Consider the following 144,179-nt stretch of genomic DNA (forward strand, 5'->3'; position numbering starts at 1 on the left):
GCCCTCAAAGAACATGAACAGCCATGAAATTACATTTCAGAAATAAAAAAAATCAGTTTACCCGCAATATCTCTGGAACCAAATAATATGGACCAGCCTGGTATCAGATTGAAGGCCCATTGGCGATTTGGGTTCGAATGAGATAAACTTTGAGCTTCTGTGATGCCAGGGGGGGAACTGGCAGTCGTCGGAATTGGGTGGGGGTCAGAATTAGAGGGTCTGATGTTATCCTATGGGGAAAACATTCCAGCTTTACCCAGCGGTATCTCCGGTTCCCAGGGGGCTAACGACGAGGGTCTGGGCTCGAAAGTGGGCCTGGAGATGTAGCTCCATCAGACCCATCGTTAATTTGGCCCTGTCTATATTGCAGTGTAAAAATAAAGCAGCCAGTATTTACCCTGCAAAGACACCCAATAACTCACACAAATCTAACTCTCTCTGCACAAGTTACATCTGCCCCACCTGCAGTACACATGGTTTTGTCCATTTGAGAAGGAATTTGTACTTTGCGAGAATAAGGGCCAATGTTTCACTGGTCACATTATGTGGAATATTTTAGTTTATATACCGGGTATTCCATGTAAGTGTTTGCTATTTTCAATCGGTTTTTCGGTCCAATGGCTTGAGTGGAAGGCTGCAGCCAATGCCGTAACTACCATAGGTGCAAGGGATGCAGCTGCTATGGGGCCCAGAGCTGAAGGGGGCCCATGTATTATGTTTTAATATGGTTCAAATCATCGACTAGTTTACGGAGAATGATTATTCTTTGATCTTTCCCTAGTAATGGCCGTCCCTACGTTACATGCTAAACTAGAATCAACTAGCAACATATGACTTTCTGGGTGATTGGTTGCAATTTAAGGAGCACCAGCTAAAATCCTGTTTAGGGCCTCTCGATTGGTCCGGGCCATCTCTGGCTGCCCCGTGTACATGGAATCAGCAGCTGGCATAGCATGCTGGCATATCTCTGCCCTGCACCCACAGCCACATGCTGTCCATGTCACCACTTCTGTATAATCACACATATTTATGTCATACTCTAGACTCGAGTCTGGCAGTGATGTAGAACCTTGGCACACCAGCTGTTGTTGAACTATACATCCCAGCATGCCCTGCAACAGTTTTGCTATCTGGCCATGCTAAAACTGTTGCAAGGAATGCTGGGTTGTATAGTTCAATAACAGCTGGAGTGCCAAGGTTCTCCATCACTGCTCTAGGGGATATATTTACTAAATCTTCTAAAAATGAAAAGAGATGATGTTCCCTATAGCAACCAATAAGATTATATCTATAATTTTCTAGGATGCAATAGAGAAAACACAGAGAGCCTGTATTCCCCCCCCCCCCCCCAAAAAAAAAATCTGTTTGGTTGCTATGGGTAACATCTGGGCACCAGCTATGGGTGGGCAGTCGCTGACTGCGTATAATAAATAGACATGGGGCTTTATTCAGATCTGAGCTCAGCACACATTTGTTCGGAAAATGGGCAAAACTATGTGCACTGCAGGTGGGGCAGATGTAACATGTGCAGAGAGAGTTACATTTGGGTGTGGTGTGCTGAAACTGAAATCTAAATTGCAGTGTAAAAATAATGCAGCCAGTATTTACCCTGCACAGAAACAAAATAACTCACCCAAAACTAACTCACGCTACAACTCATGTTACAATTGCCCCACCTGCAGTGCACATGGTTTTGTCCATTTTCCGAACAAATTTGTACTGAGCTCAGATCTGAATAAGGCCCGAACAAATTTGTACTGAGCTCAGATCTGAATAAGGCCCATGGTCCCAGTGATGTCTGGGATCTCTGCAGCGGCTGGGGCTGAATTTTCTGACGTTGTGATGAATTCCCCCACAGACTCTTATTACATTTATACATTTACCAATTAGTAATCAGCGCCCTATGCAGATTACTGGCTGCTGTGCCATCCCCACCTATACCACCACTCATACGGGTGGCACAGCACTAACCCCAGTTACAGGAATAATCAGTTCCTAGGATGCAATAATAAAATGAGACAGAATCTGATCGGTTCCTATGGGCAACATCACCTCCTCATTTTTAATGGAAGCGGTGGCTTCTTACAGGTAATATGTCAGAGCAGCTCAAATGACTGCAGTCTCAGCTCCCCCACCCCCATTAGAATGCGAAGTATTTGAGAGTATAGCATACAGTGGGGTAGATGTATGAAGCAGTGATAATGGAGAAGTGAGCCAGTGGAGAAGTTGCCCATGGCAACCAATCAGCTGCTCTGTATAATTTTATAGTATGCAAATTACAGATGTTACTTCAGTGCTGATTGGTTGCCATAGGTGATTTCTCCTCTGGCTCACTTCTCCTACCTTATCACTGCTTCATACATCTGCCTCAGCGTGTTTTACTTAATGTTACATTTTGCATTTCGAGGTCCAGACAGGAGACCGGGCCACAGACCTACCTCTAACGTTAGTGACCATAGATGGAACGAGTAACTGGTCATAGAAGAGGAAAAACTGAATATTCTGAAACGCACTCTCGTGACTGTAGTAAGACAGCGCCCTCTAGCAGCCAGTCAGAGAAATGACCTCCTAAATACCATCCCTCCGATCTTGTTTTATTACTGTTGTTTATCCCTTTTAAACCCTATGGAGTGTATAACAGAATATGCAGGCGCCGTACAATTAAACGTTAACAAGTTATTTTGAGTCAAATCTCCTAGACTAGATTTAACAAGCAAAAATCTACATGTACACAGAATACCGCATGATCTAAGTTCTTACACAGAGAGATGAAAGTTCCCCGTTTCCACGCAGGAGGCGGGTGCTTATAGCGGGTATGGGTCATTGGGCGGACACTATAAAGGTCGACAAATAAAATAGGTTGACATGGCTAAGGTCGACAGGGTCAGAAAATTGTCACAAGTATTAGGTCGACAAGGGGAAGGCTGACATCACTTTTTTATGTCAATGGCGTCCTTTATTTGTATGTATGGACAATGGACCTTGCACATCAGTTTCTCCAAACAAAAAGAGCTTCTCGTTCGATGTGGACATAGCCGCCTTAAGCACACAGAGGAAGAACAAATTAGCGCGGCTTCGGCCATCTTGTCACCACACAAGAACAGAGGATGGGTTAGTTCCTGTAAGAAAGTCCTGCAAAGGGAGCGGACGGACAACACAACAGCAGAAAAATTAGATTTTTAATTAGCACGTAAAAAATAACAAAAGGCGTATTTACAAATATACAGCTAAAAGGTTCACTATACCGCAGGGTGTAATTGTGAAACATACAGAACCTGGCATCACAGGAGACTGAACATGGAACTACCATCTATCATTATTAAAAGGGTGAACGAACATTTGTTTAAAACATCGGCTGGATTTGGCGCAGGGCAAAGGTTTATAAAGGCGCAAACATGTCCTTAGAAACTGTAACAGCGTTTAATCACAGACAACAAACGTTACAGAAAGCAACAAAATCATAATTAAAATATCAGTTCTCGCGCAACCCCTATAATCTCTGCGTCAGAATTTATATTTTGGTTATGATTTTGTTCAGAGAGAGAAAAAAAATGGACGGAGATAAACTGCCTACCAATCAGTCCCTAACAGGCATTTTATCTCTCTCCACAGCTTAGAACATAGAAGCCCTAAACTCTTTAAAATAAAGGCAGCTTTAATATCATTGACGAAGTATAAAAGCACGAGGGTGTTGGGAGTTGTAGGAGAACCCTCACTCCCTGCGTCAGTAAATAAATACACTCAGAAAATTCATACATCCAGCACAAAACGCGCTGTTCCGCCAATGCCTAATTATCTGCGCTAAAGGAATTAAATGTATACTGTCTAATCTTATTGTATTCACTTTTATTACACTGCTCAATACAACTTGGAGTAATTTCTAAAATTTTAAATAGAACTTTTGCCTGAATATCCCCCCTAAAGACACAGAAACACACTGCAAATGTTATACAGCACAGCAGCTAAGATCGAATACTCCTCAGCAATATCTGCAAGTACCAAGTACAGTACACAGTCTGTCTCCATGTTCTTAGGAGTATCATGCATTACAGCAATGGTAGGTTTGAGTTTTAAGGAGGGAATTTCAGGCAGATGTTCCTTTTCGATTGGAGTTACCTTTTAGTTAATGGGAAAAATAACTTTAGTCAGTTCTTTCCAGGTCAGGGTGTGTATATCGCTGGAAGACACTTCAGATTAGGGAGAATTGTTCCTCTACTCTCCTAGGCTGGCCCATTGTGCAAGATAGTATGTACAGTCCAGATCCTCTCCATAGGTGGCAATGTTCTTTAGACTTCAGTCGCATTTTGGTCCCACCAGAGGCGCATAAGATAAATTGACATTTTTCTGTGAACGCACCTGTGTGTAAGAACTATTTCCACAGTACGTGGATGAGATATTTACAAATACAAAGTTTGTGCAAAGCGAGTGGAGTTATGTGCAAAGAAGGATATGGTCACTAGGTCTACAAAAATTAGGGCGATAAGCATGAAGGTCGACAGGGTCGTTAGGTCTACAGTCAAAAGGTCGACATGGGGGTTTTCACTTTTTATTTGAGCCGACATGCGGTATTTCATGCCCTGCAAAGGGAACGTGGCACACTTTTTTGATGTGGACATTAGGGACAAAAAAAGTGAAAAATCTCATGTTGTCATTTTGACTGCTGACCTTCCCCATGTCGACCAACTGACCGTGTCCAACTTTAGTCATGCCAACCTTCATGTATGTCGACCTAGTAGTGTCCATCCAATGATCCATACCCGTGCAAAGGTAGCCCTATTCACTGATAGAACAGAAGACATACAAAGTGCTACAACTGGACCAAGTGCTAGTTACTATTCTGTGAGACAGTCACACATTTAGGTGAATATGGGCAAACAAGCTGGTAACTACAAGTCCCAGCATTCCCTGGGAACCTCTGCTTGCCGTATCAGGACATGTAGTTATATTTGTATAATTTATCGGTTGCACATTAGCAATGAGAACTGTAATTTAGCGGAATAATAATTGTCCTAAAGCTGCAGCTACTATGGACCGCGTCCGGCATCGCGGGCTATGACGCAGTTTGCTGGGTAGACGCTGTAACCCAGTGGTGTCAAACTCATGGCCCTCCAGCTGTTGGGGAACTACAAATCCCAGCATGCCCTGCCAAAGATTTTATATAATGGATTGCTATAACTGTGGCAGGGCATGCTGGGACATGTAGTTCCATGACAGCTGGAGGGCCATGAGTTTGACACCACTGCTGTAACCGGACAGCGCTACGGACTAGGCTAGTGATACCTACGTTCCCAGTCTTACAAATTCCCAAGGTGAAACGTCTATTCCTTTCTGCGGAACATAAACCAAACGTAATTGAGGAACATCGCTTTAGCGGACCACGTGGCACGGTACTCACCAATAATCAGCTGCTAAGTGACGGGTTAATACCTTGGTGGCTAACCTGGTGGCTAAGCTGTTGTTGAACTACACATCCTAGCATGCTCTGCATCAGATTTAGCATGGACAAATTAGCAAAACTGAAGCAGAGCATGCTGGGATGTGTAGTTTAAAAACAGCTGGAGTGTCAAGGTTAGCCATCAAGGGGTTAATATACATTTGATGGCCAGTTTTGGCATTTTAGCAAGAAATAAATTAAAACAACATTTATGAGACACAAATATTACACGGTAGAAAACAAGGAGACCACTCGTGGCTACAGACTGATCTTTCTCTTTGAACGCAATGGATATATAGTATTTGGGGCAGCAGGAGTTTGCAGTCTTTTGCGTTTCAGCTCAGGAACAGCTTGTAACGGAGGCTCATTTTCTCGGGGGGTGGTTTCCAGACCTTTTGGCTGAGTCTTAGCCACATCCTCCAATACAACTCGACTTGAGAAGATGTTCTGTCTCACGCGAGAAGCCTCCAGTACAGGCTGGAGACTGAGGACTTGGGAAAATCCCTCCGCCTTCTCCAGCTGAATTGGAAGTGCCTGGGAAAGGAAAATATTGGTAGAAATCAGTGTGTGATGTTTAAACAAGGCTCTAAAACAAGGATGACCAAACCTGTCCTCAAGACCTACCAACAGTTCACGTGTCTCAGGCAACCTGTGGATCTATAGTAGGAATGAATGCAGCAAGTTTAAAAATGTGACAGTTAGTAATGACTACAGCTGTGCACCGGGGAGGTGATTTGGAAATCTTTGGACTGTTGGTAGATCTCGAGGACCGGTTTGGCCACACCTGGTAAGGGCAGGTAGATACTAGACTCCAGAGATAAGGGCAGAAGGAAACAAGGTTCTGTCTTAGGCAGTCGGACCCGCTTTCCATTAAAGTTCCCTGAAGTTTCATGGGATGAGCTCACATCGGACTTGGCACTTTATTAGCCAATTTTTACAGGTGATAAATTGCACTCTATTTATCATATGTAAAAGTACTCCCGAGGAAGGTGCCAGGGGAGTTCAAGGTAAATTGGATGCGATAAAACAGGGCTCCAGCAGAAAGGGCAGGGCGAGCCAGGGCTCCATGGCTAACGGCAGGGCGAGCCAGGGCTCCATGGCTAACGGCAGGGCGAGCCAGGGCTCCATGGCTAACGGCAGGGCGAGCCAGGGCTCCATGGCTAACGGCAGGGCGAGCCAGGGCTCCATGGCTAACGGCAGGGCGAGCCAGGGCTCCATGGCTAAGGGCAGGGCGAGCCAGGGCTCCATGGCTAAGGGCAGGACGAGCCAGGGCTCCATGGCTAAGGGCAGGGCGAGCCAGGGCTCCATGGCTAAGGGCAGGGCGAGCCAGGGCTCCATGGCTAAGGGCAGGGCGAGCCAGGGCTCCATGGCTAAGGGCAGGGCGAGCCAGGGCTCCATGGCTAAGGGCAGGGCGAGCCAGGGCTCCATGGCTAAGGGCAGGGTGAGCCAGGGCTCCATGGCTAACGGCAGGGCAAACCAGAGGTAGAGGAAAACAAGGCTCTAACTGTAAATGCGATAGAAATAAGAAACAATGTAAGGCAGAGGAAATACTTGAACAGTAATTTTGTTACCCCACTGTAGTTTTACAGAAAGCCTTTCTGCCAAAATTGTGCCCAATTTCTACACTATTAGGTTGATTGACAGTCAGTCTGCAAAGAACATTCAATTCCAAGTCATTTATATCTTTGGGTCACAGCCCCACCTGGTGGCAGGAATCTTAATTTCACTTGCACCTGTACATTATGACTCTACCCAGCAAGTCAGGTGCTAAATGATGCTGCGCACACTAGTCCTGTGGATCGGACAGACTATTTTTATCATTTATTTATGTGTCACCACAAGGGTTCCGCAGTGCCTAATGTTACATAAATGAGCAAGACAAAAAAATAGCGAATTATAGTATAATGCAATTCAGGACAAGTGCATGATAAATAAAGGGAGTTGCATCAGGTGACAGGACACTGACGTTATAATTAGGGAGGTAGAGATATAAATACAGGTCTTCAGTGCAGGGAGAGAGTTAAGGGAGTTGGGTGCTGCCCAGTTGCTAGGGGAGCGCTGGGTATGACCCCGAAAACGTGGGTTGTGGTGCTAGGCCAAGGACACGCCCAACAGCACTAGCCCCGCCTCTTTTTGCGCCGGTTGTGCCCTCAGCGCAGCAGGTCCTGATTTGTAGATTACAAAAGTCGGGAGGTACGAGACAGCTACATCCGCCATTGGCCCTGCGTGCAGGACAGGAAGAATACATCCGTACTCCTATGGGCAGTACGGATGGTGTAGTGGTTAGCATTACTACCTCATAGCACTGAGGTCATGGGTTTGATTCCCGCCATGGCTCTAACCGTACTTGCGTGGGTTTCCTCCGGGTACTCCGGTTTCCTCCCACACTCCAAAAATATACTGGTAGGCAAATTGGCTTCCAACAAAATTAACCCTAGAATGTATGTGTGCGTGTATATGTGGTAGGGAATATAAATTGTAAGCTCCTCTGGGGCAGGGATTGATGTGAATGTTCAAATATTCGCTGTAAAGCGCTGCGTAATATGTATGCGCTATATAAGAAAATGCTAATAAATAAATAAGACATCTATAGCAAGGGCTATGTTGTGCAATATAGCATTTGTCCATGCCAGTTGCCCCGCAGGCGATGTTGTTGGGTACATACATTGTATAGTGTGTACACAGCCATTGTGTTGCTTATGAAGGCCGAGGTCACTCAATGCACACAGGGTACAGACATTTGTAGCGCAGGAATCACCCTAACCCGGACACCAGACCTCCATAGATCTGCTAGATGTGGGGAGCGGAACATTACAGTATAATCCGAGTTCTACACACACCAGACCTCCCCATGGCTCTGCTAGATGTGGGGAGCGGAGCGTTACACTATAATTTGCTTTATATACATCAGACCTCCCCATGGCTCTGCTAGATGTGGGGAGCGGAGCGTTACAGTATAATCTGAGTTATACACACCAGACCTCCCCATAGATCTGCTACATGTGGGGAGCGGAGCGTTACAGTAGAACCAGAGTTATACACACACCAGACCTGCTAGATGTGGGGAGCGGAGCGTTACAGTATAACCTGAGTTATACACTCACCAGACCTCCCCATAGGTCTGATAGATGTGGGGAGCGGAGCGTTATAGTATAACCTGAGTTATACACACACACACACACACACACACACCAGACCTCCCCATGGCTCTGCTAGATGTGGGGAGCGGAGCGTTACAGTATAATCTGAGTTATACACACCAGACCTCCCCATGGCTCTGCTAGATGTGGGGAGCGGAGCGTTACAGTATAATCTGAGATACACACACTAGACTTCCATAGCTCTGCTAGATGTGGGGAGCGGAGCGTTACATCATAATCTGAGTTACACACACCAGACCTCCCCATGGCTCTACTAGATGTGGGGAGCGGAGCGTTACAGTATAATCTGAGTTATACACACCAGACCTCCCCATGGCTCTACTAGATGTGGGGAGCGGGGCGTTACAGTATAATCTGAGATACACATACCAGACCTCCATAGATCTGCTAGATGTGGGGAGCAGAGCTTTACAGTATAATCTGAGTCATACACACACCAGACCTCCCCATAGATCTGCTAGATGTGGGTAGTGTAGCGTTACAGTATAATCCGAGTTACACACACCAGACCTCCCCATAGATCTGCTAGATGTGGGTAGTGGAGCGTTACAGTATAATCCGAGTTACACACACCAGACCTCCCCATGGCTCTGCTAGATGTGGGGAGCGGAGCGTTACATCATAATCTGAGTTACACACACCAGATCTCCCCATGGCTCTGCTAGATGTGGGGAGCGGAGCGTTACAGTATAATCTGAGTTATACACACACACACACACACACACCAGACCTCCCCATAGATCTGCTAGATGTGGGGAGCGGAGCGTTACAGTATAATCTGAGTTCTACACACACACACACCAGACCTCCCCATAGGTCTGATAGATGTGGGGAGCGGAGCATTACCGTATAATCTGAGTTATACACACCAGACCTCCCCATAGCTCTGCTAGATGTGGGGAGCGGAGCATTACCGTATAATCTGAGTTATACACACACCAGACCTCCCCATGGCTCTGCTAGATGTGGGGAGCGGAGCATTACCGTATAATCTGAGTTATACACACACCAGACCTCCCCATAGCTCTGCTAGATGTGGGGAGCGGAGCATTACCGTATAATTTGAGTTATACACACACCAGACCTCCCCATAGATCTGCTAGATGTGGGGATAGGAGCGTTACAGTATAATCTGAGTTATACACACACACCAGACCTCCCCATGGATCTGCTAGATGTGGGGAGCGGAGCGTTACAGTATAATCTGAGTTACACACACCAGACCTCCCCATAGATCTGCTAGATGTGGGGAGCGGAGCGTTACAGTATAATCTGAGTTATACACACACCAGACCTCCTCATGGCTCTGCTAGATGGAGGGAGCGGAGCATTACCGTATAATCTGAGTTATACACACACCAGACCTCCCCATAGCTCTGCTAGATGTGGGGAGCGGAGTATTACCGTATAATCTGAGTTATACACACACCAGACCTCCCCATGGCTCTGCTAGATGTGGGGAGCGGAGCATTACCGTATAATCTGAGTTATACACACACCAGACCTCCCCATAGCTCTGCTAGATGTGGGGAGCGGAGCATTACCGTATAATCTGAGTTATACACACACCAGACCTCCCCATAGATCTGCTAGATGTGGGGATAGGAGCGTTACAGTATAATCTGAGTTATACACACACCAGACCTCCCCATAGATCTGCTAGATGTGGGGAGCGGAGCGTTACAGTATAATCTGAGTTACACACACCAGACCTCCCCATGGCTCTGCTAGATGTGGGGAGCGGAGCGTTACAGTATAATCTGAGTTACACACACACCAGACCTCCCCATAGCTCTGCTAGATGTGGGTAGCGGAGCGTTACAGTATAATCTGAGTTACACACACACCAGACCTCCCCATAGCTCTGCTAGATGTGGGGAGCGGAGTATTACCGTATAATCTGAGTTATACACACCAGACCTCCCCATGGCTCTGCCAGATGGGAGCAGAGCGTTACAGTATAATGTAATTTATTGCAGAGTAGTTAGTTAATAAGAGTTTTACCTTCATTGTTTCGCTGATCTGCTGAAATACGATGTCGGCCTTTTCCGTCAGACACATCCTGGAGAACTCTAGGAAGCCATAGGAAAGGGATAATTACAGACGCCATCTATTTAGTCCTTACATGTACATAACACTACATAATAACGGAGCACTGATAATGGAAAGTCTGGGAGAGAATCTGCGAGAAGGCATCTGGGCATCCTCACAGCTCCACCTATTTATGTCACCCGAGGAAGTCACATACACTGCCACGTGATGGGCAATCAGTACCCGGCATTGTACCTGGAGGTCTTTGGTCACCGACTGTCATTGTTAGCACTACGAACATTGGTTCAGTCCTGAAGTGAGGAAACCACAGAGGTGAATCTTCCGGTGGTCACCCATCTGCACCTTATACTAATGCAGCTCCAAGCCCCTCCCCTGGCGTGCCTCTGCGCATATGTCTGTGCACAGCCCTATGATCGATGCATTCTCTCCAGAGAGAAGGACAGGGCGCCTGAGAACGCACACACTTCAGCGAGACACACACACATCCGTAACATTGCATAATCTCTGTGAATCCTTTATCCTTCTCCTAGCCTCTGCTCAGCACTTTTACAAGACATTTATTACACCAGAAGTCACAACAGCGCTTGCGTGTGTTCAACCTGTGTAATGTATGTGCCGTAAATGTTTAACAAATTGCGCATCGGCGGTGCTAGATTTCAGCAGCTTCGTCATGCAATTTTGACTCTTCTAGCGTCAGCCGCCTCTCAAGTGATTGTGACTTCTCACAGTAGTGTAGCGTCGCCTCTCACATGATTGTAACTCACTCCTTACACTAGTGCCAACCACGTCTCACGTGATTGTGACTCTCTCCTCACACTAGTGTCAGCCGGGGTATGTGGGATTCCAAAGTAAAAGCTATCTGCTTCTGGGTCACGCACGCCACGTGTATTATAACCACAGCTACAGGTAATTGGCTGAGACCACTCACCTTGTATATCTAGCTTCATCTCCTGTGGTTTGACAACTGGTTTATAATGATCCTGTAAGTAAAACAATTACCAATTAAAATACATTAAAGGATCAACACTAAAGCGTGCACACTGGTAACGTTACAGGCGCTCTTCACACCGTCATAAGGGGCTGCGCCCCCTTAAATTTGTGAATGTTTGTTTAGGAGAAAGATGGTTAGAATTGTATGAAAGATGGCCTGTATATAACTTGAGTTATAGGTGAAATGTGTTAAATAGAGAGCATATGATGTGGAAGGGGGTGTGTATTGTTTTGTTTAATTAAAAAGCGGTTACAGAGTAAGATGTACATTGATAGTGTGGATGGTACAGTGACATTTGTGGGTGTGGGGGGGGCTGTGTGTGCATGTTGTTTAGGTGTGTGTGTGTGCAATAGTAAAGTAGGGTGTTTTTGAGTCAGCGGCTCCCCACTGGCGGAGGTCACGACACAGGAAAACAGGAGGCTGGGTAGTGATAGGGGTGTGTGGGCATAAGGGGGACTAAAGAGGAGGGTGGGAGATACTGTGCAGCTTCTGCCAGTGGGTGAGGGTCCAGCGTGGCAGCACAGGAGTACAGGACTGTGGCCCTGAGTCAGTGTCTCCTCCTTCTGGGTGGGAGTTAGGGTGCATGAGAGCAGGAGGCTGGGCTATGAGGCATGATAGGGGTATGTGGGCAACACAGCGTCAGCGACTCCCCAGTGGTGGAAGTTACGGTTCAGGAGAGCAGGAAGCTGGGTAGTGATAGGGGTGTGTGGGCATACGGGGGACTAAAGAGGGTGGTGGACACTGTGCAGCTTCTGCCAGTGGGTGAGGGTCCAGCGTGGCTGCACAGAAATACAGGAGTCAGTGTCTTCTCCGACTGGGTGGGAGTTAGGGTGCATGAGAGCAGGAGGCTGGGCGGTAAAGCATGATAGGGGAATGTGGGCAACACAGGGTGAGCGGGTCTCCACTGGCGGAAGTTACGGGGCAGGAGAACAGGAGGCAGGGCAGTGTCCTCCCACATTGATGGCAAAAGTATTCAACATCGGCCATAAACCATCGATTATTTGAAAATCATTGATGGTCGATGGGCATCCCTAGAACTGGAGGAGGGTGGGGGACAGTATGCAGCTCCCGGCAGTGGGTGAGCGTCTCCTCCCACTGGGAGGGAGTGAGCGTGCATGAGAGCAGGAGGCTGTATAATAGTGGTATGTGGGCAAGACATTGATAAAAGTTGTGGCGCTGGTGCAGAGGGCAGTGGGGAAACCTGCAGTGCGGCAGCCAGGGCCGGATTTCCCACCTAGGGGCGGTACCTGCTTGTGGTGGTACAGGATCCCCCATTGTCACGGGGGTACGTGAAATGCGGGAGCTGGGTAGTGATAGGGGTGTGTGGGCATAAGGGGGACTAAAGAGGAGGGTGGGAGATACTGTGCAGCTTCTGCCAGTGGGTGAGGGTCCAGCGTGGCAGCACAGGAGTACAGGACTGTGGCCCTGAGTCAGTGTCTCCTCCTTCTGGGTGGGAGTTAGGGTGCATGAGAGCAGGAGGCTGGGCTATGAGGCATGATAGGGGTATGTGGGCAACACAGCGTCAGCGACTCCCCAGTGGTGGAAGTTACGGTTCAGGAGAGCAGGAAGCTGGGTAGTGATAGGGGTGTGTGGGCATATAGAGAGGTGCCGCGAATCGCGGGAGGGGGGTCGACACATGAGAATGAATATGAAAACATTCAAAAAATGAAAAATAAATCTTCAAAAACTCATGTCAACCTTTTTCATTGTCGACCATAGCCATGACAGTGTTTTGCATTTGCCATTTAATCCTGGGGTTGCCGTGAATCGGGGGAGGGGGGGTCGCGAATTGCGAACCGTGGGGGGGGGGGGGGGGGTGGCCCCGCGAATCGCGGGGCGCTCACCTGGTGGCTGTGGGGTAGGTTCCCGGGCAACATGGGGAGGCAGAGCATGTCTGGCACTGTGGGCTCACTGGGCTGGTTCTCTGTCATGTGGGTGAATGTAAGATATAGATCAAATGTGAGGGTTTATCAGTCCCCCTTGTACATTAGCTGTCAGCACTGGTCAGTAAGCATCTACAGCCATCATATCTGGGGTCACAGCAGTAACTGTGCAGGGTCATTAGGTCCTCAAGTGTCTAGCTCAATAGTCAACCTCTATTGGTCGACAGCCAAATGGCCGACACAAGGAACAGGTCAACATGGGGTTGGAAAAGGGTATGGTCGACATGGGGGGCGGAAAGGGTATGGTCGACATGGGGGGCGGAAAGGGCATGGTTGACATGGGGGGGCGGAAAGGGCATGGCCGACATGGGGGGGGGGCGGAAAGGGCATGGCCGACATGGGGGGGCGGAAAGGGCCTGGTCGACATGGGGGGGGGGGGGGGCGGAAAGGGCATGGTCGACATGGGGGGCGGAAAGGGCATGGTCGACATGGGGGGGGGGGGGGCGGAAAGGGCATGGTCGACATGGTTGGAGGAAAGGGCATGGTCGACATGGTTGGAGGAAAGGGCATGGTTGACATGGGGGGGTCAAAAGGCTATGGTCGACATGGTTGGAGGAAAGGGCGTGGTTGACATGGGGGGGGGGGTCGACATGGGGGTGGAAAGGAGAAGGTGGGAGAATAAAACAGCATGTTGAGCGCAAAAGGGCCACACTTATATAGTGTCCATGTCGACCTATGTGACTCGAAAAGTCACTCACGTTGACCTTTTGCTCGTGACATCCATTTGACTGTCGACCTAACAACCTCCTCCGGGTGCCCCGGTTTCTTCCCACAATCCCCAAAGTATAACGGTAGGTTAACTGACTCCCAATGAAATAATCTGTAAGCAGGAACAAAGCCTGCAGATGATGCAATGTGTGGGTAGAACACAAGCTTACACGTTACAGCCTACGAAGACCTGTATATAGGGTGGCCAATCCCGGGATCGGCGGGATCCCGGGATTTGGCCCCCAAAACGCCGGGATTTCAATCCCGGGATTGGAATTTCCAATCCCGGGATTTCGGGATTAAACTGCGCATGCGCAGTTTAATGCCGGGCAGCGTCCGAGCACTCAGACGCTGCCCGGCTAAATTCTCCCATACCCCGCAGTGCGCAGCGTGACGAGGTCACGCTGCGAGGTCAGGCTGCGCAGGGCACAGCCGCACATCCACCTCGGCCGCCCGCCCAGCGCTCACGGCCGGCCACCCGCCCACCCACCCAGCGCTCACAATGAATAAATATATAGTCCCGGAGAACGGCTGATCGTGACTCTGTGCGTATGTAGAAACAGATGGTGGATTACTGTAATCTGCAGGTCAGATGTAACATTGACTGGTATACTATGACCATTCGCTATACAGAGAGGTAGAAGTAGGGAAGCCAATCCCGGTATTGAGCATTTTTCAATCCCAAATCCCGGGATTGAAAAAATGCCCCGGGATTGGCATCCCTACCTGTATATAAGTGATGTAACCGCTACAATGTATCGTTACGTACACAGTAAAAGCTCGGGGAATATACGGCTAAGGTCACTACAAGGCATGGCACGTCCTGGCACGACATTAGGTCTGTGGCACCTACCAGCAGCTCTCGCTCCACATTTAGTGATCTCACATAATGTCTCAGGACTTTACTGGGGTATCGGCGTCTTTTCAATGCAGTGCTTATTATGGCTTCATCCAGCTGGTCTTCTAGTATTTTAACAATGGATTCTGCAAAGAGGGCAAACAAAGCGTTATATGCAGTACATTATACAGACCGACGCCGAGCTACTGGCAGCAGCAGCTGACACAGATATATATTATATATATCCGCTGCATCAACAATGTTTATTCTCTCCACTGGTAGCCGTGTATGATCACCCCAGGCTGGAGTAAGGACAGCACAGGCTTGGCAACGCGATTTTCTGGGACACAGAGTGCCGGTGTAACCCAGGCACATATACTACCGCTCTCTCCTGATGTAACCCAGGCACATATACTACTGCTCTCTCCCGCTGTAACCCAGGCACATATACTACTGCTCTCTCCCGCTGTAACCCAGGCACATGTACTACCGCTCTCTCCTGGTGTAACCCAGGCACATATACTACTGCTCTCTCCCGCTGTAACCCAGGCACATATACTACTGCTCTCTCCTGCTGTAACCCAGGCACATGTACTACCGCTCTCTCCCGGTGTAACCCAGGCACATATACTACTGCTCTCTCCCGCTGTAACCCAGGCACATATACTACCGCTCTCTCCCGATGTAACCCAGGCACATATACTACTGCTCTCTCCCGCTGTAACCCAGGCACATATACTACTGCTCTCTCCCGCTGTAACCCAGGCACATATACTACCGCTCTCTCCCGGTGTGACCCAGGCACATGTACTACCGCTCTCTCCCAGTGTAACCCAGGCACATATACTACTGCTCTCCCCCGGTGTAACCCAGGCACATATACTAATGCTCTCTCCCGGTGTAACCCAGGCACATATACTACCGCTCTCTCCCGCTGTAACCCAGGCACATATACTACCGCTCTCTCCCGGTGTGACCCAGGCACATGTACTACCGCTCTCTCCCAGTGTAACCCAGGCACATATACTACTGCTCTCCCCCGGTGTAACCCAGGCACATATACTAATGCTCTCTCCCGGTGTAACCCAGGCACATATACTACTGCTCTCTCCCGATGTAACCCAGGCACATATACTACTGCTCTCTCCTGGTGTAACCCAGGCACATGTACTACCGCTCTCTCCCGGTGTAACCAAGGCACATATACTACTGCTCTCTCCCGGTGTAACCCAGGCACATATACTACTGCTCTCTCCTGGTGTAACCCAGGCACATATACTACTGCTCTCTCCCGATGTAACCCAGGCACATATACTACTGCTCTCTCCTGGTGTAACCCAGGCACATATACTACCGCTCTCTCCTGCTGTAACCCAGGCACATATACTACTGCTCTCTCCCGGTGTAACCCAGGCACATATACTACCGCTCTCTCCCGGTGTAACCAAGGCACATATACTACTGCTCTCTCCCGGTGTAACCCAGGCACATATACTACTGCTCTCTCCTGGTGTAACCCAGGCACATGTACTACCGCTCTCTCCCGGTGTAACCCAGGAACATATAGTAAAGTAGATGCATGTATCACGCCGGGAGCATCATGGGTATAGAAGTGAAGCACATTTAGATTTTCTTTGGGGGCACATTTTGCTCTTGTAATTTACATCTGTATGTCATCCATCCCACCATGATCCCATTATTGTGAACAAATGACAGCAAAAATAATTTCTCCTGTGAAAACATTCATTTTGTTTGTGTGCCAGGCGAATCTGCTGCGTAGGGCACCGACTTAAACTATAACAGTGCTGGATAAATCTCAGCTACCCAACCCCCCCCCCCCCCCCCCCCGGGGGGTGCTATAGTTTGCCAAACCGGGTATTACTGTATTGTTCTATGCTGCTCAGTGAAGCCATTAATACATGCACTGTCATTGGAACGCTGCTGGGTATTAACTTCCTTATTCACCCAGAGAGCACTACAAATTATAAAATGGATTTCTTACCAGCGTCACTGTCTGGGGCTTCATGCCAGGATTGCCCATTAATGCTGATATTGTCCTGAAAGGCTGTCTCAAAATCCTGAAATTAAACAGAGTTTAGATCTAACTCCAAGTCAGAAAACAGTCATTAGCACACTTCTCCCTGTTTGCTACACATTAACGTCGTGTTAAGGTGCCCATACACGTTACAATTATTGTATACAATATCGCATCTCAATTTTGCGCTGAGATGCGATATTGTATACAATAATTGTAACGTGTATGGGCACCTTAATTTCATATAACATTCCAAATAATTAAAATAACAGTAACTAGGAAGTAGTGACATTATGTCATCATAAGTATTATAGACAACAAAAATATAGAGTGTGTGGCGCACCGTACCTAAATGATGTTCCTAAAAACAACAATCTGAGAATCATAAGTATTATAGACAGTTATATGGTGTCAAACGGTTGATATTTCTATTTGTTTCAATAATGGTGGATAAATGATAGGCAGTGCGTACATGTCAAAAAAATAGGTGTACAATCATTTGGGTTGCGTTCAAATGTCTCCAACTGTATTTTTTGTGTATAAAACGATAACACTTGCAACTCCCATCTGTCACTTTAAAAAAAACCTTTTCCCATCCATATAGCTCATAAATAGCCAAATAGGACATCGTAATGCATACAGCATGCCTGTACTCAAATCCCTGCTGCCACAATCCTAGGACTCTAAAACCCTGTACACATGCATCTATTTTTCCTGATTCGATTTTGCTTATAGAAGCAAAATCAAGTCGAATCCTAAACGAAATCAAATGGATTTGGGTGACACTTTCGATTCGACGCGTGCTCCCGTTTTCACAAAACCGAACAGAAAAATCTACTATGCAGCCAAGGAAATATCGAATTTCATCTAGTAAAATAGAATGTGTACAATGTACCATGAATGTATAGCGAATGCAAAAGTACATATCTAATGACAAATCGAATGGGAAGAGCTCATGCCAGATCTAATAGAAAATCTAACATCGAATCAAAAGCAAATGCGATGTGTGTGTACGGGCCTTTAGGGTTAAATTTACTAAAGATTTAGAAAATGAAAAGCAACCAATCAGATACCATTATTTATCTATTAATCCTTGTCCTAGTTTTCTTGATATTTCCATTTTAGCAGCGCTCCTCGCAGTAAGGCCAGGAGAAAGTAGATCTGCCATCAACAATCAATGATTTTAAATTATCGGTGGTTTATAGCTGATGTAGAATAGTTTTGCCATTATTATTATTATCCTTTATATTTTTTTACTGAGGTGCAGGGACACGGAACTCCTTCCCCTGACACTCTTGAAGCCCTTACCCCTATGTTCTGATCGGACTACGGGCCAGTCAGTCAAAGAAAATTAATTGCCGTCGGCAGGTTGCAGTATCGCAATCGATGACAACCTACCCCACCGATGGCCATACCTAGGAGAAAGTGCTTAATATCATGTAAGTTAAATGTAGTCTATTTTGTGAACATTAACACATGTCCTGTTAAACCTATGCCCAATGCAATCATTTGCCAGCTTGACCTACAAAATCACTGGCAAAGTCAACGGCCATCTCTCACCCCGGCAAAGTCCCGTTGCACCTGCTCCCTCCGCTCCTGGCTCAGCTGCTGTTGGCTTTCCAGAACTTCTTTGCCGAGTTGGGTGCACATTGCCAAAACATTCTGCAATAACTTCTTAGAGCAACAGTGCACTTTGTGGTCTCTTGGTAAAGCAGTGCACGATGCAGCTCCAGATGGTGGAGGCTTTTGATACTTTACAGGGCTGCCGCGGACGGATTCATCAGCCTTCTCAGAGCTTAATCTACAGGAGCCCGTGTTATTGTGGTCTCTGGCAGCATTCACCTTGGGGGGAGTCACTTTCTTAATCTTGTGGACACATGAGGGTCCTGCCTTTTCAAGGTCTCTTACGGTGGTCCCCATGGAACTCCTGCTCTTTGTGACTGGAATTTTGAGGTCTATTTCATTGGCCATGGATGAAGGTCCGGGTCCCTCATGATCTGTACCTTTGGTCGTGGAGGAGGGTTCAGTTTCTGCTTCTACTGTTCCCACACGACCTGCTCTTTTACTCAAGGTGGAGGGTCCAGATCCATGGTCATCTGTTCCTATGGCTGCGTTGGAGGGTCCATTATCCATGTGAGCTGTTCCTTTGGCCCCGGAAGAGTGGGTTGGCACAAGGACCATTCTACTATAGGGTGAGCTGGGGTCTTTGCATCCTGTGCCACCATTGGCTTGCAAGTCCCGCCAGCTTCTTGTTGGCGTTGTGGGAACACTATGATGTGGATTTGGGTTCTCACCAGTGACCGGAGGGCTCTGGGTCCTGCTTGCAGTGGAACGTGTAGCTCTGGCTTGACCCTGGGCTCCGCTGGAGGGTCCCGGCCCATGGGCTCCGCTGGAGGGTCCTGGCCCATGGGCTCCGCTGGAGGGTTCTGTCAGGGGTGTATTTTGTAGGGGACCCCGAGTCCTGCTCCTGGTGGCGGGGGTCCGTTTCTGCCCCCCAGTCTCATCTGACACTCTCCTAAGGGACCTGATGCCGTTGCTATGTAAGTCCCCTGTACTCCCCTCAGAGAGCCGTGAGCGGGGCCCCAGGTCGCTGGCATCGGGTATCACCGGGGAGACGCCAGCGGCCCCTCCCTCTCCACTCAGCCGGAGACTCCTCCGTTTCGGGACGTCGACATTTGCCGCCATATTCAAAAAACTTGGGGAAGCCGCAGCAGCCGCTGCCCACCGGAAGTGTCACACTGAAACCTGTCCCCCAGGGGCAGCGGATCCCACACATAGTTCCGCAGACGGAGGAGGACGTGTGTCTGTGACTACAGATGTCATTCCCATGTCCGGTCCTGGTGACTACGGTCTACCAGAGCTTCACAATGCTGTATCGCGCAGTGACACCGAGTACATACCGGTCCGGGCAACAGAAATACACACCGGAAGTCGCGGCGCCTCCATCTTGGTGCTCCCAAGGCTCCCTCTTTCTCTCAGTCTCACGACACTCACTAGATAATTTGTTTTATATTTCAGACGTGTTCTGCTGAATTTGTTGTAGAGCCTTCATTAGCTTTCTCTGAACTCGTCTCGTTTCCAGCTCGCGGCTAGCACGGGTGAGTGTGGTAACATGGCGGACATGTTCTTGAGCTACTGCTGCGCATGCGCTCTTGGGATGTAGTGACTCGAGACGATCATCATCATCCCAGACCGCCTGGCCAGCTGTGAGCGCATGAGCCAGCACTACTGCAGAAGGGTGAACATGGAGTGGCCCCCGGGGGCCCTGGTGGACTGTCACTGCCACCTCTCTGCTGCTGACTTCAGCCATGTAAGAGTCCTCAGGCCCTGTGTCTGTCTACATTCCTCCTGCACAGACGCCCCCATGTCATTCTGCCATTGTGCACACTGTGGGGGTTATTCTAGTTCACTCTTTCTGACAAAATCCTTCTTAGATGGACAAAACCATGTGCACTGCAGGTGGGGCAGATGTAACATGTGCAGAGAGAGTTAGATTTGGGTGGAGTTTTACTTCAAAGTGAGAGCTATATTCATACTTGCTGACTTTGGCATACTCCTTTCCGGGAGAAGCCCGGAGAGGAGTGAAAGGGGGCGGGTAGAGGCTTCGTTTTGGGGGCGGGGCACGGGTGATGTCATCAAGCCTCGCCCCCATGACGGGCTGAAGCCTCAATTTGCGGGTCCGTGGATGGGGGGAGGGGCTAAAAATGCAGTGAAATGCCGCAAATCGCGTCATTTAGCCCCGCCCCCTCCCCGCGGACCCGCGAAAGTCATAGTTTTTAGACCGCGGGGAGAGGGGGAGCCGGGGCTGTAGGGAAATTCGGGAGACTTGCCCCCCTTCCCGGGGGACCCAATTTGCGGGACCCTCCCGGGAGGGTAGGCAAGTATGGCTATATTGCAGTGTAAAAATAAAGCAGTTAGTATTTTCCCTGCACATAAACAAAATAACTCGCCCAAATCTACACTCTCTGCACATGTTACATCTTACCCCCTGCAGTGCACATGGTTTTGTCCATCTAAAGGTGCCCATAGATGCTCCGATGCGGGTGTCCGTTTTGTGCTTAAATAGCACGCATCGCATGCCTTGTGCATGCAATGCGATGCGATGAAAAGGAAGTACAAAAAGTATGTGCAGCATATACTTTTGGTACTTGTTTCCTAGCACGGCCACCACGATTTATATCGTGGTGGTCGTGTGGGAAAAAATCGCGTCGGGTGCATACCAAAACGCACACGACGCGACCGACGCAATGTGCCCGATTTCTCCATAGGCTTCAATGTTAAAATAATTTAACATTGAAGCCTATGGAGAAATCGGGTCTCCATAGGCTTCAATGTTAAATTATTTTAACATTGAAACTGAGTACATTTAACATAGAAAAAAAAGGTCAATGGCCCAATATGGGCCATTTCTCATTGGCTATGGCCCCGGCATGTGTGTAAAAAATAATGGCCCCCCATTGTGGCCGCCACCCCCACGATTGACGCAAACCTGAAGCGTGGCGAGCGGCGGCGGTGCGCGTCCTCCGACCTTTTCATTCCCCTACTATCCACGTCGGCGTGGAGTTGAGAATATATAGCGTAGCGAGCCACCGAGCCCGAAGCGTGGCGAGCGGACGCGGATACCTGTCAAGCCCGCGAGGGACGCCCCTCGTGGACTTGACAGGTACCCGCGTCCCCTCGCGGGGCTCGCTGCGCTCGCCACGCTTGGGGCTCGGTGGCTCGCTACGCTCGCCACACTTTATATTCTCAACTCCACGCCGACATGGATAGTAGGGGAATGAAAAGGTCGGAGGACGCGCACCGCCGCCCCTCGTGGGCTCGCTGCGCTCGCCACGCTTCGGGTTCGCGTCAATCGTGGGGGTGGCGGTCACAATGGGGGGCCATTATTTTTTACACACATATGCCGGGGCCATACCCAATGAGAAATGGCCCATATTGGGCCAATTCACATTTTTTCCTATGTTAAATGCACTAATTTTCAATGTTAAAATATTTTAACATTGAAGCCTATGGACAAATCGGGTCCATCGCATAGGCTTCAATGTTAAAATATTTTAACATTGAAGCCTATGGAGAAATCGGGGGCATCGCTTCGGACGCGCATAGGCTTCAATGTTAAAATATTTTAACATTGAAGCCTATGGGGAAATCGCGGGCATCGTGTGCCTTAAAGTTAAGGCACACGATGCCCGCGATTGTGGCCGTGCTAGGAAACAAGTACCATACTTTTTGTACTGTACGATGAGATGCCGCGGGAGCACGCATCTCAAAGTACAAAACGGACACCGCCACATCGAACATTAACATTGTTCAACATCCATGTATATCATTTTTGAATAATAATAATAATAAAAAAATTAATCCAATTAATTTAAACATTTAAATCGGACTGCTTGAATTGCAAAAAAAAAAATGGACTGCAAAGGGTTAAGGTGTCTAGACACGGTGCAATTATCAGGTGCAATTTGAACTTTTTTAGTTCAAATCGCATCTCATCTAGTTCAAATCGCGCAGTGTTTATTTTGCCTTGCGATGCGTGCTCCGCACAGTCCATATCGCAATTCAAAAGAGTATGGTATTTTTTAACTAGAGCGCATGTAATTGACTATTGTAATATAGTAAAAAATCAGGTGTAGTTCAAATTGCACCCAGTGTACGTCCAAATTGTATAGGCTCAAATCGCACCTAGCACACATCACACCGTGATCATCACACAGCTTTACAGTCTAGATTTTAAGGATATCCATGGTTGAGCAGAATGGGTCCTGGCCCATGGGCTCCGCTGGAGGGTCCAGGCCCATGGGCTCCGCTGGAGGGTTCTGTCGGGGGTCTATTTTGTAGGGGACCCCGAGTGCTGCTCCTTGTGGCGGGGGTCCGTTTCTGCCCCCAGTCTCATCTGACACTCTCCTAAGGGACCTGATGCCGTTGCTATGTAAGTCCCCTGTACTCCCCTCAGAGAGCCGTTAGCGGGGCCCCAGGTCACTGGCATCAGGTATCACCGGGGAGATGCCAGCGGCCCCTCCCTCTCCACTCAGCCGGAGACTCCTCCGTTTCGGAATTATCTCTTATATATTTGGCTACATCTGTCATTTATAGTGTGTCTGGAGCTATAACGCTGGGTGGAGCCTCTGACTCACATGACTGACTCACATGACAGAGAACCAGCCCAGTGAGCCCACAGACAGTGCCAGACACCCTCTGCCTCTCCATGTTACACAGCAAAGACACAGCTACTCACCAGACACACCAGGTGAGCGCCCCACACCTCCATACCTCCCAACATGACCCTCATATTCATTCTCTGTGTCGACATGGACACCAATGAAGTGCCACACTTATGTCAACATTTACATGTGTTGACCTTTCTGTGTTGATTTTTTCTTGTGGCGATTCGCGGCACCCCCCCCGCGACCCCCCTCCCGTGATTTGCAGCACCCCCCCCCCGCAATTCGCGGCACCCCCGGTGACTCCCGCGATTCGCGGCCCCACCCCGTGACACCCCCCCCCCCCTCCTGCAATTTTCGCGGCACCCCGCGACCCCCCCTCCCACGATTCGCGCCAACCCCCCGGGCCCCCCCTCCCGCGGTTCACGGTGCCCCCCCACGACCCCCCCTACCGCGATTCCCCACCCTGACCCCCCTCCTGTCATTGCGGCAACCCCCCGCCCCCGCGACCCACCCTCCCGCGATTCACTGCAACCCCCCGTGCCCCCCCCATCCCACGATTCGCGGCACCCACACCCCTCTCCCCGCGACCCCCCTCCCGCAATTCACGGCATCCACCCATGACCCCTCCTCCCGTGATTCGTGGACACCCCTCACCTCCTCCCCCCCCCCCACCCCCGCACGTGATTCACGGCAACCCCAGGACTAAATGGCACATGCAAAACACTTGCACGGCTATGGTCGACAATGAAAAAGGTTGACATGAGTTTTTGAAGATTTATTTTTCTTTTTTTGAATTTTTTCATATTCATTCTCATGTGTCGACATGGACACCGATGAAGTGCCACACTTATGTTAACATTTACATGTGTTGAACTTTCTGTGTTGATTTTTTCTTGTAGCAATTTTTTTCTAGTGACAACTATGAACTATGTGCACGTCAACCTACACATCATCAACCAATTCTTTGTATAATATATAACACCTGTTCTGTTTTACTGTAGGTGTTTTAAGTCAGACCTTTTACTGCTACTATTACTGTTTATGTAAATGCATTCTGAATGACAGCAACATCCTACCATCCTTCTACAAGAATATATAACCAACTAGGTGATTCATCGCGCCCGTGCCCCCCCCGCCCCCCGCAATTCACGGACCCCCGCGCACCCCCCTCCCGCGATTTGCAACCCCCCCTCGCGCAAGTCACGCCCCCTCCCACGCTTTGCGGACCCCCGCCCTCTCCCGCGATTCGCCGACACCTGCGCCCCCTCCCTCCCTTGATTCACGGCACCCCCCACGCCCCTCCCGCAATTCACAGCACCCCTAAGCCCCTCTTTAGTCCCCCATATACTCACACACCCCTATCACTACCCAGCTTCCTGCTCTCCTGAACCGTAACTTCCACCACTGGGGAGTCGCTGACGCTGTTTTGCCCACATGCCCCTATCATGCCTCATAGCCCAGCCTCCTACTCTCATGCACCCGAACTCCCACCCAGTAGGAGGAGACACTGACTAAGGGCCACCATCCTGTACTCCTGTACTGCCACGCTGGACCCTCACCCACTGGCAGAAGCTGCACAGTATCTCCCACCCTCCTCTTTAGTCCCCCTTATGCCCACACACCCCTATCACTACCCAGCCTCCTGTTTTCCTGTGTCGTGACCTCCGCCAGTGGGGAGCCGCTGACTCAGAAACACCCTACTATACTATTGCACACACACACACCTAAACAACATGCACACACAGCCCCCCCCCACACCCACAAATGTCACTGTACCATCCACACTATCAATGTACATCTTACTCTGTAACCGCTTTTTAATTAAACAAAACAATACACACCCCCTTCCACATCATATGCTCTCTATTTAACACATTTCACCTATAACTCAAGTTGCAATACAGGCCATCTTTCATACAATTCTAACCATATTTCTCATATACAAATGTTCACAAATTAAGGGGGCGCAGCCCCTTACGACGGTGTGAAGTGCGCCCGTAGGGCGCGATGAATCACCTAGTTTAATCTAAATGTGCAAGGAAGGTTAAAAAGAATTTAATCACACACAGGGGCCTATCGGACCCTATGTGTAACTTTTTTTTAGAGAGTGCTGTCTGGTCAAATCAATAATCAAACAATTCCAATAAAAAATATATATTGAATTTTATTATTCAGCTTTACATTAAGACACATTTTTATTTAAAAAAATAAAGGGTTCAATCTACCCCAATAATGCATAAACAATAATACATACATACATTCAACACACAATTAAAAAATTGATATCTATTTAGGATTTTAAGGAATAAAAAATGGGATACCTATATATCCACAACAATAAGCCGCTTTCAAAAAATGAATAGCATAGCATAGTCCCATAGTTGTAGGTGTATTACTGTATCCACATATGAGGCTTTTGAGGCAGAATTTCTTATGTATATGAGGCATATAGTAAGCTTTTATCTGAAGCAAAGAAAGGCTTAATTTAAGGTTGATTACCACAGTCTCCTGAAATGTCACTCCAACACTTTAAGATGATGGCGGTGGGCAACGGACCATATACTGTATCTCCTGCTGGTATTTCTCACACTCCTTTTAGTTTGAGTAACCTCCCATGGGGGTATTTTGGTTCACTCTTTCTGACAAAATCCATGTGCACTGCAGGTGGGGCAGATGTTACTTGTGCAGAGAGAATTAGATTTGGGTGGGGTTTTACTTCAAAGTGAGATCTATATTGCAGTGTAAAAATATAGCAGTCAGTATTTTCCCTGCACAGAAACAAAAGAACTCACCCAAATCTAATTCTATCTGCACCTGTTACATCTCCCCCCTGCAGTGCACATGGTTTTGTCCATCTGAGAAGGAATTTGCCTCTAAGAGTGAACTAGAATAAGGCCCATGGTGAGGTCTCGGTGGTTAAGCAGGGGGTCCGGAGAAGCACTCTCTTAGCCTTCCATAGATGCAGTATTTTCTCCTACCGCAGCAGGGGACACTGCAGTAATGACGTATGAGATAGAGTGGGTGCATAGGAGGAGTCGGCACTTAAGTGAAAATTTCGTCTGTGGCTGACTCCTCCCCCCTCTATCTCCCTCCAGACCCCAGTCTTAAAAAAGTGCCGGAGGAGTCGGTCTCCTCGGCAAGGTCTCCTCAGGGAGACTAGGTTTTTATTCTCCTCTCTCCCTATTGACACCCATGCCCTAGGCTTTCTCTTTCATTCAGGAGAATTGTTCTCTAGGGGGTGTTTTGTGTTTTTTTTGTGTGTGTGTGTGTGTGAGTGTGAGCCTGTGTGTCTTTGTGTTTACTGGGACACCTGTGCAGTTATGGCTGGAAAGGGTACTTCTTCCAAGGCAGCTGTTAAGCTGTATGCTTGCAAGAGCTGCAAGGGGCAATATACACAGCACTGAAGGGTGTTTCACTCTGTGCTCCCTGTTATGATTTATCAAAGGCTTCTGCATCTGTGGTTTCCCCTCAGACTCCTCAGCCTACTGTGGATCCTATTCACAGTGTGTTAGCAAGTTTAACTGCTGAATTGGTGGCCTCTAGGAAGGACAGGGAGCTGATGCAGTCTCAGCTTTCCAGTATGGCTGCAGCAGAGCCTGTTTGGGCCAGGACACTTATTTCTTCTGTGGATTCTCTGTCACAGTCACTAGCTGGCACTTCACAGAGGAAGCCTCCTTCACCGGTATCTACCAAAAGGAAGGCAGGGGTGTCTTTGGCTATCCCTCATCATTCAGATGATGATGATGGGTTAGAGGCCTTAGAAGATGGTGAGTATGTAACTCCACAAATTCTAGAGTCCCCTCAGGAGTTTTTAGATGAGGAGGACGCTCAGGGTGTGGACGGCCTAATCAGAGCTGTTAGGTCTACTTTAAATCTAGAAGAAACGAGGGCCCCGCCTCAGATTTCTATTTTTGGGCGTGTGCAGAAGACGCCGGTGTATTTTCCAGACTCGGCTGAGCTGGATAACCCGCTGTTAGATATCTGGAAGGTTCCTGATAAGAAATTTCAGATTTCTTCTCGCATTAAGTCTCTTTATCCCTTTTCCCCTGAATCCAGGGAAAAATGGGAGGCTCCGCCTACTCCGGATGTGTCTCTTTCTAGGCTTTCAAAGAAGACGACTCTTCCAGTCCCGGGGGCGGTCGGCTTGAAGGAGGCGCCAGACCGGCGTTTGGATACTACCTTAAAGACTATCTTCTCCACAGCGGGGGTTTTGTTAAGGCCAGCGTTGGCTTCCGCCTGGGTGGCTCGGGCCATGGAGGTATGGGCATCTCAGCTTGTGTCTGGCCTAGAGCAGGACAGTCCTAAGGAGGATTTATTGTCCTTGGCTGAATTCATCAGAGACGCGTCCACTTATATAGGGGAAGCGTCTGCAGATGTGGCGTCCCTTGGAGCAAAAGTTTCGGCTTCAGCTGTTGTGGCCAGAAGGGCCGTTTGGCTGCGGCCGTGGCAGGCTGAGGCTGAGATTAAGAAGACGGTGGAAGCTCTGCCTTTTTCAGGTGATATGTTGTTTGGTGCGGAACTGGACAAACTTATCGCCCAGGCTATGGGGGGCAAATCAGCGTTTTTACCCTCCTCAGCTCCGCCTCCAAAGCGCCAATTTGTGGCGCCTTCCTTTCGGGCCTTTCGTGGCCCATCAGGTTTCAGAGGAAAGGCAAGAGGGGGTTTTTCGTCTTTCAGAGGCCGTAGAGGAAGAGGAGCCAGAGTGGCCCCAACTGCTCCTGCCACTGCCCGCAGGCCAGATCCCAAGACCACTGACAAACCAGTGGCATGACGGTCTCGCAGCCCACGTGGGGGATCCCATTGTGGGCGCGCGTCTGTTGCAGTTTGCAGAAATCTGGAGGGCCCACTGCAGGGATGCATGGGTTCTGGACATCATTTCCCAGGGATACAAGCTGCAATTTGCGTCGCCTCCCCCCCCCTCAAGATTTTTTCGGATAGGTCTGCCAAGGAAAGAGGAGGAAAGTCAGGCTCTGCGTGGATCCATCCAGGGTCTTTTAGACGCAAGAGTAGTGGTTTCGGTCCCTGCATCACAGCAGGGCAGAGGTTTCTATTCCAGCGTCTTTGTGGTGCCCAAGCCGGACGGCTCGGTGCGTCCTATCCTAAACTTAAAAGACTTAAACCTCCATGTTTGTTATCAGCGGTTCAAAATGGAGTCCATTCGGTCCGTGGTGGCGTCTCTAGAAAAGGGAGAATTTTTGATGTCGTTAGACGTCAAGGATGCATACCTGCACGTACCAATTTGGGAACCCCATCAGTGTTTTCTGAGGTTTGCGATAGACGATTGCCATTACCAGTTTCGGGCTCTTCCGTTTGGCCTGTCTTCGGCCCCCAGAGTTTTTACAAAAATCATGGCGTGTATGGTTGCAGCACTCAGACTCCAAGGAGTAACAATTGTTCCGTATTTGGACGATTTGCTGATCAAAGCGCCAACTCGGGAGAAGCTGGTAGAGCACGCCATGTTGACTTGCAAATTTTTGGTAGACCATGGTTGGATTCTAAATTTCAAAAAATCTCATCTAACACCGTCAAGGAAACTAAAGTTCCTGGGGCTCATTTTGGACACAGAAAAGGAGACTGTTTCGCTTCCCTTGGACAAGGTGCGAGCAATCCAAAAGATGGTGCGACACGTTTTGTCTTTACGAAGGGTGTCAGCACACACATGCACGCGTTTACTGGGAATGATGGTAGCCTCTTTCGAGGCTCTACCGTATGGGCGTTTTCACACAAGAACTTTCCAAGAAAATCTTCTGTCCCAGTGGTCGGGATCCCACTTGGAGATCCACAAGAGAATTCTTCTGTCAAGGGAAGCGCGTCTGTCTCTGAACTGGTGGCTGTCAACTTCTCATCTTTTGAAGGGCCGAAGCTTCAGACCCTGCACTTGGACTATTCTCACGACGGATGCCAGCCTGAGAGGTTGGGGAGCCGTAACCCAGAATTATACCTTTCAGGGCCGTTGGTCTGTCCAGGAGGCCAAGTTATCGATAAATATTCTGGAGCTCAGGGCCATCAGGTTGGCACTCCTTCAGGCCCAAGACCTGCTCAAGGGTTTGCCAATAATGATCCAGTCGGACAATGCAACCGCGGTTGCTTATATAAACCGTCAAGGCGGGACGAAGAGCAGGGCAGCGATGAAGGAGGTTCGTCCAATTTTGCAATGGGCAGAAGCTTATGCGTCCAATCTCACAGCAGTGTTCCTTCCGGGAGTGGAGAACTGGCAGGCGGATTACCTAAGCCGCCAGGATTTCCATCCAGGAGAATGGACTCTAAATCCGGAAGTTTTCCAACTCATCACGCGTCGGTGGGGGACTCCTCAGATCGACATGATGGCGTCCAGACTGAATCACCTACTTCCTCTTTACTGTGCCAGGTCGAGAGATCCGGGAGCCTGGGCGGTGGATGCATTCTCGGTTCCTTGGAATTTCGACCTCATCTACATCTTTCCTCCGTTTCCCTTGTTAGCACAGGTACTCAAACGGATAAAAGGAGGGTCAGCTTCAGCGATATTAATAGCCCCGGATTGGCCGAGAAGGGCTTGGTATTCGGACTTGAAGCTTCTTCAAGCCGATGTGCCGTGGCGTCTTCCTCTCAGGGAAGATCTGCTGCAGCAAGGACCGTTCGCCTACCCAGGCTTGACGCAGCTACGTTTGACGGCGTGGCTGTTGAAGCCGATTTGTTAAAAAGGCGGGGTGTTCCAGTGACAGTAATCCCCACCATGCTCAGGGCTAGGAAGGAGGTAACTTCCAAGCATTATCATCATATTTGGAAGTCTTATGTGGCATGGTGTCAGAGAAAGAAGGTGGAAAGAGCGGTTTTGCAGTTGCCTCGCCTTTTGGAATTTCTTCAGGCAGGTCTGGACAAGGGCCTTCGGTTAGGTTCTATTAAGGTCCAAATTTCCGCCTTGTCTGTATTTTTCAACAGAAAATTGGCACTCATTTCGGAAGTGCAAACTTTTCTTAAAGGAGCCTTACGGTTGCAGTCTCCGTTTGTTCCACCGACTGAACCTTGGGATTTGGGACTCCTGTTGGAGTTTCTCAAATCTGAGTCTTTTGAGCCACTGGATTCAGTGGACTTGAAATGGTTAACATGGAAGACTCTGATGCTCCTGGCGTTGGCTTCGGCCAGGAGAGTTTCGGAGCTGGGGGCTCTGCTTTGTCGTCCTCCTTTCTTGGTTTTTCACAGAGACCGTGCAGAACTAAGGACTAATCCTAAATTCCTTCCCAAGGTGGTCTCTTCCTTCCACGTGAACCAACTGATCGTGGTTCCGGCCCTGTCGGGGTCTTCAGAAAGTTTGGATGTCGTAAGAGCATTACGCATCTACGTGGATAGGACTGCTTTTTTTCGGAAGACGGAATCTTTATTTGTTTTGTTTGGAGCAGAAAGGAAGGGTTGGCCAGCGTCGAAGCAGACTCTGGCCAGGTGGTTGTGCCTTACTATTAAGGAAGCGTATGCAAAAGCCCGCGTTCAGGTTCCTCCAAATATCTCTGCCCAGTCTACCAGATCGGTCAGTACTTCTTGGGCCAGGGGAGTGTCATTGACTCAGGTTTGTAGAGCTGCCACGTGGGTAGGCTCCAACACCTTTGCTAAATTTTACAAGTTTGATAGGTTTGCCAGAGAAGATTCTTCATTTGGCAGAGCTGTCTTACAGGATCCTCAGCGCTCGCCCACCCGGGTGTAGTGGCTTTGGTATCATCTCATACGTCATTACTGCAGTGTCCCCTGCTGCGGTAGGAGAAATAAGGAATTTGGTACTTACCGATAATTCCCTTTCTCCGAGGCAGCAGGGGACACTGCACGCCCGCCCAGCGCTTTGGTCCCGTTTAGCAGTCCCGCTCCTGCCATGATTGTTTGGGGGTCCTGCTAGTTCTGTATTTTTACAGATTATATTATTTATCCGATTGTTTGGTTTCAAGATTGCATGACTGTTGGTTGAGGTGTTTACCTAGTATTCTTGTTTTCCAGTCTGTGGTTCCGCTTTGCCTGTCCCCTTCCTCTCTCGGTCACGTTTTTTAAGACTGGGGTCTGGAGGGAGATAGGGGGGGGAGGAGCCAGCCACAGACAAAATTTTCACTTAAGTGCCGACTCCTCCTATGCACCCACTCTATCTCATACGTCATTACTGCAGTGTCCCCTGCTGCCTCGGAGAAAGGGAATTATCGGTAAGTACCAAATTCCTTATTTTGGTAAATTCAGGAGTCCGACAGCCAGGAGATGACTATGAGGCTCCCCACATTCGAGTGAGAATACCGGCTCAATGGCGCGTTTCTCCGCCTAATAGTGTTCGGCGGCTTCCTCGCCGAATGCTGCCTGGCTTCCCTGGCTGTGAGGCTATGCGCAGTGTGACGTGGTCAGAGGTCACGCTGCACAGACCGCACTGCCTGCCCTGCTCCTGGCTGCACCCATCAATGTAAGTAGATTTGCAGGGAGCTGGGGCATTTTTTTTTATTAGAGAAGCCAATCCCGGGATTGAAAAAATGCCCCGGGATAGACTTTCCTAATGTAACGTAAGTGAAACTATGCTGCGATTTCTAGTTCCACACTGCTAGACGGCTTCATATTTCTAATGTCATATATCCTATTTATATTATCTTTTTACCTGTGTTAAAAAAAAAAGGACAAATGATTTCACAAATGCAAAATTCACAAGAACCCTCCCTCCGCTACAACAGACTGATATTGGTAAATTTACTAAAGATTCTGCAAATGATCTACAGTATAATTTCTCTAAGGCATCCTAAATCAGTGGTTCTCAACCTCGGTCCTCAGGGACCCCCAACAATGCACGTTTTCCAGGTCTCCTCACAAAATCACAAGTGAAATAATGAGCTCCACCTGTGATCTGTTAAAATGAGCCAGTGAGTAATTAGTGCACCTGTGTATCTGTGAGGTGACCTGGAAAACATGCACCGTTGGGGGTTCCTGAGGACTGAGGTTGAGAACCACTGTCCTAAATGATAGAATCTGATTGGTTTCTATGGGCACATAGTTAATAGCAAAAAACGGTACTTATTTCCTAGCACGGCACCCACGATCTAGATTGTATGTGTCGGGCTGATATCTCAAGCATTGCATGCATCTTATGTGTTTGTGCGGCATAAGATGCATGCAATGCAATCGACGAGATTTTTACATTGGAATCAATGTGAAATGGTCCCTGAGACCCAATTTAACATTTATTCCAATGTAAAAAGCCTCCAAAACCCCAATTTTAATTGCTAACCCCCCCCCGCTCATGGGTGAAATGGCCCCCCCATTGTTAACGCCACCCCACTATTGACGCCAACCCGAAGCGTGGCGAGCGCAGCGATACGCGTCCTCCGACCTTTTCATACCCCCACTATCCACGTCGGCGAGGAGTTGATTTTATATAGTGTGGCGAGCGCAGCGCGCCCCGCAAGGGGACACGGAATACATGTGAAGTAGTCCGCGGGGCTCGCTGCGCTCGCCACGCTTCGGGCTCGGTGGCTTGCTGTGCTCGCCACACTATATAAAATCAACTCCATGCCGACGTGGATAGTGGGGGTATGAAAAGGTCCGAGGACGCGTACCGCTGCCCCTCGCGGGCTCGCTGCGCTCGCCACGCTTCGGGTTGGCGTTGATAGTGCTGGTGCCGTTAACAATGGTTATTGGGGGATCACGATTTTTATCTTATAGCATCTTATGGATCTCATGGATCTTATGCATCTTATGGATGCATAAGATCCATGAGATGCATAAGATGAGATCCATACAATTAAAAAATCGTTTCAATTGTATTGATTGTATGCCTTAAGTAAGGCATACAATCTATGCGATGGGCGCCGTGCTAGGAAATAAGTACCCAAAAAAACTCTTATAAATATATTTGTTACCACCAATATAATTAATAAAAGTGTACGGCCCTTTTGGGGATGTTTGTATGTGGACTAGTTTCTGGGTTTCCAGACTTTTTATAGCAATTTGTAATCAGGACAACTCAGTGTGTCCCTAAAGCTTCAGAACAAGTGCGGTGTTCTCCCGTGTGCTGTCCCATCTGCATAGGCCTTGCTGCCGCTGACACCCACGTCCCAATGACGCTGTTCCACTTCCATCTCACGGCGTTAAGCGCTCGGTGTGCAGACAGGCGATCTTCTTACAATCTCTGCAGCGGTTCAAGACATACACGTCCACTTAGCCACCAATGCGTTTTGTGTAGAAAGTACACTTTTTCAAGGATAGCTAGATGGTTTTCGTTTATTTTAAGAAGATGCATTCATTTCAATATCAATATTTAATCCAAAGGGTTGTAATGTATGCAAATTCAAAATCCATTTTGTTTCTTGCTGTTTTAACGTTTTCTAAATATTTCCTCCTCTCCAATTCCTTTAAAGTTTTTCAATTGCTAAAAACTTTAATCCCACTGGATTTTTGTTATGCACTTCTAAAAAGTGTTTAGAAACACTATAGGTGCGTACACACGGGGCAATATGATCGCTGGCAATATATTGCTAGCAATATATTGCTCAGCAATCATATTGCCCCGTGTCCCGTTTTCATCTGCGACCAGAGATGGTCGCAGATGAAAATTTAAACACTGCTGGGTGAAGAGGCAGGGGATGTCGCTGGTGGGAGGAGCATGTTCCTCCGACCAGCGACCATTCAGGGGCTGAAAACGGGAGCACGCACACTCCAATCACTGGCAATATGGTCGCTCAGCGACCATATTCCCAGCGATTTCAGCCCCTATCGCCCCCGTGTGTACACAGCATTAGGGTTAAAAGTCCTTTTTTATGTTATACATACAGTGGGTCAATAAAGTATTTGAACGGCCACCGGTTGTGCAAGTTGACCCACTTAAAAAGATGAGAGAGGTCTGTAATTTCAGTAAAAAAAAACAGGAAATCACATTGTATGATTTTTAAACAATTTATTTATATATTCTTGCGGAAAATAAATATTTGGACACCTACCAACCAGCAAGATTTCTGGCTCTCACAGACCTGTTACTTCTTCATTAGGAAACTATTTTATCCTCCACTCATTATTAATTAATGCCTTTATTAATGGCACCTGTTTGAACTGGTTATCTTTATAAAAGACCCCTGTCCACACCATCAGTCAGACTGCAACCTCTCCGCCATGGCCAAGACCAGAGAGCTGTCTAAGGACACCAGGGACAAAATTGTAGAGCTGCACAAGGCTGGGATGAGCTACTCGACAATTTGCAAGCAGTTTGGTGAGAAGAGATCAACTGTTGGCGCAATTATTGAAAAATGGAAGAAATACAAGATCACTGACAATCTCCCTTGACCTGGGGCTCTATGCAAGATCTCACCTCGTGGGGTATCAATGATCTTGAGAATGGTGAGGAATCAGACTAGAACAACACGGGGGGGGACCTGGTCAATGACTTCAAGAGAGCTGGAACCACAGTCACCAAGGTTACCATTAGTAACAAACTACGTCATCATGGATTCAAATCCTGCAGGCCAGAAGGTCCACCTGCTTAAGCCAGCGCATGTCCAGGCCCGTCTAAAGTATTGCCAGTGACCATCTGGATGATCCAGACAGAGCTGTGGAGTCGGTAGATAAATGGTCCGACTCCGACCCGACTCCAACTCCTCGTACGGCTGCCCCCGACTCCAACTCCGACTCCTCTGTATTAATATGCGAATGTATTTGATACATTCCTTGAAGGAAAGAAAGGCAACATACATATTATTACTACAGAAACTAGAGGCTGGGAAGCCAACAGTCTACTGTATTGAACAGTTTAAGCAAAGGACAAACACAATGTTTGTCTGCTGGTTTGCTTGCTCGTCACCGTTCAATTCACGGACACAAGGAACGATTTCTTTACCGAATCGTTACTGGTGACAAATAATGGTGCCTGTACATCAATATGTACTAGCGTAAGGAATGGCTTAGCCAAGGTAAATAAACGACCCCGCGCATGAAACAAGATCTTCATCTGCGTAAAAAGATGTTGTGCGTATGGTGGGAGAGCTTGGTTGAATGAATTTTTCGAGGTATTGAATACCTTATTGATAGTTTGAAATAAGTTGTAAACTACAAGGGAGAATACATTTATAAGTATTGGTGCTCCGAATTGTGCGTTGCGTGCCATATAGTGAAGCACATGAAAAGCATGCTTTTTCACGGTCACTTAACGTGTTCGTTTTGCGGTTACGTGAGGCACTGCATGCATTGGTCTTTATTCTTACAGTAGAGAAGTCATTAATTATAATTTTCGGAGTTGGAGTCGGTGCATTGTTGGCCGACTCCGACCCCAGGTACACGAAATTTGCTCCGACTCCTCCTCCGACTACACAGCCCTTGATCCAGAGGAGGATTGGGAGAATGTTATGTGGTCAAATAAGAGCAACATAGAACTTTTTGGCAGAAGAAAAATGATGAATGGCATCCCCAAAACACCATACCCACTGTGAAGCATGGGGTGGAAACATCATGCTTTGGGGCTGCTTTTATGCAAAGGGGACAGGATAACTGATCCATATTAAGGAGAGGATGAATGGGGCCATGTATTGTGAGATTTTGGTCAAAAACCTCCTTCCCTTGGTTCTTTACGTCTGTCCCACGTATAGTAAATATAGATACATTTCCATGATTTTTGCAGGCAACACAGATCAGGCAGTACCTAAAACCTTTCTTGGAATTAGTACATGGCCCTTCTTCTATTGGTATGAAACTCTTTACCAGTTCCTAGTTGATATTCCTTGCCTTTCCGTATACAGTTTGGGGTTTATTGAGTAGATATGGTTGTAAATCTGAATCAAGTTGTAAAACATGCCAATATTTATTTATGGTGGTTTCTAGGGTCTTGTAATTACTATTGAGTTAAGTAATAAAAAGAAGATTATTATTTATTGTTTTTTCTTTGGGTTTAAAATGAATCATGTTTTTTTCCCCATTTTTTTGTATTTTCTTGATTAGTGACTCCAAAGTGTCCTCATTATATCATTCCTGTATAAATTTTTATATTTGCATATTGAAGGTTTCATATTAGTTGCAATTTCTCCGTATCCTTTGACATTGTCCTATCAGTATGTTGGAGATCAAGTTCTCGTGATGGTTGCTAGAAGTGGGAAGAATGTTCATTCCTGCTACTTTTTACATGTGTTCTTGTCTGTATGGTGTTCTATGATCCAAAAATCTCCAAATCCAGAAATGTCACTTGTTCCTTACTAGTATGGACAGTGAATTCTAGATTGAGATTGTTTTGATTAATATACTGTATTCAACACATTTTTTTCAATTTATATTCAGTGGTTTCCCAGGCAAAGATCACATCATGAAAGAAAATGGTGAAACCGCGCTTAACTAAAAAATGCAACAGGTGTTGGTAAAAGAATTACAAATATTTAATAATAAAGTATAAAATTGCAAGGATTACATATCCCATAAAAACGTTGATACCACAATGCGTAATGTGTGAGATGGTATAGTCACCCACAATATGCTGCACAGTCTTGAGTCCGTTCCTAGAATGCCTCTGTAGTGATGTCCCAATAGTAACTTTTGTTAGGAGAAAAGTGATCTCCAGTCCAGGGAGCTCCTTGTTGTTTATAGGTGCTCTACCTGGGATTGTGTAGTATGGGACCAGGGAGCGCCAGATGTTGGTTGGTGCTCTACCTGGTATTGGATGGTAATGTCCCAAATTGCAAGTGGGTGGGATAAATTTCCTGAGGCTGGTCCGGTCACAGGGTAGAATTGTATCTGCAGGTTGGCTGTGGGTGTCCTGGGTCTCTTTCACCGATGCGTTTCGCTGTATAAGCTTTATCAAGGTGATGCTTCTGGTATCATGGTGTAGTGTTTATATACCCCCTCTATTAGAGATAATAATTACCACCTGTTGCATGTTAATTTGGTATGAGCTAATCTCGTGAACATTTTCGACATATATGGTTAACATCAGGAATAGGAGCCAAAACTAAAGCTGATAGTAACCTCTTGGTTTGAAAACGAGTGTTTTAAAGTGTAGAAAACAAGGTTTATTCATTAACAGACAGCAGACCCGTTTTCGGATATCCGGACATCTCACTTCCGGTTCGGGTAAACCGCACATGTGTTCCACCGGTATTCAGCGTTCTGGCTGCTGTTATAGACTGTTATGCCCTTTACAAATATGTCAGAAAGAGTACTTCCGGGTTCCATATAACAGGTTGGATTCCCTCCCGGACTCTTTCTGTGGATTCATCAGGAGCCTGTGTCGTAAGAGATACTTTGCCAAACAAATTCTCAATAAGAACAGAGACGAGGCAGCTGCCATTATCTTAGATCAGGGTGACCTTCCAGCTTTAAATGCTCTGACCGAGCTCTTGGAAGAGTTTGAGACAGAAACCCCTGAACCTAGAAAGATTATCAACATCTCACGTGACAAATTCCGTGCTAGATCAGACTTCTTTCCTATCAAGTCGAAGGGGTCCAGTGTAGAAACGTTCTACAAGACCACTCTTGACGATTTCAAGAATCTCTGCAGAAAAATAGAACAGAACCCTGATCCTCAGAAAAAGAAGTCTAATCTGAACAAAAAAGAAATACAGGCCCTGAGAAGACTCACCAAGGATACTTCCTTGGTTATCAAGGAGGCGGATAAGGGAGGGGGGATTGTCGTCCAGGACAGGTCAGAATACGTGAAGGAGGCATTTCGTTATTATTAAAGGAGGCAGAACTGGACGGAGTCATATCCAGGGAGGAACTCCGTTTCCTGTACAATGAGCACCCCACCACACCAATTTATTATCATTTGCCCAAAATACACAAAACCCTCACTTCACCTCCTGGGTGCCCTATAATTTCTGGAATCCAATCACTTTCTTCCAATTTATCATTTTACGTAGACTCACACCTTCAACCACGGGTCTCTACCCTCAGGTCCCACATAAAAGACACTATACATTTTCTACAGTTAATAAAATACATCCAATGGAAGGACACATACTCCTTCCTTACCTTGGATGTCACTAGATTTTAGTTCTACCAGCTATACCCCTATTTATACTGTATCTTTCTACACACCCTGTACGTTACCTTGTAATTTTTTTTTTTTTTTTTGCTATGTACGGCGCTGCGGACACTTTGTGGCGCCTTATAAATAAACGTACTACTACTACTACTACTACTAGTCTTTATTCAAATATTCCACACGAAACTGGGTTACAAGTAATTACCCGGAGATTATCTGAAGATGGGGACCTGGGGGAGAGACACCAAAAATTTATAGTCGACTCTATCTCCTATATATTACGGCACAATTATTTTTTGTTTCAGGACACTTTTTACCTACAGGTGATGGGGACGACCATGGGGACCAGATTTGCCCCGAGCTACGCAAACCTATACATGGGGGAGGTGGAGCAACGGTACATCTGGGGTGGCGAGTCCGGGGCGAACCTGGTCCTCTATGGCCGTTACATTGATGATTTATTTATTATTTGGGATGGGGATCACACTTTGGCACTCTCTTTTGTTGATCACTTAAATTCCAACCCCTATAATTTACAGTTCACACATCACTTGGACAGGGAACAGACTACCTTCCTGGATTTGACCATTGAGGCACAAGGCCCCAATATAATTACATCCAACTTTATCAAAGAAGTGGGCTCAAATGCCTATGTTCATTTTGACAGCGCACATTATCCCCCTTGGAAAAAGGGAATTCCAAAGGGCCAACTAATGCGGCTATACCGCAACTGCACCAGCAAGGAGACATTCGAGAAACAGGCAAAAGAAATGTTAATCTCCTTCACACAGAGGGGATATCCTGAAAAATTAACAAAAAAGCATATGAGGAGGTGCTATCTCTGGATAGAGCAACACTTCTTCAAACTAAACCAAAACAACCTGCAGAAAAGAACCAACAAATAACTTACATCTCCAAGTATAACAGTCACTCGGACGAGATCAGAAAAATAATAGGAAGAAACTACAGAATATTAAAACAGGATCATCTCTTGGTAGACGTTATCGCCCCCAAAACTCTATTTGTTTAAAAAAAAAAAAAAATCCATTAAAAGTTCTTTTGCTCCGACCTCCGAGATTACATCGATACCAGATATAGAAGGCCTCTATTCTTGGCTTGGAAACCAACCCAAAGGTTTCTTTAGGTGCGGTACATCGAGATGCACCACCTGCGAATATATCGAACACAGGAATTGCCACGATGTAAAATACAGAGAGGGCACCAGTGTTAAAATTGACAGCTTCATAAACTGCAATACCAGCTACACCATCTATATGCTGAGTTGTGAGTGCAAACTCCGCTATGTAGGACGCACCACGAGGAAAATTAAAGTTCGGTTCTTAGAACATAGGCGTAATATCATGAAACATGTATTAACACACAGTGTGTCCCGACACTTCCACGAACACCATGGAGGGGACCCAAAGAGCCTAAGATTAGTGGGCCTAGAACATGTTAGGAGGACCGCACGAGGGGGAGATCGATACAAAACATTATGCAGACAAGAGGTATATTGGATGTACAGGATTTTTATGGGATATGTAATCCTTGCAATTTTATACTTTATTATTAAATATCTGTAATTCTTTTACCAACACCTGCATGTTTTAGTTAAGCGCGGTTTCACCCTTTTCTTTCCTGTTATATTTTGCTTGGGACTGACATCCCTATTCCGAAACCGCTGCTTTAGCCTAACAACTCCTTCCAGGCACACTCTTAGGCCACACTAGTGACCTAACCTTTTTTCCAAAGATCACATCATCAATATAATGATACCAGCATTTTAAGTGTTTCGCATATCCGTGATTAGTCCAGATCGACATATCCGCCCAGAGCGATACGAATAAATTTGCATAGCTGGGTGCGAAAGGTGTACCCATTGCTGTCCCACATTTTTTGACGGTAAAAAGTGCCTCCATACAAAAAGTTATTTCTATATAAAATAAATTTAATACTGGTCATGATCTGGGCAACATCACCTTTATTCATTTATAGAAGCTCTAGTAAATTTAGCCCACAGTGCACAGGACATGTATGTGGTGAATACGCGTCTTGTGCATCTGTGCCGCCCATTAATCTGCTGCATTCACTACAGGCCCCAGTCCGCTAGCACTCGCCCCAGGCTTGATTGAGATGTAATTGTTAAACAAGGGGATGAGTCACCCTGTTATGGATATGTTTAATTGTGTTTTACATTTTCATGGGTACAGTTCAGTTACAATAATTACGAGGTTATGATACTTTGTTTCAGAGACCTATATTGTTACATATTTAAATACACATCAAGGCCAAAGCCGCTCATCTCTCGGTAATAGGTGAACTGTCTCCTTGTACACGCACATCAGCGCTGGCTGTTGGCCTCCAGCGTATTCTCCACACGTAACATGAATATATACTTATTATTTATTGTGGTTATTTTATATTTCACAGGACATCGATATCGTTCTAGAAGAAGCAAAGGCAGTAAGTGCTGCAATAACTGTATGTCGTATATATATACAGTATATAAAATGCCTTTCTGACGACTTCCTGTGTCACTTGCTTCCCAACTTCAGGCGGGGGTCCGGGCACTGGTGGCGGTTGCGGAGCACTCGGCAGAGTTTGATAAATTAATGCATCTTTCTCAGAGGTAAGCAGACTACATGGAGTCATGCAAGGCTCTCATACATGTGCGTGTACAGTACACGGAAGCCCCCGTGTGATTTCCTGTCCTGTAAGCAGAGATGCTTTTCCACTTGGACGGAAACCAACTGGGTATAAACCCTCAGCCTTCTAGGTGGATCGCTCCCCTGTATGTTCGCACAGGGGAGTGATGTTTAGTGACTGTGCATGTGCATAAACATTTATGCACATGCGCAGCCGCACTGTGCGAGGGGGCGTGGCTAATTGCTTATTCACCGGCCCATTCGCACCCAACAGTGTGGGTGTGGGGCAGCGGCGAGGAGTAGCACCCAAGGGAACGTCCAGCTGACATCTGCTGCGGGGAGCGGGCAGCGGATGTCAGCTTCCCGTACAGGGACCCGCAGATCTAAGACACCAGAGAGTTGTCTTAGATCTGCGGGCGCTTGCAAAACCATTCGATGGTCGGCGACTATTGAATGATTTTACCCCCGCATGCAAGGCTGTGAAGGAATGTTTAATCTAAGTATCCATTTGCATGTGTATGGGGAAGTCAGTGTGCGAGGGGCAGGCGTTCGTGTGGACGGCGTTTATAGAAGCCGCAAAGCTGCAAATCAACCAGTATAAGGGCCTTTATCTCTGGCCAATCAGCTCCTAACAGTCCGTTACAAGCTTTGTTTAGAAAAAATAACCGTTATGAGCTGATTGGCTGGTGATAAAGTACCAGCCAATTTGTCACTTCACGGAGCTTAATAAATCTGCGAAGACCACTGTCACGGACCCACCGGTCGCCTGCTCCGATACGTCAATCTGAGCAGCTCCGGCTGTTACTGGGGTTCACTTTGGACACTCGGGTCCTTTTATTGAGGTACACTGCCACCAGCCCAAACCTGATTTTAGCACTTGAAACTGCGCAAGGGGCGGCTTGGCTCGCACCTGACCACACAATACAATATAAACTAAGGTAACGCTGACCACTCTTCTGAGGCTAATAAGTCTTAAGAACACAGAACCAGGACTGAGAATATGTATTATTTATTCCTAGAAATACTACAGAGCTTTAAAAAATGGTTACAAGATATTACAATGATTTTAAAAGTACACACAAGATTAAATGCAATTTCAGAAATAAAATAAAAGGGAAAAATGACAGAACCGTATCTTATACGTAAATACAGATCCTGACGTGGGGGGGGGGGGTCTCCACAAGCAATCTCTGGTCGCTTACAGCCTGTTTGCTGCACCCCCAAGTAGTGACACTGACCATAGAGAGAAGTAGCTTAGTTATACCTTGCAAACTCCCTCATCCATGCTGAAGGAATGTGGAAGGTCCCTGGCAATGTATCTTCTACAGTCTGCTGTTTTCAAAGTGATTGATCCTCCTTCCTTATCCAGTGAGATGCATAGCAGACAGGCTACACTGATAAGAGATTTGAAGGAAGGGGACAATTTCTAACCTCTTCTTCTGGACCATGGTTTATGAGGGGTCTCAGATCTTATCTTACATCCTAACTCCAGAGGAGTCCACAGATGTCAAACAGAGGGAATACAGGCCTCAAACCAGGGTCACCTACAGTTTACCCACATAATAAAAGACATGTCCTGATTCCAATACTCACAGGAGACATAACTTTACAACAATATCAGACATACATTGATCGAACAGATAATCATAACAGGAGGCATACGTTAATTTGATCGATCACCTGATCTGATCGTTACAACCACAACATGGTCCCAGCACTGAAACTGCAGAGTAGTTGGAACTGTCCATGAATCAGTGGCCGAAGCCATCTATTACGGTGACAAGTTCTGTGACTGGTGATTAACCACTTCTGTTTGCTGATCACTATTACCAGAACGGTCTAATGACTGCTTCTCCTAATTTCTCAGGATTTTAAATTGAGTTAGTTTTCTGGTCTTATTTCCCCACTAATTATCTTCTGTGTAAGGACAATGTAATACTGTATTGTTAAAAGGTTATGCAGTGTCTTCTTGTGGCTGCAATTAGTGGATCAGTTTGTGGCTCATCGTAGCTATGTCTATGTTCCCAGCACAGTTGAAAAGATCCTGATCTAATTTTCCTCTGTGCAGGTATTCGGGGCTGGTGTTCCCGTGTTTAGGAGTGCACCCTGTCCAAGGTGCAGAACAACAGCGCAGCGCCACTCTTCAGGTAAGACCAAGGCTGAGCAGCCAAGATGCCCCCCTCCCCCCCCTTCCAAATGCAGGGTAATAGCAAGTGGTACTGGCTACGTTGCAGTACTGGCAGTTGGTGCTGCTCCCCCTATTTGAATTTTGGACTGTGCTGGAGCCGCCACTCCGTCTGGCTCACTGCCGCCACCCCAAATGAAAGCTCTGTTGTAGGGGTTTTAACATCGTAAGCCGGCCCCCAGGCAGCACCTGATTATAGTGGCAGGAACATAGACTGTGTGACCCACAAGCAGAAGGCCAGTTGGGCGAGGGCGGGAAGTATCCCTCATTGAGGCGCTCTGATGGTGTTGGCAGAGGGAAGCACATATGCTGATATCAGTCATCGCCCCATGGACTCCAATAATCATCGTCTCAATTCTAGTAGGGTTATCGGTCATCCAGGTCATTATTGCAGCTTCCGTCACTTATATATAAATGCAATCCCTGTATATTATCATCTGGTAACGGAGCTCTGTTGTATTCCACAGGACTTAGAAGATGCTTTGCCTCTGATTGAACGCTACAAGGAAGATCTGGTGGCTATTGGGGAGGTACTAAGTGCCTCAACTGCAGTGTTTCTCCTCCAATCACATGTTGCGGAGTTGTGATGAAAGTAATAGTTCCACCTCATTAGCACAGCATTCATTTATATGTTATGCACCGCATGGAAGTGTGCTCTGAGACATACAGATATGATGATCATGTGACATACACGGGGCTCAGGGAGGGTCAGTAATCTGCTGCCACGTCTGGTGGGTTTATTAAGTAAGGTGCAAATCTAACGCACCCATTTCTTCCCTTTATAATCACATAATTCATACATGTACCTGTAGGATCTGCAGATTTAGCTGTAGTGAAGCCCGGGAGGGTGGCCGCGGTTGGTGTGAAGGTCTTTGGGCCTAATTCAAACATGTTAGCAGGGGTGCAGTTTTTGCAGGTGGACAAAACCATGCTGCACTGCAGGTGGGGCAGATGTAACATGTGCAGAGAGTTAGATTTGGGTGGGAGGGTGTTTAACCTGAAATCTAAATTGCAGTGGAAGAAAAAAGCAGCCTTTAGTTAACCTGCACAGAAACTATAACCCACCCAAATCATACCCTCTCTGCACATGTTACATCTGCCCCACATGCAGTGCAGCATGGTTTTGTCCACCTGCAAAAATTGCAGCCTTGCTTACTGGCCTGAATCAGGCCCTTTGTGGTTCGTCTGTCTGTAGCGACAGTAATGAGCAGGGTAATATTGGGTTTTTCTCCCATAGGTCGGGCTGGATTTCACGCCGCGGATAGCGAGCACAGAGGAGCAGAAGGAAGAGCAGCGACAGGTGTTTATCAGACAGATACAACTGGCCAAGCAGCTGGACCTGCCTCTGTAAGACCTGCACTCAAAGTCTGTCTTAGCTCATTAGGCATCAAGTGCAAACCTCTGTGATGCCTCCATATTATACAATCGCGCTCCGCTAGGTCTTATCCCGTCCATTGTGAATACAGCAGTATAGTCCTTTACAGAGCGCTGGTCACCAAATCCTATTACTGTATGTTATTATTTACAGTAGTCTCTTGTGCTCTATATAGCAATGAAAATAATTCACTGGGATATGCTTAGCTGTAAGACCTAAAGGGAGCCATCCATTGATATCAGTCTGGCTGTCGGAGTAGAGTGCTAGCTCCTAGACCAACTCCCTCTGCACATCATAATTCTCCTGCTTTGTCGCTGCATAGTGTACAAAGGATACGGTGACCGGTCCTGTTTCATCTACAATGCTTCTTATACTGAAAACCACTAAACCAAAAAGTAGGTTATTTATGATGGCGGCCGTATTGTGCCACACTAGGTCTGGGAATCTGGAATAAGCCTGGTTTTGGTGGTGACTTTATAATTTATTACCATTTACTTATATAAATATAAATATATATATATATATATATATATATATATATTCCATTGCACTTTACAAGTGGGAGCAGTCATGTTCAAGGTTGATTTCAGTTATACTGTATAAGTGTTCATTCTAGCACCTGACAACTTTGAAAACCCTTGCAGTTCCTGTTCTCTGCCTGGGGTGTCTCTGTCTGCTGTGGTGTTACTAGCAAAGGTCTGGTTTGCACATCAGTGCTGATATACAGACCACACTGTGCTAGAAGCAGCAGACAGCGACACCCCAGGCAGGGAACAGGAACTGCATGGGTTTTCAAAGATGGCGAGTGCTAGAATGAACCCTATATAAGGCTTGTGGGGCTATGAAAAGTGTACATTGCACTAAACTGACCGAGTCTGATCTCTGGTTGCTACAGGTTACAGCAAATTTATGTTTTTTACAGCTTGATGTTTCACTGGTAATGACCTATTCTACAGTATTTCTACATTATTAATATAATTATTATTTATTATTTCCCGACCAGAAACGTTCACTCTCGCTCAGCCGGACGACCTGCTATCAACCTGCTGAAAGAACAGGGTATCATTTCTTTATTCATCTTTGTTTTTTGGTATTAGCTGAGGATTATTATTCAGTCATGTCCGTTTATAGACTACGTTGTCTTAAATCAAAATATCACGTTAAAACAGCCATTTTGTTCATTGACTCCACTGTTCAGCAGCAAACAACCAATCGGTACAGGAGACACCAGTGACATCACCCCGGCACCTTGTAACCAATACAAAGCCGATCTCTATTTACTAAGGCATCATGATGTCACTAGGAGGGGGGGGGGGAGTCGGCCGCATCTCCGATGCTGGGGGTGTGCGCATGCGCATAGTTGCTTATGTGCAAACCCCTGGAGAGAACGCCTTTTGGTGAGTTTTACACTTGCTGGGGTGTTCGCAAAATGAGTGACAGACAAGGGACGGGAGCTGGGGTCCGGCCAGAGTTTCATGGGCATGTCCACAAAAACGGTGGGCGTGCCCACGGAAACGCTGGCAGGACACCTGTGAGTGCAAACGTGGCCCTTCGTGCGGAGGATGTAAGCGCAGGCCCTCAATTCCCACAAGAACTGCCAGGATAAAAGTAACTTCTGGCTTTTATCTGCAAAGAGAGGAGAAATCATTCAAGGGCGAGTAACCATCGGATGATCTCTCCACGTAGTGTAGGGGATTTGGTTAGCGGGGGGAGGGCGTACACATTCGCTTGCATCGTAGTGTAGGGGATTTGGTTGGCGGGGGGGAGGGCGTACACATTCGCTTGCATCGTAGTGTAGGGGATTTGGTTAGCGGGGGGAGGGCGTACACATCCGCTTGCATCGTAGTGTAGGGGATTTGGTTGGCGGGGGGGGGGGGAGGGCGTACACATTCGCTTGCATCGTAGTGTAGGGGATTTGGTCAGCGGGGGGAGGGTGTATACATCCGCTTGCATTGTAGTGTAGGGGATTCATTCAGCGGGGGGAGGTCGTACGCATCCGCTTGCATCGCAGTGTAGGGGAGTTGGTCGGGGGGGGGGGGGAGAGCGTACACATCCGCTTGCATCGTAGTGTAGGGGATTTGGTTGGCGGGGGGGAGAGTGTACACATCCGCATGCATCGTAGTGTAGGGGATTTGGTTGGCGGGGGAGAGAGTGTACACATCCGCATGCATCGTAGTGTAGGGGATTTGGTTAGCGGGGGGAGGGCGTACACATCCGCTTGCATCATAGTGTAGGTGATTTGGTTGGCGGGGGGAGGGCGTACACATCCGCTTGCATCATAGTGTAGGTGATTTGGTTGGCGGGGGAGGGCGTACACATCCGCTTGCATCATAGTGTAGGTGATTTGGTTGGCGGGGGGGAGAGTGTACACATCCGCTTCCATCGTAGTGTAGGGGATTTGGTCGGCGGGGGGGAGAGTGTACACATCCGCTTGCATTGTAGTGTAGGGGATTTGGTTGGCGGGGGGGAGAGTGTACACATCCGCTTGCATTGTAGTGTAGGGAATTCATTCAGCGGGGGGAGGTCGTACGCATCCGCTTGCATCGTAGTGTAGGGGATTTGGTCGGCGGGGGGAGGGCGTACACATCCACTTGCATCGAAGTGTTAGGGATTTGGTCGGTGGGGGGTAGAGGGTGTACACATCCACTTGCATCGTAGTGTTAGGGATTTGGTCGGCGGGGGGTGGAGGGCGTACACATCCACTTGCATCGTAGTGTTAGGGATTTGGTCGACGGGGGGGGGGTGTACACATCCACTTGCATCGTAGTGTAGGGGATTTGGTCGGCGGGGTGGAGGGTGTACACATCCGCTTGCATCGTAATGTAGGGGATTTGGTCGGCGGGGGGGGAGAGTGTACACATCCGCTTGTATCGTAGTGTAGGGGATTCGGCCGGTAGGTGGGAGAGCGTACACATCCACTTGCATCGTAGTGTTAGGGATTTGGTCGGCGGGGGGTGGAGGGTGTACACATCCGCTTGCATCGTAGTGTTATGGATTTGGTCGGCGGGGGGAGGGTGTACACATCCGCTTGCATCGTAATGTAGGGGATTTGGTCGGCGGGGGGAGGGTGTACACATCCGCTTGCATTGTAGTGTAGTAGTAGTGTAGGGGATTCAGTCGGGGTGGGTGGGGGGGGGGGGCGTACACATCTGCTTGCATCGTAGTGTTGCATTGTCATACATATGTATGTATGTGTGTGTAAACTTACAAAATGGCTGCCTCCAGTACTTTATTGTTGCATTTTATAGGAGCTGTAAATGTGCTCCTCCACGCGTTTGATGGGAAGCCATCGGTGGCCATGGAAGGTGTCAAAGCCGGCTTCTTCTTCTCCATCCCTCCCTCCATTATCCGGAGTGAGCAGGTAATGTGTGGTGTGGTGTGTGAGATTCCCCCTATTATCAAGTGTGCAAGGTCATTTTGTGACACTAAAAACAGGCTTCTGTGTATTCCGGAAGTGTTGTCCATCCCGCTCATTTACATCATTGCTGTGTGTGGCCATATTGGAATGTGAGTTTGTTGCCTGGCGGGAGCCCCTCAGTGCCTCGCTATAAGTAATGGTGCTGGGTTAAGGTGCCCACACACGCACCGATCCCGGCGTGCGTTGTGGGCTTAACTGGCACACATAGCATCGCATCGTATGCCTTGTGCATGCGATGCGATGCTATGCTATAAAAAGCTAGTACAAAAGTATGTGCAGCACATACTTTTTGTACTGTGCGATGAGGTGCCGCGGGAGCGCGCACCCCATCGCATAGCATCGCACCGCCGGGATCGGTGCGTGTGTGGGCACCTTAACTGCTTAGATTGGCCACCGCCAGTGCCTCTGAGCAAGTTGTGAATTCCTTTTTGACATTCCTTGAGCTGCAGGTAACCTAGTAAAGGGTCTTGCCCTGCCCCCTCTCTCTCCTGCTCTATCCCACCCCATGTCCATTTTACGCCATCACGTATCACTGCTCCTCCCCTCCCCACAAATCTGTCCTGTCTCAATGGGGCAGATGTATTAAGCCTTAAAAAGAGATAACTGCAAGGGTGATAAAGAGAGATAAATGTCCAGCCAATCAGCTCCTTACTGACTTTTTTCAAACTCAGCCTGTAACATGGCAGTTGGAAGCTGATTGGCTAGACGTTTATCTCTCCTTATCACCCTTGTATTTATCTCTTGTTAATGTTTAATACATCTGCCCCATTGGAAGCTGCTGGAAGTATGGTGCATGCCTCAGAATTCACTGTGCTGGCATCTAGGAGACAGGGCAGACCTTAGAGAATTACTATAGTGTTCATTCTAGCACCCGCTATCTTTGAAAACCCATGTAGTTCCGCTTCCCTGCCTGGGGTTTCACTGTCTGCTGTAGTGCTTCTAGCACAGTGTAGTCTGTATATCAGCACTGGAAGAAAAGGGTTTGTGGAGCGCTCTGAATAATATTGGTTATGAATTAATAAATGGAAAAAGTAATTAAAAAATGATGATCAGATATTACATGAAAATACAAATTAATTTAATTATACACATAATATGATGACACAATTGTTAAATTAGTAATAGATAAAAATGATAATGCAATATTATATGGCCCTCATTGGCATGCAAAATAACCACTTAGAAAGGACAATGAATACTTAAGTGAGTCCCGCTTGTTCCAAAGATATGCTCTCCTCCCAAAGAGTATTGGTGATCCCCACAAATGAGATGGGACAATTGGGGTGATCCAGATTAAACTGGTACTGGGGTGTCCATTTGTCCTGCTGGAGACCTTAGTTCTTTGATCCACTGGTGGGCAAAGGCATGGGCAAGTATTCAATGCTGGTGCGAGCGGCCGGCGAGGGGGTTAAACTGCGAGGATCACAGAAAACCAGTGATCCTCGCAGTTTAACCCCCGCGCCGGCCGCTCGCACTATGCAACGTTCCGGGGGAATCCTCGCAGTCACAGAACGGCGAGGATTCCCCTATACTGCGAGAGCCGAGGCTAGTGATGCAAACTCACTGTAATTAGCCTCGATTCTCGCAGTTTTTGGAGGCACATTCGCAAATTCCCCCTCGCTCAAAAAACGGAGCGAGGGGGAATTTGCGAATGAGGGGGGTCAGTTGAATACTGACAGGGTCCTGCTCCCAGTCACCGCTCGCCCACGGCATTGAATATATGCCATGGAATACCTCACTTCTCGGATAGGCTCCAATGAATAAGCAGGTGGTGACCCGATTTGTATATCCAGTTTGGGGGTTCCGGAATGGGTAAAGGGGTGGTCCGTGGGTACCTTAGATAAAGTTTTCTCAGCACAACGAAACGCGCCAGGCATTTCTAGCACCACTTGGACACTGGACTATTCTACAATATCCCCTTGAACCAGCTACTCCTCCTGCTCCCCCACGGACCACCCCTTTACCCATTCCGGAACCCCCAAACTGGATATACAAATCGGGTCACCACCTGCTTATTCATTGTAGCCTATCCGAGAAGTGAGGTATTCCATCCCTTTGCCCACCAGTGGATCAAAGAACCAAGGTCTCCAGCAGGACAAATGGACACCCCAGTACCAGTTTAATCCGGATCACCCCAATTGTCCCATCTCATTTGTGGGGATCACCAATACTCTTTGGGAGGAGAGCATATCTTTGGAACAAGCGGGACTCACTTAAGTATTCATTGTTCTTTCTACGTGGTTATTTTGCATGCCAATGAGGGCCATATAATATTGCAATATCATTTTTATCTATTACTATTTTCTCTTTCAATGGTCCTGGTGACACAGCTCAACACTGGGATGTAGGAGGGTCCGAAGGAGCCAGGCACCTATCCTAAAGTTTTAGAGGGTAGGCTCCTCCCCTACTGCATCCCTGGACTCTTCAGTTCGTGTTAGGTGCCCACTGGAGTGGGTGCTATTCTAAAGGGCTGCAGGAGCAGCCGAAGAATTAGAGTAGTTAGGGGATTTTTATTGTTTTATTAACTTTTACCCTAGCTAGGTAGGCACAGTGTGAGGATTCTCATAGTGAATCCTCACACTGCTAGCGCAGCAGGAGCTGACAGAAGCGCGTCCTGTCAGCTCACTGTGCACAGGGGAGACACTGTCTGGTCTCCCTGTGCAGCGCTTATAGCCTCTTCTAAGAGGCTGCCTGGGCTCCGGAGTACCCTGAAACCGGCTCCACATTTAGGTGGGGATCATGGGGGACAGGCGCTCCGTGATGGCGGCGGCCATTTTATGCGGAGCTTACACGCTGAGCTCCTAGATGAGAGGACAGCAGCGTTGTGACAGGCATGTTCCAAGTGATCCCCAGTTGAGGGGGAGACACTGGAACTAGGAAATCCTACCTAAGGAGCGGCTGGCTGGGGGTGGTTGGCGCCAAAAGGTCACGGACCCCGCAGCAGCAGGGACCTGTGGTCTCTTCCTTCACTCTGACTTTGGCGCCTTTCAGAACGCTTGCAGCGGAGCTGAGCTGGCTTACTGATCCTGGCAGAGTGACTTGGATTTCCTGGGCATCACTTCCCCGCAGTCGAAACCAACAGACAGATAAGTGACTGGGTGCATTGCCTCTGTATAAACGCTTGTACATTGTTTGCACTGTGTATACTGATAGATATACATTTATCACTTGCATCATGTCTGAGCATCAGGCTGTGGTTTTGGGGGAGGGAGCCCTTAGTGCACTGAGCGCGTGCAATGTTTGCACACAAAAGTTTGTCCCTGAGCAGATGGCCAAGGGGGGCTTATGTATTACTTGCGCTGATGTGAGACCCATGGGCAGTGAACCCCATAGGGCAGAGCAGATGGAACCTGCGTGGGCCAGGGCCCTAGGCAGGTCAGTAAACGCTTTGGTGCAGCTTTTGGACAGGCAGAGTGATGGGCTGGTAGAATCACAGAGACCTATGCCATCATCTCAGCAGTCGTCTGGCTCCTTGCCTCTTACCCAGGCAGATCCTGCGCTGATTCAGGTGATGCAGGATACTGCTAAAGGGATCAACAGGTTCAGTGAAATGCTGGATAAAATGGATGATGTGGCAGGGACCCCTAGAAGGTCTTATGCTTTGACTACTGTGGTAGATGAGGAGGAAGGAGAGTATACTGACATCCCCTGGGATCAGGGTGATGATTTGGAAGAGAACTCTGCTGCTGGTATAGAGGATCTCATTGTAGCTGTGAAGCAGGCTTTAAAGCTGTCTGTGGAGGATAAGACTCCTGTTAAAGGTGTTTTTAAGCGACAGCGGAAGGAGGCTGTTACTTTTCCTTCAGATGAGGGGTTACAGGAATTGTTAGAAGGGGCTTGGAAATCTCCTGATAAGAGGCTTCAGATGCCTAAGCGATTCCTTAGTCTGTACCCCATGCCAGAGTCTCATGCGGAGCTCTGGGAAAAGGTCCCAGTTGTGGACGCTTCAGTGGCACGGTTGTCCAAGGCTACTGTATTACCAGTACAAGGTGGTGCAGCTTTTAAAGATTCTGTGGATAAAAAGCTGGAGGGAAACCTCAAGGCTATCTTTGAAGGGGTGGGGTTTACCTTACGGCCCCTTATTGCTTCAGCCTGGGTCTCTAAGGCCATGATAGAGTGGGCTGGTGAATTATGCACCATGCTGCAGGCTGACCCTGGTGCGTTACTGCTTGCAGAAAAGATTAAGGCAGCTGCAGAATATGCAGTGGAAGCAGAGGAGGAAGCTATTAAAATGGCAACCAGAGTGTCCACAGTCTCCATTAATGCTAGGAGAGTGCTTTGGCTTAAAGCCTGGGAAGCAGACAATGAGTCCAAGAAGGCTCTGGAAACATTAGCCTTCAAAGGAAAGGTACTCTTTGGTACCGAATTAGAGGAGATTATAAAACAGGCCACGGGCGGCAAAAGTACATTCCTGCCGGCCTCCTCAGCAAAGCAGACGTCCAGATTTTCTGCTTTAAAGCCGTCCTTTCGGCCCTCCCCTAGAGGTGGTGCGTCCTTTCGAGGACAGTCTTTCAGGGGAAGGTTTCAGTCCTCTAGAGGCAAGACACAAAAGTCAAAATTTGGCTCTTTTCACAAGAAGCCTGCCACAAAAGGAGAGGACAAACCCTCTGCATGACTGTCAGGGGCTTCGCCCGACAGTGACAAAAGTGGGGGGGCGTCTCACACTCTTCAGGGACGCTTGGGCTTCTCTAGGCCAGGATGCCTGGGTGTTAGATATTATAACACAGGGTTACAAAATCCCTTTCAGAGGGCCGCCTCCGAAGAGGTTCATTCCCACATCCTTACCAAAGGAGGCACGGCTTCGTACAGCTCTTGTGAGAGCAGCTCACTCCCTTTTGGAAAAAGGGGTGGTTACACTAGTCCCCAGGGCAGAGTGGAAGAAAGGCTTTTACTCCACGCTGTTCCTGGTGCCCAAACCAGACGGGTCTTTCAGACCAATACTAAATTTGAAGTCTCTAAATGTTCATTTATGGGTAGACCATTTCAAAATGGAGTCCCTACGGTCAGTACTCCTGAGTCTGGACCAGGGAGAATTTTTGGCGTCCATGGATGTCCAGGACGCATATCTGCACGTCCCTATACACCCGGAGCATCAGACCTTGTTGAGGTTTGCCATAGGAGACCTGCATTTACAATTCCGGGCGTTACCCTTTGGGCTAGCAACCGCGCCAAGGGTATTCACAAAGATAATGTCAGTGATGGCGGCGGTGCTGAGGCTCAGGGGAATCACAGTAATACCCTATTTGGACGATCTCCTGTTCAAAGCAGAGTCAGCAGCCAGGCTGCAGAGTCACTTGGCAGAGGCCATCAGTTTTTTGCAGGCTCACGGCTGGATTTTAAATTTGCAAAAATCTCAGTTGGTACCGTCACAAAGGCTCCAATTCTTGGGAGTCCTACTGGACACCCATCTTCATCGGGTTTTCCTCCCGGAGGTAAAGGCCAGGGATCTGGTCACCCTAGTCCAGGAGATTCTCAGGGCTCAGAGCATTTCAGTATGGAGGTGCCTCAAGCTCCTGGGGAAAATGGTGGCGTCATTCGAGACGCTTCAATTTGCCAGGTTCCACTCTCGGAGGTTCCAATGGAACATTTTGTCAGCCTGATCAGGAAACACTTTGACCATGAAATCCGAGATGATAGTGCTGTCTTCGGACACTCGGGAATCCTTGAAATGGTGGACAGAAGTAGATTCCCTTCAGTGGGGTCGGTCATTACAGACCTGGGACTGGTTGGTAGTAACTACCGACGCCAGTCTCAGGGGCTGGGGGGCAGTAGTCCTGGATCTCAGGCTTCAGGGCCTGTGGACGGCAGAGGAATCAGCGTTACCAATCAACATCTTGGAGCTGAGAGCTGTCTGGAAAGTGATTTCCTTGGCGGGAGACAGGTTACAGAACCTCCCTTTGAGGATTCAGACCGACAATGCCACAGCTGTGGCGTATCTGAATCACCAGGGAGGTACACGCAGCAAAATGGCCATGTGGGAGGTGTCCAGAATCTTCCTATGGGCGGAACAGAATGTTCCAGCTGTATCGGCTATATTCATTCCAGGAATAGAGAATATAGAAGCCGACTTCCTGAGCAGGGAGGAGCTCAAGGAAGGGGAATGGAGCTTACACCCTCAGGTGTTTCACCAGATCACTTCGATGTGGGGAACTCCGGATGTGGACCTGATGGCATCCAGGGTCAACCGTCAAGTGCCCAGGTTCTATGCCAGAACGAGGGATCCACTAGCGGAGGCAGTGGATGCCATGACTATTCACTGGCAGGGAGATCTCCTTTATGCATTCCCACCAGTACCAATGTTACCGAGACTTCTGAAGAAAATACAGGGGCAGAAGGTTCCAGTGATCTTAGTGGCCCCAGATTGGCCAAGGAGGTCCTGGTACTCGAGGCTTCAAAGGTTGTCTGTGGACTCATGGCGTCTACCTCTGAGACCAGACCTTCTAAGACAAGGCCCATTCAATCACCTGGATTCCGATCGATTGATTTTGACGGCCTGGCTATTGAAACCACCATTTTGAAAAGGAAAGGGTTTTCTGAGGCAGTAGTACAGACGATGATAAAAGCCAGAAAAGCTGTATCTTCGGCAAATTATTATAGAGTCTGGAAGACTTACATTCGATGGTGTGAGAGAAGAAAGGCTCATACATCTCATTTTAAGCTATCAAGAATGATGGAATTCTTACAAGATGGTTTTTCATCGGGTCTAAGCCTTCAGTCACTGAAGGTGCAGATTTCGGCCTTGTCCATCTATTTCCAGAAAAAGATAGCCATTTTGCCGGAAATTCAAACCTTTTTACAAGGAGTATCCAGGTTGAAACCTCCATACAAGCAACCAGTAGCACCTTGGGATCTATCACTGGTTTTGGAATGCCTTCAGAAGGCACCATTTGAACCTTTAAGGTCGGCTGACTTTAAGTTTCTCACGTGGAAACTAGTGTTTTTGTTAGCAGTAGCATCGGCTAAAAGAGTTTCAGAGTTGGGAGCTTTGTCATGTAAATCTCCCTTCTTAATTTTTCATGATGACAGGGCTGTTTTGAGAACAGTGCCTCAGTTTTTACCGAAGGTGGTTTCTCCTTCGGGAGACATCAGGGGCCACAGCGTTACAGTGGGTAGTAAGGAGATGGGAGAGCACCAGCACCCTAGAGGTTAAACTTGAACTGCCTCCCAGGCAGCCGGGCTCCTCCCCTCCTCTACCCCGCCTCCAGGCCAGGAAGCTCAGTTTTTTCGGGTGCTGGCAGGAGCCAGATGCACCTAATAGAGGGGCTGCTATTTAGCAGCCTAACTTGATTTTTATATTTTATTTCTCATTTTTCTTTTACACTGACTTCTGTCAGTGACAGAGCAGCAGCACTGGGGGTCTGCACAGACACCTGCGCTGCTGCTCCATCACCCGGGTCCGGAGCTGCATCGCCACTCGAGGGTGGGGACCTGCAGCGGCCCCCGGGCACTGGGGAGCCACAGCCGCCACCGGACGCCGGGGACCTGACAAAAGGTAATGCGCTCCCCGCTGGGAGCGCGCGCGATTGCGCTTGCTGGGCATTGCGGCTGCAGCAGTTCGGCGGGGGGGACCGCCGACTGCGCTGACAAGCGGACGGCTGGTTCGCCACCCGCTCCCGCTGGACCACCAGGGAAACGGTTTGTGGGCAGCGGCGCCAGGTATGCGGGGCCGCCCGGTAGCGCCGGACCCCTGCCATTTTTACCGGCGCCGCATGTGGACACCTCCCTGGGGGCCATTTGTCAGCAGGGGGAGAAGGCTCCCCCCACATCAGCCTCTCCACCCGGGGACAGTAGGCAGGGAACTGTGTTTAACACACAGAGAGTTCCCGCCACTGAGATCCCTTACTGCCTGCCCGCGACATGTGAGGAGGGACACGGAGGAGCTCATAGCCACCCGGAGTTCCACTCCTTCACTGCCGGGTCATTTGGGCATGTCCCCCCTGTACCCCTCCTTCGGGATACTGTACAGTACTGTGCTCTGAAAGGAGCCTTGTGCCATTAATTGCATTGCCCTTGTATGCTGCATTGTTTGTTAACAGTTTAGCTGCCATGTGTGGAGGGACACAGAGAGCTTATCAAGCCAGTCTGGGGTTCCACTCCTTCACTGCCTGTCAGTTTAATCTGTGTTACACTGTACTATATGGCCATGTATTGCTGGTTATGTCATTCTGACTTAACATGTGTGGAGGGACACAGAGAGCTTATCAAGCCAGTCTGGGGTTCCACTCCTTCACTGCCTGGGCTCCCCTGTAATAATCTCCTCCAGGAGTCAGGTTACAGAGCAGACAGAGTTCAATCTCTGGGCACAGCAGAGCCAAGTGCAACATTGTATCCTGTGAATTAACACCATCACTGCCTGTCGGAAGCATAAAGGACAGAGCGGATGGTGTAATGGTTAGCATTGCTGCATCACAGTGCAGAGGTCATGGGTTCGATTCCCAACATGACCCAGACTGTGCAGAGTTTATCTGCCTGTCAGATACAAGCTGGCTGTCAGATGCAGACTGCGTTGTCTGTACCATATAGACTGCCAGTATATCCACTGCACCTGTATATATAACTGCACTGTATGTCTATATCACTGCTTTGTATGTCTATTACAAGCTGGCTCAGATGCATACGGCATTGTCTGTACCGTATAGACTGCCGGTCTATATCACTGCAGCTGTCTATTGTATGTATATCACTGCACTGTCTATATCACTGCATTGTATGTATATCACAGGCTGGCTGTGCACTGTGTAACACTATCACTGCCTGTCAGAAAGGCTGCCTGCCAATGATTGCTATATGTGCCTAGTACTAGCTTACTGCATACTGTGGGGGCAGCACAGCTCGGGCGTGGGTTCAATTCCCACTATGACCCTAACTGTGCAGAGTTTGTACGTTCTCTCCGTGTTTTAGTGGGGTTACTCCGTGTACTCCGGTTTCTTCCCACAATGCAAAATTTAAAACCGAAGTATGCTGTGTTAGCCGTACATATGGGCCAAATGTCTACGCCACCGCAAGGTATACGTAGTACCAGCTTACGGTGTATGGCTTGAACACTATCTCTGTTGGTCAGAGAATACTGTGTTAGCGGTACCATATAGGCTACCCGCCTATTCTATGGCATTATATGCCTTCTATACTTGTAGTACATTGTCTTACCTGTGCTTTAGCAGCCGGTTCACAGTGCTATAATACTGCAACGTCTTCCAGGGGTACCAGTCCCAGTGACTCTGGGGCTCCGGCGCGGATGTCTTGTACATCCTGTAATGCTGGCCTATGCCCCCATTACTAGTACAGGACGGCTTATACGCAGGCTGCTACAATGCCTGGGCGATGCCCACAGGTACAGCCTCCTCTAGAAAACAGGAGCCTGCTTGGGCCACGTTCTTTACTCCGTTGCCGGTGCAGCTAGTAGCAGCCTTGGATCGGCATCATCCCCTGGGTGAGTGCTTATCTGCCTCCGGACAAGGTCCCCAGAAATGCCGTCCCCATCCTTGGCGGGTGTAGCTCCCCGCACAGTGGAAGCGCTCTGTACCTGCAGGTAGACGCAGATACCCCCGTCATCCAGACTTCTCCGTCAGCAGACACAGAGAGGAGGACACCTGGGATTAGCATTGTCTAGAGGGGACCGGCGACGACGGTATGGAAGATGGGGGGCCTGTGATAAGGTGAATCCCCCCCCACCTCGTCTTGAGGTGCCGACCTTGGTCTCAGCTGTCAAATAGGTCCTTACCTTAAACGACCCCGCTGAGCCGCCTACACCTTTGGGTGTCTCCCTAGGTGTATTCTGGGTTTATTCCGTAAATCTGTGAACTCGACTAAGGTCATCAGTTGGGAGATTCCTAACAGGAAGTTTAGCTTGCCATCGGCGGTTTCCCTTCCTTTTACCCCCTTCCACAGGAGGACATAGTCCCCTGGGAGACTGTCCCTAAAGTGGACGCACTCCTGCCCCAGGCATCTGCTTGGGTGGCTAAGGCCTTAGTTGCGTGAGCAACTTCTCTCACAGCGGACGCTGCATAAGGGGTGTCGGAGGAAACCCTGCTGCCTTCTATTGAGTATCAGGTGACACTTTACCTGGGGGTGACGGCTCTAGAAATTACACCAATCGCCTCCAAAGGGTCACCCTCGGCCATAGCTGCACACACATACCAGTGTCTGTGCTCTTGGAAGGCCTGAACTCAAAGTCCCTTTTGAGGGTTCCTTTTTATTTGGGCCAGTGCCAAATATGGGGGCCGGTTTAGATACCATTCGGCAGAGGATATCCCTTCTGGGGGATTGCCATCTGGCTCTACAGTTCAGGATCAGACATCTCTTGTCCCCCTGGCAGGTGTCTGTGCATGCCTGCGTGGGGTCCCTGGGGTTGGTGGATCAGCCTTCGAATTGGCAGAATAGGCTCAGTTCCATGCCAACCCTCTACAATACTGTCCAAGGAGCAGCACGGATAGTGTAGTGGTTAACATTACTGCTTCACTGCGCTGAGGTCATGGGTTCGATTCCCACCATGGCCCTAACTGTGCGGAGTTTGTATATTCTCCCCAGACTTGCATGGGTTTACTCCTGGTACTCCGGTTTCCTCCCACAATATCCATGCCCAGAAGTTCGCCTGGTCTCCAGCAGGGCCCCCCTTTCCTGGGGGCTTCTGGACGGGACCTCGCTACTGGAGCCATGCATGCTAGCCTCCCGTGTTTGGGGGGTGGTCACTTCTCAAAGGTCGTTCCAGGGTATCTGGACCACTCTAGTGGCCCAGCCCTCCATCATCGTCCTCGAACTAAAGACAATCTTCCGGGCAGTCCGCTTGGCGGAACCCTAACTTAGGGGTTGGCCGGTGCAAGTCCAGTCGGACATTGCGACAAGGGTAGCATATGTTAACCACCAGGGTGGCACTAGTTGTCAGCCCACTATGACAGAAGCATCCGGCATCTTTCAGAGATGATCCCTGCTTTTTCAGAAATTTTTATCCTGGTAGTCCAGAATTGGGTGGCGGTCTTCCTCGGCCGTCAGACCTGTGATGCCGACGACTTGACCCTCCTTAGAGTGATGTTTCAGATGCTGGTACAACGGTGGGGCCCAACCGAGGTGGCCTTGACAGCCTCTCGCCATACCCTCAAACCACCACTGTGCGGGTCCTGGTCTTGCGACCCGGAGGGGGGGCTTGCCTGGTAGACGCCCTGTCCGCTCCGTGGCCGTCCACACTGATGGCGCCTTTCCACCACTTTCCTCCTTTTGCGAATGTCTCGCAAGCTGAAGCCGGAGGGCCTTGGCCCAGACGGATCTGGTTTTCGGATCTGCAGTCAGTAGCCCCTCCTATTCGCTTACCCCTGGACACAGGCATGCTCTCATGGTCCGCCTCTCTCTTTCGGCTTTGAGGCACTTGGCTTTGACGGGGTGGCTGTTGAGACCTCCGGGTAAGACCCAGCGGGTTTCACTCCACCATGCTCAGGGCGAGGAAACCTCCCTAGATGGGGTGTACCATCGCATATGGATGGCTTACTTTTCCTGCTGCGAACTCTACGCTTCAGATTCCGGGACTTACTACCTGGCTAGGGTTCTGTCCTTCTTGCAGAAGGGTCTGGAGGCTGGGTTGCGTTGATCATCTTTAAAGGTTCGGATTTCAGCCTTGCACATCTTGTTCTGTCGACGGATGTCGGTACATTCCTGCAGGATGTCTTGCAGATCCAGCCTCCCTTAGTTACCCCAGTTGCCCCCTGGGATCTCTCTAATCCTGACTTCTTCAGGGCCCACCTTTTGTGCCCTTGCGGTCGGTGGACCTGTGTTGACTCGCCTGGAAGATCGTTTCCTTGTTGGCGATAGCTTTGGCCAGGGGAGTCTCTGACCTGTCAGCTCTGTCCTGTAAGTCCTTGGTTCTTGGTTATAACCGGGCGTTTTTTCCTACCGTCCCTTCTCACCTACCTTAGGTGGTGTCCGGCTTTCAGGTCAACCAGGACATTATTGTTCCGGCATTTAGACAGTCTGTTGTTACTACGGCTTGGTCCTCCTTGGACGTTGTCCGGCCGGGGCGCATTTATGTGCTATGTGCACCGTTCTAGGCTGTTGCACTAGTCAGACTCTCTCTCTCTTTGTACTATATGGTGTTCGGATGAGAGGGTGGCCCGCCTCTACGCAAACAACTCCCCGCTGGAGTCGCTCTGGCAGGCATATTTGGACACCTCCCTCCCGGTTCCGGCAGGGATTCAGGCACATTCCGTTAGGTCTGTGGAGGTGTCCTGGGCTGTAAGAGGCGGTGCTAAAGTTGAGCAAATTTGCAGGGCGGCGACTTGGTCGTCCGCCATTACTGTCTTGCGTTTTTACGCTTTTGACACGTTTGCCTCCCAGGACTCGGCCTTTGGCCAGAGTGTGTTGGCTGCGGCACAGGCGCGTCCCCACCCATAGGTGGCTGCTTTAGGACGTCCCACTGTAACGCTGTGGCCCCTGATGTCTCCCGAAGGAGAAAATGAGATTTATGTCTTACCTGGTAAATCTCTTTCTTCGAGGACATCAGGGGCCACAGGGATCCCTCCCTGCCGCGCCTGCTTTACTTCCGTTATGGTTAAGTTATGATTATGTTATATTATCCCTCGGTTGAGGGTACTAACATGTTCAGAATGTGTTTCTGTGCGGTGCTTCTCTTCCTTCTATCTTGTCTCCTGCCTTGGCTTGTTAAAAAAACTGAGCTTCCTGGCCTGGAGGCGGGGTAGAGGAGGGGAGGAGCCCGGCTGCCTGGGAGGCAGTTCAAGTTTAACCTCTAGGGTGCTGGTGCTCTCCCATCTCCTTACTACCCACTGTAACGCTGTGGCCCCTGATGTCCTCGAAGAAAGAGATTTACCAGGTAAGACATAAATCTCATTATCTACCTTCCATTTAAATCAGGAGATAGTTCTACCTGTGTTTCAACCCCCAGAGGGTTCTAAGAAAAGGGACAAGTTGAGAACTTTGGATGTTGTGCGTGCTTTACGCATATATGTGGACAGAATGAAGAGTGTCAGGAAGACTGACACATTGTTGGTATTGTATGACGTACACAAAATTGGTTGGCCTGCATCTAAGCAGACTATTGCTAGGTGGTTGCGGTCTGTGATAGCCTTTGCATACACCAAAGTGGGTAGACCGGTACCGGCCAAAATAAATGCGCATACCACCAGGTCAGTTGCCACCTCTTGGGCGGTTCGACATGGGGCCACAGCTGAGCAGGTTTGCAGAGCTGCCACTTGGTCATCTGTTCACACATTTGCCAAATTCTATAGATTCCATGAGTTCGCGTCGGAGGACGCATCATTCGGGCGAGCAGTGCTGAGAGCTGCAGACCTGAGCGTACCCTCCCAAAGGACCGGCTCTGGAACGTCCCAGTGTTGAGCTGTGTCACCAGGACCATTGAAAGAGAAAAAGGGATTTTTGTAAGAACTTACCGTTCGAATCCCTTTCTCTGATATGGTCCTGGTGACACAGCGATCCCTCCCTTACGCTCAGTAAGTATGCCAGAAGTTTCATGATGTTCATGTTAAAATGGTTAAAAGTTAACAGTTTCTGTTATAAAATGTGCATATAATATGTGCAGGCGTTTGTACTGAGTTAATGTATTCCAGTGGCTTTGAAAGATTGAACTGAAGAGTCCAGGGATGCAGTAGGGGAGGAGCCTACCCTCTAAAACTTTAGGATAGGTGCCTGGCTCCTTCGGACCCTCCTACATCCCAGTGTTGAGCTGTGTCACCAGGACCATATCAGAGAAAGGGATTCGAACGGTAAGTTCTTACAAAAATCCCTTTTTAACAATTGTGTCATCATATTATGTGTATAATTAAATTAATTTGTATTTTCATGTAATACCCATCTGATCATCATTTTTTAATTACTTTTTCCATTTATTAATTCATAACCAATATTATTCCGAGCGCTCCACAAACCCTTTTCTTCTTGTATATCCTGTTATAAGGGGACTGAACACCCCATCAGTGTGAGCAGCCCACACAACTGCCCACTCTGTAAGGGCCTTTATCACCTGGGGTGATTCCTGTTTTCTTTTGTATATCAGCACTGATATGCAAACCAGACCTGTGCTAGAAACACCACAGCAGACAGCGACACCCCAGGCAGGGAAGAGGAACTACATGGGTTTTCAAAGATAGCGGGTGCTAGAATGAACACTATACTATATAGCTATAACACCAATTATCCTCATGTTCTGGACTATTCTACCTGATACCATTATAACTTGCCCTAATGTCTAATGCATTCTAGCCACACCTGTAATGTAAATTGGAGTTATATGGAGAGTCCAGTACAACTGAATGAATGTGTTGGTAATTGTCATCTGTTATATTTGAATTTACAGCAATGCTCCAAGCGTCCGTTTCATTACGGACATTACTCACCGTGTTAGTAAATATTCTGCATTATTTTACTGACCTTTGCATCATCTGAGAATCCTAATTGTCAGATCCCACACTGCGTTCTATGTGACTTCGGAAGCCCGGCAGTTACGTCTCGCGTCGCACCAAGAATACAACAGCATGGCCTGCGCAGTGGATGCTGGAGCTGGGAAGTTACTGTGATCGTGTAATCAGTGCTGCGCTTTTCCTGTTGCCCTCTGCACATGGTCTGTGTGCGGCGATATCACAGCCAATAGGCGGCAAACATCTGAAACACTTCTAATGGGCCTAGTGTCAGTATTTGGCCTCGTCCAGCATGGTGTGGACCAATTGCAGACATCTGCCTCTCGTTCTACCCCTTCCCTTACAAATAATTTCATTCGGTTGTCTGTGTAGAGTCCGCTAACTCTGTAGACAGTAATCCTATACACAGTATCTTTGGTGCGACAATGCTCGGCTCTCTCCTGTACCATCCAGCGCTGCACTCCCAACACAGCACAGGGTGGGAAATCCAGGAGGAGGGGCACCGACACCCGCATTAGTAAGCGCGTACCTCTGGACTCCTCCTGTGTGTGTGTGTGTGTGTGGGGGGAGGTGGATATTATATCTTGCTGAGTGCCAACCAAAATGACATTGAACAATGTTTTCAGTCCCATACAAATCAAATATTTAATTTGTTCTCTTTTTGTTTAAGAAGCAGAAACTAGTGAAGCAGCTGCCTCTAGACCACATATGCCTGGAAACAGACTCACCGGCGCTGGGACCAGAGAAGCAGGTACAGTGACACCATTGGAACCCTGATCTTTATTTCCTCTTTTATCTGTCTATTATGGCTGTTGGGAAATACACGTACACATGTAGGAGGCTTTTACACGTTGTCCGAAAGTGGGTTTGCACCATTCAGAAGTATGCTCTTGTCATTATATCCCATATTCCACCTCTCTTCTCTCCTCCTGTACTGATGTAATGCTTATATACAGAAATGTGTGATACGTCCCATGTCTGAGACATGTTTTTTTCACATGCCCCTGCATGCTAAATCTAAACAGGGATTCTACCCTTATTTATGCCATTTGTGTCCTAATGTGTCATACATAGTTACATAGTAGGTAAGGCTGAAAAAAGACTTGCGTCCATCTAGTTCAACCTGGTATAGATATCTATTGCTGATTTGGAAGGTTCTGATATTTTACAGACAGATTATATTTCTTATTTGTACCCATGGATGTTTTTCTCCAGTAAATGCTTGTCCAACTTTGCCTTGAACGCATTTAATGAGCCAGCCGTTACCACCTCTCTGGGAAGAGAGTTCCAGAGTTTGACTGTTCTGACCGTAAAGAAATTCTTTCTACTAGCTGAATGAAATCTTTTTTCTTCTAATCTATACTCATGCCCTCGTGTCCTAGATTCCTTTCTAGTAGAAAATAGGGTGTGTGACAGTTCCTTATATTGGCCCTTGATATACTTGTACATGTTGAGCATGTCCCCCCTTAAACGTCTCTTTTCTAATGTAAATAGTCCCAAATTGCTTAATCTCTCCCCGTAGCTTAAATTCTCCATTCCCCTAATAAGCTTTGTTGCTCGCCTTTGGACTTTTTCTAATTCTATGATGTCTTTTTTATAGTGTGGGGCCCAGAACTGTACTCCATACTCTAGGTGAGGTCTCACCAATGCTTTATATAGTGGCATAATTACCCTTGAGTCCCTAGTTTCCATTCCCCTCTTAATACATGCCAGAATTTTGTTGGCCTTTTTTGTAGCTACATTACAATGGGCACTACATCCTAGATTGCTGTCTATTTGGACTCCTAGATCCTTTTCAAGTATGGAATTACCCAGTTCCTCTCCGCTAAGGTTGTAACTTGCACACTGGTTGTGTCTCCCAAGGTGCATAACCTTACATTTATCTACATTGAACCTCATCTTCCATTTTTTAGCCCACTCATCTAGAATTGCAAGATCATTTTGAAGCATGGTGACATCTTCTGGTGATTTGATGACTTTGCTAAGTTTTGTATCGTCCGCAAAGATGGATACATTGCTGAGTAACCCTATCCCAATATCGTTAATAAAAATGTAAAACAAAATGGGCCCCAAAACCGAGCCCTGGGGCACTCCACTTAGTACCGGTATCATATCTGATACGGCACCATTCACAACCACTCTTTGTTCTCTATTACATAGCCAATTCCCTACCCATCTGCAGATATTTTCACCCAATCCTAGGTTCTCCATTTTATTAATCAATCTCTTGTGTGGGACAGTATCAAATGCTTTAGCGAAATCTAGGAAAATCACATCTACAGCATTTCCATTATCGAGGTTTTTGCTAACCTCTTCATAGAACCCTAGTAGATTAGTTTGGCATGAACGATTTTTCACGAACCCATGTTGGTTAGTACTGAGTAGACGGTGATTATCTAAATATTCCTGGATACCATCCCTTAAAAATCCTTCAAATATTTTACCCACAATTGATGTTAAACTAACGGGTCTGTAATTAGCGGGATCTTCCTTTTTTCCTTTTTTGAATATTGGCACTACCTCTGCTATTCTCCAATCTTTTGGTACTATACCTGACGATAGTGACTTGCTAAAAATATAATGTAGGGGGGTAGCTAGTTCATCCCTTAATTCCATTAATACCCTCAGATGAATCCCATCTGGCCCTGGTGACTTATTTGTTTTGAGTTTGCTTAGCCTCAGTATTACCGTATTTGCCGGCATATAAGACGACTGGGCGTATAAGACGACCCCCAACATTTCCACTCAAAATATAGAGTTTGTTATATAAGTGCACCCGGCGTATAAGACGACCCTCCCACTTAGAGGCATGTTTTTCAGGGGAAAAAAGTAGTCTTATACGCCAGCAAATACAGTATTTCCTTCGGCGTGAAATCCACAATGAGATCTGGCTTATTTGTCCCGTTTGTGGTAAATGTTCGTTCCACAGTCTGCTCTCCCTTAGTAAATACTGATGAGAAGAACTCATTTAACAGTTTTGCTTTTCCCTTGTCCTCAGTAACACTTTTTCCACTAGTATCAGTTAGTGGGCCTATGTTTTCCTTAATTAAACGTTTACTATTTATGTATTTAAAAAACTTCTTTGGGTTGGCTTTGCTTTCAGTGGCTATGCACTCTTCATATAATATTTTAGCTGCTTTGATTACCCCTTTACAAGTTTTGTTTGATTCTTTGTATTTTGCGAACGCCTCCTCATTCAAGTTATTTTTATAGAATTTAAAGGCTCTGGTTTTATTGTTGATAGCTGACCTTACTTCTTTGTCCAACCATGGTGGCTTTTTTTTGTTGAATTTACCTTTAATTACTTTAGGAATGTATTCAATAGTTAGTGAATCAAGCACCTTTTTTAGAGTATCCCACATTTCCTCTGCATTTTTTCCCTCCATAACCGTTTCCCACCCAATTCCTGTAAGGGCTTCCCTGAATAATTCAAAGTTCGCTTTTCTGAAGTTTAGTATTTTTGCAGATCCTTTTTGATGTAATTTACTGAAGTTGATTTCCAGTGAAACCATATTGTGATCACTATTCCCTAATTGTCAATTATGCGTTGGAGGGAGGTGCTTCTCTTAGCATACTAGGAGGGAGGTGCTTCTCTTAGCATACAAGGAGGGAGGTGCTTCTCTAAGCATACTAGGAGGGAGGTGCTTCTCTATCTAATCATACTAGGAGGGAGGTGCTTCTCTTAGCATACTAGGAGGGAGGTGCTTCTCTAAGCATACTAGGAGGGAGGAGCTTCTCTATCTAAGCATGCTATTAGGGAGGTACTTCTCTAAGCATGCAGGAGGGAGTTGCTTCTCTAAGCGTGCAGGAGGGAGTTGCTTCTCTAAGCGTGCAGAAGGGAGGTGCTTTCAAAGCATGTAGGAGGGAGGTACTTTTGAAGCATGTAGGAGGGAGGTACTTTTGAAGCATGCAGGAGGGAGGTACTTTTGAAGCATGCAGGAGGGAGTTGCTTCTCTAAGCATGCAGAAGGGAGGTGCTTTCAAAGCATGTAGGAGGGAGGTACTTTTGAAGCATGTAGGAGGGAGGTACTTTTGAAGCATGCAGGAGGGAGGTACTTCTGAAGCATGCAGGAGGGAGGTACTTTTGAAGCATGCAGGAGGGAGGTACTTTTGAAGCGTGCAGGAGGGAGTTGCTTCTCTAAGCATGCAGAAGGGAGGTGCTTCTCTAAGCATGCAGGAGGGTGGTGCTTTCGAAGTGTGCAGGAGGGAGTTGCTTCTCTAAGCATGCAGAAGAGAGGTGCTTCTCTAAGTGTGCAGTAGGGAGGTGCTTTCAGAGCATGTAGGTGGGAATTGCTTCTCTAAGCGTGCAGGGGAAGGTGCATTCGAAGCATGTAGGAGGGAGGTGCTTCTCTAAGTTTGCAGGAGGGATGTACTTCTCTGTCTAAGCATGGAGGAGGGAGGTGCTTCTCTATCTGAGAAAGCAAGGAGGGAGGTGCTTATTAAAACATGCAGGAGGGAGGAGTTTTCTAAGATGCATAGCCTTTGTCAGCGTGAGATAGAAGCAGCCCCAACACTAGCACACACACACATATATACATGTATCCCAGGCATAGACTGGTGAGGGTAACCGGACCCAGGGTGTCTTTCATATGGAGGGACACTCCATATGAGAAACACCCTGGGTCCGGTCACCCTCCCTCACCAGTCTATGCCTGGGATACATGTATATATGTGTGTGTGCTAGTACAGTAAATGGGATACATACTGTTGACTTGTGATTGAGATGCCAGTGGTCAGAATTCTGATGCTGGCATCCCAAAGGAGAGAATCCAGAAAGGGTTCCGGTAAGTATACATTATATAATTATCAGTTATTATATCACACACATATGCTGCAGCGCTGTACAGAGAATATTTGGTCAGTCCCAGTGGAGCTTACACTCTATATTCCCTACACATGACACTTTTTTGCCAATTAACCTACCAGTATATTTTTGGATTGTGGGAGGAAACCAGAGTACCCAGAGGAAACTCGCACAGGCACGGGGAGAATTTACAAACTGCACACAGTTAGGGCCATGGTGGGAATCAAAACCATGACCTCAGTGCTGTGAGGTGGTAATGCTAACCACTACACTATGGCCCTTATTCAGATCGCAGTACAAATTTGTTCTCAAAATGGGCAAAACCATGTGCACTGCAGGTGGGGCAGATGTAACCTGTATAGAGAGAGTTCGATTTGGGCAGGGCCGGTGCCACCACTAGGCAGCTTTAGGCATTTGCCACTGGAGGGCGGTACTGAGCTGCCAAGGAGAGTAGGTGCCGTAGAAAGCTGCAGAAGCTGCCAAGGGTCAGGGAGCGGGGAGCAGGTGAGTAAGTGATATGACGCACACACCAAGGGCATGCACATCACAGAAATGCCCATACCCAAAGCGCTAACATTGGCCCCGTGTGAACGCACGCAGGCCAACGAACGGACCTTAATAAAGTCCAATGGCTATCCATCGGCTGTGGCAGATGCGTCTAATGTGTGTGGGTGTAAAACAATCGCTTATTAAACCACTCATATATAGTAATAATAAAAGGATTACCCACATATATTGAGCCCGTTTGTATAAGCGCTATAAATATTATAATTTATTTTCCAGTCGCCCCATTGGTTCATTGTTCTGTTTATATATATATATATATATATATATATATATATATATATATATATATATATATATATATATATATATATATATATATACGGTGTATATATATATATATATATATATATATATATATATATATATATATATATCTTGTAAGATTGCAAGCTCCTGCAACCAGGGCTCCTTTTGTGTGAAACCATTGTCTGTACGCTAATATATATTCCCATTGAATAACGCTGGAGGTTACGCTGTAGTTCTATATATAACAGAATATGAATAATTGTTCTATAAGATACCAGAAATACACGTGCCCTAGAGTGCAAGCTCATTGGATCAAGGTGAGCATTATCATCTATGTCTTTATTTATTACACAAATGGCGACAGATGCTGGGGACTGTCCAACCCTGCGAAGTGTCTATGCCTGCTTGGGGTGGGCGGGTATCGTCACATGACGCCAGCGCCGGCCCCGAATTCAGCCATCTCTAGCGAGTCTAGACTGACTGTTATGTACGAAGGGGAAAAAAATCTTTAGCGACCATGGAATGATCTTTTTTTCCATGCGGCCACATGCCAGCAGTTGTGTATGCCAACACATCCACTTGCATGCTGGGGAAAGGGTGGGGGGGAGGGGAGGAATAAGAAAATAAAGCGGAGATCACATTTTGCCCTGGATTTACCTAAAACAAATTTATATTTAAAGTAATTTAATTCTAGCACCTTGCCTGCGGTGCCGCTCTCTGCTGTGGTGCTTAAAGCACTGCTATACAGACCAGACCTGTGCTAGAAGCACCACAGTGACACCCGAGCCAGGGAAGAGGAACTGCACGTGTTGGGAAAGATGCAGGATGCTGGAATGATCACTATAAAGGAGAATACAACATTTCTTTGTATTTCTAATGATTTTTAACTTATACAGCAGACCATCTCTATATATATCATTAGCGGCACAGCCATACCCCTGTATGGCTTCAACATAGAGGCAGTTATCATTCTAGTTTATTAGGCCCATAGTATCCTGGTAAAAGTTCATTGTGGCAAACGTTTCTGCAGACACTGCGGGACGTAGGAGATTGGCATGTCCTCGCAGGGCAGCATACTGTGGCACAATAGGTCAGAATGCTTCTCATTTCTAGGAACTATTGTACATGATTACACTTATACGCTGTGCTAGAAATAATACATATACCGTATGGCAGATAGATAGATTCACAGACCACTATTTTACCAAACCATCGCTTTTTCCTTTGTCTCACAGGTAAGAAATGAACCAAAGAACATAACGGTGTCTGCGGAATACATCGCCAAGGTCAAAGGAGTCTCTTTGGAAACGGTAATCGAAGTGACGACAAAGAACGCGCTCAGACTGTTCCCCAGACTGCTACGTGTCCGCAAATAAAGAGAGTGCTTTATCAGAGTGCTGGATTATGTGTACCGGATCTCGTAATGCCAGCTGGTCGCAGATGTTCTGCTAGGACCCAGCTGCCACAGACACTGCTCCTACACGAGCTCTGCCTTTTTAGGGTGCGGGCATGCAGTAACCTAGCCAACAGCACTTGAGATACAGAGGAAGAAGATGGTACATTGGTTACTACCCAGCTGGAGTGCAGCATTGGTGCTAGCCCAGCGATGCCCAAACTTTTTGGAATCGCGGCGCCCTAGAGCATCAAAATGTTTTCAAGGCACCACTAGGCTAAATGTTTCGGTACTCTTTACTTAGTTGGGCGCCCACGATCTCCATCGCGGGCGTCGCGGGTAAAGAAATCGTGGGGATCGCGGGCATCGCGGTCAGTACATTAACGGCCGCGACGCGATGCCCGCGATCCCCGCGATTCCCCATAGGGTTCAATGTTAAATGTAGTGCTGCCCGCGATTTCACATTCAATGCTTCAATGGCCGCGATTTGGCCATAGGAATCAATGTTAAATGGGCCACAGAGCCCAAATAGGCACAATTAACACTTAAATGTCCCCCCTAATTTGTAACGCCACCCCACGATCCACGCCCAAATAGGCACAATTAACACTTAAATGTCCCCCCAAATTTGTAACGCCACCGCACGATCCACGCCAACCCGAAGCGTGGCGAGCGCAGCGAGGCCGCGAGGGGCGGCGGTACGCGTCCTCCGACCTTTTCATACCCCCACTATCCACGTCGGCGTGGAGTTGAGAATAGAATAGTGTGGCGAGCGCAGCGAGCCACCGAGCTCGAAGCATGGCGAGCGCAGCGAGCCCCGCGAGGGGACGCGGATACCTTCATAGGTAAACGTGGCCCTACGTGGGCTTCACAGGTATCCGCGTCCCCTCGCGGGGCTCGCTGCGCTCGCCACGCTTCGGGCTCGGTGGCTCGCTGCGCTCGCCACACTATTCTATTCTCAACTCCACGCCGACGTGGATAGTGGGGGTATGAAAAGGTCGGAGGACGCGTACCGCCGCCCCTCGCGGGCTCGCTGCGCTCGCCAAGCTTCGGGTTGGCGTGGATCGTGGGGTGGCGTTACAAATTTGGGGGGACATTTAAGTGTTAATTATGCCTATTTGGGCACAATTTAACTATTTGGGCATTTAACATTGATTCCTATGGCCAAATCGCGGCCATTGAAGCATTGAATGTAAAATCGCGGCCAGCACTAAATTTAACATTGAACCCTATGTGAAATCGTGGGGATCGCGGGCATCGCGTCGCGGCCGTTAATGTACTGGCCGCGATGCCCGCGATCCCCACGATGGGCGCCCAACTAAGTAAATAGTACCAATGTTTCTTATTGAGAAATTCAGATAAAAATATTAAATGAAGTACATTGTGTTTATATATCTCAATTATGTAGTGAGGGACAGGATTTGTTTCTGTTTGTCATTTTGTTATGATTGCCAGCCACCAGCAATGGTGTTGCCTGTTATCTTTCCCATCTTTTATGTAATAGCCCAGATCTGTCACTCAGTGTGTGTATAATGCTGGGCGGAGTCATAGAGTGACAGATGGGGTGAATAGCCTAGCAGTGCAGCACTGGCCTCCCTCCCTCTCTGTCACTGTTACTGTCCCACCTATAGCTTTCCCCCCTGAGATGGCTAGCCAACAACCAGGCTGTTGGCGGGGCTACACGGGACCCGATGGGGGTGGATGCAAAGGGTATTTGGCTGGGGGGCGGAGCTACAGGCTGCTGCTGCTTTCTTTCTCAGCATGAGGGAGAGGAGAGGCTGCTGTATTCCAGGCCCGCCCAGCCAGCCTGCCCTGCACTCTGCAGATACTGTAGGTAGACTGAGTGCCATGGGCGTAACTACCATAGGTGCAGGGGGTGCAGCTGCTGGATTCAGTATGAAATCCCGGCGGTCGGGATCCCGGCGTTCAAAATCCCGACGCCGAAATCCCGACAAGGGGGGGACGTGGATCGCCCCCCCCTTGCGGGCTCGCTGCGCTCGCCACGCAGCGGGCCCGGTGCCTCGCTACGCTCGGCACGCTAATTTAGGAGGGAGAAAGTGTCGGGATTTCGGCGGTCGGGATTCTGAATGCCGGGATCCCGACCGCCGGGGTTTTAACTGCATCCCCAGCTGCTATGGGGCCCAGAGCTGAGAGGGGCCCACTTTGCCTGTCAAAGTATCATGTGCTGTATACATTTTTCAGAATTAGGTGATAAATAGGGGCAGTACTTGTGTAGTTTCAAGGCGCCAGCATGGTGCCGTGCGTCTGAGTCTCCTTGCGGGGCACGCTTCGCTCGCCCACGCTAAAATTCACTCCATGCCAACATGGATAGTGGGGGTATGAACTATCCATGTTGGCATGGAGTTAAGTTAGTTTATTTTAGATAGTTTGTGGCGAGCGTACAACCCCGGAAGTAGCACGGCGCCATGCTGGCGCCATGAAACTACACAAGTACCATATGGGCCCTTACAAACTTTTGCTATGGGGCCCACATGTATCTAGTTGTGCCACTGCTGAGTGCTGTATGTCTGCATATATGTGGGGTGGTTAGTGTAAGGCTGGAGGAGGGGGTAAGGGTTAGGCCGCATGATACGAGGGTTAAGCACTAGCAGGGAGGTGCAGAACTAGCCTGGATGGAGGGTTAGGTAGTGCGTCACTGTGATAGAGGGCAGGCTGTGGGGTGTCAGGGAGTGCATCAGTGTGATAGAACGCAGGGTGAGGGAGTGCGTCAGTTTGATAGAACGCAGGCTGAAGGATGAGGGAGAGCATCAGTGTGACAGAGCGCAGACCGTAGGGTGAGGTAGTGTCAGAGTGATCAAATGCAGGCCACAGGGTGAGGGAGTGCATCAGTGTGATATAGCCTAAACCACGGGGTTAGCGAGTACATCAGTGTGATAGAACACAGGCTGCAGGGTGAGGGAGTGCCTCTGTGATAGAGCACAATTCACAGGGTGAGGTAGTGTGTCAGTGTGATAGAGCGCAGGACGTAGGTGCTGGACGCGGTCCCGACAGTCATTTACCCAATGTCGGGATCCCAACTGTCAAAACTCTGACAGACGGGTGCCCGACGGCCACCCTCTATTCTCCCTCGTGGGGGTCCATGACCCCCACGAGGGAGAATAGAATAGGTGGCGAGCGTAGCGAGACACGTGCCCGCAAGGGGCTTTGTTGCGCTCACCATGCTGTCTAAGTCTGGGCAGTCGGGATCCCGACTTTCGGTACCTTATACCACACCCCAGGACGGAGGGAGTGCGTGACTGTAATAGAAATTTGGCCCCAGGGTGAGGAAGTGCATCAGTGTGATAGAGTGCAGGACTTGGGGTGAGGGAGTGCGTGAGTGTCCATATCCGACCCTCTTTCTGTCACTGTCCTAGCGAAGGACTATGTAAACACTTTGTTCGCACAGACCCCTCGCCCAGTGGCGATCTGCTTTGTATGGGTACAACGCGCATGTGCATTGTGGTGCATATGCAGTCTTGCAAAAAAAATGCAGCCGTACAATCAAGTCTGGTACTTGTGTAGTTTCACGGCGTCACCTTACGCTACGCTGTCAGCGTAGCCCAATGGCAGCCTAGCGCCCCCGCGGCAGCCCTGCGTAGTCAGCATAGTGTCCCTGCGAGCTGCAGCTCTGTCCCAGGAGTCCCTGGCAAGCCTAGTGAGTGCCTCTCACACAGCACCAGTAACTGCCAGATCCCCTGCGTTGGCGGACACATCATGCGGGCGCAGGAGGAGAGGCGGACCACCTGCCAGAGACGCACGTGTGTCAGTAAATCTTGCGGCAGGGTACGGCAACCCTGCCCGTGTCCGCTTCAGGGAGATGGACAGGGTCAGGAATTCGGTCTGGCGTGCCTCTCGTGCACAAAGGGGGTGTGGTGCGCAAGTGCGTCTCATGCACAAGAAAGGACGCATTTTACAGTTCTCCAGTTCTCCATGTTACATAATTGCAAATCTCTCCACTTCAAACCCCCACTATCCACGACAGCCCGAAGCATGGTGAGCGCAGTGAGCCCCCCCCAGGGGACACGGTATGAGTCTTCCCAACCTGTTCATACCCCCACTATCCATGTCGGTGTGGAGTTGATTTTATAGAGTGTGGCAGTGTAATGGTGGTTGACGCCCAGGTGGTGGAACCCCACCTGCTCCAATTCTTGCGTTTTGTACGCACGCCAACAGTCTGAGTAGATGGTGGTACCTTGCTCTATGTGTGCTTCGATGGCAGACATTAGGGTCTTGGCGTCACGGTTGGCTACTGGTATGAAGAAGCATTCACCGGTCTCACGTGATATTTTTTCGAAGAGCCACTGCTGTGGTAGGACGCGTCCAATGTGGCTCTTACGTTGAACAAACAGACTTCGTCCACCTCAACGATTTTGCCAGGTCCGCCAATCTGGCGATGGGGCTGGGACATCAGATCGAGGGTACACGCCTCCCGCATAAGATTGTTATATATCACAGCGGTTTTGTTCGAAATCTTGAGGTGGCGCTCACAAAATTGAATGCTTGTCAGCTCCTCCGCCCACGAAAATATGAACCGCAGAAGGGTCAGAAATTTCTGGTGACATCTGTGATACCATTGTGCGGCCCGGAGACTTTCCCACAGCTTCTTATGTGGCAGCACCACATATGCTCCTTTACATTGAGCCTCATAGGATGCCCGTTGACACAGGTCTGTGTCTCTGGAAGCAAGTGGTGGCGTTTTAAAAACTCCACCGACTCCTCCATCTGCGGCAGGTTGAAGATGGTTAATGGTTCGTCAGCCATAACTGACACAATCTATTAAGTGGTGACACAATGCTGACTGACTACGCTAACTGTGTAAGCTCCGGCTAGCCGCAAATGTGCTGACTACGCTGGCTGCGGGAACACGACACTGATACTGACAGGGACGCTAACTACGCTGGCCGCGGGAACACGACTCTGATACCGACAGGGACACTACGCAGACTACTTAACTCCCGCCGGGAAACTACACAAGTACCTCAAGTCTAAATGACGCCATGTGTATGGCCATTGACATTTTAACACAGTACTTTTCATATTTCACACAATAAAGGCGTTTACAGGTTAAGGGGGCAGAGCCCTGTAAGACGGTGTGAAGAGCGTGGTGAATCACCTAAATAATAGGAATTGATCCTGGTCAACCAACCCAAAGAACAATGCACACGGTTTGGGAACCACTGTCCTAGCCCATTGTTCGTTTTGTGTGGTATGCAGTCAAAAGGTTGACCACTATTGGTCGACAAAAAAAAGAAGGGTTAACATGCAATTCGTCGGCACACGCAAAAGGTCGACTGATTTTTTTTTCTCAAAAAACTGACTTGTTTATACTTTATCATCCCAGTGGGCGTAGAGGGAGAATATAATAGTTTTCCAAGTGCAGCAAGCTATTTGAGGGGACGTGGTACATGTATACTGTCCCCATGTTGACCTATGTCAACATACCCCCTCAAAAAAAAAAGTAGACATTTTCCTTGTGTCAACCTTTTGGCCTTGTCTGCCTTTTTCATGTGTCAACCTTCTGCCTGTCAACCAATAGTGGTCAACGTATTGACTGTCGACCTAGACACTGTAGACCTAAAGATCCACATGCCCTCTTCCTGTTTAAGTAATTGAGGTGAGAGAGCTTCTTTATTTGCAGTGTTTCCTGATTGGCTGTCAGGCACATAAAGCTGGTGACTGTCCCGATTGGCTGGCAGGCACATAAAGCCAGCGACTGTCCCGATTGGCTGGCAGGCACATAAAGCCGGCGACTGTCCCAATTGGCTGCCGGTAACATAAAGCCGGCAACTGCCCCAATTGGCTGCCTGGAACATAAAGCCGTGACTGTCCCGATTGGCTGCCTGGCACATAAAGCCGGCGACTGTCCCTATTGGCTGGCAGGCACATAAAGCCATCGACTGTCCCGAATGGCTGCCTGGCACATAAAGCCGGCAACTGTCCCAATTGGCTGTCATGCACATAAAGCCGGCTTCTTCCAGAGAGGAGACTAGAAAAGTGAGCAACCCTGATGTATGACACTGTGCTTGCATGATAATTAACACTTAACCTGAAATAACGACTCGGAGACTTAAGGTTTGGCAGAAAATGTTAGCTGTCATTTATTTAAACAACTTTAACTTAATTTATTAATTAATAGAATTAAATAATGGTGGCCAAGAAAGAATGGCTATTATTTAAACCCCACCCATAACTATCCTACCTAAACAACAAATAGCCTAACAACAAGCGGTATCCTCTCAGCCTTCTACATTGACTGCCCACCCGTCTGGGTGGTGTTGCAGTTCCCGACCGGGTTATCCAGTGAAGGCCTATAATTAATGAAGGTGAGCGCACCAAAAACAACTATACACAATCAACCTTTAAAGAAGACCCTTAACCGATTAATCTGCCGCTCTTTCCAGCCAAAGCCAAGAAAACATCAGTTTAAAAGTAGGGGAGGGAGGGCAGGCGGGAAACTTAGGAAAAAGAGAGAGACTCCTCCTCTTCCTGAAACTCATAGCCTCAGCTAACCTTGCCATCCCTGCATCCTTATTGGATGCCAAGTCACATGCTTCGTTAAGGCCATCACAGCCTCGAATGTTTAACCCACTACATGCATATTTCTGTCATTCCGTTCTTCATAGAGCCTTAAACAGACCTGATCGCAAATCTTTCTCAAATGGACAAAACCATGCTGACTGCAGGTGGAGCGGATGTAACATGAGCAGAGAGAGTTAGATTTGGGCGACTTACGTTGTTTCTGTGCAGGGTAAATACTGACTGCTTTATTCTTACACTGCAATTTAGATATCAGTTTGAACACACCTCCCCCAGATCTAACTCTCTGCACATGTTACATCTGCCCCACCTGCAGTGCACCATGGTTTTGCCAATTTGTGAAAGAGTTTGCTTTTGCAATCAACTCTGAATCAGGCCCACAGAGCGCAGCTATCGAGAGGGTATTTCCTGTGGGTACTGGAGGACTAATGTACTGTGTGAAATTTGGTAAATAAATTGTCTTCCAGAATGAGATTTCTTTATGACCAAAAACATGAATATATAACTGCATATCTGTCATCAGACACTAGATGGCAGCAAATGACAACATAAATGATCTATTCACTAGTAGTTGAACCTAATTTATCTGCATGCAGTATTTATAACCGAACGACTGTATTGCCCTCTGGAAATGTGACGAAGAGGCAGATGTACTGAGCCGTGGAGAGTTATAACTCACAGGTAAGTATTAGGGTTACTAAATCTCGGGAAAGTATCAGTCTGGAAATAGGTGTCACCCTTTTCGGTTCTCCTGCCATTTTTCTTCTTTACCAACAGCAAGGTTTTCAAAGAGCTTCCTTTTGGTTTAACCCTTTGAGTACCAACGTTGCGGTGAGAGATCCTCAAAATATCCGCTAAAAATGCCAGCGCCGCTCACAGCGACTGCTCTTTTTTTGGGTGCAGTAACTTCAATTAAGTGACTTGGCTATATTTGTATTTACTGTAGTTGTGCTAAAAGAACAGTCACTGTGAGCGGCGCTGGCATTTTTATTTAGGAGGTATATAAGGGTAGCTATGATGGTGGGCAGTGCCTATTGCTCACCGTCATAGCCTGCCCTCAGTATTCAACCCACCCCCCATGACTGCACCGCCAGCTCGCCCGCTCCCCCGCCTGCTCCCGGCTCCCCGCTGTGTCTGGGTGACGTGTTGTCCGCTGCTTTTTTCAATTCATGTCTCCCGCTGGACCGCTAGCCAATAGGTACTTGTGGTCCAGCAGCCAATCAGAAGCAGAATTGGTGGCTGCTGGACTGCGAGCACCTATTGGCTAGCGATCCAGCAGGAGACTTGAATTGAAAATAGCAGCGGGGAGCCGGGCACAGCGGGAAGCAGGCTGCTCCCCGCTTGGCATCGAGCATGAAGACCCCTGGCATCGTGCATGAAGTTCCTAGCAATGAGCATGTAGGTAAGTGGCACTTATGTGTCAAATGTGTAATGGGCATTACGGTGTTATATAGTATGTAATGGGCATTACGGTTTGTTATATAGTATGTAATGGGCATCATGTGTGGCCTTATGTGTAATTGGCATTACGGCATGTGGCTTTATGTGTAATGGGTATTACAAAGTTCGCTAAAATGTGCATCGGGCATTACGGTGTGTGGTATAATGTTAGGCCACGCCCCTTTTCTCTGCGTAAGAGCCCCGCCTACTACAAATAGGGTGGAGCGTGAAACATGCCCTTGCTCCGGGCACCGTGGCACCTAGCTACACCACTGATTAAATGTAACAGAAACAATATATTTAAAGCAAGACAATGTTTACTAATAGCATGAACTCTCTTACTATAATTAACACACAACAACGTTACAGAACTTTATTATGCAGGAACCGTAAATTAATACTCATCTGGCAAAAACCGTTTACTTGACCGTCTATTCTGTGACAAGCGGGTTACTAAATCAACGTCATTGTTGCTATAGGAAACTTTTGGCCTGATTTAGACCTGTTCACTAGGCTGCGTATCCTTGCAGCCTAGCAAACAGGTTAAATGCCGCCTGCTGAACCCCCGCCCACCCCCCAGCGACCGCATCCGTTCCCTAGCATGCCAGCAGATGCGTTTGCATTACCATCCGCTCGCATGTGGCTGAACGACAGATATAATATACCTCCGGTAATATAAGGTCAGTCAGGGCTTTTATTCCGGCCGCTATCTGCTGAATTCTGGGCGGGAGCTGCTGTCATATGACGTCAGCCGCCCGCCTCGTGCAGGCATAGACACGCCTGCGTTCTCAGCGGTACACCCCCTACCTGCCTCCGGCCCTCCGGTCCCAAAGCCGATCTCTCCCTGGGTTTCCACATTGTCATAATCATATGCATGTGCAAACCCCGAACACCCGGGATGGGGCTGAATTCGGACCCAAATGAATGGGTCTGAATCAGTCTTGCCTACCCTCTCGGAATGGTCATTGGGTCTACAGCAAGTCAGTCTACAAGCATTGGGGTTGACACCATTAGGTTGCCATGGTTCTAGGTCGACATGGGTCAAGGTCGACATGGGTCTAGGTCGACAGGTCATTAGGTCAACACAAGCATTAGACTGACAGTCAAAAGGTCGACAGTCCAAAGGTTTTCACTGTTTTTTGAGCCGACATGTGCCGAGTGCGGTATTTCATGCCCTACCATCCACTAGGGGGTGTGGGAGAATATAATAGTGTGCCCGAAGCATAGCGAGCGATGAGAGGGGATGCATTTGATTAAAAAAACTGTGAAAAACCCAATGTCGACCTTTTGACTGTCGTCCTAAACACTGTTAACCTATTGCTTGTGTTGACCTGTTGACCTAAACCCATGTCGACCTAGACCCATGTTGACTTTGACCCATGTAGACCTTTCCCCATGTCAACCAAACGGTGTCGACCTAATGTTTGTCGACCAACTTGCTGTACACCCAACGATCCAATCCCCAAAAATCGTGTCTGCCCCCACCCCCCCCCCCCCCCGGGAAGGTGGACAAGTCTCCCGCTTGGTGGCCAGAGCAAATCGCGGGTCCGCTGAGAGAGGTTAAAATTATTCAATAGCGGCATTTTGCGGAATTTAAGCCCTGCCCCCTCTCCGCGGCCCATGAATCACGGTGTTTAATGACATGGGGGGTGCGGGCCAATTGATGTCAGCCTTGCCCCCGTCCCACATGGCTTCTCCCGGAGAGGTGAAAAACAAAGTAGGCAAGTATGGTCTGAATGGGCCCCTTTGATACCATTACACCAAATTATCAACAAACCATTTACAATATTTCACTACAACATTACAATAACCTTCTACTCTTGAATTCAAGTCTTTATCGCTTTAATGCATTAACGTTTCTGCTGAAGCTTTGTTATTAATGTAGTCTCTCCAGAGATTTAATTAAAGTGGTTTTCTTAGTCATGTCACAGGTTATATTTGGTTGGTTCCTGTGTTAATTGTACTAAAATAAATTGCTTAATTTATCTTTTTATTTTTTATTTTTTAGAAAGAAATAAGCTGACTGTCCTGCTCTCAGTATTATCCACAACTCACGAGAAAAGAAGTTCAAGGTAATTACTTAGGATATAAACTATTATACGCTATCTCTTTTCAAAACAATAAAACTTTTTCAGTATCAAAAAATAAACTTTATATAACTTTTCTCAAGCGTATTGTCTGAACTTCCTCAGTGGGCTTGTCATAAAATCCAGCGTATTTAGTATGAATGGATTTATACATGCGCAGGTAATTTGAACTGTGGTATAAGGTCCTCCCTAACCCCTTCCCGACGGGGCGTTTTTTGTTAACTTTTTTTTTTTTTTTCCTCCTTGCGTTCAAATAAGCGTAACTTTTTTAATTTTCCGGCTATATAGACACATGAGGGCTTTTTTTTTGCGGGACAAGTTGTAGTTTTTAATGGTTCCATTTACTATACTGTATAATATTCTGGGGAATCAGAAAATAATTCAATGTGGGGTAAAAAGGAAAAAAAACGCAATTCCACAATTTTGCGCTGGTTACGGTTTTTTGGGAGTTCATAGTTCGTTTAAAATGATGGGTTATCTTTATTCTATGGGTCGTTACGATTCCGGTGATACCAAACTTATATAGTTTTCGTTACGTTTTACCACTAAAAAAAAAATAGAAAATTTTACGTTTTTTTTCTAATTTGCGTCGCGTCGCCATGTTCTGCGGCTTATAACTTTTTTATTTTTCCACCTACGGACCTGGGTGAGGGCTCATTTTTTGCGGGCTAAAGTGTACTTTTTAATTAATACCATTATGGGATATGTGCGACTTTCTGATCTCTTTTAGTTACATTTTTTTGGGTAGGCGATGCGACCAAAAAACGTAGTTTTGGCGTTGGGAATTTTTTTCCGTTTACGCCTTTAACCGTGCGGGATAACTAATGTTATATTTTAATAGATCGGACTTTTAGGAACGCGGCGATACCAAATATGTTTATTTTTTTTATTTATTTTTATTTGTGAAATGGGGAAAGGGGGGTGATTTGAACTTTTAATATTTTTTTATTTTTTTTATATTTTTACTTTTACTACAAGGCCCCCTAGTGTACTTGACCACTAGGGGGCGCGATCGCCTGTACTAGGTTCAGCCATAGAGCTCTATGGCTGAACATAGTGATTTTCAGCACTTCCTATTACATCCTGCCTCAGGCAGGATGTAATAGGAATGCTGACATGGCCAGCACAGGGGTCTACATTAGACCCCTGGCTGCCATGGCAACCGATCGGCACCCTCCGATCTCGCCGCGGGGGGCCCCGATCGGCACCGGAGGGGGGTGCCCCCCCTCCGATCAGCTATTTAAGCACTGCGGGCGCTTTGCCCGCGGTGCTTAAAGGGTTAAACGGCCACGATCGGCGAACTCGCCGCTCGTGGCCGTGAGAGCAGGTACCTGGCTGTAATATACAGCCATTACCTGCTCTCTTTCAAGCCAGCTCACTCCGTGAGCTGGCTTGATTCCCCCGCAACCGACATATGACGTACATGTATGTCATATGTCGGGAAGGGGCTAATTATGCTTCCTTTATCAAGGATAATTAAAGAATAAACCTGTATTTCCAACCTTGATCCATAAGGTACACTAAAGGTGCCCACACACTAGAAAGATCTGCGATCATAAGATGTGCGCATAAATTAGCCTTCAAATCTTTTGCCTGTACTGGACAAAAGATTTCAGGCCAGCGCACATCTTTACCAAAGATTTTTCTTAAGATCCCGTATGCGTTCCTATGGATCTTTTGTTAAATCTTCTGATCTTTCATGCAGCACATAAGATCAGAAGATTTAGCAAAAGATCCATGGGAGAGCGCATCGGACCAAAATTGGCCGATTTTCGACCGATTATCTGTAAACATCGGACGATATATCGGCCGATTTATCGTAATCGGCCAAAAAATCGTTCTAGTGTGTGGGCAGTCCAGCCGTACTGGAGCACAGATGACTTATCTGGTATCTCAGTTATTGTGATTTAGTCTTTTATGCACAAGCATGGATATCACGAATCCTAGACTGATCTTTGATAGAGAGGTTGAGAATCTAAAGGTGCCCATACATTATTGCGATGTATCGCCATACAACTCCCTTGAGCCACTCGGGACCTACCCGTTCGGCAGGATCACATGCGATACATGGCGTGCGGTCCATGTAATAAATCACATGCAACCCCTCTCCCCGCCGCTGGGAGGGAGGCCGAGTCAGAGGTCGGACTAGGCAACAGGTACGACCTCTGGCTCCACCTGGATGTGGATGCTGTATCACCAGTGAGGACTCACCACTTCAGATCGATTGGGATAATGTTCCAGATACCTTCCTCCAGCGGTTACCAGTGTGGTTATATACTTATGGACACATTCATATACTTGGATTACATCTCCTTATATCCAGTGCAGATTTAAAATACCAGGTTGTTTATGCTTTATGTTTATTTCTTGTATATTCTGGGGTATATTCAATGCTGGGGTTGAGTGGCGGTGAGGGGGGTTTGTATGACGAGGATGGCCTTTTTAGCTAGGAAAAGCCATCCTCGCCGTCCAGCCCCCTTGCTGGCTGCTCGGTGTATTCTATGTTCCTCGGAAATCCTCGCCGTCAAAAGGGTGGTGGGGCTTCCTCGGAACAGTGAGGTTCACTGCAAATAATGGTGAACCCCGCCATTTTGATGGCCGCACTCACCGTTTCCACTTTGCCGCAGAGAGCAGATGAGGTGGAAAGAAACGGAGAGTGATGGGGGAGCGTTGAATACTGAAATCAGGTTCACCGTCATCTGCTCGAATATACCCCTATGTGAGTTAACATTTTTTGTTAAAATGACCTTTTACCCAATCACTCGGTACCAATATTTCATATAGCATTGCTTTTTAGGCATTTTTTCTCTGGGGTTTAACTTGTAGGATTTGGCCTTTGGGTATGTTCTTCCAAATAGGATGATGCCTGCTGTTGAAATGTGGATAAACATTGGTCCCTAATTCTTTAATTAGGTATGGATGGTATTTCCCCTCACTTCTAGGGTTTTATCCAATTAAATTAATCAAAGTGGGGTGAAAAGTGTAGGTGAATTTTGTATTAAATTTGTTTGCAGATTCTAGGTCCCCATCCCAAATGAAAAATAAATCATAAATATAACAGCCATAAAGGCCCAGGTGTGCACAAAGCCCACTGACCCAAAAATGAAGGTATTAAAATTGACCCATGTATAAGTTGCCAAAGCATGGTGCAAACCTGGTTCCCATGGCCATTCCCATCTTTTGAGAGATTGCATTTAAGTATGAAACTGGAATAATCCAACCAAAATGAGATCTCAATTATGTTTCATTTGCTTTCAAATCCAGATCATGGTGGATATTGGTGAACATACTTTATAGGTCTAAAGTAAGGAAAACCTAGCACTCTTTCCATTTATACTCTGAATAAGTTGTAGTAAATGTGTAATATTCTTGATGTGAGATCTTAACAGAGAAACAAGTGGTTTTAAAAAAGAAGAAACATAAAAGGATATCACCCATCACCCTCATAAAGTGCTATATCCATATATAGGAGGTCTTAATAGGAACAGGACTCTCATAAGCTGCTATCTACCTAACAGAGAGGTGTTTTATCAATTTAGCCTCAACAGGCATCTTTTATCATATCTATTGTATGCTTTTAGTATAATTCAATTTTTATTAACCCATGTAATTGTTAAATAAATAGGATAATATGAATTATGTTTTCAATTCATATACCAAGTATCCTCAGTTTGTATCAGCGGTGTTTTAATTTATTTTATTTCCTTGTTTTTGTACGACCAAAAATGTGTAATACCCACTAGGGACAAACTACTGTATGAGATCTTATTTGCTCCCTAATGAAGATGGACTCATCTGATATTCATGTACTGTATATAGTGGAACCCAGAACATCAAATACATTATTCCTGTTTGCTCTGTTTAAAGAAAAAGATCCGTAGCTGATTAGCGCTGTCTGAGTGTGTTTACTTGCAATATGTGACACTCTTAAGTGACAAAGAAGTCAAATATACATAACTTTATATGGTATGAAGTATGCTATTTTCATCATTTGAAGAACAAATAATCCTGGAAAGACAAGAAAGACAAGAATAAAACACCCCTAACCCAAAATTAGGGTATCACATTGGGGGTGTTTAATGTACCAGATGTGGCCTACAGAATACAGGGGGTTATTCTAGTCCATTCTTTCTGACAAAATCCTTCTTAGATGGACAAAACCATGTGCACTGCGGGTGGGGCAGATGTTACTTGTGCAGAGAGAATTAGATTTGGGTGGGGTTTTTCTTCAAAGTGAGATCTATATTGAAGTGTAAAATCATGCAGTCAGTATTTTCCCTGCACAGAAACAAAATAACTCACCCAAATCTAATTCTCTCTGCACATGTTACATCTGCCCCCCTGCAGTGCACATGGTTTTGTCCATCTAAGAAGGATTTTGTCAGAAAGAATGAACTAGAATAAACCCTACAATGCAGAAAAATGTTGCTCATCCCATGTACATCATACAATTTAAGTATATTGATGTAACCGCACATACTGTACAGCTTTGTTTTTCTTTCTTCTTCAAAGCCTTATTTTTCTTTCTGTTTTCTTCTTTGTAGCTTCTGTTTTTTTCTTTTTGACCTCTTTGTAGAATCGTTTCTTTCTTTCTTATTCTTCTTTATAACAGCTTCTTCTCTATTTTTTTTACATAGCTCATTTCTTTCTTTTGTTTTTTCTTTGTCTTATTTTACCCCTTTTATTCAACATCTTAGTCCTCTTCGGACCTCTTCTCCTTGTTATCCTTTTTCTGCTTAACCTTCTTCTTCATCTATTTCTTCTTCACCACCACAAACATCTTATTCTCCTTCTTTGTCTTCTTCTTGATCTTTTTTGCCTTCTTCTTCTTAGCTTTCTTATTTTTCCTCTTCTTTTTTCTTTGTGTTCTTCTTAGACGCCGTCTTTTCCTTTTTCTTTTGCATAGCCTTCTTTCCTTTCTTCTTTTGCATAGCCTTCTTTCCTTTCTTCTTTTGCATAGCCTTCTTTCCTTTCTTCTTTTTCATAGCCTTCTTTTCTTCTTCTGCATAGCCTTCTTTTCTTTATTTTATTTGTCATTTGAGTCATATTGACCTTTTTATACACAGAAGCAACAATGTATTATGCCCTATTTTAAGAATGGAACAGAACACAACATAAACCAGTTTATTCGTTGTATAGGATTAATTTGACTCTTCTAAATCCATCAAGGACAATATCAGATGTAAGTTTATATGATGAAAGGGATGTTATGTTCATTGCTAAGAGTAAATATAATTAGCTACCAGCTGTTATTAGTATAATAAAGTGGACAGTTGTAAATGTCAAATTTTCAAGCGATAGATGTTTGCCTTGAGATTTCTCATCTATTTACAAGCACTTCTAGAATTAGCTGTTATTCATAGAATTGAACACACCTGACGTTCTATTAACACAAAAGTGATCTGACATCCCTGTGCAAGCGAAATAATGTTCTCCTGCAGCAGACACGTGTTTGTGAAGGTATAAAACAGATAGGGGGCATCGATTAGATAATTTTCTAACTCAGGGCATAATTCAAGCCCCGGAAATTACTAAAAGTCACAATATTGGACCAGTGTGCGTGTGCGAGTCCTTAATTATTACGGTCGCTACATGTGTGTGTAAAAAATATGTGATATTAAGGTGCGCTGCTTACTGCGGCTGGTTGAGGGATTTTCAATCCCTTAAAATCGAGCAAGAGGGATAACCAGCGCTGGCTCAGTTTCTCAAATTATTCAAAAAGAGTGACAGTTTCTTTCAAATCAAAAATTTTATAAAATAATAAGAACATACATATTAAAATGGACACATAAAAAATCTATAAATGGGTGGGTATAAGATAAATACGTACCCTTGTGACACTGATTTGTTACTCCTATATCCAGGATAAATTCATGCAACTGGGAGGGATGTCTCTAATGCCCCTTTCAGACCGCACTAAAAAAAACGGTATTTTGCCGATTTTTAACCGTTTTTAAACGGTAATGTGTGCGGTCTGAAAAACGTTTTTTTTGGGAAACGGTAAAAAAGCAGGGTCCTACCCGTTTCAGACCCGTTTGTTTTGGTGTCAAAACGAATCTGAAACGGGATTCCTTCCCCCCCCTCCCCCCTGGGCAGCGCAGGGAGGGGAATAATCGCGCTGCAGCTACTAGTTCTTATACACTGTAGGGACCCCCTGCGCTGCGCTGCCCAGGTAGGATCCGTGCTGCGGGGCTGGAGGACCCCCGGGCAGCCTCTCTCCCCCCTCGCCCCCCTGTCCATACCGTGCTGTTTCACGGGAGGACACCCCCAACCCGTCGTGTGCATACCTCCAGTGTCTGGCTGTATGTATCGCCGGACAGATACGCTGCCTTTCCTGCGGCTCCTGTCCTGCTCCCAGGCTCAAATTCAGGGGGGGAGAGACGCTGCCCGCGGGTCCTCCTGCAAAGCTGATTAATTTATTGGGGGGGGGGGGGCTAGGGGGGAGAGACGCTGCCCACGGGTCCTCCCGCAAAACGTATTAATTTATTGGGGGGGGGGGGGCTGGGTAGTGGCGTGGTCAGGATGTCTGGACCGGAGTCCCACTGTCACTGCTGCTCCCAGCCGCCGCGCACTCGCTGGGTGTCACTCACTCCTTCTGCCTCTATAGTGCACTCCTCTGCTCCGTTGGCCAGTGCAGGACGGCGCACAAGTCCTGCCCCCCCCCCCCAATAAATTATTCAGCTTTGTGGGAGGACCCCCCTGGAGCCTGGACCGGCCACAGTGCACAGGGGAGCAGAAGCCGTTTTTTGTATCGCTTTCACACCGCAAACCTGCTTTAGACCAGTTATTTAGATGCAGTGTGAAAGGGGGTAAACTTCCTCTGACCCGTTTTAAAAAACGTTTTAAATACCTGTTCTAAAGCAGGTTTTGCGGTCTGAAAGCAGCATAATATAGGGCTGCAATATATTACCAGGTGGCCGATATCCAGAGATGAAGTGCAGTATTAGCAGATGAGTTCTGGTAGATTGTCCGGTAAACCTGGGTGCAAAATGAAGTCATTGCTGCTGGTCCAATCCTGGTGATATGGTGGATGACCAGGTAGAGATGGTAAGTCCCATATCCAGTGTAACTGTTTTATTTGTAATCCTCAGGAGTATGGCGGGTGTCAAGGGTATGGTAAATACTCCTGAGGATTACAAATAAAACAGTTGGGAGTCCCCTCTGCCACCTGCTTGTCACTATGCCACGCCCCCCAAAATTTCGGATGCGAAGGTCCCGCTGGACCACTTATGAAAGTTGGGAGGTATGGCTTTGCTATGCAATACTTACTATTGGCAAGGAACTCAATAAAAAGCAAATATTGTATATAAAATGATTTATCATATACAGAATATTGATAAAAAATAAGCAAATGAACAACATATAACAAAAGGTAAAAAAAAGAAAAAACCCTATTAGATGCCATTTATTCAACATGAAATAGATTGACAGAGTCAAAATGTCTTCAGGGTCAAAATTTCGACACAAAAAAAGGTAGACACGTGGCTATGTCGACATGACTTTTTCAGGATTTTTTTTTTTAACCTTACTTCTTACTTCACCATCCATGTCAGCATAGAGGGAGGATATAATAGTGTGCCCAGCGTATCGAGGCAAGTATCCCGAAACATGGAGAGAACGTCATGCTAGGGCAACCATTACAGTAATTGGGGGTCCATGCCAACAGTTGTCGACATTGACACCCAAAAATGTTGAAAAACTCATGTCTAGCTTTTCCTGGGTTTACCTATTTTATGTTGTCATTGTGACCCTATCAACCTTTCCCATGTCACCTTTTGACCATGTCGACCTATAGCATGTCAACCTCTTGGGGTACACCCATTGACTGTCTATCTATCTAGACGCTGCCCGAGACTATTAAAGTATCAGAATAAAAAATAAAATTATTGTTATTTATTAGTCCTATAAAATGAAAACCTTTCAGCTATTCCTGAAGTATAACAGTAATGGAGGCCTACGGAAGAAAACAGTTGTCTAGGCAACCTGCATACCTGACCTTTGTGGTCTTCTGCAGTATTGTAATGCAAGATAGAAAACCATCTCAAAGGGTGACGCGGAAGATGAAAATTATTACTAAAAAGCAAAACATGGACTCAGTGATAGAAAAATTCAAGTTGTTTCTCTCAAATGCATAAAAAAATAAAAATAAAAGGTACTTGTTTCCTAGCACGGCGCCAGTGATTTATATCTCAAGCATCGGGACCTAAAAAATCGCGTTGATCGCATCGCATGCAACCAAATCGCATGCGATGCGATCGATGCGATTTTTACATTGGAATCAATGTAAAATGGTCCCTGAGACCCAATTTTACATTGGGCCCAATGTAAAAAGCCCCCAAACCCCAATTTTAATTGCATACCCCCCCTCATGGGTGAAATGCCCCCCATTGTTAACGCCACCCCACGGTGAACGCCAACCCGAAGCGTGGCGAGCGCAGCGAGCCCGCGAGGGGCGGTGGTACGCATCCTCCGACCTTTTCATACCACCACTATCCACGTCGGCGTGGAGTTCATTTTAAAAAGTGTGGCGAGCGGCCGCGCATAACTTCACAGGTATACACGTTCCGCTCACCACGCTTCAGGCTCGGTGGCTCGCTGCGCTCGCCACACTTTATAAAATCAACTCCACGCCGACATTGATAGTGGGGGTATGAAAAGGTTGGAGGACGCGTACCGCCGGCGCTCGCCACGCTTCAGGTTGGCGTCAATAGTGGGGTGGCCTTATCAATGGGGGGACATTTCACATACTTAAAACCCATGACGTTGCATATACAATCAAAAATTGGGCCCATTGGCCCATTTCCCATTGTTCCCATTATAATGGCATGCGTGGACGCGATCAATGCGATTTTCTCATTGCCGGCAATAAAGCCACTTAATTGACAGAAAATCGCGTCCACCGGGTCGATCACATACCTTAAGTTACCTTAACTTAAGGTATGCGATTTACCACGACGGGCGCCGTGCTAGGAAATAAGTACCAAAAAAAAAAACAACCCCATACAGCTTGAGAACAGTAGTGTACCTATACCTAGAAGAGGTTTTACCATGCAAGCTTAAAAAGAAACTCTGTATTGAACAGAACTGAAAGTTACCCTGGTAAAGAATCTGACAGGAAAGATTCCAGAGTTCAGGGTCGGGGAAGGCAGCACCTCAGGAAGCATGTATGAAGCCTGTACTCAGATAACATGGGCTGGAGAACGTATGTGAAGTGCTGACTAGGGACATTGCAAAATTTGTACAAAAGGTAAACTCAATACGGAGAACCACCCAAGGAAGGGTGGTAATTGTCTTTCTGTTGATGTTGTATTTATTTTGTCAGTTTCATCGGAGCAATGATAACATTACAATGGCTGAGTGCATGTTTTCTTTATTCCGTGTCGCTAGTTACATACCTAGGAACATTACACACTAACAGGGGTGGATCCAGGATAAAATGACAGGGGGGGCACCATGATAAAAGAGGGTTTAGGTGGGGGAGGTGCCAGTGTACATGCTAAGAGAGCGTCAGAGAGAGGGTGGCAATGGGATTAAAAATAGGCCCTGGCATTTAAAGTACGCAGGCCCACCATGGCAACAAAAGTGAAGGATGTAGTTGTGCGCGCGCCAAAGGCGCGCTCTGGAAAAGGGGGTGTGGCCACTCAACAGGGGGCATGTCCTTGAGTGTAGTGTACAACACCATATACAACTTCTACACATTATGCAACAAAATACTAGACCCCATTATACTTGCCCCTTACACATGATGCCAAATGGAATGAGCCAAAATTCACATAATGCCACATGGATTGAGCCAAAATTCACATAATGCCAAATGGATTGAGCCAAAATTCACATAATGCCACATGGATTGTGTCAAAATTCACATAATGCCACACGGATTGAGCCAAATTCATGAGATGCCAAATGGATTGAGCCAAAATTCACATAATGCCACACGGATTGAGCCAAAATTCACATAATGCCACACGGATTGAGCCAAAATTCACATAATGCTATAAGGATTGAGCCAGAATTCACATAATGCCACACAGATTAAGACAAAATTCACAATACGCTTCATAAACAGGGACATTGTCCACCAAAGGCGCGCATTAAACATTTACACCATAATGTCCATTGCACGTTAAGTTACACGGCATGATGTCCATTATGTATTATGCCAAACACCATAATGCCTATTAAAAATTATGCTACATACAGTAAGTGCTGCTTATCTACATGCTCATTGCCAATGGTTCCATGCTCATTGCCAGAGGTTCCATGCTCGTTGCCATGTGGGATTACATGCTCATTGCCAAAGGGGAATACATGCTCGTGGTAAATGGGGGACAGCCGCCGCCAGGCACAAGTGATAGCCATTGACAGTGGCAGAGCCTGGCTGTATTCCGAGCACTGCAGGTCCCAGCTATTTGAAATAATACCCATTTCACACCAGAAAATGCATTCCCAGGTTGGCCCCTTTTACACCAGCCTAGTCCCTGCATTTTCTGGTGTGAGGGGGACAGAAAACCACCCCTCCCCCCTTTAACCAGTTATCTCATTTAACTGGCTATATCTTCGGAACTAACTGACCCATTTACATTAGACAAGTATCATATTAAAGAACTTTTGAGTGGGCTTTGAATGATTTTGGTCCAGTGAAACTGGAACGTTTGGTTCCAGAGTAATCTGCCCTCAAAGAACATGAACAGCCATGAAATTACATTTAAAAAAAAAAAATCGATTTACACGCTATACCTCTAGAACCGATTGACCAATATGGACCATCCTGGTACAATATTGAAGGCCCAGCGACTTGGAATTGAATGACATCAACCACAAGCTCCTGTGATGCAAGGGGGGGAACTAGCAGCCGTCGGAACCGGGTGGGGGTCGGAATTGACGGGTCCCATATTATCCTATGAGGAAAAAATGTTACAGCTTTACCAGGCGATATCTCCGGTTCTCGGGGGGCTAGAGACATGGGGCTGGGCTCGTTGGAAAGCTCTGGTCCTCATCTACAAAATAAATGACAGGGGGCACGTGCCCGGGTGCCCCCCCCCCCTGAAACCGCCACTGCACACTAATAATATCATGCAATGGGCGGGATTCACCAATAATCCCTGATGCACATCGCCGACATTCGCATAGTTAATAATCGCATATGCACTAACATATGCGATTATTAACGCAAAATCGATGCCCGGCGATGTGCACCGGGTCCCCCCCTCCCTGCCAGAACCCTTACACAGCTGTAAGGGCTCCGGTTCCTCCTCCCTGCACTCAGAAGTGGTGCAGGCAGGAGGAAATCACTGGTCCGGGCAACACACCAGGAGGCTGCCCGGACACAGATGAGGGGGGTGCGGCGCAGATCGGCGGGGGGCGCGTGGGACGAGAAGGGAAGCCCATAGGCTTCGTTGGGGTTATGCCAAATAGGAACTGGCGTAACCCCCAGCAATGGGGCTTTGCTGCATATGAAAATGCGGTAAAAACCCCGAAAACTGTTTTTTTACGGCATTTTCAGCTTGCCACTTAAATAAGTGCATATGCGATTATTAACTATGCGAATGCCGGCGATGTGCACCGGGGATTATTGGTGAATCCCGCCCATTGTGAGATTTGAAGATGAAGGGCATTTTTATTACTTATTACTTATTAGCAAAATTATGTTTTTGCTTAACCCTTCAAGTGACAACGTTGCTATGGGAGATGTGCAAAATATCCGCTAAAAATGCCAGTAGTTCAGGGATATGACTTACTTTAGTTATTGCCGGCAAATGATCTGAAATCAATTAATCAAAGTTTATTTAAATATTGTGCCGCAAAAAAAGCAGTCGCTGTGTGTGAGGCTGGTATTTTTAGCGGATATCATTTTGCACATCCCTCACAGCAACATTGGCACTTAAAGGATAAAGAATAAAACCTAGAATACAATATAGTGGCAAGGGAGACAGATGTTTTAAGCCTGATGAGATAAAGGGGAAGGTGATAACACACCAGCCAATCAACTCCTGACTGTCATTTTTCAAACATAGCTGATTGGCTGGTGCGTTACCACCTTCTACTTTATCACCACTTTATCTCTATATCAGCAGGCATAATACATCTGCCCCAATGTGTGGAGATTTTGGGGATGATTTATAGGTAGATTCAGTAGATTGTGAGTTTGAATTAAAAGTGGACGTAGTGAGGGCTTTTGCAATCCGCTCAGCAGATCATGCAATGCAGGGAGGCGCTGGGCTGTAGAGGCGCTCTCCCCGCTCTGCTAATCTGCTGTTGCTGCCGGCTGCTACTACACCTGTCAAACTGTATGATAGGGAGCTTGAAGAACGGTTCTTCTGGCATCAGTGACCTACTTCCCTCCTGTCTCCTCCTCACCACCTGCACCTGCATGACAGCAGCGGGGCTGGCAGCACAAAGCGGCTCTTCAGTCACCAGTCCACCCAGCTCTGCTCTCCTGTGGAAGCACCATACTCTCCCCTCTCTCCCTTCCTATATATGTGTAAGGGGCAATATTATTGTCGGCATTATGTATAAGAAGAAATACTGCTGTGGGCATTATATGTAGCACTACTACTGTGGGTAATTCCTCCCAGTATGTCCAAATCCATTCGTAAACCGTTCACCATCAAATGATTTTTACACTGGGCACCAGTCATCGCCGGGCCGGAGAGTTACTCAGCGGCTGTCATGAATACAGGCATATCCATCCTTTTGCTGACATCACACACCCTCCCGTAATACAGGTATATCCACCCTGGTGCTGACGTCACACACCCTCCCCTAATACAAGCATATCCATCCTTTTGCTGACATCACACACCCTCCTGTAAAATGCTCGGGCACGTCTGCATTTTCCCTGTCACTCCCAGCATATTTTCTGGCCCGCCTAGTTTTTTCTTTGCACTCCCATGTAACCGCCGGTTACCACCCCCACACGCTACTTCCTGTCATTTACCTTGCGAACGGTTTGCGAATAATAAAAGCAGGAGAGTCTGTAACAAAGGATTTTGGTTATTTTCGCTTGGGTGTGAAGTCTTTTCTAGGCATAAAGATCCAATCACACAGCGTACACATTAGTTCTCAAGGCGGGATTTCACTATAGAGGGGCGGAGTCTATCTGATGACTGGCACAAGATATCCGAGGCCGTGCGATCAGGCCTGAATTACCCCTATAATGCGTGCTATATACAGAATGGTGTTTATACCTGTAACTCTGGTACTTTAACATACTGGATACAACAACAAATAAATGCATTTCTATAGCACAGAGATGATTGCTTTGGAAGTGTTTATAAAGGCAGCAGACAAAGAGCAGCCACAATAGCAATGTGCTGGTGGTATTTGATATATACAGCATTTTACAAATGTCAACATATTCTTGCTGTCAAGTATATAAATGTACTGTAATTACACCTAAAATGTAAAAATCTATCTCAGGCATTTTTCACAGTTTGAGACTCATTTTCCTGGGAGTGTAGGTAAAGCGATTCCCACAAATCTGATAACCACAGCATCTAGAAGTGTACTGTATCATTGCCCGAAGTCTGGGTTCTTACATGGGGGGTGGAGCCTGTTGTACGTGCCGTGTATTGCTGCATGTTTCTGTGTTTGTGAACGAGTCCCGTTGTGTTTCTATAAACTGTAGATATCTGTGCAATTAAGTGGAATTATGGCTCAAGTAGATTAATGACTCATACAATCACTGTCACTTACAATAAATATACATAATATAAATATATATATATATATATTTAGTACCAGTCATTTATATAGCTCACACGTAGGAGGTTATGGTTGACTCAGAAGGCTGTGAATTTCCCAGCCCTGTAAGTACCCCAGATGCCGCCCGCCCCCTCGCACACCGCGATCCCCCAAACGCATGGCCGGGCAAAGGGGGATCAGTACCCCTGGGGGTACTCTTTACCTAGCACGGCGCCCATCGCGGCCATCGCGGGCATTGAGTGCACTAAAAAATCGGGTGCGACGCGACCGACGTGATGCCCGCGATTTCCCATAGGGACCAATGTTAAATTTCTCAATTGACCCGATTTTTCTGTTCAATGCCTCAATTGACCCGATTTTTCCATAGGAAACAATGTTAAATGGCCCACAGAGGCCAAATAGGCACCCTAAAGTGTGAAATGGCCCCCACAATTGTTAACGCCACCCCACGATCAACGTGAACCCGAAGCGTGGCGAGAGCAGCGAGCCCACGAGGGGCGGCGGTACGCATCCTACAACCTTTTCATACCCCCACTATCCACGTCGGCGTGGAGTTGAGAATAGAATAGTGTGGCGAGCGCAGCGAGCCACCGAGCCCGAAGCGTGCCGAGCGGACGCGGATACCTGTGAAGCCCGCAAAGGGACGCGTTTACCTGTGAAGGTATCCGCGTCCCCTCGCGGGGCTCGCTGTGCTCACCACGCTTTGGGCTCGGTGGCTCGCTGCGCTCGCCACACTATTCTATTCCCATCTCCACGCCGACGTGGATAGTGGGGGTATGAAAAGGTCGTAGGACGCGTACCGCCGCCGCTCGCTGCGCTCACCACGTTTCGGGTTCGCGTTGATCGTGGGGTAGCGTTAACAATTGTGGGGGCCATTTCACACTTTAGGGTGCCTATTTGGCCTCTGTGGGCCATTTAACATTGTTTCCTATGGAAAAATCGGGTTAATTGAGGCATTGAACAGTAAAATCGGGTCAATTGAGAAATTTAACATTGATCCCTATGGGAAATCGCGGGCATCGCGTCGGTCGCGTCGCACCCGATTTTTAGTGCATTCAATGGCCGCGATGCCCGCGATTTTTTTACCTGCGATGCCCACGATCAAAATCGTGGGCGCCGTGCTAGGTAAAGAGTACCCCCCTGGGCCCCCCTCTAGCACCAGCCAATCAACTCCCCACTGTCTTTTTCAAACACAGCTGATTGGCTGGTGCTTTATCTCCTTTTACCTTTTCTCCGCTTTATCTCCAGTTTATCTCTTCTCCAAACTTAATAAATCTGCCCCTGCTTCTCCTGAGTTAGTACGCTTCCTGAGTTAGTACATCTCAGCTGCCACAGGTGGCAGTGCTGAGCTCAGGCAAATGCATTGTTATGAAAAACTAAACTGAAAGTAAAAGAACGACGGTTCACCTTTTTGGGATCGGCGGCTCCCTCAGTCTTTTATAGGATCCGTTCAAAAGACCCGCTTCGTTCGCGAATGACCCATCTCTGTGTGGTAGGGGTCATCGTGACGAGGGAGGGAGGTGCCGGTGGTATCAGTGCAATGTTGTCACTGGTGGCATGCGTGCAGCACGTGATCTGGATATTTTTCATGGAAAATATCCAGATAATGCTGCAGAGACCCATCACAGGGTAGACATTTATCGCAAGGTGATAAATCGGTCCCTGCAACTTGTTTCCATAAATACATGGTGAGTTTTCACTGGCACAAACTTCAGCTAATATTCATAGACATTTACATTTTCACTGTGTAGTATTAATATTTTGAGATCATATTTCTACTACAAGTGTACGAGAGAGAGTCAAGCCTGCTAAGGATAAGCTGCCCGCAGCAACCAATTATCTTCTAGTCATCCACAAAATTAAGAGAGGACGACTGGCCAGATGAATTAAGCTTCAAAAGTGATAACATGGAGAGTGATAAACAGCCAGCCAATCAGCTCCTACCTGCCATGTCACAGGCTGAGTTTGAAAATTGTCAGGCAGGAGCTGATTGGCTGGCTGTTTATCACTCTCCATTTTATCACTTTTGAAGCTTAGTGCATCTGGCCCAAAGCATCCATGTCATGTAAGCATTGAGGGCAATGCAAGTAGTTATGTCACTATACTTTTCACAAGAACCTTAACAGATTGAGCCGTGCTTGTTCATTCGTCCGGTGCGCGGCCAAGTCGGGGACATGCGAGCACCTCACACTTCTGCACGTCCCATTGCCACAAATGGGGCGCCTGTATGTCTGAGACGTACGCGCATCCCATTCTCGACGAATGGTTCGCCAAGATGGAAAGCTGTGGTGCGACGGCCGAATGAATAAGCACGGCTCCATCTGATCTGTATGTGTCATTTCTAATAATGAAATACTAAGAAGCAGATTTATTAACATTATTTTAGTTTCACTTATATTTATTAAAGACTTTTTTAAGCCGTTTTTATGAAAAATTGCTCCAAACCCTTTCATTCACATTCACCTGGCCAGATGTACTAAAAAAAACATGAAAAACCCCACTGATGTGAGCCATGTGATAATAACGCTATCCTGAGATTACGCTAACGCTCGACAGCCAGAATTCAATGTTCCGACTGTCGAGTATTGGAATGTCCATAAATTGTCAGAAACAGACGCGGATTGTCGGAAAACGGCTGTGAATTCGACAATCCGCTGGCTTTTCCCAAAAAAACTGTTCCAGTTCCGACTAAAACAATGTCGGATCTGACACCCTTCGATGCTGTTGTTAATGGCAGAATTGTCAGGAAGTATCGGAACAGATTAAATACCCTCCTTAATATTTTAGCTATAGGTTTCCTGCCAGAGACGGACAGCTAACAATTCAGGACACAGTGTGGGAGCAGGTCAGCCATAACAATAAAAACATCACCAGCAGGAAACCAGGAGGAGTATTCTTTGTTTCCATTTGTTTAACTCTATGTAATTGCATTTTATTTAATGGATTTTATAGCTAGAGGGGAAATACACAAAATTATCCACAACAATGTATATTTCCTTACTTGCCCTATTGACTTGATTGATGAGGGCAAAAGTCATTAAAATAAGACTCCAGAGCTAAAGACACTTTGAGATTTGACCTCAGTAGATGCATTGAATAGTTTATATTGAATCATTTAGATTCTCCTATTTTGCGGTACTATTAAATATACAGAAAAAACAGTGCTATAAAATTTGTTTTACTTTAACCAAACCGTACTTAGGGCCGGATAGTCCTGATCACTGCTGTGCGAATTTGCGAGTCTATCAATTATTGAACAACTGCGCGTATGTATGGATCGTAGCCAGGGCCGGCGCCACCACTAGGCAGCTTTAAGCACTGGAGGGCGGCCCTTGGGAGCCCCCCCTCATGGAGCCAGTTGAGAGGTAGTGCCGCAGCGGCGCTCACAACATCCTCACCCAACATGGAGCCAGGTGAGTGCAACGACGCCCGCACCATCCCCAACCCCGTGGCCTCTGGTGAGTGCAGTGGCGCTCGCACATCCCCACACCCTGCCCCTCGTGGAGCGCCCCGGCAGCGGCCCGCATCCCCTCCCCTTCCCCTTCCTCCGCAGCAACTCTCCTCCTCTCTCCCCCCCCTTAGTGGAGCGACTCAGCGGCTGCATCCCCCCGGAGCAGGTGAGCGGCGGGCGGGCAGGCGGCGGAGCGCCCCCCCCCCTGCCTGCACCGGCCCTGATCGTAGCGCACATGCGCGAGGCCATACCATGAAAAAATTTGTGATTAATTTTTGTTTGCAATCCCCTCACATCTTGACTGACAGGAAGCTGGTGTTTGTGGGAGGAAACCGTCTGTTTTCTGGGAGTGTCCAAAAAATGCATACGCGCCCAGGGATTTTCAAGGTTGTCATAGGACAAGTCGGAGTTCATTTCCCATCACCATGGACGCACGCACCCAGTGCATGCACAAGTGCAGAAATGTGCATGCGCAATAACAAAACATCGGTCCCCGTGTGAAGGAGCGGCCACAGCGAATGGACCTGAACAAGGTCCTTTGTTTTGCATCTTCATTGCATGGAACAATCTACGTAGTTGGTGGTCTAAATGCCGACACATCATGCCCTTTGCCACTACACGCAGAGACTACAGTATTGTAATTTGGAACACAAATCAATACCAAAGTAATGGCAGTGAGTCTGGCGGCTCCTGATATTGGGCTGCAGCCCTCCTGTGAAAACCAGGAGGTTTCCAATGTAAAACAGACAGACAGCCATTCCTATTGGAAGCTGCTACTGCCCATCATACATAGGACTGAAATCTCCTCCCCCACTTGGGCTGCCAGTACATAGAGTGATGACAGCAATAGCTTTCCAGCAGGAAGCCATTCTGCGCACATCACCAGAGCTACAGTGCTTCCATGGGCTGCAGCCTGTGCAGCCCAGCAGAAGCAAATCCTCTGCAGTGAGCATGCCCAGACTTCAGTGAGTCAATCAGTGTGATGCAGCTGAAGGAAGGTATGCATTGCACTAGTGAGGTGCATGGAAGTTTTTTTTATTTTTACATTTTTATAATTTTCTGTACTTTAATTAATATTAAAGTTATTCAAAGTGTGTATTTTGCTCTGTACCTGTGTTTGTGTGCATATGGGTACATCATTTGTTTACAGTATATGCACAAAAACACTGGTACAGAGCAATCACAATCAAGGTTACTTTATTCCATAGTTTAAGGTGATTTAAAGTAGATTATCTGTATGTTGTGTTCTGTTTGCAATGAGCAGTACCCAGGCAATTGCAACCCCCCTTAAGTCTAAAGGCAGGAGCCACCACTGCCAGTGACTAAAAATATCTGTTATATGAAGGATTTTGCTGAAACACTAAGATGCGATTGGCTGCTTTGAATTTGCTTTCCTTGCAGAACATGATGTAACGTGCACTAATTTTGCTTCGATTCTGTCATTGGATTCTGTGTTTCTCAATCCGTAATGCGCTTGTATCAAGGCAGCTGTTTGTATGGGAACTGAATGGCTCACAAACCTCAGAGAGGCTTTACCATCCTCTAGAGACCAATGTCCTTTGCAGCTGTAATCCTATTTCCCCCAAAAATCTCTTGCCCTATGACTGCCAGATATAGTGACATGTCCAAAGTTGGCTCTATTTGTTAAAAAAAACAACAACATTATTTATAACTTAAGTAAGTTGTGACAGTGAGCAGGAATGCCTCTCTTATTTGTAATGGCACTTTTCAGAGGTTTGACTCCATTTTAATGCTAGAACAGGGGTTCTCAAACTCGGTCCTCAGGACCCCACACTGTTCACATTTTCCAGGTCACCCGGCAGGTGCACAGGTGCATTCATTACTCACTGACACATTTTAAATGATCCACAGGTGGAGCTAATTATTTAACTTGTGATTCTGTGAGGAGACCTGCAAAACATGCACTGTGTGGGGTCCTGAGGACCGAATTTGAGAACCTGTGTGCTAGAACATCCTGTCCAGTGCCCATAGTAAAATGCTGATCGCTATATTTATCAGGTCCACAAATGATCACCAAAACTATGAAAAAAACATGAAAAATGGTTAGATTATACAGATTTCAAATGTAAGACGTTTAGTGTAGGTCACGTACAGTATACATTTATCAATCAGGTGTGGTTCAAGCACCTAACTCAGACTTGACCGCAAAGCTGCTTTTTTCCCCAGCAAATGGACAAAACCATGCTGCACTGCAGATGGGGCAGATGTAACAAGTGCAGAGAGAGTTAGATTTGGGTGGGGGTGTGCTGAAACTGAAATCTAAATTGCAGTATAAAATAAAGCAGCCAGTATTTACCCTTCACAGAAACAAAATAACTCATGTGCATCTCTCTGCACATTTTACATCTACCCCACCTGCAATGCAACACGGTTTTGTCTATTTGCTAAAAAGAAGCAAAATTAGGCCCCAAGATAGAGGAGGACCATGTATGTCTATTGTCTATTCAGGCCAATCTGTGGGAAAAATGCAGTGGGAACCAATTTCTGAGTGATTTCTAGATTTTTGGGAACAAGTCACTTGCATCAGACAGAGAGGTGAGTATTTTGAATGTGTTTAGCGTTCATTTAGCCGGAACCTCAAATCCTCTGTCTGTGCTGTTAGAAGACCCTTCCTCTTCACGCACGCGTTTCACCCGATACAGCTTTCTCAAGGCTACAGCTTTATAGCGGTGAAACGCATGCATTGGCAGTGTGTCCACTTATATGTCACAGAATATTATATGAACTATAATATCCTGTGATATACTGTACAAGGTGTTTAGTCAATTAACTTCAAGGAGCAGAGAGTGCCATATTATTAGATAGAAGCCAGGATGTATGTGTGTGTATATATATATATATATATATATATATATATATATATATATGTGTGTGTGTGTGTGTGTGTGTACATGCTACAGTGTATCCACAATGATCAGATTAATATTAACCTCTGGGCAAATGTATTAATGTATTAAGCCTGGTAAAGTGCTAAAGTGGAGAAGATAAAGTGGAAGGTGATGCTGCACCAACCAATCAGCTCCTGAATGTAATTTTTCAAACCCAGCCAAATGACTGTTGCATTATCAACTTCTACTTTATCGCCCCTTTATTACTTTACCAGGTTTGATACATCTGCCCCATTGTTCCCTCCAGATACAAATTATGCATCAGAAAACAGAGGAGCAGCCAAACTGCTTGATGGACAATTACTACAGTTCCGTATACATACTAATGTTTTAAAAAAGATCAAGGAACCCAATCTGAGTCCTACATTATATGCAGGGGCACAAACAGGTTTGCCGGGCCCCGGTAAAATGAAGGGGGCATGGTCACTGGGGAGGCATGGCCATGCCCCTTTGATGAAAAAATAATAAAACTTTGTTTGGCATTGCACACTACCGCAGAAAGAGGGAGGGCAGCTGCCTTTCTCTCCCCCCAGCTCAGCAAATAGCACTGAGTAGTGTGAGAGAGCCTGTGCTTCAATGGGGGGAGGGGAGGGAAAGTAATTGTAATTTTGTGAAACGTTGGTGCTAGACTGGGGGGGATTACAGAAAAGGGCAGAACCACTCTGCCCACAATATGAGCACACATTACCGGCTGCCCAGCCTAGTTGTGAAACCAGGTGCAGAGTGGCCATATTTGGGTTCGCTGCAGCGGCCTGCGATGTCACTCTACCACGCGCACTTCTACCTGAGTGTTCCGGACACGCCTGTGTTGTCCGGACCGCTCCCACAAAATGGTCAGTTGCCGCCTCCGGTCACGTAGTCGCCACCCTGTCCAGCACTGAAAATGCAATCTCCTGTGAATGCAAGTTTCAGGGCTCGCTCATCCACGTCTTGCATTTTCATACTTCGGTCAATAGATCTGAATTGGGCCCTAAGTTCCAGTGCAGGATTCAGTGGGATAACTGGTATCACATGTGCAATTAATAGGAACAAGAAATGCTGAAACAATACCGAAGTTAACAGATATTTTATATTCAGAGATTATTTTATATGCTTAAAACTATCTCAAGTGCCCCAGCAAATGATACAATAATGCTACCAATACACTTTTACACGATTACATTCGATATCGGGTTCGACTTCCCTAGAAGCTCTCCTTTTGATAAATTGCATCGAAAATGCTTTTTTTGGCCTACATGCGCTTTATCGAATGTCCCTTGGGATAAAAAAATTGGGCGGGATCACATGATCGAATGAGATTGCATCGAGTTCTGTAAAAAACGCCCAGATTATAGAACAGATTTGTGCACAGTGAGTGGAAGAGGAGTGGCCAGGAAGTGCGCAGAAATCTTCAGGAATGGAACATCGCATTTAAAAAAATCGAATGCGCACAAAACAGCATTCGACCGCACGTGCAATTCAATAAATATTATGTGCAGAACATAAGACCATGAGACGCAAGATCCGACTGGCTTGCCCGCACGTCACATTAAATGGTACACAAAATGTGCATACGATCATTCGATTTATTGAACAGATGTGGTCGAAATCGAATGATTGCATGCAATATCTCACAAGTGTATGGGCAGCATAAGAATTATTTGCAGAAGAACTTCCAACAGATTTGAATCTGAGTTGGGTCTTGATATTACGGTCATCAAATCAGAATTTGTAGAGCAAATAAAGTCGTATCAGCGACACATTAATAATGTACTATGGCGTGACGTATTTAGAGGACACTCTACTAGTGTTTTTCTAACAATATATTTATTGAGCACTATATATGTGTGTGTATGTCTTTTTTCCCCGCTGGTATTAACCTATATAGTTAAATACGAAATCCTTCCCTTCTCCCTTTTTTTTTTCCAATAATCAAATGAAAAAAAAAATTTCGGTAAAAAAAGTGAAGTTTTGCTACCCCTTTTTTCTGTTGTGCATATGTTTACAACATACATTGTAAGCGCCATTGGAACAGGGACTGATATTATGAATATTCTGCCTTGATATGTACTGTAAGTCCTATATAAACTAGAGATGAGCGGGTCAGGGTCCCCGAGATCCGACAGATCCGAATATCGGGGATCCGGGCCAGATCCGAGCCGGCTCGGGAGTTCCCGCCTGAATTCCGTACCAATAACGAGGCCGAACGTCATCATCGCGCTGTCGGATTCTCGCGGGAGCGGGATCTTATAAAAGACGCACGCGCGCTCCGCCATCTTCACTCTAATCTTGGAGAGGGAAGAGGGTGGTTGGGAAGCTCCGTGTGCTCCGTGCTGTGCTCTGTGCCATGTGCTCCATGACCTGACCTGTGCCCTCACTGCCCTGTGCTGTGCTCCGTGCCATGTGCTCCGTGCTGTGCTGTGCTCCGTGACCTGCCCTGTGCCCTCACTGCCCTGTGCTGTGCTCCGTGACCTGCCCTGTGCCCCATGACCTGCCCTGTGCTCTCACTGCCCTGTGTTGTAGACTTGAGAGTCAGTGACTGTTTATAGGCCTGAGCCCTGTAGTGTGATTTAACTAACTAGGTGCTGCAGTGCTCACACGCAGGGGCTGCAGTGTCCACTGTCCAGGGGCTGTCCTGTGGCCCGTGCCCTGTTGTGATTTATTTAGCCCTAAGCCCTGTGTTGTGATTTATTTAGCCCTGAACCCTGTGTTTTTTGTGATTTAACTAACTAACTCAGTGCTGCAGTGCTCACACGCAGGGGCTGCAGTGCTGCTGAGTAGTACACTGTACAGGGGCTGCAGTAATACAAGGGGCTGTGTCCAGTGGTGGCCTATATCTTATCCATTGTCCAGTGTCACGAGTCACTCACGACATATATCCTGTGTCCTGTGTGATGACATATCCTGTGTCCAGTGTGACAACATATATCCTGTGTCCAGTGTGACGACATCTATCCAGTGTCTAGTGTGACGACAATATATCCTGTGTCCAGTGTCAAAAGTCACAACATATATCCTGTGTCCAGTGTGACATGTAATGTGTGCCGGCATATATCCTGTGTCCAGCGTGACATATATCCACTGTGACGACATATATCCAGTGTCCAGTGTGACGACATATATCCAGTGTGATGACATATATCCTGTGTCCAGTGTGACAACATATATTCTGTGTCCAGTGGGACGACATATATCCAGTGTCCAGTGTGACGACATATATCCAGTGTCCAGTGTGACGACATATATCCAGTGTCCAGTGTGACGACATATATCCTGTGTCCAGTGTGACGACATATATCCTGTGTCCAGTGTGTCGACATATATCCTGTGCCAAGTGTGACGACATATATCCAGTGGCCAGTGTGACGACAATATATCCTGTGTCCAGTGTCACAAGTCACAACATATATCCTGTGTCGAGTGTGACATGTAATGTGTGCCGGCATATATCCTGTGTCCAGCGTGACATATATCCATTGTCCAGTGTGACGACATATATCCAGTGTCCAGTGTGACATATATCCTGTGTCCAGTGTGACGACATATATCCAGTGTCCAGTGTGACATATATCCATTGTCCAGTGTGACTACATATATCCAGTGTCCAGTGTGACATGTAACCATTGTGTGACGGCATATATCCTGTGTCCAGCGTGACATATATCCATTGTCCAGTGTGACAGGGCCTGTGTCCAGTGTGACAGGGGCTGTGTCCAGTGTACATGGGGCTGTGTACAGGGGCTGTGTCTAGTGTACAGGGGTTGTGTCCAGTGTACAGGAGCTGTGTACAGGGGCAGTGTCCAGTGTACAGGAGCTGTGTACAGGAGCTGTGTCCAGTGTCCAGGAGCAGTGTCCAGTATACAGGGGCTGTGTACAGGGGCTGTGTCCAGTGTACAGGAGCTGTGTCCAGAGGCTGTGTCCATTGTCCAGGGGCTGTGTCCAGGGTGACAGGCTGTGTCCAGTGTCCAGGGGTTGTGTCCATTGTGACAGGCTGTGTCCAGTGTAAAGTAAGGAAAATAAATAAAAGTAATAAATAAAATAAAAACACATTTTTGGAGGATGATGGAGGAGGAAATAGTGGGAGATCAGCAACCTGATAGAAGTGCTGAAGCTGCTACCACCAGTCATGACAAGGTCGATACCTCTTTGTATTTTTTGCTCTTTGGAGCATTTCTCTTTTTTTGGGATAGTTTATTAAACTGCCACCCTGTCTGCCCCTGCAGTGCCGCTCTGCTTCCAAGATGTGCCAGGTTGGAAGTGTAAGGTCCACATGTATGTGATGCCCACTGCTGTCGCTTAGCTTAGTCATCCAGCTACCTCGGTATAACCTTTTGGCCCAACTACATTAAATGAAAACATTTTGTAAGCTGTGAAGTGATCAAAATTTACTAGAAATGAGTGGAAACTAATGTTATTGAGGTTAATAATACTTTAGGGGCAAAAACAGGCCCAAATTCTGTTATTTTAGCCATTTTTAGCATTTTTTCATAAAAATCCAGATCCAAAACCAAAACCCACAAGGGTGGTTTTGCCAAAACCAATCCAGATCCAAAACACGAAGGGAGATCCAGATCCAAAACCAAAACCAGAAAAAGTGGCCGCCGCACATCTCTAATATAAACGGCTGTTAATAAATAAATGTCTACACATCTCTGTAATTCATGGCTTTCCTGACTTTCCCGAGTTATTTTATTTAATTTGGCGTACATATAAATATGATGTCGCTCAGCCTTGAACCTACAGTACTGTGGCCCTTATTCTGATCTGTGCGGATATTCCCGCATTCTTACGGAGCGGTCCGCACGCCACGGTGTTTTGCCGCATGCGGCCATCGTCCGTAGAAACGCCCACGTGTCCTCCGCATTCGGACGGACTCACTCTTTAAGAACAGGGCGTGTTTACGGACGACATACAAACCATGCGTGTGCGGGAGAAACACTCCGATTCGGCACGGTATTACAGAGTATTACAGAGTATGCTCGGGAATACCGCATCCGAACGGGAGCCAAGCGGTGCTACCGCACGTAAGCGGAGGATTTACGCCAAACAACCCACTATGAAGTATCTTCTGCAAGACATCACATGACCCACTTATTCAATTACCTATCCTCATAAAAAACTGCTTATTTGGAATTGGAATCAATTAGATTCCAATATATCCTTACAAGCATGCCTAACACATGCATAGCACACATTAACCCTTACAGCAATTGAAGTGCAATGGTTTCAATTAAAGCACTGACAAGCGTCCTATTAGTGAGTAATGAGTAAAGGAGTAGATTGTTATTGGGTTCAGGTGTTAATGGTTGTAGTCATTAGGCGTACGTTCGCCTACCGCATGAACGAGTGGTGTCCGCAAAGCAATAGTACACTTGTGGACACCGCACATTTCTGCCCTTTTTGCTCGCGTGCATTCGGAGTGGTTTCCGAATGTACGCCCCCCAACATAAGTGTACTCCCCCGTGTCCGCCCATGTTTCCGCCCCGTTTTGCCCACTTTGAAACTACGCCCATGTGTCATTCCGCATGACGCCCATAATACGCCCCTATTTCCCGACTGATTGCGGTGACCAGTTTTGGACGGGCTTTGTCCGAACTGGTACCGAGTCAAGGCGTGGCACATGCGCGTAGCGTTCTCCACGCATGCGCAGACGCCGTAAAGACGCGATCCGTAAGAACGCGGTAAAGTCCGCATCAATCAGAATAAGGGCCTGTATGCCTAATTCCACCACTTGTGTGTGAGAAAATACACTTCCAGGGCTGGGAAAAAAATATATTTTATTTTTAGAATAAGCAGCCAATTTGCAGCCACATTCTTTCTTGTTATTCGATGGAAGCGTTATGTGACAACAGGACAGGGTAAAGTAAATATGCTATAATGCTTATCTTTACAATCTAGTTGTGAAAGGTTAAGTAGCATTAGTACCACTATTGTTCCAATTGCTGGTTTCAATAGGAGTTATCAAGACTTCCATGTGAATGAGAAATGCTTCATGTAACACAATGGCATACAAATCAGCTACATCCAGATTTCTGTTTCCCCTTTGCCAATTAACAAACCCTTTATAGTGAAAGTATATCCTTCAACTAACCGTATGTGTATAGAAATATACTTGACTTTGAAGTAGAGATGTGCAGGCTCTGATTTACTCTGATTTCAAAGCAGGATCTTATTGGCGGGTGCCGGACGGGGTCCCGACAGTCGGGATCCCATCAGACATTCACCCGACGCCGGGATCCAGACTGTCAAAACACGGACAGCCGGGTTCCCGGATGGCCGACGGCTATTTTCCCTCGTGGGGGTCCACGACCCCCCTAGAGGGAGAATAGAATAGGTGGCTTGGGTAGCCTAAAAAAATGGTCAAAACATTGCCCAAATCACGTATTTTTTGCATTTTTTGGTCCCTAGAATAATATTAACCTCAACAATATTAATTTACATCCCTTTCCAGACAATTTTGACCACTTTACACCTCACAATATTGTTTTATGGGCAAAAGGTTGCACCGAGGTAGCTGGATAACTATGCTAAGCCACACAAGTGTGCGGCACAAACATGTGGCTCATCTAGGATTGGCACTGCAGCAGAAGACAGGAAGGCAGTTTGAAAAAGTAGGCCTCAATAAGCACATAATGGCAAAAAATAGAGGTGCAAGATGGAATTGTCCCTGGATCCGCCCACCCACCCTTAGGTTGTAAATAGGACTTTGCGCACTTGACAAACCAGTCATTTCAGCCAGAGGGACTGCCAAACCTTCTGACAGTATATACTATGGGTGCAATACACACAAAGAATGAATAAAGACGAGAAAAATTGATTTTTGAAATTTGTTTTTAATGCGCAGTTTGGACAACCTTGCTTGGACGCAGAACAATCACACATTCACCTTCTGACAGTATATACTATGGGTGCATTACACACAAAGAATGAATCATTAAAGATGAGAAAAATTGATTACGATTTTTTAAATTTGTTTTTAATGCGCAACTTGGACAACCCTGCTTGGACGCAGAACAATCACACACCCACCTTCTGCCAATATATACTATGGGTGCACTACACACAAAGAATGAATAATTAAAGACGAGAAAAATTGATAAGAATTTTTAATTTAATTTGTTTTTAATACTATTGGGGTGCAGTGTACAGCAAAAAAATAAAGAACAGCAAAATTTATTTTTATATTGTATTTCTTTTTTATGGACGGCCCATGGATAACACTGCGTGGACCGTGGATGCAGAACAATCACACACACAACTTGTGGTGTATAATACTATTGGGGTGCAGTTACAGTATACAGCACACAAATAAAGAACAGCAAAAAATTTTTTTATATTGTATCTATTTTTTATGGACGGCCTTTTAAACACTGCGTGGACCGTGGAGGCAGAATAATCACACACTGAACTTGTTCTGCTTCTTCTGACAGTATATAGTGTATAGTCTTCAAGTTCAAAACACCCCTCTGTCTGCACTGCACAGCACCCCTCTGCAGTCTGCACAACACCCCTCTGCACCTAATGTAATTGTAATGATGACTGAGTGATTGATGATGACAACAAGTACAAGTTCAAGTTAAATTAAACACCCCAGTGCCAAACCCCTCTGCAGTCTGCATGCACTGCACACAACACCCCTCTGTCTACTCTACATTGCACAACACCCCTCTGTCTGCATTGCACAGCACCCCTCTGCACACTAATAAATCACTTGTGTGCAGTGTTTCATCCCTTTATCTAGATGTCTCCTCATTAAATGAGCTGAACCAATTTTACGCATGGTTCGATAGAGACAATAGTGAAAGGGTAGCTAGAATGCCTCCTTCTGGTCAATCTCTTGTGTTAACATCTGCAGAGGTCCTCGCTGGTCTCGGTCAAATCAATGCGAATAAGTCGGCGGGACCAGATGGCATACCGGGACGAGTACTGAGAGCATGTGCAGAACAGCTGACGGGGGTCTTTACGGACATTTTTAATATGTCCTTGTCTGCGTCGGTTGTTCCTGTTTGCTTTAAAAGTACTGCTATCATCCCGTGCCTAAAAATCCCAGGCCGATGAGTTTGAATGATTACCGTCCAGTGGCTCTCACACCAATAGTCATGAAGTGCTTTGAGTGGTTGGTGTTAGTACATCTGAAGGCTGGTCTCTCCCCGACTTTAGATCCATTTCAGTTTGCTTACCGTAGCAATAGAAGTTTCTCTGTTAATTCATACTGTGCTTTCACATCTGGAGAACAACAATACGTACGTCCGACTGTTGTTTGTCGACTTCAGTTCGGCGTTTAATACGGTGTTACCAACTAGATTAGTCTCGAAACTTGTAGATCTAGGGATTAACGGTCCATTATGCAATTGGATAGGGGATTTCTTAAGCGATAGGCCACAAGTAGTCAGAATAGGTACAGTGAGCTCTGAATCGATTAGGCTGAATACTGGAGTGCCGCAAGGCTGTGTACTGAGCCCGTTTCTTTATTCCATCTTTACATCCGACTGCAAGTCGGTTTACAATTCTAATACCATCATCAAATTTGCAGACGACACAACATTAATTGGGCTAATTGATAACGGCAATGAAATAGCATATAGGAATGAGATTCAGCATTTGGTGGATTGGTGTGGAGTAAATAATCTCTTTCTTAATGCTAGCAAGACTAAGGAGATTGTGGTGGATTTTCGGAAGAAAAAATCTACCCCAATCATGCCGATACAAATTAATGGTACATTTGTGGAACGTGTTTCCAGCTTTAAATTTTTGGGTACTCAGATTTCTGAGGACCTAACATGGTCAATCAATATTAAATGCTTGGTAAAAAAGGCTCATCAACGCCTTTTTTTCCTTAGGATGTTGAAAAAACATCAACTGTCACAGCGTATATTGCTAAATTTTTACCGATGTGCAGTTGAGAGCATTTTGACCAATTGTATCTCTGTTTGGTACGGGAATTGTACCACTGCAGAAAGGAAACTTATACAGAGGGTGATTAAATCGGCCCAACGTATAATGGGCATTACACTCCCGTCTGCTGAGGAGATTCAGAGTAAGCACTGTTTACGTAGAGCACATAGTATTCTAAAAGACATCACCCATCCGGCAAACTGATTATTTGTGCTATTACCGTCAGGTAGGCGGTTTAGGTGTTTACGGAATAGGACGACTAGGCTGAAGAACAGCTTCTTTCCGAGGGCTATTGTTAAATTAAATGGGGAATGTGGTTTGGGGAGGGGGGTTAATGGGTTTTAGGTATTCTTTGTAAAATTGTTATGGACTTCTGGTTTTTTATAATATGTATGTGTACGGATGGATGCTAAATTGAATTTTGTTGTCCTAAATTAGGATGATGACAATAAAGTTGTATCTATCTATCTATCTATCTATCTATCTATCTATCTATCTATCTATCTATCTATCTATCTATCTATCTATCTATTGATGATGACAAGTACAAGTTCAAGTTATGTTAAACAGTACCAAACCTCTGCAGTCTGACTCTGCATGCACTGCGGCACACAACACCCCTTTGTCTGACTCTGCACTGCACAGACAGCACTCCTCTGCAGTCTGTACAACACCCCCAGTTAAACTTTCAAACACCCCAGTGCACAGCCCCAGAAGCCTGCCACCGCCGTGAAAGGCAGAGCTGTGCGCAGCAGGAAGCGTGAATGTGAAATGGTGCCGAATTCTCGGGACGCAGAGCTTTTATAGACTCGGTGTCTCGTGAGAATCTGATGCCAGCTTTCCACGTTCGGCCGCGCTCGGGTTTCCGAACAAAGCCAGAATCTTGCGAGCCCAACTCGCAGACTCTCGGGTCGGCTATGTTCGGAGCGGCTCATCTCTACTTTGAAGCAGCGTTTTTAAAACATATGACTGCAACGGAATAGACCATACTTGCACACCTAAGTGTGCCACGTCCCCTCACAGATTCGGGCATGGTGCCTCGCTGTGCTCGGCACACTACAGTATTTTAATCTCCCACCACACCATAGTGGGTGGTAGGGCATGAAATACCACCTTTCGGCACATGTTGGCTGAAAAAAAAATAATGAAAAACTCATGTCGACCTTTAGACTGTTGACCTTCCCATTTTCGACCCAATGCTTGAGTTGACCTTCCAGCCCTGTCGACCTGGTAAGTATTCTAATCCAAATCCTAGCTCTACCCCTAACCCACCCCTTCCTCAGCCTAACCCTAATAGTCTCTTCCCGTAGTCTAACCCTCACCACCTAGTGCCTTACCCTAAGCCTAATACTCTTGTGGCATTCCATATTAAGAAATCGTATTAAGTTCTATGGATTTGTTGAGGCCTTCTGGATGTAAAGAATTCAGAGGCAGATTAGGTTGGAAAACCAGCCCAGGAAATTTTTGGAAGAAGCCCTCACGGAGGTGTGTTCTATTGAGGGGGTGGGGTCTGTTGAAGGTTCGGGATCCCTCCTCATAGGACCTCATTCTGAGTTGGACACAGTTACAGCCGTCCTTGTGTCTTTTCTTGCAGTTGTATCTGCGACTTTATGCTAATTCCACCACAATGCCCTTCCCTGGTATCATGGGTTGACTGGGAAATTAAAGTGGCCCTTGAAAAATTTCCAAATAGTTGCCCCCTTACAAACTTACATTGCCAGCCTGCAACATTCTACCCTCAAACTCAACCACACCAGCATGCCGCCCTCTACCCCCTAACACACGCACACTACCAGTCTTATCACCCTCTACCCTATCCTGGCCATGGGTGGGTCAGCCCTCCAGGATCTTCTCTTAGAGCTCTATTGCCAATCCACCCCTGAAAGAATTCAATCTAAGCATCCAGTAGACCTCTTGGTGACAGATATTCTTAAATCTGTTACCATCCGTAACATTCGTAGGGATGTGATCAAGTCCTATCTGTAGGCTACAGATCACTGTCACCAAAAACCGTGGTTGTTCAGAATATTTTGGTATTTCCCCCCGCCCTTTTTTGATACTTAACATGTCCCTCGGCATCCACGGCGGGTTTCAGGATCCTCTTCAGCGGCATCTCTGGGCCCAGGGGTGCATTGAGCGAGTGCATGGGACTGCAAACTAGCACAATGCACCCTGGGACCGCTGAAGAGGATCCTGAAAGCCACTGGGGGACGCCGGGGGACAATCGGAGCACCACCAGGGGACCAGGTAAGTATGTTACAAAAAAATATTCGAAAAAACGGAAAAATCTCGTGGTCCCGAGCATTTTGGATAAGGGATACTCAACCTGTACATGAAAATGTAATAATCTCTATTGCTCTATATGCTGCTGCCGGTGTACAGCACTTACTGTAGTTGGCAACAGGATAAAAATAATTCCAGGGACACTTTGCTTGTGAATACATGTATTAAGTTCTATGAACATCACGAGCTGTACTGTCTAGACTCCGGGGACCTTGGTTCACAAAAGCCCTGAGAATGAAACTAGATAGTGATAATGACATCTATTATTCAGGATAAGAGAATAGTTACATGCAATTGATCTATACTGAAATATAGAGATTTGTACAAGCACAAAAATACCCAGGAGTGGAGCTTTAAAACTTGGAACTGTCTCTAGGCATAAGTCACAGTTGCCATTTAGGGCTGTTGTTGTACATGGACATGAATAGACTGCAATATAGCACTTGTAAGGTCCTTTTGCCACATAACACAGAGCTGGATGGAAATCAGGAGTATGCAGCCTCGGACTGGCCCGGCGGGGATCGGGGGATTCACCGGTAGGCCCTAGGTGATTTTTGACCCTGCCCCTGGAGGGGGCCTGATGAAAACTTGTGATGTCGCATGGCAGTCAGTAATGGATGACTGACCTGTCAGCTGCAAGATGCTTTTGTTATCACATACCATCCAACATGACCCACTCCGGGCCTACAGCTCTGCTCCTGGACTTCCCTCTTTATTCATGACTGCCATCCCCTGTTTCGCACAGGTTAATGATCACCATCACCACCACCACAGGTAATGGTGATCATACATTAATAGGGAAGTCCAGAAGCATAGCATTGTGTCCCTCCTGGAAAGGGTCATGTTGGGAGGTATGTTAGACTAGGCAACAGCCAAAAAGGATCCTACGTAATTCTTACTGATTTCAATGTGCTGAACACGAATATAATGTTTAAAATTGTTTATTAGTTCAAGTTATGAAGATCCTCAGCAATGAACTAAATCGTAGATCAATGTTGTGGTCACACATTGCAGACATTTTCTCATTTTCTCTTTGTTGGACCACAAATATGAAATCTCTTCAAGGACAAAGATTTTGATAGTATCTTAACAGGTGATGAGAAGACTGCTTGGAACGATTTTCGTCTCGTAGCACAAAACTTTTTTGGAAATAAAAAGGCAGCAAACTACGTTGAACTGGTTGAAAATATGATTTCCTCATATCAGACATTTGGGTGCAATATGTCTTTGTAGATGCATTTTCTTCACTTAGATTTTTTGCCCAGCTAACTGCGGCACCGTTAGTGATGAACACGGGGAACGTTTTCACCAGGATATTTCTTAGATGGAGAAGAGATACCAGGGGGAATGCTCCAATGCTAGCAGACTATGTGGGACACTTGTCAGAGATGCCCCGGAAATAGTGTACAATTGATTTGCATAACGGAAGCGGCATTAAAGCAATGATTTGTATTATTGTTGATATTTTGTATTTATTATTAAGCTATTTGTTTTGGAAAACAACAAATGCACATAACTATGAAACGGCAACAAATCTTTAAATTTCGTTGTCATTTTCGTTTTCAGCACCCTCAATTCTATTAATAAACATATGTGATTTTTAGGATCCCCAAAAATTGTTACAATTTGTTGTCCAGTGTTGTCATAACAAATGAATCTTGCAGCCACCGGGTCAGTCATCCGCATGACTACCTGGTGGTGGCTTCTGCCTGGAAGAGAGAAGTAGAGCCATGGGCAGGTGTGCGGGTGGGCAACCATCATGATGTAACATGCCGGACACCCCCCTGTGACATCACACACTGAGACCGCAGGTCTCTGACATCATATGCCTCCCCCTCTCCGTTTGGACCTTCCCCTCCCAGTCCGACACTGGGAGTATGTTACATCTGTATGTGTAGTGCTCTACTTATCTAGCTGTTTTCACCCCCATCTGTACCCTGGTTAGATAGTTCTCATCAATGGTGGAATGGGGCATGAAGTGCTCACAGGGAAATGCAGTGGTAGGGATCATGTGTAATGGTGTGGTCATTCTCCAGTGGGGGTGTGACCAGCAATGACCACAGAGGTCTGGCAATCTATTAGCAAGTGCCTGGTATGGGCCCCTTGATAATAAAAATAAAAAAATCACATTTGGAACTTGATCCCTTGAGCACTTTATGACTCCCTGGGAAGGTGGGCATGCCTCCCGCATGTCCCTGATCATTTTAGCCCCACCCCTCCCGTAAGACCTGCAATGGTGGTATTTTTTCTGCACTGGGGGAGTGGGGTTGATGTGATTGAGAGCAGTCCCCACCCCCAAAAGTGCATCTGACAGTCTCCTCTCCAGGCTTCTCCCAGAAAGGAGACACAAAAAGTAGAAAAGTGATTCTAGCTCTCATTTCTCTCTATTGCACCCAGAAATATCTGGGAAAACAGCCAACGTGCCATTTTCCCTGAGTCCATTGCATGTGCACTAGTTTCTGGCTTAATGCTAGGGTCTCCTAGTGACTTTACTTCTCAGAAACTACTGTAACCTCTGACCTGGTGTGCGACTGAAGCCATCTTTATTTAATGTGTAAAAAGAGGAAGAATACAGTAGAACCTGTGAAAAGCGCAGTGAGCCACCTAGCCCGCAAGGGGCTTAGATGTGCTTGGGCCATGACGGAGGACTGGCATTTGGGATTCCCATGTCGTTATACTGACCATTGTAATCCCGACTGTCAGGCTGCTATACCACACCCTTAACCCTGAACACCCCCTCTTTAGTGCCTAACCTTAACTCTCAATCCCTGCAGCCTAACTCTAACCCCCTAGTGTCTAAACCTACCCCCCCCCCCCCTGTTCCTACATGGCCTAATGCTACTGGACACTGGAATACAATCGGGATTCTGCCGCTGATGTCTGGAAGCCAGAGCCAGTGTTGTGGCCAATGGTCAGGATTCAGGTTAGTGGAACTGACCTAATTCCCCCCAAACCCCCCCCCCCCCCCACCGGTCCTACATGGCCTAATTCTACTGGACAATGGAATACAATCTGAATGCTGGCTGTTGGGATTCTACCACTGGCATCTCTACTGATGTGTGGAAGCCAGCGCCAGTGTTGTGACTGATGGTCAGGATTCAGGTGAGAGGAACCTACCTACTCCCCCCCCTTCCTACATGGCCCAAATGGAATAGTAATGCTGGCTGTTGGCAATCTGGTGCTGGCATCGCTACTGATGTCAGGAATCCAGCACCAGTGTTGTGGCCGATGGTCAGGATTCAGGCAAAGGGAACTGATCTAATTCCCCCCAAACACCCCCTCCCCCGGGCCTACATGGATTAATGCTACTGCACAACGGAATATAATCGTGATGCCGGTTGTTGGCAATCTGGCGCTGCATCTCTACTGATGTCAGGAATCCAGCACCAGTGTTGTGGCCGATGGTCAGGATTCAGGCAAAGGGAACTGACCACATTCCCCCCAAACACCCCCCTACCCCGGGCCTACATGGCCTAATGCTACTGGACAACGGAATACAATCGTGATGCCGGTTGTTGGCAATCTGGCGCTGCATCTCTACTGATGTTAGGAATCCAGCACCAGTGTTGTGGCCGATGGTCAGGATTCAGGCGAAGGAACTGACCTAATCCCTCCCCTCGGTCCTACATGGCCTAATGCTACTGGACAACGGAATACAATCTGGATGCTGGCTGTTGGGATTCTGGCGCTGGCATCTATACTGCGGCCGGTCAGGAATCAGATGAGGGGAACTCACCACTAGCATGCTCGATCGCTGGCATACTATACGCATTTCTGCATCTCAGCTGCTGTTTAATCATTTAATTTCCAAACATTCACAAATTTACTTTTTCTTTCTTTTTTTTTTTACTGAAAAATCGTATTATTATCATCATTATCACTTATTTATAAGCTGCTAGCAACATCCGCAGGGTTGTAGGTTGTATATTGTGAAACTAAAGCACTTTTATTGACGACTTTCCCCATACATATTAAATACATTAATAATTTGAAAGCAGTTATGTAACAAAAGCTGAAGACAGAAATGTCACAAAAATAAAACAAATCTGTAGGCTTCCGGCACAAGTATTTATACTTATTTAAGAGCGGCAAACATAATTTTTTTTTTAAATACCCAACTCTCTCATCAGTTATTTATCAATTCGAATAAAATAAGTAACGTGGTCCAAATCACATTATGCTAAAACCATTTAAAAATATTATTCAGTCATTTAAAAAAAATTTTTTACGTAAGGGATGTTAGCGGTGACACTGGCTACAGAATGTAATATTCATACGGCTACCGTTTAATTGGTGATATAAATAGTATAAATTTAATTGAATTGCTAAATAACACAATTTATTAAACCTAAATAATAGAATTATAAAAATGTATAAATATATTAATATGCATTCAAATAATAGGCGTACATTACACAGTAAGTTTTTAAATTAAAAACTGTTATGTTGTTATAGTATAGTACACTTGTAGCAACCCCTGATGTATACAGCAGCTATTGATTTCTGATAATGATATGACTGCAAGCCACTGCAGCTGTGTGAATCATTACAGTGAGTCCTGAGATTGAATAGGATCACAGTATTCCCGCAAACAACAGTATTCCCGCAACATGAGTGTTGATGATGATGATATACAACAACAGCAGTGTTTCTCAGGACCCTTAAGAGTTTTGGAGACCACCTAAAGGTGTATAGGCGTATTACCAACTGTCACATTTTAAAGTTCCACAGTAGATTTAGAAAACATGGGGTAAATGTACGAAGCAGTGATAAGGGAGGAGAAGTGATAAAGTGCCTGGTACTTTATCACTGGCCAATCAGCTCCTGACTGTTAAGTTACAGGCTGGGTTTAAAAAGGGACAGTTAGAAGCTGATTGGCCGGTGATGAAGTACCTGGCACGTTATCACTTCTCCATTATCACTGCTTCATACGGGTTCAGTATGATTTACCTACAATCAAAATACCATCAGCAATTGACAGATGGTCAAAATACCAGCAAGGTCAAAATACTGACATGGTCAAAATACCTACATCTAAAACATAGACAGGTCAAAAATTAGACGCATGTTTTTATATTTTTTTGGGTCGGTATGTTGACATAGGTCGACATGAACCCCATGCTTTGCGCATGGTGCCTCGCTGTGCTTGGCACACTATTATATTCCCCCATGTCCACTGGGATAGTAAAGTATGTACAAGTCGGTTTCAATGAAAAAAAATAATTTCGTCATTTTGACATTGTCGGTATTTTGACCTTGTCGGTATATTGACCGTCGGTCAATGGTTGTCGGTATATTAACTGTCAGGATTTTGATTGTAGGTAAATTGATCGCATCCCCTTCATACATCTACCATATGATATGTTTGGGGTCCTGAGCAGGGTTGGCTCTACCATTAGGCACTTTCCTAAGGTGCCAGGATATGGGGGCGCTGCCAACTCTGCCTATCCTGAAATTGAGGATGTCTATAAGGAAAGCATCCTTGTACTTAATGCAGGTGCAGGCTGTGGTTCTAAGTTGCTACCTCCACACTTTAACTTGAGGGGCAGGAAAGTGGTTATTGGTGGTGTTGGGGAGGTACAGTAGGTTGAAGTTTCACCTGGGGTGCCGTGGAGAATTACACTGGCCCTAGTCCTGAGAACCACTGGTATAGGTTACTCTGCCCTGTCCACTCCACTAATGTGTTTAGTTTCTTAGACCAGTACATCAGGCAATCCTGGGCAGGGCCGCCGACAGGGGGGTGCTGTGGGTACAGCTGTCCTGGGCCCCAGCCTCTGGAAGGGCCCGGGCAGTTCATTTTGGCCACCGCAACCCTCCACTGTGCTGCCTGTGCTGCGCTCGGTCCTAGGGACTCAGCAGGTCCCGGCACAAGCTTCTTCAATGCAAGTCGCCGGCGGCCAATGAAAATGCTGCACCGGCTTTTGAGCCAATCAGAGCTCGTATACTATTAGCCAATCAGAGTGGCTGCTGGTACACAAGCTCTGATTGGCTGATCAGCCGGTGATGCATTTTAATTGGCCGCTGGCATCCTGCATTGCAGAAGCCTGTGCTTTGGGACCTGCTGAGTCAGGCGTAAGTGAAGGGAGGGGGGGTGAGGGGAAAGGGGGGGGGGGATGGGGGGCTCGGACTTGAAATCAGTCCCGGGCCCCAAAATTCCTAGTGGCAGCCCTGATCCTGGGCATTGAAGACTTTTGTAGATGCCAAAACACAGAGCTGCGCTTAGTCACTCTGGAGGATCCAACTTCTCAGATTAACGATCCATGCTGAATTAGGCACATACATAGCAAACACAATGCCTCTGTAGTCATGACAACGCAAACAAAAAGACTTTACAATGTCTACTAACCCATAAAGCACTTGAGCAGCCACTGTCGTACTGATCATTCATTAGCAGTTTTGCTGAAGTGTAATTGGAAATAATAAATATAAAATAGCGTGCTGATGTGGTTACAGGCTAGATCCTACTTGAGCTTCTATTAACATAGCAATGCAGTGGGTATTTAACCACTAGCAGTCAATTAACCTGTGTCTGCAGCTAATCTCGGTGTATTGTGAATAAGTGGCATTGTAGCATCCTTTTCTCTCAGTTTACATTAGATGATGAGGCTGATTCAGACCTGCCTGTAGCGGGCCCGGGCTCAGAGATGGTCCTGGTTATAAAAATTCAGAGGGCAAACAAGTTGGGGTACCCCAGGATTTCTAAAACCAGCACCAGGCTCATGGACCTGTCCTGGTTCCCAAAATACGGGGAACAAAATGAATACGTGTCCCCCATATATTGACAGCCAGCGTCGGGCCCAAACAGCCAACAGGGTAATACCACAACGGGGAAAACTTTTTATACAAGGTCCCCCAGCCAAAGCATTAACCCCCTGACTGTTAAACCTGGTCAGGGACCCTGGGGGAGTGGGGTCCCCCAATAAAGGGGTCTTCCCCTCCAGGGTACCCCCTGCTCGGGCAGAGCCCAGGGCTGTCCCCATTGCCTCAGGGTGGTGGGCATTGAGCTGATTTTTTGGTGTAGCAATAGAATAAAAAACTATTGGCTTTTGTTGTGAAACTACAAGTCCCAGCAAGCCTCGCCCACATGCAGGAACTTAGAGAAGCACAAGTCCCAGCATGCGGGGCATTAAAGGGCCCGCTGGTACTTGCAGTTCTACAACAAAACCAATAATGAAATAAAACACCCACACATAAGAACAATAAAACTTTTATTCATTCTACACTCATTCATACATACTAACCTATGGATTCCAACGTAGGCCTGTCCTCTTCTCCAGTAGAATCCAATCGGGTACCTGTGAAAGCAAATTATACTCACCAGGGCCTCCGGCGTAAAATAACAAAACAATGAGTCCCATACCATACATACACTTGAGGCTCCTCCCCCAACATTGGAATTTGCTGGTGAGGTCAGACACCGGGTCCTCCCCCAGGCAATCAGCAGCGGACTCCAGGGGAGCTCCACGGCTGATTGGCTAATCGCGCCTCCATAGGAGTCCCATGTTAAAATTTAACATGAGCTTCCCACCTCCATAGGGTCCCTGGCTGGGCTGAACAGTCAGGGGGTTATTGCTCTTTGAGCTTGGGGCTGGTTACAGCCGTGGGAGGGTGGGGGCTTACGCTGGTTTTTAAATGATTTATTTATTTTTTTCTATTTTTTTACACAGGGCAGCATTGCATGTATGAGACTGATCCATATGATGCCGTCACTTCGTACGTATTTGGCGAATACAAATGGATAGGACTGGCTACGCCATCGGATAATATGAATCCAGAGAATACGTCAGATTAGTAAATTTGCCTATTCCTGTATTCCTATTTTCCACGTAATACGGTCAATGTCAGTTATGTCAATTCGTACCCAGGATCGTCTGTATCTCACGGGACTTTAGTACGTTTCCCCCAGAGTGTTTCCAAGTACAGACTGAAGACAGCACAGAGTGTTTCCAGCACAGTGTATCAGCACAGAAGCTAAACTGAGCTCTGTAGCAGGGATGAAGAGTCTGTGTGCTCTGTGATCATTGAATGCAGCAGCAATCGGCCCCGGGCATTGTGGGCTGATGTGGAGTTGGGCCATGCTGACTCAGAGCAATGGGGGAGCGGAGCACTGAATCCCTGCCTGCCACAGGCATTTGCATGCAATGCACTGGTAAAATACTGGTCCGTTCATTATCTCAGCACCATACCAATGCTAGCTGTACACAATAATTCCAGCAGGTTATGGGCCCAGGCACATGGGCTAGAGTAACACAGATCCCAGTGAAATTCTACTGGCTCAGCCCACCACTAGGAGGGGGGAGGGGGAGAGCGAGGGGAAGAAAGATGAGAGCACCCTCTATTCCTCCAGCAGGACCACCTCCTGGCCAGATGTAATGATGCACGAGTTGGCTTGAGGTGCGGGTTCCTGGCCAAACTCGTATGTGTTTTTAAATCGGCAGTCATTTGCAAGGCATAGTTTTGCCTTGTAAATGATTGCCGCTTTAAAAAAAAAACAACATTCAAGTGTGGAACCCTTACCTCTGGCCAACGCTGTGCTAGTAATCTTGTTGCACCAGTCAGTTTCTGGGTAATTAAACTGTCCAATAATTATAACATTTCATATTTATTCATCAATTTCTATCTTTTAAATGAATTCTGCCTCTTGTCCATAATTTATTTAAAAGGTGATTCAGTGGTGAAACTACGGCTGATGGCAGTCAGGACAAACAAAATAATGTGTGGCCTTTGAAAACAGTGCTCATATCTAGGCACAAAAACTCAGAGAATTCAATTAGGTGTGAGTTTGGTCCTTCTTACTGCGAATTACATTTGCAATTGAATTCAACACATGCCTATATAAGAGTAAAATCCTCTGTTTTGTCTGCACATCCCCCTGAGCAGATGGAAAGGTATGGAAAAATCTTTCTTCAAATCCCTTGTACACCCCACTCCCCGATAATGACTTTTTAAGGATTTCAATTAGCTTCATTGGGAAATTTCATTTTTGGGGTGAAAAAAATGGGCACAAGGTCCCCCTAAATCAACTTTATTTTGTTAGTTTATGCCCCCTAAATTAAATTAACGTATTTATTTAAATGAAAAGTAATTGGGTTTTCTTTAAATATATTAAAAGATTAATTAAAAGATAAAAAATAAAAAATGTGGCTTCAAATTATCCCCAAATCACCTATTTTTAATTTAACTTTTTAAAAAAATGCACAGATCAGTCATTTCTATTTTTTTCTCAACTATACAGTACTTTTCTTATTCCCTTTAAAAGCTCTGTATATGGTTCTGCTACGGTATGCTAGGTCTAGGCTGGTCTCCCCAATTTTTCATGATACTTTTCCAGTACGCATTTTGGAGAAAATTCGCTATTAGTGTAAATTGTAATTTGAATTGAAATGAAATGTGTGAATCTCGGTTGCGTGCATGAAGATGAAGTGTGTGAATTTATAGGCAGACTGTTTGAGTTTAACGCCTTTTGCAAACTCACACCTAAATGAATTCCCGACTGAGGACTACAACTTCAAGATCTACCTAAAATAAACTTTTATAGGATTCCCAACACTGGCATCACTGTGAGTAAGGGTACACCCTCTTATCCATTTCAGATATGAAAAAGATACCTTTATATGTTTGATATATAGCACAGGCTATAGTTAGTGGGGTACGTACATCAATTTATCACTACAAATTGCATGATTGAATATTCAAAAATAATTTGACGCACTTGTCTTTATATACTGCTTATACATAGTTTTATTTCTTTGTTTTTGCATGATCATTTGGCATCAAACACTGAGATAGAGATCTCTAATACCCCTCGATCGATGCGTGTCCCCGGGTTTTTTGCTAGTGGAAATGCAAAATCCCGGTTCGACTGACCCAGGACTCCTCGGGTAGTTACCTTGGTTGGACCCGGGATGCTCCTGGGTCCAGGGCAGTGGAAACGGGTCCTGTTCACTGCAATACAGAAGCCTCCGCTGGGAGATGCTCTCCCAGCGATGCCCCGCCCCGCCTCCCAATGACATCACCTGCCCGGCTTTATGCTGGGTCGGGGCGCCAGTACAAAAGGGTTTGCAAGCCGGCTCGCACCTGTGTACAAAATTCCAGGTGTGACCCGGCTTTCAAGTAGAAAAGGGGTATAAGCAACGCTACGAAAAGAAAGGTAATCATTTGGACTTCATAGAGAAATGTATTGTACTGTATTTACTGATATTGCGCCCTGGGTGTTAGGCCTTCAATCTACTGTGTAAATATATAAATATATATATATATATAGATATATATATATCTATATATATATAGATATATATATATATACTATGTGATTCATTTCGCCCTACGGGGGCTCTTCACACCGTCGTAAGGGGCTGCGCCCCCTTAATTTGTGAACATTTGCATATGAGAAAGATGGTTAGAATTGTATGAAAGATGGCCTGTATTGCAACTTGAGTTATAGGTGAAATGTGTTAAATAGAGAGCATATGATGTGGAAGGGGGTGTGTATTGTTTTGTTTAATTAAAAAGCGGTTACAGAGTAAGATGTACATTGATGGTGTGGATGGTACAGTGACATTTGTGGGTGTGGGGGGGGCTGTGTGTGCATGTTGTTTAGGTGTGTGTGTGCAATAGTATAGTAGGGTGTTTCTGAGTCAGCGGCTCCCCACTGGCGGAGGTCACGACACAGGAAAACAGGAGGCTGGGTAGTGATAGGGGTGTGTGGGCATAAGGGTGACTAAAGAGGAGGGTGGGAGATACTGTGCAGCTTCTGCCAGTGGGTGAGGGTCCAGCGTGGCAGTACAGGATGGTGGCCCTGAGTCAGTGTCTCCTCCTACTGGGTGCATGAGAGCAGGAGGCTGGGCTATGAGGCATGATAGGGGCATGTGGGCAAAACAGCGTCAGCGACTCCCCAGTGGTGGAAGTTACGGTTCAGGAGAGCAGGAAGCTGGGTAGTGATAGGGGTGTGTGAGTATATGGGGGACTAAAGAGGGGCTTAGGGGTGCCGTGAATTGCGGGAGGGGCGCGGGGGTGCCGTGAATCAAGGGAGGGGGGGCGCAAGTGTCAGCGAATCGTGGGAGAGGGTCCGCAAAGCGTGGGAGGGGGCGTGAATTGCGCAAGGGGGGTTGCGAATCGCGGGAGGGGGGTGCGCGGGGGGTCCGTGAATTGCGGGAGGGGGGGGCACGGGGCGCGATGAATCACCTAGTTGGTTATATATTCTTGTAGAAGGATGGTAGGGTGTTGCTGTCATTCAGAATGCATTTACATAAACAGTAATAGTAGCAGTAAAAGGTCTGACTTAAAACACCTACAATAAAACAGAACAGGTGTTATATATTATACAAAGAATTGGTTGATGATGTGTAGGTTGACGTGCACATAGTTCATAGTTGTCACTGAAAAAAAATTGCTGCAAGAAAAAATCAACACAGAAAGTTCAACACATGTAAATGTTGACATAAGTGTGGCACTTCATCGGTGTCCATGTCGGCACATGAGAATGAATATGAAAACATTCCAAAAAAGAAAAAAAAATCTTCAAAAACTCATGTCAACCTTTTTCATTGTCGACCATAGCTGTGCCAGTGTTTTGCATGTGCCATTTAATCCTGGGGTTGCCGTGAATCGCGCGCGGGGGTGGGGGGGGGAGGGAGGAGGTGAGGGGTGTCCGCGAATCACGGGAGGAATGGTCATGGGTGGATGCCGTGAATTGCGGGAGGGGGGGTCGCGGGGGGGGGGGGGTGTGGGTGCCGCGAATTGTGGGAGGGGGCGCGAGGGGTTGCAGTGAATCGCGGGAGGGTGGGTCGCGGGGGGGAAGGGGTTGCCGCAATGACAGGAGGGGGGTCAGGGGTGGGGAATTGCGGTATGGGGGTCGTGGGGGGCACCGTGAACCGCGGGAGGGGGGCCCGGGGGGTTGGCGCGAATTGTGGGAGGGGGGGTCGCGGGGTGCCGCGAATCGCAGGAGGGGGGGTGTGTCACGGGGTGGGGCCGCGAATCGCGGGAGTCACCGGGGGTGCCGCGAATTGCGGGGGTGTGCTGCAAATCGTGGGAGGGGGGTCGCGGGGGGTGCCGCGAATCGCCACAAGAAAAAATCAACACAGAAAGGTCAACACATGTTAATGTTGACATAAGTGTGGCACTTCATTGGTGTCCATTTCGACACATGAGAATGAATATGAAAACATTGAAAAAGTGAAAAATAAATCTTGTCAACCTTTTTCATTGTCGACCATAGCCATGTCAGTGTTTTGCATGTGCCATTTAATCGTGGGGATGCCGTGAATGGGGGGGGGGGGGGGGAAGGAGGGAGGTGCATACCTCCCAACATGACCCTCTCCAGGAGGGACACATTGCTCTGTTTCTGGACTTTCTTCTTAATTTATGGATTACCATCACCTGTGCTTAAACACCTTTCTTATCAATTACCCTGTTTAAAACAGGTGATGACAATCATAAATTAAGATGGAAGTCCACAACTCAGCGTTACAGCTCCAGACACACTTTGAGTGACAGATGTAGCCAAATATATAAGAGATATACTAGGTGATTCATCGCGCCCTACGGGCGCTCTTCACACCGTCGTAAGGGGCTGCGCCCCCTTAATTTGTGAACATTTGTATATGAAAAAGATGGTTAGAATTGTATGAAAGATGGCCTGTATTGCAACTTGAGTTATAGGTGAAATGTGTTAAATAGAGAGCATATGATGTGGAAGGGGGTGTGTATTGTTTTGTTTAATTAAAAAGCGGTTACAGAGTAAGATGTACATTGATAGTGTGGATGGTACAGTGACATTTGTGGGTGTGGGGGGGGGGGGGGGGGCTGTGTGTGCGTGTTGTTTAGGTGTGTGTGTGCAATAGTATAGTAGGGTGTTTCTGAGTCAGCGGCTCCCCACTGGCGGAGGTCACGACACAGGAAAACAGGAGGCTGGGTAGTGATAGGGGTGTGTGGGCATAAGGGGGACTAAAGAGGAGGGTGGTAGATACTGTGCAGCTTCTGCCAGTGGGTGAGGGTCCAGCGTGGCAGTACAGGAGTACAGGATGGTGGCCCTTAGTCAGTGTCTCCTCCTACTGGGTGGGAGTTCGGGTGCATGAGAGCAGGAGGCTGGGCTATGAGGCATGATAGGGGCATGTGGGCAAAACAGCGTCAGCGACTCCCCAGTGGTGGAAGTTACGGTTCAGGAGAGCAGGAAGCTGGGTAGTGATAGGGGTGTGTGAGTATACGGGGGACTAAAGAGGGGCTTAGGGGTGCTGCCGTGGGTGGATGCCGTGAATTGCGGGAGGGGGGGGTGTGGGTACCGCGAATTGTGGGAGGGGCACGGGGAGTTGCAGTGAATCGCGGGAGGGTGGGTCGCGGGGCGGTGGGTTGCCGCAATGACAGGAGGGGGGTCAGGGGTGGGGAATCGCGGTAGGAGGGTCGTGGGGGGCACCGTGAACAGCGGGAGGGGGGGGCCCGGGGGGTTGGCGCGAATCGTGGGAGGGGGGGTGTCACGGGGTGGGGCCGCGAATCGCGGGAGTCACCGGGGGTGCCGCGAATTGCCATAAGAAAAAATCAACACAGAAAGGTCAACACATGTAAATGTTGACATAAGTGTGGCACCATGTCGACACATGAGAATGAATATGAAAACATTGAAAAAGTGAAAAATAAATCTTGTCAACCTTTTTCATTGTCGACCATAGCCATGTCAGTGTTTTGCATGTGCCATTTAATCGTGGGGATGCCGTGAATGGGGGTGGGGGAGGGAGGTGCATACCCAACATGACCCTCTCCAGGAGGGACACATTGCTCTGTTTCTGGACTTTCTTCTTAATTTATGGATTACCATCACCTGTGCTTAAACACCTTTCTTATCAATTACCCTGTTTAAAACAGGTGATGACAATCATAAATTAAGATGGAAGTCCACAACCCAGCGTTACAGCTCCAGACACACTTTGAGTGACAGATGTAGCCAAATATATAAGAGATATAGATATATATTAAAAGGTGGTGACATTTCCGGAGTAACTTCTATCGTAGGTAGCTTTTTACCTAATATCTTGTACAATTGTATAGCTGGTGGTTTTACATTTGCCTTTCCTCTCTCCTTTGCATTATCTGGTAGTTACAGATACGATGTACACAAATACTGCTCTAAAACTGTAGCAAACACTGATGAAGTAGCTAATAACAGTTTAAAAATAACTTGGGAATCTATAATGATTCTGCTGCATATTAGGCCCTTATTCTGGTTAACTCGCAAGACTGCGAATGCCTGTCCGCCAAATGCCACCCCCCTCCCCCCCTTTGCACGCTGGGTTCATTCACACGGCCTGTGAATGGATGTTTAACATAAACATCTATTTGCAGCCTATGTGGAAACACCCCCATCATTCGATGGTCGCCGACATCCAGCTGCTCACCCCATGGGCAATTTCCATGGGAATGCCCAGCATTTTCACGGGAACGTCCTTGAAATGCTGGGTGTTGCCATGGGCTAATCTCCCCAGAATAAGCCCCTTAATATAGAGGGAGATGAGACCTTCTTCCAGACTACCAAATGAAGTTGGTGAGATTATGGACCTTATTCTGGTCCACACGCAGCTTTGCATGTGGTTTAACCCCTTACCGCCGCAGCCTGTTTTTGCCTTCCTGACAGAGCCCTTTTTTTCAAATCTGACATGTATCACTTTATGTGGGGATAACTTTTTATTGCTTTTACTTATCCCAGTGATTTTGAGATTGTTTTCTCGTGACACATTGTACTTTAAGTTAGTGGTAAATTTTGGTCGATACAGTCTTTTTTTTTTTGTGAAAAATACCAAAATGTCGTAAAAAAATTGAACATTTTGCAATTTGCAAAATGTTAAATTTTCTGCTTGTGAGACAAATAATCATACCACTCAAAATAGTTAATAACTAACATAGACCATATGTATACTTTATGTTTTAATCATTATTTCAACCTCCTTTTATTTTTTTGGGACACTAGGGGGCAGCAGAGTCAAAATTATACACATAACTCATAAAACGCTGCAATTGGCTGTTCACATTTGAACAGCCAATCGCAACGATCGCCGATGGGGGGGGGGCATCGCTGCCCCCCCTGGGCAATGAGGGAAGATGTCTGCTGTCAGGGACAGCAGACATCGTCCCTCTGTCACCGCGTCTATAGACGCGGTGACAGTTTAATGGCATGACGTACATTTATGCCATGTGTCGGGAAGTACATCCCGACCATGACGTAAATGTACGTCAAATGTCGGGAAGGGGTTAAACACGCCCGCTGCCCGCACGGACACCGACCCCCCTCGCATGGTGAGTCGAATGGATGTTTAGCATAAACATCCATTCGCAGCCTTGCGTGCGGGGATAAAATCATTTGATGGTAACCGACCATCGAATAATTTCTACAGCGCTCGCAGATGTAAGACACCTCTCTCATGTGTTACATCTACAAGCGCCCTGCGCGGGAAGTGGGTGGGCAGCTGACATCTGCTGACGTCAGCTGCCCACCCCCCCATCCGCTTCTCGTGTGCCCTCATATGGGAACGGCCAGCGGTTTCATGGGAACACCCATTAAATGCTGGGCGTTCCCATGGGCGCGACCCCTCACCACCGCCCCACACCTACGGCCGCACTGCTAGGTGCAAACGGGATGGCGAACAAGCAGTCCGTCGTGCTCGCTTGCACCAAGCAGATGCACATGCGCATACATGTGCATGCATGCGTGCAGTCGCACACCATCCCTCCCCTGTGCGAATTCGCAGGGGAGCGCATGGACCTGGATAAGGTCCTTTGTCCTTATGTTCTTATGGGATTTTTATCATCACAAAGCAAATAGCTTCAATGAAGATGTGATAGAAGGGATTACGTATTACATTTTCTTCTGGTTTATTGAAGCTTTATTGTGCTCATTAAAAATTGTATCTATTGTTATCTTTTTACCAATGAAATGACAATGAATTGTATCTAATCAGTTACCCAGTGTTCTGTCTTCCCTTATATTATAAATAAACAGGCTTGGTCTCTGTGGGTTACAGACCGCACCCCCAGCTCCACTTTTTCTATGTGCGTCCTTGAGGTCTAGCACAAACATAGATGCATTCGTGTCTATCTAATAATATAACTGACACGAACTGCACTTGGATTAGAAGGAAATAAATGCTCTTTTAGTTTCTATCCTTCAATAATAATTTGTTTGAAGAACCCTTAGTAGTCCTATGTGAAAGGAATTGAGGATAGGCAGCAGCGTAACTATAGCACCGCAGCCCCCGCCACCGCGGGGGGCGCTGTGCATGTGGGGACGCCGGGGGCTGCGGTGCTATAGTTACACGCCCCCAATCCCCCGCAGACTTACCTATCTCGCTGGTCCCGGCGGCTCCGTTCTTCTGCTGAGGACCACCACAAAATGGCCGCCCCATATAGCACACAGTTCTCTGAAACTGTCTGCTGTATGGGGGCGGCTATTTTGTGGTGGTCCTCAGCAGAAGAAGAACGGAGCCACCGGGACCAGCGCGATAGGTAAGGCTGCAGGAGATTGGGGGGGGGGGGTTTGCATGGGCGGCGGGGGATTGGGGGGGGGTGTTTGCATGGGTGGCGGGGGGGGCCCCACCCCCCCCCTAACGCCACTGAGGATAGGGAATAGATTGGCTCATTTAATACATAGAAAGACAACAGAAAGTGAGATTGGGGTCCGGATCTAATAAAGGGCAAGTTCGGCAGCCTTGCTGGGTGGCGGCTTGCAATTCGAACTAAATGTGATGCAATCTAGTACAGAGAGTACTGCATGCACATATTTTTTTGACTTGTGATATGCGATGCATAAAGAAACACGGTGCGATGCCAAAAGGAACACGGTGTGATGTGAACTGCATGCGATATGTTTTGAACTAAAACGTTCAAAATGCATCTGACCATCGCACCGTTTGTGTGGTCACCTTAAGAACCAGCATGGGTTCGTGAAAAATCGTTCATGACAAACTAATCTACTTGGTTTCTATGAAGAGGTTAGCAAAAACCTTGATAATGGAAATGCTGTAGATGTGATTTTCCTAGATTTTGCTATGGCCTTCGACACCGTACCACACATGAGGTTGATAAATAAAATGGAGGACTTGGGATTAGCGGCAAATATCTTCAGATGGGTAGGGAACTGGCTGTGTAATAGAGAACAAAGAGTGGTCGTGAAAAGTGCCGTTTCAAATAAGTGGAGTGCCACAGGGTTCGGTTCTAGGGCCCATTTTATTTAACGATATTGGGATGGGGTTACTCAGCAATGTACCTATTTTTGCGGACGATACAAAACTGAGCAGAGTTATTAAATCATCAGACGATGTCACCACGCTTCAAAATGATCTTGACAATCTAGATGAGTGGTCAAAAAAGTGGAAGATGAGGTTCAATGTGGACAAATGGAAGGTCATGCACCTTAAGAGACATACCCAGTGTGCTAGTTATAACCTAAGTGGGGATGAATTGGGTAATTCAGTACTCGAAAAGGATCTAGGAGTCCAAATAGACAACAAATTGGGGTGTAGTGCTCAGTGTAATATAGCAACAAAAAATGCCAACAAAACTCTAGCATGTATTAAAAGGGGCATGGAAACCCGGGACTCAAAAGTAATTATGCCTCTGTACAAATCACTGGTTAGACCACACCTCGAATACGGAGTACAATTCTGGGCCCCACAGTAAAAAAGGACATCATAGAATTAGAAAAAATCCAAAGAAGAGCAACAAAGCTTATTAGGGGAATGGAGATTAAGCAAGATGGGACTATTTACACTAGAGAAGAGACGTTTAAGGGGGGACATGCTCAACATGTACAAATATATCAGGGGCCAATATAAGGAACTGTCAAACACCCTTTTTTCTGCTAGGCAGAAATCTAGGACGAGAGGGCACAAGTTTAGATTAGAAGAAAAAATATTTTTTTCATCTATAAGAAAAAAATTCTTTACAGTCACAACAGTCAAACTTTGGAACTCTCTTCCTGAAGAAGTGGTGTCGGCAGACACTATAAATACGTTTAAAATAAGGTTGGTTAAACATTTATTGGTTAAAAACATCCACGGGTACGAATAAGTAACATAATCTGTCTTTAAAATATCAGAACATACTGTACTATACAACAAGGGATAAGCTATTATAAACATAGGTTGAACTAGATGGACGCAAGTCTTTATTCAGCCTCACCTACTATGTAACTATATGTAACTATGTAACTATGTAAGGATTGGATACAGCGGCGTAGCTACGTTTTGGGCGCCCCCCCCCCGCCGTTAGGGGGGGCGCCCCCCGCCGCCCATTCAAACCCCCCAATCCCCCGCAGCCTTACCTTTCGCGCTGGTCCCGGCGGCTCCGTTCTTCTGCTGAGGACCACCACAAAATGGCCGCCCCCATACAGCAGACAGTTTCAGAGAACTGTGTGCTATATGGGGCCGGCCATTTTGTGGTGGTCCTCAGCAGAAGAACGGAGCCGCCGGGACCAGCGAAATAGGTAAGCCTGCGGGGGATTGGGGGAGGTGTAACTATAGCACCGCAGCCCCCGGCGCCCCCATATGCACAGCGCCCCCCCGCGGTGGCGGGGGCTGCGGTGCTATAGTTACGCCAGTGATTGGATATCACATTTGTCGAAAAATGAGCATCTTATGCTGTAAAAAGCTCATCTCCCCTCTGCCTTATACATCAGCCCAACCAGACTGCAAGAAAAGTTTTGGAAAGGTTCTGCCCACAGGTTAGCATTGTCACAATGACTGACACTGTCGCAGTTACTAATCTGACATGCTCTTGGCAGCACGCAGCTCTGTAGTTCACACAGTGGGTAACTCAGTACTGCTCGCTAAAGAGCGGTCGTTCGCTTCTTAGCGAGAGGCTTAATGCTGCCTGGCCGAACCCCCCCCCCCGCTGATTCCCCTTGGTACGAGAACATATAAAGGCACTATTTTTGATAAATAGCACAATGGGGATTTTGTAGAGTGAGAACTAAGACAGGTTGTGACTGGTCAGAAAGCAAATGCACGGATATGTAGTGTGCTCGCTCCTGATCCACGACTCCTGAAGCCGATATAATGAGTAAACTATCTCTCTACCTGTTGTACAGAAATGATATAAATAACACAGACAAACATGGGGTGCAATTCTTAAATAAAATACCCCAGGTCCCTGATGACTGGCTGTTCTAATATGGAGTTCCTGCTAAGAACATCCACGTCAATTTTAAATTACAGTAAGGACTCATAACCCCATATTGTTTCTCCTGTGTAATAGCGACATGGCATGTTCACATTGATCTCTATAAATGTAATATGTAACAAGACTCTGCTCTGCTCTGAGTTGTGTGATTGGCTAGATCCTTCATTTCTCTGAAACTTAAACCACACCTGACCAGCGAGCATACAGATTTCAGGTACTTTCATATGATTTTGTAAAGCTCCCAGATATTATAGAAATATAATTTTTACACATAAAACAGATAAAATATGGTAAGGTCTTTGATTCGTGTTGATGTGAAGTCACGCCTGCTAACCCAACTGCTATGTCTGAACTGCTGTGTTGGAATCGAAAGAGCAACCTTAAGTAATCTATATGAAGACTTACAGACAAAGACACTTTGTAAATGAGTAAATACAAGTGAGGGTGACTCAGAACCATGTGCACTACTATCACCTCCACACTTTCAACTGTAGAGGTGGCACTGGGCTGTTCTGTAGGAAGTGTACAGTGTATAGCTGGACGTAGATGAAAATAGGCCTCCCAAATCCTGGCAAAGAGAAGGCCTCCAGACATGGGAGCTTCCCTAAGATTATGCCAGGCACTACAAACTCCAAACACCGCCATAACTTGTGGAGAATCGGATACCAAATTAATGGGGAGCAATCAAGCCGCAATTGAGCTAATGAGAGTATCCTTAGGGCAGGCATGTCCAAACTATGGCCCTCCAGCTGTTGTGAAAATACACATCCCAGCATGCCTTGCCATAGTTTTAGCATTCCCTAATAACAAAACGGTGGCAAGGCATGATGGGACTTGTAGTTTCACAGCAGCTGGAAGCCATAGATTGGACATGAAAAATGAAAAATGAAGCCGCGCCGACCATTGTGATTCTGTCCACAGGAGCAACCGTCATAATTATCAGTGCCACTTGCACCTGTTCCATGCTGGGTGAAAGAGATCCATCAGATTCCCTTTGCATCCCTCAGTATGGCATGGAACTTTAGCTACATGCCCATGACAAGCCCAGGAGATATCTTGTGTGCAACCACAATGTTGCCAGCCAGTTGCTGCCCAGAAACAGCAATTGCATGCTGCAAGTAAACATCCAACCCCCTTCCTGGGAATCATCCAGAGATAGGTAAAAATGCACAGATAGCTACAATGGTACTTGTGAGTTATCTGGACGCCCGATTTTTTGATTGTATGCCTTAAGTTAAGGCATACAATCAGATGCGATGCGATGCGATATCGCATCGCATAGCATCGCATCGCATGCGACCATCGGATGCGATGACCCGATTTTTCCATAGGAATCAATGTTAAAATGATTCCTATGGAAAAAGGGGTCCTTTTCATACCCCTACTATCCAAGTGGGCATGGAGTTGGATATAAACCTGTGGCGAGCGTAGCGAGCCACCGAGCCCGAAGCGTGGCGAGCGAAGCGAGCCCCGCGAGGGGACGGTATTCCGTGTCCCCTCGCGGGGCTCGCTACGCTCGCCACGCTTCGGGCTCGGTGGCTCGCTACGCTCGCCACAGGTTTATATCCAACTCCATGCCCACTTGGATAGTAGGGGTATGAAAAGGACCCCTTTTTCCCATTGAATTCCATGTTAAAATGGACTCAGTCCATTTTAACATTGATTCCTATGGAAAAATCGGGTCATCGCATCGCATCGCATCGCATCCGATGGTCGCATGCGATGCGATGCGATGTGCCCGATCCGACCCGATTTTGAAATCGGGCGTCCGGATAACTCACAAGTACCGCTACAATTTGTTACTCACGACCAATAAGGACCTGTGTGCACCAATATGTTCTACCGCATTGGGAAGGGATCCTGGGCCTATGCAAATCACGTGCAGCTGCAATATCTCATAGATTTGCATGTGCAAAAAAAATGCAAATGCCAGTTTAAGGTGCGATGGACTCAGCAACCTCCGCGACACATGCTTTAAGAAATGCTTAACTGTACTGGTAGAGTCTCCATTGTATCTTTCTCTCTTTCTCATAAAATGGCCATTTTGGCTGCAGTAACATGAAAGAGCTCAATGCTGCATGCCATAACACACCCATGGCACTGCCATAAAATTCCCACGATGGCGCACAACACTCATGACACGCCCTTGACTCACCCACAGCACGCCCATGACATTACCATCATAATTCCCTGTAATAATGCTATCCTCAGACAGAACCTCGCTCCAGCAGGAGAACACAAGACGTAATGCTCACACTGCCATTTGCATATTTTCTCCCTTGAGAATCTGTGTGTAATCACAGCCACGCGCGACCTGTGTGCACCTCCGCATCAAGGCCCTAGTCACCTGCTGCAACAATTACAGCAGCATATTAATATTTTAAAGAAAATAACAACTACAATACACAAATCTCTATAATTGCATAACTTGTCACATGGTGATGTGTTTCACAGCGGAATTCTCCCTATGGGGAAACAAATTGTCCAATCTAATTTCTTGCAGAAAGCACTGACCTGGATAGGAACACGAGGGTGCTAAAAATATCTTGGCATATCATGTCATGAAATTTGTATGAACAATAACCCATCGCACAAGGGGCTCAATTAGAACTCCAATATAGTGACTTACTATGATCCAAATTGGAAAAGGCTGCAAGATCTAGCATGTGCAATATCAAAAGGACATTAACATGATGAAAAGGATCTATCTACAAGTATACATTATAATACTGTCCCAGTAGTTAACTTCAAAGGAAGCAGACTTGAAATGTTTAAGAGGTTACAACTGAAATTTATACTTAGTTATTCAGATTTGTTAGCAAAGCAAAAAAATAAATAAAACACAACTGGGGGAAACCATGCTGCAGGTGGGGCAGATGTAACAGGTGGGGCAAATTTGGGTGGGTTATGTTCAAACTATAATTGAAATCAGAGGTGTAGGGAGGATGGCTCCGGTGGAACTCAACCTACAGGAGCCAGGGAGGCGATAGAGCATTCTGGCTGCCTCCTCTTCATCCTCCTTCACTGCGCCAGAGAACAGGAGACAGAAGACACTGACAGTGTGCCGGCGCAGAAGAGTCTCTGTCCCCGTCAGCCCATCCAATAATGGCTGCTGCCTTGGAGGAGACAGACACTAGAGGTCCTGCCGGACCTCTAGTGTCTGTCAGAGGAAGTGCGGATTGCGAGTGTGTGGCATGCTGTTAAAATGGAACTCCCTGGGCAACAAGCTTTAGACCACCCTCCCTGGCAATGAGCATGTAACTGTGCAGAGTATGTACAGTATATTCTCCCCGTTTTTGTGTGGGTTTCCTTTCGGTTCCCTCCCACAATCTGAACAAAGGTTATTTGGCTCCCATCAAGATTACCCCTAGAATGTCTGTGTGTGCGTGAACATGTGGTAGGGAATATAGATTATAAGCTCCAATGGGGCAGGGACTGATGTGAGTGTTCAAACATTCTCAGTAAAGTGCTATGGAATATGTATGCTCTATATAAATAACTGGTAAATAATAATAATAATGATTGATGGCTGTTGATTGGCGGAACTAATTGATGGATGATAGTGGCGGACGCAGGGGGGGTTTCTGAGTACCCAGAACCCCCCCAGGAGTCTAAGGGCCCTAGTCTGAAAGCTGAGTGTCCCCTCTTTCCATGGGTACAAGAATTTAAAAAATCGGCCCTTAGGAACCGGAGATATCTGACTTCAAAGCAGTGGTCCCCATCCAAGCCTGTTAATTGCTCTTCCCAGTCAGATATTTCAGGTTCTGTCTGATTTAGAGTTTTTCTGAGGGTATATTCCAAAAGCTGGGACTCTCCCCCTTTGATGGACACTAGTAGCTTGTCTCTACTGTTCCCAGAACCAGATATATCAGCCTTCCAGCAGCTGCTTACTACTCCAGCTCCACACACCTGGTATGTAGTTTTATATACTCATTGGCAGATTGCTCTGCCTCCTGAAATCTGATCCCCTAGTCCCCAATTCCATTTGGTAGGTGGGAATCTCTAGTTTTTAAATTCCATTAAAATCTAAGAAATCTATTTCCGGGAACTGGAGATATCTGCAGTCAAGCAAGCTGTCCTCCCACCAGAAAATTATGAATAATAAGCCCACTCCACTATACACCCCTCCTCTGCGTATTAAACATCCTCTACCACCCTGGAAGTTATGTATCAGGGCCCCTTCATACAGCCCAATGCCCCCTTCTCCCACCCCATGTACCACCATCTGTGCAGTAAAGGGGTAATTAGTGGAAATGACTGATCCAGGCCCTACATGCTGAGCGGATGATTTAATACCCACTACCAACCGCAGGAGGATCGGTAGGGGCCCTAATACATTGCTATGCCCAGGGGTCTACACTGCTGTGTATACATATATATATATATATATATATATATATATATATATATATATATATATATATATATATATTTGGTCTATCTATAATACTTTAAGTGTTTGCCCCTGGGATCGGCCATATCAACAGATTAGGCAAACAGGCCTCCAATGTATGAGGCCATCAGGGCATAACCAACCACTGCTGGACGGTATTATCCTGCCCTAGTGTCCTCATGTACCTCTGCAGCTGCCATGTATCCTGCAGGCTGCCAACAATCACACATTGTGCATCAGTGATTTAAAGAGGACAATATCAATGGTAAAGTTTTTTTTTCTTTCTTTGTTTAACTTTTTTTTTTTTAATAAATTCTCTGAATTTGAGTTGTCTGGAAAAGTAAAGGTCACCTAAGAACTGCCAGCTGTCACATTAGAAGCATCCCACAAGTTATTAGAGTTTTTCTATTTTGAAAGCCTTGGAGATGCTTAAATGTCACAGTGGGCTCTAATGGATACTATTAGTGCGCAGGGAAGGAGTCAGTATAAACTAGAACAGTTAGTGTCTGCACAATGTCTCTGACATGACAGGACTACACTTAGAAATGCAGAAATGCCACAGATCTGCAGTAATTGCAGGACATAGAATGTCATAGACATCGAGGGTCCGGAGAAGGTGCGATCAGCGGGATCACACCTGAACCATTTTATTATAGCATCAAGGGCCTGATTCAGTCCTTATTGTTAGACTGCGTATACTCGCCAGCTAGTAAACAGGTAAATGCCACCCCCACCGAACGTCCGCCCCTCCGCCGCGTGAATCTCCTCACTAACTTACACATCCCCTCGCAAGTGGCCGAATGGGAGAGAAATCATTCGATGGTGTCTTGCTATCAAATGATTTTTCTACCCTTCGGTAATAAAAGTCAGTGTTCCCCTACTGCCGCCCCCCCCCCCCCCCCCCCCCTGACCGTCATTCCAGGAGCAAACGGCAAAGCCCAAATATCGGGAACAGGGCCAAATTCGGCCCATAATGTAGGGTTCTGAATCGGCCCCCTAGAGCGTTACGTTACAGCTCATAAAGGTGACACTGAATATAAGTTCCTAAAACTGCTTAACACCAGAACTGATTTTTTTCAGATTAATTTGAAGACTATAAATATACAGTACTGTCTAGGGATACCCCTATAACTAGGGAGGCCAATCCCGGGATCAGGATCTGCAGGATCTTGGCCCCAATATGCCAGGATTAGAATCCCAGGATTACAGAGCACATGCTCAGATTTGTTTTCACCATGGCAACCTCGAGCACTCGGTGCATACGCTGCCCGGCCTGTACATGACATCTGAGGTCATGCTGCACAGCCCCATCCCAGCCTGCCTCTTCAACATGTGGTGACAGTGAGTGGCACTGCCACTGGGTCACACTATCAGAGGGTGTGGCACATGCTCATAGGTAGGACTGCTTTCAGTGTCAGTACTTGCTGGAGTCTGAAGAGGGCGGCAGAGGGACTGATTTTGCCACTGTCTAGTCTCCGACTCTCCTGCCTGCTTGTCGCTGCCTCTGGACCATTAGGGACCCCTCTACTCGCATGTGCACAGCGTCTATTCAGGGAGACAGAAGGGATGGGGGCTTGGCCGTGCCACCAACAGTGCTGAAAATGGGGGCGTGGCTTTGTGATTGTGGCATCCCTGCAAAGCCACGTTCTTTTACGGGATATCTCGCCCATTTTCAGGACAGCGCAAGTCCTGCTCAGAAAGATGCAAATGTTGGGTGGTATGGGTTAGGGGAGGTTAGGAGAACATGGGTCTAGGTGCAGTTAGGTGGGAATAGGTGAACAAGGGGCTAGGGGCCTAATTTAGCAAATTCGCAAATCAAGAGATTATTGAACGACCTATGTACTGTATGCATCATTCAAGTGTGAGGTCAATTATCTACAGAAAATGGTTGCACATATGGATTGTAGATGCAATCCCCTCACAGTTTGGCTGACAGAATTCCGGCCTTTAGGAGGGGAAACCTGCTGTTTTCTGGGACTTGTAAAAGCTGTACCATTACAGTGAAAGGCGTCATTATTATTATATCTTATCACTGTATTTTCAGTGTTTAGCGCAGCCCATTTTATTATTTTTTGTATTCTGGCAGGGGCTTGACACCCCCTGAGATTACCATAGGTGAACCTGGGGCTAAGTTAGGTGACATGGGCTGGGTTAGGTGAAGTATTGCATGGCTTCCCCTCCGCGCTACACTGTGCTCCCCAGCTGGCGGATTCACAGTCACAGAGCAGCCTGCAGAACAGAGTGCCGAGTCTAGGACACAGATGGGAAGCGCTGTACTGATACTGATTGGCGCTCCCCCTCTGTGCCCTAGACTCGGCACTCTGTTTGGCAGGCGGCATCATGACTGACTGAGGATGGGAGCAGCCGGCTAGGGAACACAGTGAAGCACAGAGGAGACGCGCTGTCACTGGCTGACAGAGAGGAGCAGCAGTGGGCACTGGCAACCCCAAAAAATGTTATGTGAAAAAGGGGGAAGGGGACAGGGTTCACACTGTGGGGAAGAGGGACAGGGCTGATACTGGGAGAAGGGGGGCCCTACTTCCTTGGGCATTGTGTGCACAAGCAGTGCTAGTCCTGTGGGCATTATGCATACCTGCTAAATGTCCTGAATTTTGCGGGACCGTCCCGTCTTTTAAGGTCGGCCCGGCATCCTGTCCGGGGCTGGCTGTGTCCTGCGGTGGGGGCAGTTTGGAGCCCCCTTTACTCTGCTTAGCCATGCCCCCACAATGGTGAAAATGGTGGGTGTGGCCTTGCATAAGCGCCACAGGTATAGACCACCTGTGGGTATTATTGGTACTATTATGTGACCTTCCCCGTGAAGCCAATTCCCTTCCTGGGATCGGCCAGCAGTATGTATGGTTGTATGTACAGTGCTTTATGTAAGGGAAAAGACTGATTCTTGTTACTGGCTCACTCGCTGATAAAGCTATCACTTAGCACATAACATTTTGATTTTCTCCTTAAATAGACACATTTTATTTGATGCAAATGACATTAGCAGACAACGTTTTGGTGCTGAGTTTTCGCTATGTATCAACAGCTATTGTGCAGTCTCCCCTGGCATTTCCACTGATTGCCTGTTTGTTGACAGAGCTAAATTGCTTTCTGCTGACTCAATGCCAGTAAACCTCTGAGCGTCTGATGCTCCCGCCATACTTTTACCCTTAAAGAGACTAAGAAACCCCACCCCTTTAAACATCCTCCCTCCCACCCCTTCCCTTTCCCTCTGCTCCCCTTTCTCCTGAAATAACCAAAACAGAGTCATTTGTTTATGGCGAATTAAAGGTCACATTTATTAATCAGATTACAATATAATCGTAATCGCTTATGTGGCAAAGAAAGCACTGCGGTCCACCAGCCCTCGAACGTAACTGAATCAAGCCGACCGTGGGGGGTTGCCCATGGACCCTTTCTCGCAACTGAAACCGGTAACCGACCTGGGTCCCCAACTTGCCCCCCCCCCGACGCCAGGCCTTTGGAGATCTGCACCCCCTTTTTGGGTGCCTCCGCTTCCTGGCGCCACACTTTGGCTGGCCCGCAGGTACTTCCGCGCCCTGTTAAAACGAAGTTTGCTGTAAACAGATCCTTCTTGGATGTTCCTCCTTCTTCGTCCAAGGGTGGGTGGGTGGGACAATCCTTTCTGCCTCACCTGCTGCACTTTCTGACCCTCCCCCTTTACCTGTCCTGTGCTTAAGTATGGGTATACGCCCCCTGGGGAGGGGCCTGCACCCTATAGCCCTCTCCTACCTTCCCCCTTCTTTCCTCCTCCTATCTCTTCCTTACTATCTACTTGCCTCCTACCTAACCCCAGCAATATGATAGGGCACACCTCCTGGCTTTGGGAGCACAGCCTAATAGTTTACGGTCTCTCCCGGCTAGTCGCCTCTCGCTTCTATTAAACCTCTGAGCGTCTGATGCTCCCGCCATACTTTTACCCTTAAAGAGACTAAGAAACCCCACCCCTTTAAACATCCTCCCTCCCACCCCTTCCCTTTCCCTCTGCTCCCCTTTCTCCTGAAATAACCAAAACAGAGTCATTTGTTTATGGCGAATTAAAGGTCACATTTATTAATCAGATTACAATATAATCGTAATCGCTTATGTGGCAAAGAAAGCACTGCGGTCCACCAGCCCTCGAACGTAACTGAATCAAGCCGACCGTGGGGGGTTGCCCATGGACCCTTTCTCGCAACTGAAACCGGTAACCGACCTGGGTCCCCAACTTGCCCCCCCCCCCCCGACGCCAGGCCTTTGGAGATCTGCACCCCCTTTTTGGGTGCCTCCGCTTCCTGGCGCCACACTTTGGCTGGCCCGCAGGTACTTCCGCCAACGCTAGGTTCCAAGAACCGCAGCCCGCCACCTTACCGTGACCTTCCCTCACCCTATGACTCAAATATTCAATAACAACCCACTGCACACAATTCACATAAAATTTTTAAACCACAGGAGACCCTCTGCTCGGGTAGGGCGTTAGCTATGCATCAATTCCTACACATCGCTTAAACAGGGCTTTAAATTGGTATACCGTGAGTGGGGACTCGTCCGCGTGCGCCAAGAAGGCCTCAGACCCTCCCTTACCCTCGTTGGCTCTGAGCGCCAAGTGATTACCAATATAATCTTAATCACTTAGGTGGCAAAGAAAGCACTGCGGTCCACCAGCCCTCGAATGTAACTGAATCAAGCCGACCGTGGGGGGGGGCCCATGGACCCTTTCTCGCAACTAAAACCGGTAACCGACCTGGGTCCCCAACTTGCCCCCACCCCGACGCCAGGCCTTTGGAGATCTGCACCCCCTTTATTGGGTGCCCTCGCTTCCTGGCGCCACACTTTGGCTGGCCCGCAGGTACTTTCGCCAACGCTAGGTTCTCAGAACCGTAGCCTGCCACCTTACCATGACCTTCCCTCACCCTATGACTTAAACCTTCATAACGACCCTCTGCACACAAATTACATAAAATTACCAACCACAGGAGACCCTCCGCTCAGGCAGGGTGTTAGCTATGCATCAATTCCTTTCTCCCAAACCTGATGTGCTTCTTGTAGCTAGCTGAGCACCACCTCCCGATGCATTTATCTCTTTATCCGAACACCCTGCTTTGAACGCTGTGGTGGCTGCACCAATTCTAAACGAGTGCGTACCATACTCCTTTTCCTGCCAACCGTTAGCCTTCACACATCACTTAAGCAGGATTTTAAATTGGTATACCGTGAGTGGGGACTCATCCGCATGCGCCAAGAAGGCCTCAGACCCTCCGTTACCCTCGTTGGCTCTGAGCGCCAAGTATTATTTTACCAACTTAACGGGGCAGGTCTCTGGGTTGCTTCCTTCCCGCAATGCCACCCATTTTCCTTTGCCTTGTTGGTCTGTCTTAGACCTGTGTATCTTGCAGGCCACCACCGTTCCACTCACTGATACATTGTCCGCCAACATGCCTGACCCCTTGCAAGCTTTTGATGCAGCCACCAGCTTGCTAACCCTAAATGCCCCATGGAATGCCATTGCGAATGCTGCCATGAGCAATGCTGTTTCAAACACCACCTTTGCACATGTCTTTTGCTGCCGCCATGAGCTGCCCCAGCATTGTCTCTGTAATGGGCCGGCTAGAATCAGGTTCCGTTGGGCTCCGCCTGCCCCAACCTTTCATCATTCAGCTGATGGTAAAGCTCTTTGTAATGTCCTCCTCCCCTGCTACTTTTGTAAAGAAAGCAATGGCTGCCAGCGCTACGCTCGCTTGCGCCCTAGACTTCTCGTCTTTGTACCTTCCCCACAGGAATTCTTTTTGCACTTCGCTTTCCCACTTACCCTCCTTCGCTGCTATTTTCTTATGTTTCCCCCATTCCTCCCAAGCTACCCTGTAGCTTCTCCATGTCACAGGCGCTATCAAGTCTTTCACCAGCTTGTTCACGCCATCTTGACAACCTGCCATAAATGAGGTGGACATGTTAAACCTTGCAGCTGCGCATGAGGTGCCGCTTCCCATTTTCCCCTTGAGAGGGCATCCGCTATAATGTTATCTACCCCTGGGACGTGCTTGGCGCGAAAGTTAATGTTGTGCCGCAGGCAAACCAATACCAAATACCTGATCAGATTGATCGCTGGTACTCTGCCTGTTGACCGCCTGGACCACCCCCAGGTTGTCACACCAGAAGGATATTTCCTTGTTGGCTAACCAGCTACTCCACAACTCCACCGCTACTGTGATCGGGAACAGCTCTAGCAGCAGCATGTTCCTTGTCAGCCCTGCTCCGACCCAGCTCTGCGGCCACTGCGATGCGCACCATTCTCCCTTGAGATATGCCCCGAATCCCCAAAAACCTTGCTGCGTCGGTGTACAGCTGCAGCCTCTTGCTCGACACAGGCGGTGCCGGCAAGATGCGAATACCCTTGAATTCCCTTAGAATTGTCTCCCACATCAACATGTCTTCTCTGATTTCTGTTGTCAGCTTAATCAGATGATGCGGCTTACTTACCCCTGCTGTGGCCCTTTCCAGCCCATAGGGATAACCCTGCATGTGAAATTCAGTGTCCCCCACAACGATTGGAGCTGTTTTAGTGTAATCTTGTCTGCTCTGGCATGCTCCCCAATCTGCCTCATAATGCCAGCAACCTTGTCCTCTGGTAATCTACACAGCCTGCTGGTGGTATCTATTTCAATTCCCAGATACGGCAGTTTGTTCATAGGCCCCTCTGTTTTTTCCGTTGCTATGGGAACACCAAAATTGTGGAACAGCGCCTGCGTGGATTTTAACAGCCGCTCGCATCAGTGTTCACCTGGCTGACCATTAGAAAGCCATCCACATAGTGCGCAATTGTCCTGCAGCCCGTCCCTGCCTCAACGCACCAGTGCAGGAACGTGCTGAAATATATATATATATATTTTTTTTTTTTAAGAATGCACATGAAATGGCGCAACCCATGGGTAAGCATAGAGCCACATAGTAACTGCCCTTGAACTTTAGTCCCATGAATCCGTGACTATGTAGGTGAAGGGGGAGGAGCCTAAATGCTGATTCGATATCTATCTTCCCCAATTGGGCCCCTACCCCGCAGCTGCGCATTATTCTGAGCGCATCTTTACAAGACTGGTAAGCGACGCTGCACTGTTGCTTTTCTAAGGCGTCATTCACTGATTTTCCTGCTGGGTAAGACATGTGATGGCTGAGCCTGAGCCTGAATTTCCCGTGACCTGGCCGTTTGGCATGCGCTTTGCACTCTCTGCACTAACACATCTCCGGCTGACCTGCAGCTTCTCCGTGCCGCTGTCACTAATGCTTTCTTCACTATGGCGAATGTAAGGCTCTTGCTACTTTATGCGCATACTAACACAACGTAGAACTCATTCTTGTCAATAAAGAGTACATTTGCATACTACGCTTTCGGCATTGCCGTAGCTCAGCGTCCGTCCAGGTCATGAGCCTGGCCATACCCCCCGATCCTTAGGCATCTGCAGGTGGAAGAGGAAGTGTTACACTGCGAGGTGACATAAAGCATGTTAGTTTGTACTGTGTGTAAATACGTTGCACCATGCAGCCTCCCAAAACATGAGCAATAATCCTATAATGCCACCTCCCTGCATTCTCCCTTTTTTTTTTTTTTTTTTTTATATTTCCTACCCTGCCTCTATCCATATACAAGTGCCTGAATAGCTACCCCCATGGAAATTTGTAGTGTTCCATTAAGCCCCGTTGGCATTAGAATTTTCACTAAGCTTGTTCAGTAAATAGTGCATTACCTTTGTTCTAAATGACCATGACAGAGAACTTGTACTAAGCTTCCAAAGAAGGGGCTGTTATCCCTTGTATTAGCATAAAGGTGATAAGATGTTGCCACCACATTTTTGGCAGCTGCACTGCACATAGGTCTCCTTGCACCCTTCTGATTCCTATACATAATTTGATCTACACCCTGCTCATGCTATTGCGCCTATGACTGTTTTCCACCCATGTTACACAAAATGCCTTAGATTTTGCTGTGATTATTCTGCTTTGTTTATTCCATTTCCAAATTTCCAGCACATTCTAGCCCCTGTGCCCTAATTATATTCATTACTTCTTATACAATTGCATGAATTGACTTAACAGAATTCTAACATCACAGGATTTTGTATAAAGCAGCAGATTAACCCAGCGCTTTTCAGGAAGTAACGTAAGGTTGCTCTGGCCTAGCCAAAGTATAACAGTCTAATATGCAGGAAAATGCTTATCATGCACAAACGTAATAAATTCAATTATTGATATCCTGTACTATTATTATTGTACATACTAATTTGTATGTGACACCATATTATATTACTGACTGCAGCTTAATCTAACCTGATACAATATATCATTCCCCCATTCAGCAACATACTTATAATACTGTCTATTAATACCCCTATGATGCCTTACACGCTGAAAATTGCACTATATAATGAATTTTCCTGCATTATATTAACTTTAAATAAAAATAAATAAATAATAATAAAAAAAAAAAACATGCGTTCCCATATTTGCATTCTGCCTATCTAAACATATGCTTTGTCATATCCTAATAACACTGCTATGCAATATTGTATTATGTTACCGAAAACTGTATGTAATTCCCCTAGTACATATGATAAGAAACAACTCAGCTCTACCAATGCTCATCTATAATCACACATTTCATATTATTGCCCGAATTCTGCATTTGTTTGTCATTGCTAGGCATCCTGCTGACTCCATTGTATGCCCTGCCTGGTGGGAGGGGTAGGTAAAGGTATTGTATATGCCATGTAAACAAGCCCTCAGTAATATAATTAGGGGGAGGGGGGATGGGACTTGTTTCTAACTTGCCTGAATTGGGCCTAATTCTATGCTGTTTTCCTGAAGGCTGCAGCGACTAGAGTATAATAATAAATCCCTAAGTACTCATTTTTTGGCCTTAAACTAGAAGTGTGCATTTAAATAACTTCTGCACTGAATCTCAACTGTACTGTTAGGTTATAGGTGTAAGACTCTATTAGGTGCTTTTATTCCTTAGGGGAAAGTTGCTCAGCATAATATAAAACATGTGATAAAATTCTATCTGCATTAAAGATTGAATTCATAAAATTACAGAGACATTGGGAGTTTGTAACAGCAGATTGCAGCAGGGTGCCGAATATGGAATTAAGTAAAAGAATAAGAAGGAATACTTATCAGAATATTTCTGTATCATTCCTCTGCTGCCTCCTGGATGTTCTTGCTGGACAATCCTTTCTGCCTCACCTGCTGCACTTTCTGACCCTCCCCCTTTACCTGTCCTGTGCTTAAGTATGGGTATACGCCCCCTGGGGAGGGGCCTGCACCCTATAGCCCTCTCCTACCTTCCCCCTTCTTTCCTCCTCCTATCTCTTCCTTACTATCTACTTGCCTCCTACCTAACCCCAGCAATATGATAGGGCACACCTCCTGGCTTTGGGAGCACAGCCTAATAGTTTACGGTCTCTCCCGGCTAGTCGCCTCTCGCTTCTATTAAAAAACAGTTGGACACTGTTACTGTTGTCTAATCATGTTTTCAAGTGTGACAGCCACAGAATGGCCATTATTTCTGTATTTTGAGAAGGTCGGAGCTGCTTTCTTAAATGTAAATGCCAGTGATTTCCTTTGGATAGCAGCATCCACAGACTTCTGTTTTCATGTCCTCTCTTGTGAACTGATGAACGGAAAGATGTATTGTTCAAATATAACCGTTATTACTGGACCGTGGCTTGGTAGCTTGTCTAGGGCAGCGGTTCCCAACCTTTTCTCTCCCTTACCCCTTGATTAGGCTTTTCATTTATAGTACTCCCTCCTCTAAATTTGAAATATCTGCAGTGCTTACGAGTGTTGTGGAAGTGAGCGGTGTATGTGTCCTTATAGTAAGGAGTAGCGGAGGAGCAGTGTGCGGTCAGGAATCGGGTCCCTGTGTCTGGCCGCTGGCTGTGTACTGTCTCCGGTACCGGAGGAGCAGTGTGCGGTCAGGAATCGGGTCCCTCTGTGTCTGGCCGCTGGCTGTGTACTGACTCCGGTAGAGAAGGAGTAGTGTCCGGTCAGGAATCGGTTCCCTCTGTGTCTGGCC

General features: G+C 46.8%; 2 protein-coding genes across 3 annotated transcripts; one reads left to right on the forward strand and one right to left on the reverse strand.

Annotated features, from left to right (window-relative positions):
• Window positions 1-2,621: 2,621 nt before the first annotated feature.
• On the reverse strand, window positions 2,622-20,046 carry NSL1 (NSL1 component of MIS12 kinetochore complex). Its single transcript, XM_083175609.1, has 6 exons — window positions 18,723-20,046; window positions 17,130-17,205; window positions 15,143-15,273; window positions 11,576-11,627; window positions 10,600-10,667; window positions 2,622-5,968 (listed from the first exon to the last, which is right to left on the reverse strand). The coding sequence occupies exons 1-6, from the start codon at window positions 19,845-19,847 to the stop codon at window positions 5,693-5,695; spliced, it is 1,728 nt and encodes a 575-aa protein (XP_083031735.1). The 5' UTR covers window positions 19,848-20,046; the 3' UTR covers window positions 2,622-5,692.
• Window positions 20,047-20,317: 271 nt separating this feature from the next.
• Window positions 20,318-69,278, forward strand: LOC146063331 (putative deoxyribonuclease TATDN3). 2 transcript variants are annotated; one of them, XM_083175610.1, is made up of 10 exons: window positions 20,318-20,472; window positions 40,701-40,733; window positions 40,826-40,899; window positions 42,984-43,062; window positions 43,568-43,630; window positions 44,338-44,447; window positions 45,479-45,534; window positions 47,724-47,836; window positions 62,939-63,019; window positions 69,120-69,278. In XM_083175610.1, exons 1-10 carry the CDS (start codon window positions 20,377-20,379, stop codon window positions 69,258-69,260), a joined length of 846 nt encoding a protein of 281 aa, XP_083031736.1. In that variant the 5' UTR covers window positions 20,318-20,376; the 3' UTR covers window positions 69,261-69,278. The 2 variants fall into 2 exon arrangements, with proteins under 2 accessions (XP_083031736.1, XP_083031738.1); XM_083175612.1 differs by having other exon boundaries at window positions 62,942-63,019.
• The last annotated feature ends 74,901 nt before the right edge of the window (window positions 69,279-144,179 follow it).

The sequence above is a fragment of the Crinia signifera genome, chromosome 3, assembly GCF_055691185.1.
Source record: "Crinia signifera chromosome 3, ASM5569118v1, whole genome shotgun sequence".
NCBI lineage: Eukaryota > Metazoa > Chordata > Amphibia > Anura > Myobatrachidae > Crinia > Crinia signifera.

Coding starts and splice junctions, on each gene's coding strand:
- NSL1 (XM_083175609.1), bottom strand. CDS start 19,847: ATGGCGGCAAATGTCGACGTCCCGAAACGGAGGAGTCTCCGGCTGAGT. Junction 10,668..11,575: donor GATGAAGCTAGATATACAAG/GTGAGTGGTCTC, acceptor ATGGCTTCCTAG/AGTTCTCCAGGATGTGTCTG. Junction 5,969..10,599: donor AGATCAGCGAAACAATGAAG/GTAAAACTCTTA, acceptor TTCCTTTCCCAG/GCACTTCCAATTCAGCTGGA.
- LOC146063331 (XM_083175610.1), top strand. CDS start 20,377: ATGAGCCAGCACTACTGCAGAAGGGTGAACATGGAGTGGCCCCCGGGG. Junction 40,900..42,983: donor TTAATGCATCTTTCTCAGAG/GTAAGCAGACTA, acceptor TCCTCTGTGCAG/GTATTCGGGGCTGGTGTTCC. Junction 43,631..44,337: donor ATCTGGTGGCTATTGGGGAG/GTACTAAGTGCC, acceptor TTTCTCCCATAG/GTCGGGCTGGATTTCACGCC.